Genomic DNA, 110,648 nt, shown 5'->3' on the forward strand with positions numbered 1-110,648 from the left:
CTTACTTCTGCCATTCATAGCTTGATGATTTCTTCCTCTGAGAGGATGAATATGTCACTGAGGAGCAAGTTACCAAATACCTTGGAGCAATCAGAAGCTGAATGACAAGTTATTTGGAAATGAGACTTGGGAGGATGAACCCCCTTTGCTCACCAAAGAACTGGATGACTTGTCTAGGCAGAAACTGCCTCAAAAGAGGCAGGATCCTGGGAAGTTTTCTATACCTTGTACCATAGGCACATGACCTTCAAGAAGGCCTTGTGTGACTTAGGGTCAAGTGTGAACCTCATGCCCCTCTCTGTAATGGAGAAATTAGGGATCTTTGAGGTGCAAGCTGCAAAGATCTCACTAGAGATGGCAGACAACTCAAGAAAACAAGCCTATGGACTTGTAGAGGATGTTCTGGTAAAAGTTGAAGACCATTACATCCCTACTGATTCATAGTCCTAGAGACTGGGAAGTGCATGGATGAATCCATCATCCTTGGCAGACCCTCCTAGCCACAGCAAGGCTGTGATTGATGTTGATAGAGGAGAGTTGATCATTCAAGTGAATGAAGAATCCTTGGTGTTTAAGGCCCAAGGATATCCCTCTGTCATCATGGAGAGGAAGCATGAAGAGCTTCTCTCAAAACAGAGCCAAACAGAGCCCCCACAGTCAAACTCTAAGTTTGGTGTTGGGAGGCCACAACCAAACTCTAAGTTTGGTGTTGAACCCCACATTCAAACTCTAAGTTTGGTGTTGGGAGGTTCCAACACGGTTCTGAGCATTTCTGAGGCTCCATGAGAGTCCTCTGTCAAGCTAGTGACACTAAAGAAGCGCTTGTTGGGAGGCAACCCAATGTTTTATAATTAATTATTTTCTTTTGTTATTTTATCTTTTTGTAGGTTGATGATCATAAGAAGTCACAAAAACAATGAAAAAAAAGCAAAAACAAAATGAAAAACAGGAAGAAAAACAGCACACACTGGAGGAGATGCTGCTGGCGTTTAAACGCCAGTAAGCCTAGCAGTTGGGCGTTTAACGCCCAGTCTGGCACCCTTCTGGGCGTTTAACGCCAGAAAAGGGCACCAGACTGGCGTTAAACGCCAGGAAAGGGTAAGAACCTGGCGTTAAACGCCAAGAATGGGCACCAGCCCAGCGTTTAACGCCAGAAATGGCTCAAAACGTGGATTTTGATGCCATTTGGTGCAGGGATGACTTTTCCTTGACACCACAGGATCTGTGGACCCCACAGGACCCTACCACCACTCTCTCTCTTCTTCCCCCATTCACCAATCACCTCAACACCTCTTCCCCAAAAACCCTTCACCTATCAAATCCCATCTTTCTCTTCACCACTCACATCCATCCTTCATAAATCCCCACCAACCTCACCCTTCAAATTCAAACCACTTTCCCTCCCAAACCCACCCATAATGGCCGAACCATTACCCCCCCTCTCTCCTATATACCCTTCTTCACCTTCATTTTCACACAACCTAAACACCATTCTCCCTCTTTCCGAACACACCACCATCTCCTCTTCCTCATTTCTTCTTCTTCTACTCTCTTCTTTCTTCTTTGCTCGAGGACGAGCAAACATTTTAAGTTTGGTGTGGTAAAAGTGTTGCTTTTTCGTTTTCCATAACATTATGGCATCCAAGGCCGGAGAAACCTCAGAAAGAGAAAGGAAGGCAAAAGCTTCCACCTCCGAGTCATGGAGATGGATAGGTTCATCTCAAGGGTGCATCAAGACCATTTCTATGAAGTTGTGGCCTTGAAGAAGGTGATCCCCGAGGTCCCTTTTTCACTCAAAAAGAGTGAATATCCGAAAATCCGACATGAGATTCGAAGAAGAGGTTGGGAAGTTCTTACCAACCCCATTCAACAAGTCGGAATCTTGATGGTTCAAGAGTTCTATGCCAATGCATGGATCACCAAGAACCATGACCAAGTGTGAACCCGAATCCAAAGAATTATCTCACTATGGTCGGGGAATACTTGATTTTAGTCCGGAGAGTGTGAGGGTGGCGTTCAACTTGCCTATGATGCAAGGAGATGAACATCCTACACAAGAAGGGTCAACTTGATCAAAGGTTGGACCAAGTCCTCACAGTCATATGTGAAGAGAGCGCACAATGGAAGCAAGATTCAAAGGGAAAGCCGTCCAATTGAGAAGGCATGACCTCAAGCCCGTGGCTAGAGGATGGTTAGAGTTCATACAACGCTCAATCATTCCCACTAGCAACCGGTCCGAAGTTACCATAGACCGGGCCATCATGATCCATAGCATCATGATTGGAGAAGAAATAGAGGTTCATGAGGTCATAGCCCAAGAACTCTATAAGGTGGCGGACAAGTCCTCTACCTTGGCAAGGTTAGCCTTTCCTCATCTCATTTGTCACCTCTGTTATTCAGTTGGAGTTGACATAGAGGGAGACACCCCATTGAGGAGGACAAGCCCATCACTAAGAAGAGGATGGAGCACACAAGAGATCCCACTCATCATGAAATCCCTGAGATTCCTCAAGGGATGCACTTTCCTCCACAAAACTATTGGAGCAACCAAACACCTCCCTAGGAGAATTGAGTTCCAACAGGGGACAACTAAGGGTGGAGCATCAAGAACACTCCATCATCCTTCATGAGATTAGAGAGGATCAAAGAATCATGAGGGAGGAGCAACAAAGACAAGGAAGAGACATTGAGGAGCTCAAGCACTCCATAGGATCTTCAAGAGCAAGAAAGAGCCGCCATCACTAAGGTGGACCCGTTCTTTGATTTCCTTGTTATTTGTTCTCCTGTTTTTCGAATTTTTAGTGCTTATGTTTATCCATGTTTGTGTCTTGTGATCATTAGTATCTTAGTGTCCATGCCTTAAAGTTATGAATGTCCTATGAATCCATCACCTTTCTTAAATAAAAATGTGTTTAATTGAAAAAGGAAGAATTGCATGAATTTTGAATTTTATAACAGTTTAATTATTTTGATGTGGTGGCAAATGTATGCTTAAACAGTGCATATGTATCTTGAATTTGTGGTTCATGAATGTTGGCTCTTGAAAGAATGATGAAAAAGGAGACATGTTACTGAGGATCTGAAAAATCATTAAAATGATTCTTGAAGCAAGAAAAAGCTATTCAAAAAAAAAAAGAGAAAAAGAAAACGAAAAAAAAACGAAAAAAATATATATATAGAGAAATAAAGAGTTGTGATCCAAGGCAATAAGAGTGTGCTTAAGAACCCTGGACACCTCTAATTGGGGACTTTAGCAAAGCTGAGTACAATCTGAAAAGGTTCACCCAATTATGTGTCTGTGGCATGTATGTATCCGGTGGTAATACTGGAAGACAGAGTGCTTTGGGCCACAGCCAAGACTCAATAAGTAGCTATGTTCAAGAATCATCATACTTTACTAAGAGAATCATTAACACTATCTGGACTCTGAGTTCCTAAAGAAGCCAACCATTCTGAATTTCAAAGGATAGAGTGAGATGCCAAAACTATTTAGAGGCAAAAAGTTAAAAGCCCCGCTCATCTAATTAATACTGATCTTCACAGATGTTTTTGGAATTCATTGCATATTCTCTTCTTTTTATCTTATTTGATTTTCAGTTGCTTGAGGACAAGCAACAATTTAAGTTTGGTGTTGTGATGAGCGGATAATTTGTATACTTTTTGGCATTGTTTTTAGTATGTTTTTGGTACGATCTTGTTAGTTTTTAGTATATTTTTATTAGTCTTTAGTTAAAATTCACTTTTCTGGACTTCACTATGAGTTTGTGTGTTTTTCTGTGATTTCAGGTATTTTCTGGCTGAAATTGAGGGACCTGAGCAAAAATCTGATTCAGAGACCAAAAAGGACTGCAGATGCTGTTGGATTCTGACCTCCCTGCACTCGAAGTGGATTTTCTGGAGCTACAGAAGCCCAATTGGCGCGCTCTCAACGGCGTTGGAAAGTAGACATCCTGGGCTTTCCAGCAATATATGATAGTCCATACTTTGCCCAAGATTTGATGGCCCAAACCGGCGTTCAAAGTCACCTCAAGAAATCCCAGCGTTAAACGCTGGAACTGGCACCCAAATGGGAGTTAAACGCCCAAACTGGCATAAAAGCTGGCGTTTAACTCCAAGAGGAGTCTCTGCACGAAAAATGCTTCATTGCTCAGCCCAAGCACACACCAAGTGGGCCCGGAAGTGGATTTTTATGTCATTTACTCATTTCTGTACACCTTAGGCTACTAGTTTTCTATAAGTAGGACCTTTGACTATTGGATCTTTTGATCTTTGGAACCTTTTTCTTTAGATCTTTTGATCACTTTGGGAGGCTGGCCATTCGGCCATGCCTAGACCTTATGCTTATGTATTTTCAACGGTGGAGTTTCTACACACTATAGATTAAGGTGTGGAGCTCTGCTGTACCTCGAGTATTAATGCAATTACTATTGTTCTTCCATTCAATTCCGCTTGTTCTTGTTCCAAGATATCACTTGTTATTCAACTTGATGAAGGTGATGATTGACACTCATCACCATTCTCACCCATGAACAAGGTGACTGACAACCACTCTTGTTCTACAAGCGTTCAAGGCTCCAGTGAATATCTCTTGGGTTCTTTAACCGGAATCTTCGTGGTATAGGCGAGAACTGATGGCGGCATTCAAGAGAATCCGGAAGGTCTAACCTTGTCTGTGGTATTCTGAGTAGGATTCAATGACTGAATGACTGTGACGCGCTTCAAACTCCTGAGGGCGGAGCGTTAGTGACAGACGCAAAAGAATCACTGGATTCTATTCCGGCCTGATTGAGAACCGACAGATGAATTCCGCTATGCTGTGACAGAGCATATGCAATCGCTTTCACTGAGAGGATGGGAGGTAGCCACTGACAACGGTGAAACCCTTGCTTAAGCTTGCCATGGAAAGGAGTAAGAAGGATTGGATGAAGACAGTAGGAAAGCAGAGAGACGGAAGGGAAGGCATCTTCATGCGCTTATCTGAAGTTCCTACCAATGAATTACATAAGTATCTCTATCTTTACCTTTATGTTTATTTTCGTTCATCACCATATCCATTTGAGTTTGCCTGACTAAGATTTACAAGATGACCATAGCTTGCTTCAATACTAACAATCTCCGTGGGATCGACCCTTACTCGCGTAAGGTTTATTACTTGGACGACCCAGTGCACTTGCTGGTTAGTTGTGCGAAGTTGTGTAATGCCATGGTATTGAGCTACCACGTTTTTGGGGCTCATGACCTGGGATTATGAGAGTTGTGAAAAAGTATTGTTCACAATTTCGCGCACCAAGTTTTTGGCGCCGTTGCCGGGGATTGTTCAAGTTTTGAGCAAGCCTTTTGTCCGGTAACATTAATGCCAAAATCCGGCAACAACACCAAGTTTTTGGCGCCGTTGCCGGGGATTGTTCAAGTTTTAAGCAAGCTTTTGGTAACATCAGTGCCAAGATCCGGCAACAACATCAAGTTTTTGGTGTTATTGCCCGGGATTGTTCAGGCTGGACAACTGACGGTTCATCTTGTTGCTTAGATTAGGTATTTATTTTTTTCGAAATTCTTGAAGATGAATTCTAGAGTTTCATGATGATTTGTTGAAATCTGGCTGGCTGAGAAGCCATGTCTAATTTCATTGGACCGAGGTTTCAACTTATCATCACAAGAGCTTGTTGATTCTTTATCAATCTTGCTTTTGGAGCAGTGATCTGCTAAGGCTTGGCTGGCCTTTGGCCATGTCTAGTGTTTTGGACCGAAGCTTTCTTTGAAAGCTTGGCTGGCTGTGAAGCCATGTCTAATTCCTGGACCGGAGTCTTAGACTAGCATTGCACTGATTCCTGGAATTCTCATTAAGAATTTTGATACTTTTTTTTTACCTAATTTTCGAAAAACACAAAAAAATTACAAAATCATAAAATCCAAAAATATTTCTTGTTTGAGTCTAGTGTCTCATCATAAGTTTGGTGTCTATTGCATGCATTCATGAGTCTTAAGGATCTTCAAGTAAATTCTTGATGATTTTCGTGTTCTAATCTTTGAATTCTATTGACTTGAGTGTTTTGTGTGTCTCATATGCATTTTCATCCTGTTAGTGTCAGTGGTATACAAACTGCTAAGTTTGGTGTTTTGCATGCATTGTTATTTAATTCTTGTTGCATTTTGGTTTGTCCTTATTATCAAAAATCCAAAAATATTTTTAATTTGTGTCTTTTCAAGTCAATAATACAGAGAATTGAAGATTCAGAACATACAGCAGAGGAATTGCACAGAAAAAGCTGGGCGTTCAAAACGCCCAGTGAAGAAGGACAGACTGGCGTTTAAACGCCAGCCAGGGTACCTGGTTGGGCGTTTAACGCCCAAAAAGGTAGCATTTTGGGCGTTAAACGCCAGAATGGATACCATTCTGGGCGTTTAACGCCAGGATGGCTAGAAGGGAAGATTTTGTTTTCAAATCAAATTTTTTTTCAAGTTTTCAAAATCTTTTCAAAATCAAATCTTTTTCAAATCAATTTTCCAATCAAATCTTTTTCAAAACCAATTTCTTTCCATTTTTAAAGATACTTACTATCAATTAATGATTTGATTCAACATTTCAAGTATGTTACCTTTTCTGTTGAGAAAGGTTTAATGTTTGAATCATATCTTTTCTTGTTAGTCAAGTTTTTAATTTTCAAATCAAATCTTTTTAAAATGTTTTTCAAATCATATCTTCTCAATCACATTTTTTTTAAATCAATCATATCTTCTTAACCACATCTTTTTCAAAATAGTTTTCAATCAAATCTTTTTGACTTCTAATTTCAAAATCTTTTTCAAAAATCACTTGATTTCTTTTCCATCTTCATTTTCGAAAATTAAGTAATGTTTTTCAAAAATGTTTTCAAAATTTTCACTTGATTTTCGAAAATGACTTCCCTCCTTCTCACATCCTTCTATTTATGGACTAACACTATCCCTTAATGCAAAATTCAAACTCTATCTTCTCTGTTAAGTTCAAATTTTCCACTTCTGTCTTCTACTCTTCTTTTCCTCTGACACCTAAAGGAATCTCTATACTGTGACATAGAGGATTCCACTTTTTCTTGTTCTCTTCTCTTTCTTATGAGCAGGAGTAAAGACAAAGGCATTCTTGTTGAGGCTGATCCTGAACCTGAAAGGACCTTGAAGAGAAAGCTAAGAGAAGCCAGAGCACAACTCTCTTTAGAGCACCTGAACGAACTCTTCAAAGAAGAAGAACAAATGGCAGCCGAAAACAACCACAATGCCAACAATGCAAGGAAGGTGCTGGGTGACTTTACTGCACCTACTCCCGATTTCTATGGGAGAAGCATCTCTATCCCTGCCATTGGAGCAAACAACTTTGAGCTTAAGCCTCAATTAGTTTCTCTAATGCAACAGAATTGCAAGTTCCATGGACTTCCACTGGAAGATCTTCATCAGTTTTTAGCTGAGTTCTTGCAAATCTGTGACACAGTCAAGACTAATGAGGTTGACCCTGAGGTCTACAGACTGATGCTATTCCCTTTTGCTGTAAGAGACAGAGCTAGAACATGGTTGGATTCCCAACCTAAAGAAAGCCTGGACTCTTGGGAAAAGCTAGTCAATGCCTTCTTGGCAAAGTTCTTTCCACCTCAAAAATTGAGTAAGCTTAGAGTGGAAGTCCAAACCTTCAGACAGAAGGAAGGAGAATCCCTCTATGAAGCTTGGGAAAGATACAAACAATTGATCAGAAAGTGTCCCACGGATATGCTTTCTGAATGGAGCATCATAGGTATTTTCTATGATGGTCTCTCTGAACTGTCCAAGATGTCTTTGGATAGCTCTTCTGGAGGATCTCTTCATCTGAAGAAGACGCCTACTGAGGCTCAAGAACTGATTGAAATGGTTGCAAATAACCAATTCATGTATACTTCTGAAAGAAATCCTGTGAACAATGGGACTAGTCAGAAGAAAGGAGTTCTTGAGATTGACACTCTGAATGCCATATTGGCTCAGAACAAAATATTGACTCAACAAGTCAATATGATTTCTCAAAGTCTGTCCGGAATGCAAAATGCACCAAGCAGTACTAAGGAAGCTTCATCTGAGGAAGAAGCCTATGATCCTGAGAACCCTTCAATAGAAGAGGTGAATTACATGGGAGAACCCTATGGAAACACCTACAATCCTTCATGGAGGAACCATCCAAATCTTTCATGGAAGGATCAACAGAGACCTCAACAAGGTTTCAATAACAATAATGGTGGAAGAAACAGGTTTAGCAATAGCAAGCCTTTTCCATCATCTTCTCAGCAACAGACAGAGAGCTCTAAGCAGAATACCTCTGACTTAGCTACCATGGTCTCTGATCTGATCAAAACCACTCAAAGTTTCATGACTGAAACAAGGTCCTCCATCAGAAATTTGGAAGGACAAGTGGGTCAGCTGAGCAAGAAAATTACTGAACTCCCTCCAAGTACTCTCCCAAGCAATACAGAAGAAAATCCAAAAGGAGAGTGCAAAGCCATCAACATGGCCGAATTCTGGGAGGGAGAAGAGGCAGTAAACGCCACTGAGGAAGGCCTCACTGGACGTCCACTGGCCTCCAGTGAGTTCCCCAATGAGGAACCATGGGAATCTGAGGCTCAAGATGAGACCATAGAGATTCCATTGGACTTACTTCTGCCATTCATGAGCTCTGATGAGTATTCTTCCTCTGAAGAGGATGAATATGTCATTGAGGAGCAAGTTACCAAATACCTTGGAGCAATCATGAAGCTGAATGACAAGTTATTTGGAAATGAGACTTGGGAGGATGAACCCCCTTTTGCTCACCAAAGAACTGGATGACTTGTCTAGGCAGAAACTGCCTCAAAAGAGGCAGGATCCTGGGAAGTTTTCTATACCTTGTACCATAGGCACCATGACCTTCAAGAAGGCCTTGTGTGACTTAGGGTCAAGTGTGAACCTCATGCCCCTCTCTGTAATGGAGAAATTAGGGATCTTTGAGGTGCAAGCTGCAAAGATCTCACTAGAGATGGCAGACAACTCAAGAAAACAAGCCTATGGACTTGTAGAGGATGTTCTGGTAAAAGTTGAAGACCATTACATCCCTACTGATTTTATAGTCCTAGAGACTGGGAAGTGCATGGATGAATCCATCATCCTTGGCAGACCCTTCCTAGCCACAGCAAAGGCTGTGATTGATGTTGATAGAGGAGAGTTGATCATTCAAGTGAATGAAGAATCCTTGGTGTTTAAGGCCCAAGGATATCCCTCTGTCATCATGGAGAGGAAGCATGAAGAGCTTCTCTCAAAACAGAGCCAAACAGAGCCCCCACAGTCAAACTCTAAGTTTGGTGTTGGGAGGCCACAACCAAACTCTAAGTTTGGTGTTGAACCCCCACATTCAAACTCTAAGTTTGGTGTTGGGAGGTTCCAACACGGTTCTGAGCATTTCTGAGGCTCCATGAGAGTCCTCTGTCAAGCTAGTGACACTAAAGAAGCGCTTGTTGGGAGGCAACCCAATGTTTTATAATTAATTATTTTCTTTTGTTATTTTATCTTTTTTGTAGGTTGATGATCATAAGAAGTCACAAAAACAATGAAAAAAAAGCAAAAACAAAATGAAAAACAGGAAGAAAAACAGCACACACTGGAGGAAGATGCTGCTGGCGTTTAAACGCCAGTAAGCCTAGCAGTTGGGCGTTTAACGCCCAGTCTGGCACCCTTCTGGGCGTTTAACGCCAGAAAAGGGCACCAGACTGGCGTTAAACGCCAGGAAAGGGTAAGAACCTGGCGTTAAACGCCAAGAATGGGCACCAGCCCGGCGTTTAACGCCAGAAATGGCTCAAAACGTGGATTTTGATGCCATTTGGTGCAGGGATGACTTTTCCTTGACACCACAGGATCTGTGGACCCCACAGGACCCTACCACCACTCTCTCTCTTCTTCCCCCATTCACCAATCACCTCAACACCTCTTCCCCAAAAACCCTTCACCTATCAAATCCCATCTTTCTCTTCACCACTCACATCCATCCTTCATAAATCCCCACCAACCTCACCCTTCAAATTCAAACCACTTTCCCTCCCAAACCCACCCATAATGGCCGAACCATTACCCCCCCTCTCTCCTATATATACCCTTCTTCAACCCTTCATTTTCACACAACCTAAACACCACTTCTCCCCCTCTTTGGCCGAACACACCACCATCTCCCTCTTCCTCATTTCTTCTTCTTCTACTCTCTTCTTTCTTCTTTTGCTCGAGGACGAGCAAACATTTTAAGTTTGGTGTGGTAAAAGCGTTGCTTTTTCGTTTTTCCATAACCATTATGGCATCCAAGGCCGGAGAAACCTCTAGAAAGAGGAAAGGGAAGGCAAAAGCTTCCACCTCCGAGTCATGGGAGATGGATAGGTTCATCTCAAGGGTGCATCAAGACCATTTCTATGAAGTTGTGGCCTTGAAGAAGGTGATCCCCGAGGTCCCTTTTTCACTCAAAAAGAGTGAATATCCGAAAATCCGACATGAGATTCGAAGAAGAGGTTGGGAAGTTCTTACCAACCCCATTCAACAAGTCGGAATCTTGATGGTTCAAGAGTTCTATGCCAATGCATGGATCACCAAGAACCATGACCAAAGTGTGAACCCGAATCCAAAGAATTATCTCACTATGGTTCGGGGGAAATACTTGAATTTTAGTCCGGAGAGTGTGAGGGTGGCGTTCAACTTGCCTATGATGCAAGGAGATGAACATCCTTACACAAGAAGGGTCAACTTTGATCAAAGGTTGGACCAAGTCCTCACAGTCATATGTGAAGAGAGCGCACAATGGAAGCAAGATTCAAAGGGAAAGCCGGTCCAATTGAGAAGGCATGACCTCAAGCCCGTGGCTAGAGGATGGTTAGAGTTCATACAACGCTCAATCATTCCCACTAGCAACCGGTCCGAAGTTACCATAGACCGGGCCATCATGATCCATAGCATCATGATTGGAGAAGAAATAGAGGTTCATGAGGTCATAGCCCAAGAACTCTATAAGGTGGCGGACAAGTCCTCTACCTTGGCAAGGTTAGCCTTTCCTCATCTCATTTGTCACCTCTGTTATTCAGTTGGAGTTGACATAGAGGGAGACACCCCCATTGAGGAGGACAAGCCCATCACTAAGAAGAGGATGGAGCACACAAGAGATCCCACTCATCATGAAATCCCTGAGATTCCTCAAGGGATGCACTTTCCTCCACAAAACTATTGGGAGCAACCAAACACCTCCCTAGGAGAATTGAGTTCCAACAGGGGACAACTAAGGGTGGAGCATCAAGAACACTCCATCATCCTTCATGAGATTAGAGAGGATCAAAGAATCATGAGGGAGGAGCAACAAAGACAAGGAAGAGACATTGAGGAGCTCAAGCACTCCATAGGATCTTCAAGAGCAAGAAAGAGCCGCCATCACTAAGGTGGACCCGTTCTTTGATTTCCTTGTTATTTGTTCTCCTGTTTTTCGAATTTTTAGTGCTTATGTTTATCCATGTTTGTGTCTTGTGATCATTAGTATCTTAGTGTCCATGCCTTAAAGTTATGAATGTCCTATGAATCCATCACCTTTCTTAAATAAAAATGTGTTTAATTGAAAAAGGAAGAATTGCATGAATTTTGAATTTTATAACAGTTTAATTATTTTGATGTGGTGGCAATATTTTTGTTCTCTGAATGTATGCTTAAACAGTGCATATGTATCTTGAATTTGTGGTTCATGAATGTTGGCTCTTGAAAGAATGATGAAAAAGGAGACATGTTACTGAGGATCTGAAAAATCATTAAAATGATTCTTGAAGCAAGAAAAAGCTATTCAAAAAAAAAAAGAGAAAAGAAAACGAAAAAAAAAAACGAAAAAAATATATATATAGAGAAATAAAGAGTTGTGATCCAAGGCAATAAGAGTGTGCTTAAGAACCCTGGACACCTCTAATTGGGGACTTTAGCAAAGCTGAGTCACAATCTGAAAAGGTTCACCCAATTATGTGTCTGTGGCATGTATGTATCCGGTGGTAATACTGGAAGACAGAGTGCTTTGGGCCACAGCCAAGACTCAATAAGTAGCTATGTTCAAGAATCATCATACTTTACTAAGAGAATCATTAACACTATCTGGACTCTGAGTTCCTAAAGAAGCCAACCATTCTGAATTTCAAAGGATAGAGTGAGATGCCAAAACTATTTAGAGGCAAAAAGTTAAAAGCCCCGCTCATCTAATTAATACTGATCTTCACAGATGTTTTTGGAATTCATTGCATATTCTCTTCTTTTTATCTTATTTGATTTTCAGTTGCTTGAGGACAAGCAACAATTTAAGTTTGGTGTTGTGATGAGCGGATAATTTGTATACTTTTTGGCATTGTTTTTAGTATGTTTTTGGTACGATCTTATTAGTTTTTAGTATATTTTTATTAGTCTTTAGTTAAAATTCACTTTTCTGGACTTCACTATGAGTTTGTGTGTTTTTCTGTGATTTCAGGTATTTTCTGGCTGAAATTGAGGGACCTGAGCAAAAATCTGATTCAGAGACCAAAAAGGACTGCAGATGCTGTTGGATTCTGACCTCCCTGCACTCGAAGTGGATTTTCTGGAGCTACAGAAGCCCAATTGGCGCGCTCTCAACGGCGTTGGAAAGTAGACATTCTGGGCTTTCCAGCAATATATGATAGTCCATACTTTGCCCAAGATTTGATGGCCCAAACCGGCGTTCAAAGTCACCTCAAGAAATCCCAGCGTTAAACGCTGGAACTGGCACCCAAATGGGAGTTAAACGCCCAAACTGGCATAAAAGCTGGCGTTTAACTCCAAGAGGAGTCTCTGCACGAAAAATGCTTCATTGCTCAGCCCAAGCACACACCAAGTGGGCTCGGAAGTGGATTTTTATGTCATTTACTCATTTCTGTACACCTTAGGCTACTAGTTTTCTATAAGTAGGACCTTTGACTATTGGATCTTTTGATCTTTGGAACCTTTTTCTTTAGATCTTTTGATCACTTTGGGAGGCTGGCCATTCGGCCATGCCTAGACCTTATGCTTATGTATTTTCAACGGTGGAGTTTCTACACACCATAGATTAAGGTGTGGAGCTCTGCTGTACCTCGAGTATTAATGCAATTACTATTGTTCTTCCATTCAATTCCGCTTGTTCTTGTTCCAAGATATCACTTGTTCTTCAACTTGATGAAGGTGATGATTGACACTCATCACCATTCTCACCCATGAACAAGGTGACTGACAACCACTCTTGTTCTACAAGCGTTCAAGGCTCCAGTGAATATCTCTTGGGTTCTTTAACCGGAATCTTCGTGGTATAGGCGAGAACTGATGGCGGCATTCAAGAGAATCCGGAAGGTCTAACCTTGTCTGTGGTATTCTGAGTAGGATTCAATGACTGAATGACTGTGACGCGCTTCAAACTCCTGAGGGCGGGGCGTTAGTGACAGACACAAAAGAATCACTGGATTCTATTCCGGCCTAATTGAGAACCGACAGATGAATTCCGCTATGCTGTGACAGAGCATATGCAATCGCTTTCACTGAGAGGATGGGAGGTAGCCACTGACAACGGTGAAACCCTTGCTTAAGCTTGCCATGGAAAGGAGTAAGAAGGATTGGATGAAGACAGTAGGAAAGCAGAGAGACGGAAGGGAAGGCATCTTCATGCGCTTATCTGAAGTTCCTACCAATGAATTACATAAGTATCTCTATCTTTACCTTTATGTTTATTTTCGTTCATCACCATATCCATTTGAGTTTGCCTGACTAAGATTTACAAGATGACCATAGCTTGCTTCAATACTAACAATCTCCGTGGGATCGACCCTTACTCGCGTAAGGTTTATTACTTGGACGACCCAGTGCACTTGCTGGTTAGTTGTGCGAAGTTGTGTAATGCCATGGTATTGAGCTACCACGTTTTTGGGGCTCATGACCTGGGATTATGAGAGTTGTGAAAAAGTATTGTTCACAATTTCGCGCACCAACCACCCCGGAGTTGCACCAATTCGCGGACGTTGTTCCTGAGGTGCCATTTCGTGCCTACTTTCCAAGAGTTGGAACCCTGCCCCTATTTCGTGGCCGGCTACCATGAATTGGCATGCAAACCCATTTTGTGGGTGACGTGCATGAATTGGGACTGCGTACTTTCTTATTTATTTTAATAAAAAAGCCATTTACTTCACAATAAATTTTTGGGAAGAATAATTTCGTATGGCTTTCTGCAACATAATGAGCAAAATTTTCATCTTATTTGTTCTTCAATACATAACTTGATGCAATTTAGGGTAGTGATATGTTAATAATGTTCCCTGATATTGTGCGGACTAAGTTCTGAGGATAATACTATGATACAGCTTGTTAAAATGATGGCAGAGGTTCAAGTTCAACCTTCACCCTTTGCGTTCAAAATGGCTGTCTCTCCATTTACCAATTCAAAGATTATAAGATCTAAAGGAGACACTGAGGGAATTTAAACAAGTAGAAAAATTGAAGACAAGAGATCTAAATCATTCAAGGCTGAGAAAACAGAGTCACCTCATCATGAAGAGATAATGGATCTACTCAAAAGGATACGGATTTCAATATCAAAGGGTAAATCACAATACAAGGATAAGCCCTCAGCCGAATATGATCAAGATATTCTTGGTGAATCAAAGAAACAAGTGAAAGGTATTGCCTTGGTTATAATGGCAGATCTTCATATATTTTAAGAAAATACCTAAGTTTATTTTATTGTACTTTTGCATATATACTAAGCTTATCTATATTTTTCAATACTAATCAAACTGAAGAACAATCACCAAGAACAAATTTGCCATGCAAAAAGTAGCATGTCGTTGTCAATTAACTGCTCAAACTTCCATTACGAATCCTCTTAAATTGTTGAAACTAAACAAGCTTCCATCGATACGTCAACAAAATTTTAAAACTCAATACCATGACTACAAAATACTAATGTATGTTTCCTAAAGAAATAATCCCGGAAGGAAAATTGCTCAGGAAGCAAAGAAAACATAGAAACAAAATTTCAAACTCGATGCCTAGTCCCAGCCAGTGGGAGCAACACCTCCAGGTGTAGGAACGGATGCCTGTGGAGCTGGAACTGGCTCCCAATCACCTGTAGCTGCGGATACAAAAGAACTTGGGTCAAATAAATTGCCATCACAGTTTTCGACAGAACTATGTTAAGGCGCACAGATTTTCTTGCATATCGAGGGAGAATGATTCAAACACAACAACCCAGAATTATTTGACTACAAGATATTAGAAGCAAATATGACAATTATGTTGCATCAAATTTAACAGATCCAGAGTGGAAATAATTATTCTTACTGGCGTCTGGGGCCCAGTTAGCAGGAGCAGCTGCAATGGGTTGCTGAGGAACTGGTTCAGTCCAGTCCAGGATTGTTCAGCTGTAACAGCCCCCCATTCCCCATCAGCTGCGGGGAAGTCGGCAATGCCAACATCACCAAAATCTTGAATGGCATATTATGGGGCAGCTGGTAATTCCTCCTTCTCTTGTTGCTTGGCCTCTTCAGGTTCTCTATAGAAGAATAAATCCATCTACACATGAAAAGTTGACAAATTTAGCTAAGGTTCAAAGGAAACCACATAATAAAACTACTATCTTTTGTTAAAATATGAAATTTTTTACACCTGTATGTACATCAAGAAAGATTGTTCTAAATAAGTGCATACAAGATCAAACACTTACAATGCAGACATTGGGAAACACAATAAATCTAAAAGTGCTACAAAATAATAATAGTTCAATCCGTTAAGAGCAAAAATTAGTTTACCATCACGTCCCACTTAAGCCCCGGACGAATAGTACCCCTCATCTGTAGAACCATCCTTGCTAATAACCAAAACAGATAACCAATACTGTGCTTCCCCTTGTTATTGGCAGGAATGCCAACATCAACATAGCGCATCGAAGAATCGGTGTCACAGAAGGCAAGGGTCAAAATATTTCCAAGAGCACTTTTCTTAATGGGCTGCACATATTTTTTTGAAAAAAAATAGAAAAACAAACCCAAGATGATTTCAATTAATAACAGAATTTCAAACTCCCACAAAAAACATATTGACAGTTAATAGTGAAACAAGTGAATAACATAAGCGGCACCTGATGATCAGTCCTTGGATTAGTCAGAATGAGTAGACGAGGCTCGTTATAGGATGTTTGCATTTGATTGGTAAATGTTCCAGGAGTGTGCCTTTCAGCAACTGTATTCGCACCAGTGTATTGTGCAAACTTAAGGACAGCTCTCTGACCATATGGCCTAGCAGACTGAACAATAATGTCCTGCGGGTTCTCGATAGCAACAATAATCCTAGCAGCAAGTTGGAGCTTCTCCCATGTCTTGCCAAGGTTAATTATGTAAATACCTGGGAACAAGGAATACGAAAAATCAACCAAACATAAAAATGCTTTCATAAGCTCTATCATAAAATTATGATAATAAGCTGTTTTGAACACAAAGGTGGTCATACAAAATACACTTACTCGTATCAAAATCCTTATTAGAAATTAAATTGACTCTTTAAATAGAAAACACGAAACAAATAAAGAAAAATTGACAAACCACACGATTATAACAAATTTATAAAAAGTATATATCAAAAAAGGAACCCTAGATACAGGAATAGATAAATGTAAAAAAATCGAATACAAAATTCACAAAAGAGCAAGGAATATATTACAAAAAACAACTACGCACATCTGTGTTGTTTGCATTAGATTTCAAGAACTGAACTACTCACTACAGTTTGAGTAAATATGAAAAAATCCATATCAGAATAAACAATTTGAGACTGAAAAGATATAACATTTTGCAAAATATCCTTCAAACTCGCCATAATAGACACACTCTTCACTAATATTCAGACTAAAAATCCAAAAGGAGAAACGAAAAAGATCACGAAGACTGACCATCATTTCGGCGTTTGAAGACGTAGCGTTCCATCTGGAAGTCGCAATTTTTGGTTTCGAGGTGGAACTCAGCAGCAACCATCATCTGGATGTCCTGCTCCTTCTATGACAGCTGGCGTGGCGCTGCGGTAGTTGTGACAGCGGCAGAAATGGCCATGGTTGCGGTGCAGATTTGCGCTCTTAAGAGATTTGGAGACAATGGACGCTCCAACTCGTAGCAACCGCAGTATCAAATGAACTAGTTATTTGGAGTGAAGGGTATTTTAAAGTGATCCGTTTCTGTTTTTCTAAACCCTAGTTTTGTTGTGAAATGACACCAATGCCCTCTTCTTCCTCCTCGTAAGCATGTTTATATTGTTCTCTTAATAAAAACCGCTACCCGATATTAAGAAGCTAGAAAGTGTTGGTGGCATCGAGCTCAGAGGTGGTTGGAGTGAATAACTGGTTGCAGTAATTGGGCAAATAAATAAAGGTGTTTGCTATGGTACGATGATAAATTCATACGTATCGATATATTTAAAATACGGACAAGTAATAACAAGCCATGTGAAATTTATTTTCTATATCAGCATTTAATTTTTTCTTTTTTAAATATATATTATATTACCATTTTTACTAATACACTCCTTTAATTAAATTAAAATAAAAATATATTTTTTATATAATTTTATAAAAAGTCTTAAACATCCTTCCTTTATTTGATTAGACAAAAATACCCTTATAAATTAATCAAATTTTAAAATTCAATTAATCCTAATTTTATAGTTTCAAATAATTTAAACAACAAAACAAAAACATATTAAAAAACAAAAAATCAAATTTATTCTTCATCTGAATTGAACATATTAAAAAAACAAAAAAATTAAAATTGTTTTTCGTCTAGGTTTAGAAACCCTCACGCCTCTAAAAATTTTAGTATTCTTCATCTTATTCTCTCCTTTTCCTATCCTCTCTCTGTCTCTCTCTGCTGGATCTCTCTTATCTGTCTCACTGTGCGTCGCACGCAAGATCTCTCCCTTTCTCCTCTCTTGTCTCGCAATTGAAGGTCATTGTCGGCGTTTCAACGTCTCGCGGCCTTCCTGGGCTCCTCATGTTTAAATTATGGCTTAAATTATGTTAACCTCTTTTATTTTACGGATTGTATGTACTATAGTTATATTTTGGTGAAGAGGATCCCTTTCTTATGTGCAGATATCTGGCAAGAATGACCCTTCGATCAGCTCTTCCAAGAATAAGTTAAAAACACTCAGCTGGCAAGAACGGCAGAAACTTGAAAGAGATAGAAAGCAGAAAGAAGAGGATGAGCAAACATTAACAAAAGTGGAAGCTCCAATACCACAATCCCACATTGGGTTTAAGCTGCTCAAACAAATGGGTTATACGTCTGGTGCTGCCTTAGCAAAGAGGGTTTGGGTAGGGCTGAGCCAGTCGGGATTGAGATTCGACGATCGCGAGCTGGTATTGGCTTAGATGATCCTCGTAAGGAGAAGAGGAAAAAGGAGGAAATCATAGCTGAGAGAAAAAGGAGGAAAGAGGAGGATCTAATGCAAGACTTTGGGTTTGAGACAGAAGTAGCGATGGCAGAGTAAGAGAGTTGTAGCCAATTTCCATAAGGTAAATGTTGCCCTTGATCAATTAGAGAATAGAGAAATCATTGAACTGGAAAAGAATGACGATGATGAAGAAGAGGAAGATGAGGAAGAGGAAGAAATAACAAAAGAGGTGTGTAACTAAAAGGTTATATTTTTTGTTGAACGCACCTTTTAACCGTGTTTTGGTATTGATTTATGTTGCATCCCTGAATAACACATGGAAACAGCACAAATGCTTTCTTTTTCTCTTTATCTTAACTGCTCAGGCACACACATTAAGTCAATACACTTCCATTGCTGATTAATTTTCTCCTCGTTATACTCTAAATACTAAGCGATTTAAACAAATATTACTCATTGCACTTTGTCATCATTTTATCCATTTAAGCCGATCCTACCTAGCCATTGCACAAAGCTTACTTGTCGTTGTTGTATTTCTTATACTTTGAAATTCATTCTTGTTGAACTTTGTTAATCTATTCCTGCGTTCGTATTTGGTTGCGACTGTGATAGTGATACATGTAATCGATTTAGGATTTGCAAGAAGTTTTGATGAAACTGAGGGATGACCACAATTATTGCCTCTTTTGTGGATGCAAGGTGAGTAAACAACTCACATAGTTACTTTTTGTATATTTGTTTTGTAGTAATACTAAAAACCAAACTTTGACACTCTTGAAACTCATAATTATCTATAAATTAAATTTTGATTTTTATATGTTTCTTCAGTATGAATCAAAGGATGATCTCTTGACCAACTGCCCTGGAACCAATGAAGATGATCACTAACTTGATAGTTTTTTAGATGAACACCTGACTGTGCTTTGTCATCTCTCTTCTTTTTTGCCAAGCACTCATCCTCTTCTGGGGTCGGGTCCTCTTCGTCACCCAGTCGCCCTTGGTAAGTCCATGCATCATCACTTCCCCTGTTCTCCCTTTCCCAGATTCCCTTCTCCTTGTATTTTGAGATGATGTTGAATTGGTAATCAATTAATTTGTTAGTGATTGAATCTTGAATTTGTTGCTGTGTTGCTGAATAATCACTGAGATTAATTTTTTTTGCTAAAAATTATCAGAGTTGAATTTGTTACTGATTATCAGGGTTGTTGACTAATTATTTGATCTTGCCTAGATTGTTGAATGATTATTTGATCTTTAAGTTTCCGTATAAGTTTTGGCCAAGTGGATCCGAAAAGGAATTCTTCATATATGCTCACGAGCGACGAGGCTACTACACATTTTGGCAGGTTTTTTTTGTTTTGCCTTTTGTGATTACATGTATGATTCCTGTATATATGTATATAAGAAAGCCATCTTCCTTGATGAGTTTGTATAGAATGGTTCAGCAATTATTAGATGCAACAACGTTAATTTGCAGGCCAATTCAATGACTCCTCCTTTTAAATAGCAAGCTTCCCATTCAACAAATTCATCACAACTAAGCAATTAAATACATAGCATCATTTATAAGAGATCAGCGCTCACAAACACAGAGACAAAAGAAGAAGAAAGAAGAGGGCATCAATAGTAAGGTATACTACGAGGCACAAAATGAAAGCAATCTACTTCCTTGTTGGTTTGTTGACTTTGGCATCCTCTTTTGCATCAGCCTATGATCCTAGTCCACTGCAAGATTTCTGTGTGGCTCTCAATGACACCTAAAATGCTGCTATATATCATTACATACTCAAGTATCAAACTCCTTTCAATATATATGGTTAAGCATCGTTATAATTAATTCTTCTTAATTTCTTATTATGCAGTATTTGTGAATGAAAACATTTGCAAAGATCCTAAAGTTGTAGTAGCTGAAGATTTCTTCAAGCATGTAGATCTTGGGAATGTTGTCAACAAACTTGGCTCAAACGTGACTCCTGTCAGTGTTAACGAACTACCTGGACTTAACACACTCGGCATATCACTTGCTCGCCTAGATTTTGCACCTAAGGGTTTAATCCCTCCTCACACTCACCCTTGAGCCACAGAGATTTTGACTGTTGTTGAAGGCACCAACCGTCTTTTTACTAAAGTGCTCAACAAGGGTGATGTGTTTGTGTTTCCAATTGGTCTCATTCATTTCCAACTGAACGTGGGTTATGGCAACGCTGTTGCTATTTCTGGTCTTAGCAGTCAGAATCCAAGTGTTATCACAGTTGCAAATACTGTTTTTGGATCCACTCCACCTATTTCTCCTGAAGTTTTGACTAAAGGTTTTCAAGTGGATAAAAAAGTAATTAACTACCTTGAAAAACAGTTCTGATACGATAATAACTAATTTGATAAAGTGAAGCACCATCATTTCATTCTATTTGTATGATATATTACTTTGGCTCTGGCAATTCATATATGATAATAAATAACAAATTTGTTGTATTTGATTCAACTTTTGGTTCATTTGTGTTTTAGTGAAAAGTAATTAGTCCCCCCTTCTTTCTTTCTTTTTTTTGTATATCTTGTTAATGTTCTAGTTAATTAATCAAGAGCATTGTGAAGCCAAAACACAATAAATTACTCATCCATGATTGCTAGCAAAATAGATATGTTCGTGATTGCTATAACAGAATTACACTCATATTCATCAACATAGCAAGTACAATATCGGTCTACTTTTTCTTAATTTTCTTATATACATTCTCGTCTAACACCTATATCTATCTATCTATCTATCTATCTATCATAAGGATATTCAAGATCATTTTCGGTGACCTTGAAATGTTAGGGATGTTGACCAGAGCAATGTAGATTCCACATTTTAAAATTTCCTCTTTCAAGATTCCTCACCTACAAAATTCAGAACAATGCATCTTATAAACTACATACTATCTAAAACTATCTGTCACAGAAAAGAATTTGATACATTTATAATTTGAGGCAAAGGAGAGGGAGTATTAAACTCACCCAGCGAGCTGTGTCAAATAAAGGGCAAGTCATGCGAACAGACTTAAGCTTATTAGTGAGAGCTTGAAGCTTTGGGCGACTCAAGGCCAGTGATACTGCCCTCTCTTCATACTCTTTCATGCTACATGGTTGGTTTCACACACAACAGTTAGTTAGTTATAAACAGAAAGGTAACAATAACTGTCCATATCAGTAATCAAGAAAATATCTCTCACCTGGGAACGATCATCTCCTCCCCAAGTCCAGTAACAAGACAGAGTGATCCGGTAACTCGAGTAGCCATTTTCTCCAGAGGTAGAGTGATCATAGGCAAACTCGCCCATAATATATCTATTCCTGTTGTGTGTGCATTGCATAAAGGCCTAAAACAATGCAATAAGAGTATTAAAACAAAGGAATCCGTAAGCAAATAATAGAAAACAATCTAGTACATCAAAGAGAGGACAAGAAGTAGACATGAAATTACATGTCAAGAAATAAGTCTGCTAAAGCACTTCGCCTGATATGTTCATTATTCATTGCAACATCTGTGGAAATAATTTGGTCTGGTTGTAACCCTTGTGCAGCACCATCTGAAAGAAGGCCAATGCCCAGCGCTCATTTTGGAGCGATAATAAAAAACATAACAGACACCACTAATCACAAAATATCATGAAGAGTAATATCATTACAGAAATACACTAGAAGGAATGGAAGTATGGTTTCTCATAAAACACAATGGTGTTTCTTGAACAATGCACCCAGAAAAGTCAAGTGGGATAAGGCTTAGTTGTTGACAAGGTATGAAAAGAAAATAACTATATAACTAAATATGTGAGAATACTTTTTTTATTAGAAAAAAAATATAATCTAAACAGCCAATAAGCAGCATCCTGCTATTACCATGTACTAAATATCTCAGGATCCATCTTGTATAGTTGATTGAAGCATGCAAATACAAATTTATCTTCAGGCAGCCCATAGTCTGATCGTTTGTGCTGACATTTTGGATTCAATTTCTACTTTCTTATTTGCCCTGCTATAATGATCGTTTTTGTCAATATCTTCAGGCTAATTTGTGCCGGTAAATTGCATTTTCATATTATAAAAAGTTGCAAAAGGCTGCAATTGTTACTCAGTGTGGCTGGAGGAGAAGGGTTGCAAAGGCCTCTGTATCATCTCTTGAGTTTGCTCCCTCAAGGTTTCTGGATGAGGAAGATCGATATGATGTAGTTCTATGCCAAGTTAAGTACTTAACAGAGTTTTGAGCAGGTTCTGAGAAGATATTTGGAAAGGGGGGATTAGATATCAAATTTCATGCGCAGATTTAAACAAAAAGGAATGAATATCTAAATTACAAAAAACTAGATGTGGCATATTCCTTTTCTAAATATCATTTGCAATGGAAGACTTCCAACAATAAATAGATGTCATAATGTAATTTGCATTGCTCCTAGTTCTACAGGCGGTAAATTTGTAGTCATGAAAAACCTTGAAAGACTAAGAAGACCGATTCAATCCAACAAGGTTAGCCATGTCTAAAAAACATGAAAGATCAACAGGAAAAAAATAACAAAGAAATTTACCTTCTGGAACTTGAGTAGGGTCATCCCCGCAAGAGAAACATGCTTTTCAAGAAAGATGATGCCACATAACTAAGAGTATAAAAGAGTATAAAAGAACTAAATTTCAATCACCAAAAGAGTATAAATTTATACGTAGTCAAATAGAGACATTAAATAATCCGGCAAACAAATACCAACACAAACGTAAACAAAATATAATGTCGTATGTCACTAGAGGGTTCATATGCCCACAAGAAAATAATAACACAAAAATAATAAAAAATATCCTATGTTGTAAATCTAATCTTGTGGAAATTCATAATCATCACGATGGTGATTATCATACAGCTTATTATCATGAAGCATTAAACAAATTCATCATGAACAAATAACCTCAGGAAATCGAAAACCAAAATCATGAAGCAGCAAACAAATTCATCATGAACAAATAACCTCAGAAAATTAAAAATCAAAATCACAAACAAATAAATCATAAAATCAAGCACAGAAAATCAGAAGGCAGCAAGGAGGAATAACCGAATAAGTGAATAACAGAGTATTACCGGCGGCGAGTAACAGCGACGAAAGAGGAGGCGAGCTCGGCGACGACACAACAGGAGGCGAGCTCGGCGACGACGCAACAGGAGGCGAGTTCAGCGACGAAACAGGACGCGGTGGTGGTTGTCGTGGTCAACGCCGTTGCTGCTGTGGCTGCGGGATGCAGTGGCGATGGCGGTAGGCTGCTCGATTAGTGGTGGTGGGCTGGCTATGCGACTGCTAAGAGGGGAGAGCCAGTTGCTGTGGTCTGTGGGTGTTGAACTGCTGATTCCTCTTCTCTTCTGGCTTCTGGAGTTCTGGGTGATTTCTGTGAACATCAGGGATTTAGGGCTTCGTTTACGTTAGTTTAGCCATTTTTTTTTAAAATTGGAATTTTTACTTTCAAAACAAAAACCGCTAAAAAATCAAAAGGTTCTCCCGGTTTATCGGTTAACTATCGGTTCGACCAGTTTTTTGTCAGACGATTTCTGACTTTACTTGGACCGGCTAGATGATCGATTTCTGGTTAATTCGGTTGAACCGATCGGTTCGGTTCAATTTTAAGAACCATGATAATTACACATTAGCCTTAATTGCCTAAATATAAAAGAAAAAAACGAAGGAAAAGATTAGTGCTTAATATTACCTTTATATTAAAATGATCATCTTCAAAACAAGCTATCATCCAACTTGCAACCCACACACCCGCGTCACTCCTACTTATCGAGGAAGCTATATTAGAGTATTATATAATTGCATAAATTTCATATCAATAACTACTAATTATATGATCTTATGATCCAGCTTCGAGGGTTGGAAGGCCTTCTGGCTCTTCAAATTCAAACTGTGAAGAAATCAGATTTGGAGTGGTCTCAAAGTCATAGAATGAACGATCTTCCAATACCTCATCCAAATAAATGGCTTGTTTATGTCTATGTTAGAGTTTGCTTTTTTAGTCATATATGTAGATAATTAACAAAAAAAAGGAAAATATAGTTACTAATTTCAAGGCTGTCCTCTTTCGCTTGAACTGTTTCTCAATGGGTAATGGGTCTAGCAAAATGATTTGTCTTTTAACATGATTGGTGCACAAAATTATCATCATCAATGGCGCCATCAACATGGAATGCACAATTGCAATCTCAACTCTTTATCACAACTTCGCACTACTAACCAGCAAGTGTACTAGGTCGTCCAAGTAATAAACCTTACGCGAGTAAGGGTCGATCCCACAGAGATTGTTGGTATGAAGCAAGCTATGATCACCTTGTAAATCTTAGTCAGGCAGATTCAAATGGTTATAGATGATGAATAAAACATAAAGATAAAGATAGAGATAGTTATGCAATTCATTGGTGAGAACTTCAGATAAGCGTATGAAGATGTTTTGTCCCTTCCGTCTCTCTGCTTTCCTACTGTCTTCATCCAATCCTTCTTACTCCTTTCCATGGCAAGATGTATGTTGGGCATCACCGTTGTCAATGGCTACAGTCCCGTCCTCTCAGTGGAAATGTTCAATGCACCCTGTCCCGGCACGGCTATCCAGCTGTCGGTTCTCGATCATGTCGGAATAGAATCCAGTGATTCTTTTGCGTCTGTCACTAACGCCCCACAATCACGAGTTTGAAGCTCGTCACAGTCATTCAATCATTGAATCCTACTCAGAATACCACAGACAAGGTTTAGACCTTCCGGATTCTCTTGAATGCCGCCATCAATTCTAGCTTATACCACGAAGATTCCGGTTAAAGAACCCAAGAGATATCCACCCAATCTAAGGTAGAACGGAGGTGATTGACGGTCACACGTTCATAGGTGAGAATGATGATGAGTGTCACGGATCATCATATTCATCAAGTTGAAGAACAAGTGATATCTTAGAACAAGAACAAGCCGAATTGAATAGAAGAACAATAGTAATTGCATTAATACTCGAGGTACAGCAGAGCTCCACACCTTAATCTATGGTGTGTAGAAACTCCACCGTTGAAAATACATAAGAACAAGGTCTAGGCATGGCCATGAGGCCAGCCTCCCAAAGAGGGTTCAATCATACAAGCATGATCAAAAGATGAAAATACAATAGTAAAAGGTTCTATTTATAGGGAACTAATAGCTTAAGAATTACAAAGATGAGTAAAAGACATAAAAATCCACTTCCGGGCCCACTTGGTGTGTGCTTGGGCCGAGAACTGAAGCATTTTCGTGTAGAGACTTCTCTTGGAGTTAAACGCCAACTTTTGTGCCAGTTTGGGCGTTTAACTCCCACTTTGGTGCCAGTTCCGGCGTTTAACGCTGGGAATTCTGATGGTGACTTTGAACGCCGGTTTGGGCCATCAAATCTTGGGCAAAGTATGGACTATCATATATTGCTGGAAAGCTCAGAATGTCTACTTTCCAACGCCGTTGAGAGCGCGCCAATTGGGCTTTTGTAGCTCCAGAAAATCTACTTTGAGTGCAGGGAGGCCAGAATCCAATAGCATCTGCAGTCCTTTTCAGTCTCTGAATCAGATTTTTGCTCAGGTCCCTCAATTTCAGACAGAAAATACCTGAAATCACAGAAAAACACACAAACTCATAGTAAAGTCCAGAAAAGTGAATTTTAACTAAAAACTAATAAAAATATACTAAAAACTAACTAAATCCTACTAGAAACATACTAAAAACAATGCCAAAAAGCGTACAAATTATCCGCTCATCAATGATCAATCACTACGAGGTACCAGTGTTCATGACCTTCGTCAGTAGTTTCAGATACAGGGATAAAGACCTAATCAAGATACATGATGGCCCGGTCTAGAGTAACTTTAGACCGGTTGCTAGTGGGAATGATTGAGCGTTGGATAAACTCCAACCATCCCCTAGCCACGGGCTTGAGGTCATGCCTTCTTAGTTGAACCGGCTTCCCTCTTGAATCTCTCTTCCATTGGGCGCCCTCTTCACAAATGACTGTGAGGGCTTGGTCCAACCTTTGATCAAAGTTGACCCTTCTAGTGTAAGGGTGTTCATCTCCTTGCATCATGGGCAAGTTGAATGCCAACCTTACATTTTCCGGACTAAAATCCAAGCATTTCCCCCAAACCATTGTAAGCCAATTCTTTGGGTCCGGGTTCACACTTTGATCATGGTTCTTGGTGATCCATGCATTGACATAGAACTCTTGAACCATTAAGATTCCGACTTGTTGAATGGGGTTGGTAAGAACTTCCCAACCTCTTCTTCTAATCTCATGTCGGATCTCCGGATATTCACTCTTTTTGAGTTTGAAAGGGACCTCGGGGATCACCTTCTTCAAGGCCACAACTTCATAGAAGTGGTCTTGATGCACCTTTGAGATGAATCTCTCCATCTCCCATGACTCGGAGGTGAAAGCTTTTGCCTTCCCTTTCCTCTTTCTAGAGGTTTCTCCGGCCTTGGATGCCATAAATGGTTATGGAAAAACAAAAAGCAATGCTTTTACCACACCAAACTTAAAAGGTTTGCTCGTCCTCGAGCAAAAGAAGAAAGAAGAGAGTAGAAGAAGAAGAAAATGGAGGAGATGGGGGAGGCTTTATGGTCGGCCAAAAAGGGAGAAGTAGTGTTTAGGTTGTGTGAAAATGAAGGAGTGAAGATGGGTTTATATAGGGTGAGGAGAAGGATGGGGTTCGGCTATGGGAGGGAAAGTGGTTTGAATTTGAATGGTGAGGTAGGTGGGGTTTTATGAAGGATGGATGTGAGTGGTGAAGAGAAAGACGGGATTTGATAGGTGATGGGATTTGAGGTGATTGGTGAATGGGTGAAGAAGAGAGAGGGTGGTGAGGTAGGTGGGGATCCTGTGGGGCCACAGATCCTGAGGTGTCAAGGAAAAGTCATCCCTGCACCAAGTGGCGTGCAAAAATGCCCTTCATGCCAATTCTGGCGTTAAACGCCAGGCTGGTGCCCATTTCTGGCGTTTAACGCCAAGTTCTTGCCCTTTTCTGGCGTTTAACGCCAGTCTGGTGCCCCTTTCTGGCGTTAAACGCCCAGAATGGTGCCAGACTGGGCGTTAAACGCCCATTTGCTGCCCTTACTGGCGTTTAAACGCCAGCAGGTTCTTCCTCCAAGGTGTGCTGTTTTTCTTCCTGTTTTTCATTCTATTTTTGCTTTTTCAATTGATTTTGTGACTTCTCATGATCATCAACCTACAGAAAACATAAAATAACAAAGTAAAATAGATAAAATATAACATTGGGTTGCCTCCCAACAAGCGCTTCTTTAATTTCAGTAGCTTGACAGTGGGCTCTCATGGAGCCTCACAGATGCTCAGAGCAATGTTGGAACCTCCCAACACCAAACTTAGAGTTTGAATGTGGGGGTTCAATACCAAACTTAGAATTTGGTTGTGGCCTCCCGACACCAAACTTAGAGTTTGACTGTGGGGGCTCTGTTTGACTCTGTTTTGAGAGAAGCTCTTCATGCTTCCTCTCCATGGTGACAGAGGGATATCCTTGAGCCTTAAACACAAAGGATTCTTCATTCACTTGAATGATCAATTCTCCTCTGTCCACATCAATCACAGCCTTTGCTGTGGCTAGGAAGGGTCTGCCAAGGATGATAGATTCATCCATGCTCCTCCCAGTCTCTAGGACTATGAAATCAGCAGGGATGTAATGGTCTTCAATCTTAACCAGAACATCCTCTACAAGTCCATAAACTTGTTTTCTTGAATTGTCTGCCATCTCTAGTGAGATTCTTGCAGCTTGTACCTCAAAGATCCCTAGCTTCTCCATTACAGAGAGAGGCATGAGGTTTATACTTGATCCTAAGTCACACAGAGCCTTCTTGAAGGTCATGGTGCCTATGGTACAATGTATTGAGAACTTCCCAGGATCTTGTCTCTTTTGAGGTAATTTCTGCCTATACAAGTCATCCAGTTCTTTGGTGAGCAAAGGAGGTTCATTCTCCCAAGTTTCATTACCAAATAACCTGTCATTTAGCTTCATGATTGCTCCAAGGTACTTGGCAACTTGCTCTTCAGTGACATATTCATCCTCTTCAGAGGAAGAATACTCATCAGAGCTCATGAATGGCAGAAGTAAGTCCAATGGAATCTCTATGGTCTCATTTTGAGCCTCAGATTCCCATGGTTCCTCATTAGGGAACTCATTGGAGGCCAGTGGACGTCCATTGAGGTCTTCCTCAGCGGCGTTCACTGCCTCTTCCTCCTCTCCAAATTTGGCCATGTTAATGGCCTTGCACTCTCCTTTTGGATTTTCTTCTGTATTGCTTGGAAGAGTACTAGGAAGGAGTTCAGTAATTTTCTTGCTCAGCTGTCCCACTTGTGCCTCCAAGTTTCTAATGGAGGATATTGTTTCATTCATGAAACTTTGAGTGGTTTTGATTAGATCAGAGACCATGGTTGCTAAGTCAGAGTGGTTCTGCTTAGAATTCTCTGTCTGTTGCTGAGAAGATGATGGAAAAGGCTTGCCATTGCTAAACCTGTTTCTTCCACCATTATTGTTGTTGAAACCTTGTTGAGGTCTCTGTTGATCCTTCCATGAGAGATTTGGATGATTTCTCCATGAAGAATTGTAGGTGTTTCCATAGGGTTCTCCCATGTAATTCACCTCTTCCATTGAAGGGTTCTCAGGATCATAAGCTTCTTCTTCAGATGAAGCATCCTTAGTACTGCCTGGTTGTTGAGCGGATAATTTGTACGCTTTTTGGCATTATTTTTAGTATATTTTTAGTATGATCTAGTTAGTTTTTAGTATATTTTTATTAGTTTTTAGTTAAAATTCACTTTTCTAGACTTTACTATGAGTTTGTGTGTTTTTCTATGATTTCAGGTATTTTCTGGCTGAAATTGAGGGACCTGAGCAAAAATCTGATTCAGAGACTAAAAAGGACTGCAGATGCTGTTAGATTCTGACCTCCCTGCACTCGAAGTGGATTTTCTGGAGCTACAGAAGCCCAATTGGTGCGCTCTCAATGGCGTTGGAAAGTAGACATCCTGGGCTTTCCAGCAATATATGATAGTCGTTACTTTGACCAAGATTTGATGGCCCAAACCGGCGTTCAAAGTCACCATCAGAATTCCCAGCGTTAAACGCCGGAACTGGCACAAGGATGGGAGTTAAACGCCCAAACTGGCATAAAAGCTGGCGTTTAACTCCAAGAAGAGTCTCTACACGAAAATGCTTCAATGCTCAGCCCAAGCACACACCAAGTGGGCCCGGAAGTGGATTTTTATGTCATTTACTCATCTCTGTAAACCCTAAGCTGCTAGTTCTTTATAAGTAGGACCTTTTACTATTGTATTTTCATCTTTTTGATCACTTTAGATCTCTAGATCATCTTTGGACGTCTAGTTCATAGATTATTGGGGGGCTGGCCTCTCGGCCATGCCTAGACCTTGTTCTTATGTATTTTCAACGGTGGAGTTTCTACACACCATAGATTAAGGTGTGGAGCTCTGCTGTACCTCGAGTATTAATGCAATTACTATTGTTCTTCTATTCAATTCCGCTTGTTCTTGTTCTAAGATATCACTTGTTCTTCAACTTGATGAATGTGATAATCCGTGACACTCATCATCATTCTCACCTATGAACGTGTGCCTGACAATCACCTCCGTTCTACCTTAGATTGGGTGGATATCTCTTGGATTCTTTAACCGGAATCTTCGTGGTATAAGCTAGAACTGATGGCGGCATTCAAGAGAATCCGGAAGGTCTAAACCTTGTCTGTGGTATTCTGAGTAGGATTCAATGATTGAATGACTGTGACGAGCTTCAAACTCCTGAAGGCTGGGCGTTAGTGACAGACGCAAAAGAATCACTGGATTCTATTCCAACCTGATTGAGAACCGACAGATGATTAGCCGTGCCGTGACAGGGTGCGTTGAACATTTTCACTGAGAGGATGGGAGGTAGCCACTGACAATGGTGAAACCCTACATACAGCTTGCCATGGAAAGGAGTAAGAAGGATTGGATGAAGACAGTAGGAAAGCAGAGAGACGGAAGGAACACAGCATCTCCATACGCTTATCCGAAATTCCTACTAATGAATTGCATAAGTATCTCTATCTTTATCTTTATGTTTTATTCATCATTCATAACCATTTGAGTTTGCCTGACTAAGATTTACAAGGTGACCATAGCTTGCTTCATACCAACAATCTCTGTGGGATCGACCCTTACTCGCGTAAGGTTTATTACTTGGACGACCCAGTACACTTGCTGGTTAGTTGTGCGAAGTTGTGTTTATGCCATGGTATTGAACACCAAGTTTTTGGATTCATTACCGGGGATTATTTGAGTTGTGAAAAGTATTGATCACAATTTCGTGCACCATTGGTGCAGCTTGCATTCCAGACAGACTTTGAGAAATCATATTGACTTGCTGAGTCAATATTTTGTTCTGAGCCAGAATGGCATTCAAAGTATCAATCTCAAGAACTCTTTTCTTCTGATTCGTCCCATTGTTCACAGGATTCCTTTCAGAAGTGTACATGAATTGGTTATTTGCAACCATTTCAATGAGTTCTTGAGCTTCTGTAGGCGTCTTCTTCAGATGAAGAGATCCTCCAGCAGAGCTATCCAAAGACATCTTGGATAGTTCAGAGAGACCATCATAGAAAATACCTATGATGCTCCATTCAGAAAGCATGTCAGAAGGACACTTTCTGATCAATTGTTTGTATCTTTCCCAAGCTTCATAGAGGAATTCTCCTTCCTTCTGTCTGAAGGTTTGGACTTCCACTCTAAGCTTACTCAATTTTTGAGGTGGGAAGAACTTTGCCAAGAAGGCATTGACTAGCTTTTCCCAAGAGTTCAGGATTTCTTTAGGTTGTGAGTCCAACCATATCCTAGCTCTGTCTCTTACAGCAAAAGGGAATAGCATAAGTCTGTAGACCTCAGGGTCAACCCCATTAGTCTTGACAGTGTCACAGATTTGCAAGAATTCAGCTAAAAACTGATGAGGATCTTCCAATGGAAGTCCATGAAACTTGAAATTCTGTTGCATTAGAGAAACTAATTGAGGCTTAAGCTCAAAGTTGTTTGCTCTAATGGCAGGGATAGAGATGCTTCTCCCATAGAAGTCGGGAGTAGGTGCAGTAAAGTCACCCAGCACCTTCCTTGCATTGTTGGGATTGTTGTTGTTTTCGGCTACCATGGGTTCTTCTTCTTTGAAGATTTCTGTTAGGTCCTCTACAGAGAGTTGTGCCTTAGCTTCTCTTAGCTTTCGCTTCAAGGTCCTTTCAGGTTCAGGGTCAGCCTCAGCAAGAATGCTTTTGTCTTTGCTCTTGCTCATATGAAAGAGAAGAGAACAAGAAAATATGGAATCCTCTATGTCACAGTATAGAGATTCCTTGAGGTGTCAGAGGAAAAGAAAAATAGAAGGAAGAGGGAGAAGAATTCGAACTTAGTGAGATAGAGTTCAAATTGTGCATTGAGGAGGAGTGGTATTCCATAAATAGAAGGATGTGAGAAGAGGGGAAGAGATTTTCGAAAATTAAGTAAAAGATTTTAAAAACATTTTGAAAAACATTAATTGATTTTCGAAAACCAAAAGTGGAAAAGAAATTAAGTGATTTTTGAAAAAGATTTTGAAATGAGAAATTAAAAAGATATGATTGAAAACTATTTTGAAAAAGATGTGATTAAAGAGATATGATTGAGAAGATATGATTTGAAAAACATTATAAAAAGATTTGATTTTGAAAATTTTGAAAACCTGAAAAAAATTTGAATTAAAAACAGAATCTTCCCTCTTGTGCCATCCTGGCGTTAAACGCCCAGAATGGTGCACATTCTGGCGTTTAACGCCCAAAGCACTACCTTTTTGGGCGTTAAACGCCCAGCCAGGCACCCTGGCTGGCGTTTAAACGCCAGTTTTCCTTCTTCACTGGGCGTTTTGAACGCCCAGCTTTTTCTGTATAATTCCTCTGCTGCATGTACTGAATCTTTAGTCCTCTGTATTATTGACTTGAAAATATAACCAAGATCAAATAAACAATGCATGCAAGACACCAAACTTAAAATGAGACACTGGACTCAAACAAGAAACATAAAAATATTTTTTTGGTTTTTATGATTTTGTAATTTTTTTGGATTTTTCGAAAATTAAGTGAAAAGAAAATAAAGATATCAAAATTCTTAATTAGAATTCCAGGAATCATGCAATGTTAGTCTAAAGCTTTACTCTAAAGGAATTAGACATGGATAGCCAAGCTTCAACAGGACATTGCATTCAAGAGCTAAATTGATGAGAATCAATCAGCCTTGGTGATGATAAGAACATCACCTTGAAACACTAGAATTCATTCTTAAGAACTCTGAAAAAATACCTAATCTAAGCAACAAGATGAACCATCAGTTGTCCAAACTCAACAATCCCCGGCAACGGCGCCAAAAACTTGGTGCTGTTGGCGGATCGAAAATTTGGCACTGATGTTACAGGACCAAAAGCCTGCCGAAAACTCGAACAATCCCCGGCAACGGCGCCAAAAACTTGGTGCACGAAATTGTGATCATCAATGGTGCCATCAACATGGAACGCACAATTGCAATCTCAACTCTTTATCACAACTTCGCACTACTAACCAGCAAGTGTACTGGGTCGTCCAAGTAATAAACCTTACGCGAGTAAGGGTCGATCCCACAGAGATTGTTGGTATGAAGCAAGCTATGATTACCTTGTAAATCTCAGTCAGGCAGATTCAAATGGTTATAGATGATGAATAAAACATAAAGATAAAGATAGAGATACTTATGCAATTCATTGGTGAGAACTTCAGATAAGCGTATAAAGATGCTTTGTCCCTTCCGTCTCTCTGCTTTCCTACTGTCTTCATCCAATCCTTCTTACTCCTTTCCATGGCAAGCTGTATGTTGGGCATCACCGTTGTCAATGGCTACAGTCCCGTCCTCTCAGTGGAAATGTTCAATGCACCCTGTCACGGCACGGCTATCCAGCTGTCGGTTCTCCATCATGTCGGAATAGAATCCAGTGATTCTTTTGCGTCTGTCACTAACGCCCCACAATCGCGAGTTTGAAGCTCGTCACAGTTATTCAATCATTGAATCCTACTCAGAATACCACAGACAAGGTTTAGACCTTCCGGATTCTCTTGAATGCCGCCATCAATTCTAGCTTATACCACGAAGATTCCGGTTAAAGAACCCAAGAGATATCCACCCAATCTAAGGTAGAACGGAGGTGATTGACAGTCACACGTTCATAGGTGAGAATGATGATGAGTGTCACGGATCATCATATTCATCAAGTTGAAGAACAAGTGATATCTTAGAACAAGAACAAGCCGAATTGAATAGAAGAACAATAGTAATTGCATTAATACTCGAGGTACAGCAGAGCTCCACACCTTAATCTATGGTGTGTAGAAACTCCACCGTTAAAAATACATAAGAACAAGGTCTAGGCATGGCCATGAGGCCAGCCTCCCAAAGAGGGTTCAATCATACAAGCATGATCAAAAGATGAAAATACAATAGTAAAAGGTCCTATTTATAGGGAACTAATAGCTTAAGAATTACAAAGATGAGTAAAAGACATAAAAATCTACTTCCGGGCCCACTTGGTGTGTGCTTGGGCCAAGAACTGAAGCATTTTCGTGTAGAGACTTCTCTTGGAGTTAAACGCCAACTTTTGTGCCAGTTTGGGCGTTTAACTCCCACTTTGGTGCCAGTTCCGGCGTTTAACGCTGGGAATTCTGATGGTGACTTTGAACGCCGGTTTGGGCCATCAAATCTTGGGCAAAGTATGGACTATCATATATTGCTGGAAAGCCCAGGATGTCTACTTTCCAACGCCGTTGAGAGCGCACCAATTGGGCTTTTGTAGCTCCAGAAAATCTATTTTGAGTGCAGGGAGGTCAGAATCCAACAGCATCTGCAGTCCTTTTCAGTCTCTGAATCAGATTTTTGCTCAGGTCCCTCAATTTCAGCCAGAAAATACCTGAAATCACAGAAAAACACACAAACTCATAGTAAAGTCCAGAAAAGTGAATTTTAACTAAAAACTAATAAAAATATACTAAAAACTAACTAAATCCTACTAGAAACATACTAAAAACAATGCCAAAAAGCGTACAAATTATCCGCTCATCAATGATCAATCACTACGAGGTACCAGTGTTCATGACCTTCGTCAGTAGTTTCAGATACAGGGATAAAGACCTAATCAAGAGAAAGTCATTTTAGTTATTAAAATTATTTTATGCCAATATTTGCTAATATGAATTTAAATGATATAAACTTACTCTTTTTAAGCAGTCAACTTTGCCTAAATAAACATATGTGATACAAGACGGTAGACGGTTGGGATCCAATTTTGTTTTCTCTGACAGATACATTATTTCAGCCACTAGTTTATATGCGCAATACAAATAATAACTACCAATATTATTTTAGTATACACTTCTATATACTTACCGCAAAAGTTGTGGGTAAAAACCAATAACCACTTTCTCTGGTCAACCCTGTCTTCATCATATCTGCTACTAAGTCTAGCACAAGAGAAACGATTGGCTTTTCTGGCATCAAGCTCCTGAATACATCTCTGCGAGCTGTAAGCTCTGAAAATACTATATCCTCCTCGTAGCTGCCAAAGATAATTTAACATAAATAAAAATAGCTAAAAAAATTAACAACACCGTTAACAAATAAAATTCTAATTGAGTTTACTTACTTATCCATCAAATGATTACCATACAAGTATGCTGGAATTGCAAGTTCAGTATCGTCCAAACCCATTGAAACTGTTGGTCTAAAACAGACTTGCACCCAGTAAATGTATAAAAAAAACTGCTATAAGTGAAATAATAATAATAATAATAATAATAAACTACTTATTACTTAGTACTCACACTAGGTAGCTCTAATCCAGGAATATTGATTGGAGCAAGTGAATTTGTTCTCCTTTTTTTAGCAATGGAGAGATCTGTCTTAGCCGGTCGAACCGTGAACCGGTGAGCAAGACGGTTCGGCTAGAAGCTATAATCACTAAATTAAAAAATCGTTATTGAACCGTCGAACCGACTAGGAACCGATTGGTCGAACCGAACCGAAATCCGACCGGTTTTCAAAAAAACTTCACCAAACGGCGCCGTTTCGTTCATTGTGGAACAATGTTCTAAAAACCGGACCGGACAGGCCAGTTGAACCGGTTCAACCGGGAACCAGTGCAGAAAATAGTCTACTCCTCCTACTAAAACCGCTGATAACAAAACCGCTAGAAAATCGCTGAATCGGCCGGTTGGACCGGACCGGGAACCGACCTGTTTGTATAACACGCCGTCGTTTTGATTTTGTTAAGGGAAAAAAAAAAGAAAACCCACCTACCCCACGCGAGTTACTCCCCTCACCCCACCAAAACACCCCCTCCTTTGAAAGACAACACAGAACACACAGCAAGAGCAAGCCTTAGCTCTTCCCAAAATACAAACGAAGCACTCTGCCACTCTCTCACTCAAGCGACCATCCTCCTCCTTCCTCTCCAACTCGAGCTCCTCCCTCACTCCCACACATGCTTCATCCAGCCACCGCCGTCGAAGCCACCGCCTTGCTTGCCGGTCGTCTCCGGCGCTGTTCGAACTTCGAAGCCACCATCGTCGCCGCAACTGGTCTCGCCTCGTTCCTCCATCGTGCAACCACTGTCCCGCCACGTCGTCTCTGTTTCACCGCGTCAGCCCCACTGTCGTGCTCCTTGTCCCGCTCTGTGCTCTGTCTTGAAGGATCTAGTTCGTTCCTTAATTGATTGAGCAGGTAAGTACTTTCATCTTCCCCCTTGACTAAGCCTGGTCGAGTTGGATTTTTCACAATGATACTACAATCTCTGCTTTCTTTAGAAGTTTTTTTTAACCGTAATTGTTGTTTTAAACTTTTAATTGGTTAGTTAATCTATAAATTTTCATCTTGCTTCTTCAATTGTTGTTATCATTGGTCATTACTGTGATTTAGGATTGTTAATGATCTTGAATATTGATTTTGATATGATCTGATATGTAAGGGTTCTGAGAATGGTGACACTATGAACTATGCAACTGTGGTTAGGGAAGTGAAAGCATATTTGAAGAAAGGTGTTGCAGCGAAGGAATTGCAGTCACATATTGCTGCATTTCCTGTATCTGCTCAGGAGAAGATGAATGCACTTCTTGAAGGATTATTTGATGTCGTCGAAAAGGCGTTTGGAAAAGAAGCTACCAAGAGAAAGAATCACCTTGCTGGTGTAGTTGCTGGAGATGACGAGGGATCGCAGCTGTTATTACTCAATGCTGCTGAGGAGTTCTGTTACAAGAAAGGTAGCAATGAGTTTAATGAGGTTGCACTTTTTCTAAATTTCCTCTATGATGTTGATTTGGTGGAAGAAGAGCACGTTGTGCATTCGTATTCAAAGGGACTGAAGGGTGATAAAAAGGACTCTCAAATATGGAAGAATGCTCAACCATTCATTGATTGTCTTCGGAATGCTGAATCAGAATCGGAGGAAGAATGAGAAAAGTTTGTGCTCAGTTATTGAATTAGTGGAACTGCATATTCAAGGGTTTAATGTGGATTTCAGTGTTTCTTTTAAGTATTTTCATTTGTTGAATTGGTTTCTCTCTTAGAGATGAATCAGAATCAGAATGCTATCCATCCAGGATGGTTAAACTAGTTAGCTATATGTTATAGAACTCTGGTTTTGGTCGTTTCTGCTTCTCCTGTATAATACTTAAGTGGTTCTTGATGTTTGAAATGGCTTGTACTTGCTTCTTAAGCAAAACCATGAGAGATAAATGTAACACTGATGTTAGTTTTGCAGTTTATTGTTGCTTCTTAGTCTTAGGCATTGCCATATTTGAAAGGATAAAAATACAAACATCGAGAAGTGAAAGTATTTATGGAGATGCATATTTTTATGGTTTTAGGATTTCAACAAAACTAAACAAAAAGAAGCCATTTTTTTCGATTGACTAGGTTACAACTTACAACAGAACTTGGTATTACAGTAGAAGTAGCATCACCTTGTCCTAACTGCACACAACCAGTGTTGATATTACAGCAAAAATAGCATCACCTTGTCCTAACTGCACACAACCAATGACGCTCCTAAAGTGATGAGAAAGGTTTTATGTGACTTTGATTGGTACCAACTTTGAATTGGTACCAACGATTTAAGTATACTACTAGTCTCCTACTTGCCAATAAACTTATCATAATGTAGTGGCAACAATTCAGTAGTTTTTGGATTAATCCTCATTGCTTCTAACTAGTATTGTCCTATCTGAAGAGGTTCAATCTTGATAAACAACTAAGTATTACCCTCATTGCTTCTACTGGTATATAACAAATACTTCAATCTTGATATACAAAATGATATTTCATTAACCAACACAATTTAGTGCAATGCTACAACAGGTTTAGTGTGGTTTTAGTCATCTTTAAGCCAATGACGGATCACAAATACAACAAAATAAATGCAAATTCCTATAGAAATCGATAAACCAATGATCCTAACAAACAAAGAGGATTGATATGCATCCTGAATAAAAGCATTTCATAGCCAATACCACACAAGAGACATAATGGAACCAATTGTAGCCCCAACAACCACCTGGATGAAGAATGGGTATAGGCTGTGTATCCATCATTATACCCAGCAATATGACCTCACGTATCATACCAGCATTCCCAAAGTTCAGAACTAGAACAGAAGCATCAAACGATAAAGGACAACTAGCTATCAATTGTCCATAAAATATAGGTTCATAACGGCCCCTCTGAACAAATGTGTTCCATGCATCTTCAACAATTTGAGGATCTGGTGCATTCAGAGATTTTTGAAGCAAAACTGCCATCAAAACCATGATAGTTAATCAATGTACAGAGAATTAAATGAAAAAGCGGGAGAAAAAAGAGAGGAATGGAGAAAGAGAAGGGGGGTGGGATAATGAAAATTACATCTACAATCAGTAAGGCATTTAAAATTATCAAATATTCTGCAACATCCAAGTTACAGTATTTAAAGTTATTGCCCACTCTAGATGAATAAACTCAAGCACTACTATAAGCAGTCTTAAAAATTCAACTTAAATAGAGAGTTTTAACACTATGATTTAATAAAGCCCACAACTGTGAAGAGATATTAGAGCAATATTTGGTAAATATACAAATATTCAAAGTGCTATAGGGATAGAGTTTTCATATAAAAAGCATTAGTAACTAGAGTTTTCCTATAAAAAGCATTGATGATGATAATAATAATAATAACAACAACAATAACAATAATGATAATTACAACAGTTTCTGCTCAAGATATCAAGATTATATTAACTAACCTTTTGGATCATTGATAGTCTTAGATCCAGCACAGCACAGTGAAAGGGGTTGATAGAATGATTTTAAGAGATTGTGATTAGGTGGTTACACATTCTGTTTTTTCCTCCAGTTTTTGAGTTTAGGGTGGTAGTTATCTTTTCAGTATAGCCTTGTAAGTACTAGGTTCTGGTGGTGAACAAATCTATATATTTAAAAAAGTGAAACTTGTTTAGTGCAATTTTGATGAACAAGGTGCTTGTAGTTGGGAACTCAAATCTTCTATCCCATTTTTCTGTGTGAATAATTTTGAAGATGTTGGGTTTGAGAATCTTGAAATAGAAGAAAAAGGGAGGTCTCATGATTTTACAGGTGTTAGATTTTCATTGAAAGAACTAAGGAGACAGGAAAATCCAAAAATGGGATAGAAGATTTCACTTCCCTAATGAGACTTGTACCTTACTCATTGATTTTCTTTACTAATGTCATATTCCCAATCCCCCCAATTTATGTCATGTGCAAGGAGTAATTGTTACTTGTTAGTTCCTATAAATAAATTAAAAAAGAAAAAAAATTGTTTTTTATTCTATGGTCATCTTGAATAGCTTATTCTTGGTATAAAGTATAGGAAGCATTTCAAGTGCACCGGGAGTACCGGTGCACCAGTTGTTTTAACCGTTGATCTGAATTATAAAAAATATATATAATATATATTAATTGAAATCAACGGTTAAAACAACTGGTACACCGGTGCTCCCTGGAGCACTTGAAATGTTTCCTAAAGTATAAACCACTTCTTCCTAGTTATCATACAAAATGCCTTTGTATTATAGATAGAGGTTCTTATACCCAAATAATTTTTACCAAGTTTTCAATGCCTAGCAAGTAAATATTGTAAATATGTATTATTTAGGGTCACTTTGATAAAAAGATAATATTATGTTGGTGTTGTAAAAACTGATTAAATTATAGTATCTGTATTTTAATCCTATCATGAAAATTTGTTCAAACACATTTGTCCCTCTCAAAGCAGCTTCTTTCTTCTTTCTTTTTCATTTTTTCTTTAAGAAAAATAATTTTGTAGACTTTCAAAGCATACTACAACTAATTGGGCTACTATAGTAATACTTCTAATTGAGCTACTCATGGCTATTTGGCCCCATTTCTGTTACAGAAATTTAAACTAATCGTCTCTCTTTCCTTTTTCTTTTTTAATTTATTTATTTTTTATCCTATTTCCTTAATACATTTTTTACCTCAGATAAAGAAAACGTGTTAAAATCAGATATTAAAATTCAAAGTAGGTTTGGTACCGGTTATTTCTTGTGTTTATTATGTACAAGAACAAATCAAACCTACATATAAAATGAAGAACCATGAACAGGAGGGTTTATTATTTGCTTGGAATGTGGGGTGTAGAAGTATCATTTTGGAGGGTGATGCAGAGTTATCGAGAGAGAGAAGACAAGAATTCAACCATTCTCACAATGGCACTACTGCAGGATATCCTTAAATATGTTGGCTGGTTTATAGGTTTAGTAGTTGTATAGTTGTATTGTTTCTAGGGAATATAATAAAGCGACCAATTTTCTAGATCAGCAACATAATAAGCATAAAAGTATATCAAGCAATTAATCCTACAAGAGAATCCAAGCATGCAGCTGTTACAAGGCGCCCTTCCAAGTTTAGTAAGGAAAGCTTTTGCAACCCTGAAATGAACCAGGACATCATCGAAAATTAATGAAGTATAGATAATTATGAAATACTGAAACTCAAGAATTCTGTTCAAACTGGCAAGTTGAGATGCTAGTATTGTATATCGGTACTGTTTATAGTTCACACTGTAACATGTCTACTTACTAACATAAACAATATCAACTACAGAAATTACAAGGACAAATGGAAAAATAAAGAGACTTTTCCAAGAATGATTTATACAACTGAAGTCTACATCAAAGAAATGAAGCACAAGGAAGATTGGATATATAACTGAAATTTTTCCCTCGAAAAGACAAACTGATTGGTTGATAGCTGCATTCAGAATTATAACCATATATTCACATAAAAACAGAAAACAAAGAAAAATCCATGAAAGAAGATTAAAATGCTAGGTTGAACCTATAAAATAAAATCCTGATTGTTCTGAACCGTGAACCGGTATAAAAAACAATTCGATCATATATTAAAATCGAAAGATTCAGAAACCGTCGTTGGACCGTCGAACCGGTCGAAAATCATTCGGTCGAACCGAATTGGGACCCGACCGATTTTCTAAAATTTGCTCAAAACGGTGCCGTTGGTTAGGGGAACCCTAACCAGTAACCAAAACGCGCAGCACCTTCTTGGCCTCTCCTCTCTCACAGTCTCACTCAGCCACTCTCCTCCTCCTCACTCCCTCACTTCCCCCTCTCTCTGGCCTCTGAACGAACACACTGAAGAACGCAGAGAAGACAGAAGAGAACTCGAACGCAGCTTGGAGGAAGCACCGAAGCAGCCATCTCTCATCGCCGTTCCTCAACGTCCAGCCACCGCCGCTGCTACAGCTTCAGTGCAACGTTGCCCTTGTTCGCCGCCGATCCGCCTCCTTTTTGGCCAAGCTTCTGCGTCTGTTTTTTGGCCAACCCTCGTTCGAGCTGCTTAGCCCTCTGTTCAGTCCTCTATGCAGCGTGTTCGAGCCTCTGTTCAGCCTCTGTTCCGCGGCCTTTCAGCCACCGTTCCGCCATTGTCTGCCTCCATTCAGCCATCTCCGTCGCGATTTAAAGCTCATCCCTTTCCCTGTACTGTTTTGCTTTCAGAACTGCTCATCCTAGGGTGATTTTTTCCTCCTTCTTGTTCTTTTTTGTATTAATTATTGTTTTTTTATTGTTGTTTTCATGGTTAGTATGTTTTCTAGTGCTTATTTTGTTGTTAGTTTGCTGTAGTTTAAAATGTTAATTCTTCTTGTTATTTTGATTTTCAGTTTTAATTGATCTTATTAACTTGTTAATTTGATAAATTATTGTTTTGGTGTTGTTCTCTACCTTTTGATTGTTATATTATGTTTTGTTGTGGTTGATTTAATAAATTGTTCATTGAGTGGAAGATGAAAACTTGCCATGGTAAAATTGCTCCTGCCATGTTAAACTGATCCTAATTGTTTAGTATGGCTCAATCCATGCTTCCAAAGAGATTCTACCACCATGCTTGGACCTTCTCTCTGAGGTTGGTCCTGTGACGATTAAGGATGTAAATCTTGTGTCCCACTTTAGGAATTAACTTTTTAGTTTCTTTTTTAAATTGGGTATCGAAATTTTGTTTGTTGATCCTAGTAATTTTGTTTGTTGATATGTGAATATATTCTTTCATATTCCTCACTAAGTCGTAGTGATCTGTATGCCTTTGATCCCATAGCCTTTGTATTGTTGCATATTGGTAGATAGAAGGTATCAAATTTTGTGACATATCTATTATGTTGCTTATCTAGAAAATTGGTCGCTTTATTACATTCCCTAGAAACAATACAACTATACAACTACTAAACCTATAAACCAGCCAACATATTAAAGGATATCCTTCAGTGGTGCCATTGTGAGAATGGTTGAATTCTTGTCTTCTCTCTCTGGAAACAATTTAAGAAATTTAGGAGTACATATTTATTAGTCTCTAAAATTTGAACTATTAGTCTCTAAAATTTGAGTTAGGTAATTTAGTATTTTTAATGATGATGTTTAGGATAAAATAAATTTCTATGCAGACTTCAGCATCAGGTAGAGCATGTAGAGATGCTGCAGCACGCGCTATGCGGGGTTGGCACTCACAACGTCTACTAGGCAATGGTGAAGTTGGTGACGCCATTATTAAGGTCTGGTACAATTCTGAAGTTGTGATTAATTGACATTTTCTCTGTCCTTGTTTTTACTTTTTACACTGTATAATTGTTTAATACTTTTGTTTTTCTTAGGATAGGAATTCTGTGTCTATGCAAAAACGTGAAAAAGAGCAGCTTAAAAGCATCAGTATGGCCCTTCATCCTATTGCTACCATTCCTAACAGGATTGTAGTTGTTAAATGATTCTCTCAGTATTTGATTCCCTTCACTTTGGCTCAGATTTACTTAAACGCAAGAAACCATCGTATATGGACAATGCAGTCAAAGCTACACGTACTAAACCGTGTAAACCACAGTAAGACACATTTACTTCATTTTCTACAGCTCTGTTTATCCTTTGTGTTAAGCTTACTACTTATCTGTTTGTATGGTTAATGGTTGAAATATGCTGCCAGCCTATGCTTGGCACTTTAGTTCACTCGCTGACTTGCCTGCCTGTGTTGATATATGTGACTGGTAGAGATACAGCTGTGATTGATATTGGACCTCCTGCTGATTGGGTAAAAATCAATGTGCAAAAAACTGTAAGTAGCTTATCTTGTGTTCAAGTAGAATATAATTTTTATATGCAATTTCCTCATTGCAATCGAAACTTTTGTGTGCAGAAGGATTGCTTTGAGGTATATGCTTTAGTTCCTGGTCTACTTCGAGAAGAGGCAATAGCATATATTAGGAAAGAGAAGAGGTATATACTTTAGTTCCTGGTGAAAATATAACAGATTTCAGTCTGACATCTGCTGCATTGGATACTGATGAGCGGATAATTTATACGCTTTTTGGCATTGTTTTTATATAGTTTTTAGTAAGTTTGAGCTACTTTTAGGGATGTTTTCATTAGTTTTTATGTTAAATTCACATTTCTAGACTTTACTATGAGTTTGTGTGTTTTTCTATGATTTCAGGTAAATTCTGACTGAAATTGAGGGATTTGAGCAAAACTCTGAAGAAGGCTGACAAAAGGACTGCTGATGTTGTTGGAATCTGACCTCCTTGCACTCAAAATGGATTTTCTGGAGCTACAGAACTCCAATTGGCTCGCTCTCAACGGCGTTGGAAAGTAGACATCCAGGGATTTCCAGCAATATATAATAGTCCATACTTTATTCGAAGAATGACGACGTAACTTGGCGTTGAACGCCAAGTTCATGCTGCTGTCTGGAGTTAAACGCCAGAAAAACGTCATGATCCGGAGTTGAACGCCCAAAACACATCATAACTCAGAGTTCAACTCCAAGAGAAGCCTCAGCTCGTGGATTGATCAAGCTCAGCCCAAGCATACACCAAGTGGGCCCCGGAAGTGAATTTATGCATCAATTACTTACTCATGTAAAACCCTAGGAGCTAGTTTATTATAAATAGAACATTTATCTATTGTATTAGACATCTTTTGACAGTTTAATCTCTAGACGCCTAGTCCTTAGACCAGGGGGGCTGGCCATTCGGCCATGCCTGAACCTTTCACTTATGTATTTTCAACAGTGTAGTTTCTGCACACCATAGATTAAGGGTGTGGAGCTCTGCTGTACCTCAAGTTTCAATACAATTACTATTACTTTCTATTCAATTCTCTTTTATTCTTATTCCAAGATATTCATTCGCACCCAAGAACATGATGAATGTGATGATAAGTAACCCTCATTATCATTCTCACTTATGAACGCACGTGATTGACAACCACTTCCGTTCTACATGCAACAGAGCTTGAATGTGTATCTCTTAGATTCCCCAACAGAATCTTCGTGGTATAAGCTAGATAGATGGCGGCATTTATGAGGATCCGGAAAGTCTAACCTTGTCTGTGGTATTCCGAGTAGGATCCTGGGAATCCGGAAAGTCTCACCTTGTCTGTGGTATTCCGAGTAGGATTCCGGTAATGAATGACTGTGACGTGCTTCAAACTTGCAAGTGCTGGGCGTTAGTGACAGACGCAAAAGAATCAAGGGATTCTATTCCAGTAGGCGCAGGAACCAACCAGTGATTAGCCGTGCTGTGACAGAGTGCGTGAGCGTAGTTTTCACTGCGAGGATGGGATGTAGCCATCAACCATGGGTGATGCCTCCAGACGATTAGCCATGCGAGTGACAGCCGCAGAGGATCATTTTCCCGAGAGGATTGAAAGTAGCCACCGCTGATGGTGAACCCCTATACACAGCTTGCCATGGAAAAGAGTAAGAAGGATTGAGTTAAAGCAGTGGGAAAGCAGGCGTTCTTGAGCCATACAGTATCTCCATTCGCTTGTCTAAAATTCTCACCTTCAACTGGTGCCACAATAATAATTTCATACAACTTAAAGAACAGTGATCACAATTTCGTCCACCAAGTTTTTGGCGCCATTGCCGGGGATTGTTCGAGTATGGACAACTGACGGTTCATCTTGTTGCTCAGATTAGGTAATTTTCTTTTCAAAAACTTTTTCAAAAAAAAAAATTTTTCTTTCTTTTTCGTTTTTCCAAAAATGTTTTCGAAAACAAAAAGTAATAAAAATACAAAAAAATTAGAAAATCATAAAAATCAAAAATATTTTGTGTTCTTGTTTGAGTCTTGTGTTAATTTTTAAGTTTGGTGTCAATTGCATGCTTTTAAAAAATTTTCTTGCATTTTTCGAAAATCTCATTCATTCATAGTGTTCTTCATGATCTTCAAGTTGTTCTTGATAAGTCCTCTTGTTTGATCTTGATGTTTTCTTATTTTGTGTCTTTCCTTGTTTTTCTTGTGCACTTTTGCATTCATATTTTCCATGCATTAAAGATTTCTAAGTTTGGTGTCTTGCATGTTTTCTTTGCATCAAAAATTTTTCAAAATAATGTTCTTGATGTTCATCATGATCTTCAAAGTGTTCTTGGTGTTCATCTTGATATTCATAGCATTCTTGCATGCATTCATTGTTTTGATCTAAAAATTTCATGCATTGAGTATTTTTGTTGTTTTTCTTTCTCATAATTAAAATATTCAAAAAATCAAAAAAATATCTTTTCCTTATTTTCCTCCAAATTTTTGAAATTTTGGGTTGACTTGGTCAAAATTTTTTTTAAATTAGTTGTTTCTTACAAGTCAAGTCAAAATTTAAATTTTAAAAATCTTATCTTTTCAAAATCTTTTTCAAAAATCATATCTTTTTCATTTTTTATAATTTTCGAAAATTTCAAAAATCTTTTTCAAAATATTTTCAAAATCTTTTTCTTATCTTTTATATCTAATTTTCGAAAATTAACTAACAAGTAATGTGATTGGTTCAAAAATTTGAAGTTTGTTACTTTCTTGTTAACAAAGGTTCAATCTTTAAGTTCTAGAATCTTATCTTGTAGTTTCTTGTTAGTTAAGTAATTTTAAAAATTAAATCTTTTTCAAAATATCTTTTTCTTAAAAATCTTTTTATCTTTTTATCTTATCTTTTTCAAAAACTTTATCTTTTTCAAAATTTGATTTCAAAATATCTTATCTAACTTCTTATCTTCTTATCTTTTTCAAAATTTGATTTCAAATCTTTTTCAAATCAACTAACTAACTTTTTGTTTGTTTCTTATCTTTTTCAAAACCAACTAACTACCTATCCCTCTCTAAATTTCGAAAATTCTCCCTCTCTTTTTCAAAAATTCTTTTTGTTTTAAATTTTAATTTTAATTATATTTTGTCTTTGATTTTCGAAAATTACTAACCTCTTTTTCAAAAATTATTTTCGAAATTTCTCTTCTCTTCTCTTATTCTATTTAATTTATTTATTTACTAACAATTCTCTTCACTTCTCTTCATCTCAAATCACCACCTCTATCCTTACCCATTCTTCTTCACTCTTCTTCCCTTTCTTCTTCTACTAACATAAAGGAATCTCTATACTGTGACATAGATGATTCCACTTTCTTTTCTTGTTCTCTTCTTCCCTATATGAGCAGGAACAAGGAAAAAGACAAAAGATTCCACCTCTGAGTCATGGGAGATGGAAAGACTAATATAAGCCGTCATAGCTCAGTGGTAGAACATGTGGCTGCAAATCAAGAGATCCCTGAGATACCTCAGGGGATAAATTATCCTCCACACAACTATTGGGAGCAAATAATGATAAAAACACCAAAATCACTAGGGATCATGCAACAGAAGCAAGGAAGAGACATAAAGGAGCTCAAAAAGCACCATTGGATCTTCAAGAAGGCGCCACCCTCACTCAGGTGGACTCATTCCTTGTTCTAAAATTTTTTTTTCTACTTTTCGTTTTTTTTTATATGTTTATCTACTTCATGATCATTAGTATGTAGTAACTATGCCTTAAAGATTATGAATAATTCCATGAATCCTTCACCTCTCTTAAATGAAAAATGTTTTAATTCAAAAGAATAAGAAGTACATAAATTTTGAATTTATCCTTGAATTTAATTTAATTATATTGATGTGGTGACAATACTTTTTGTTTTCTGAATGAATGATTGAACAGTGCATATGTCTTTTGATATTGTTGTTTATGAGTGTTAAAATTGTTGGTTCTTGAAAGAATGATGAACAAAGAGAAATGTTATTGATGATCTGAAAAAAATCATGAAATTGATTCTTGAAGCAAGAAAAAGCAGTGAAAAAGCAAAAGCTTGTGAAAAAAAATGGCGAAAAATTGAGAAAGAAAAAGAAGGAGCAGTAGAAAAAGCCAATAGCCCTTAAAACCAAAAGGCAAGGGTAAAAAGGATCCAAGGCTTTGAGCATCAATGGATAGGAGGGCCCAAGGAAATTAAATCCAGGCCTAAGCGGCTAAATCAAGCTGTCCCTAACCATGTGCTTGTGTCATGAAGGTCCAAGTGAAAAGCTTGAGACTGAGTGGTTAAAGTCGTGATCCAAAGCAGAAGAGTGTGCTTAAGAGCTCTGGACACCACTAACTGGGGACTCTAGCAAAGCTGAGTCACAATCTGAAAAGGTTCACCCAGTTATGTGTCTGTGGCATTTGTGTATCCGGTGGTAATACTGGAAAACAAAGTGCTTAGGGCCACGGCCAAGACTCATAAGTAGCTGTGTTCAAGAATCAACATGCTTAACTAGGAAAGTCAATAACACTATCCGAAATTCTAAGTTCCTAGAGAAGCCAATCACTCTAAACTTCAAAGGAAAAAGTGAGATGCCAAAACTGTTCAGAAGCAAAAAGCTACAAGTCCCGCTCATCTAATTAAATTAATATTCATTGATATTCTGGAATTTATAGTATATTCTCTTCTTTTATCCTAATTGATTTTCAGTTGCTTGGGGACAAGCAACAATTTAAGTTTGGTGTTGTGATGAGCGGATAATTTATACGCTTTTTGGCATTGTTTTTATATAGTTTTTAGTAAGTTTGAGCTACTTTTAGGGATGTTTTCATTAGTTTTTATGTTAAATTCACATTTCTGGAGTTTACTATGAGTTTGTGTGTTTTTCTATGATTTCAGGTAAATTCTGACTGAAATTGAGGGATTTGAGCAAAACTCTGAAGAAGGCTGACAAAAGGACTGCTGATGCTGTTGGAATCTGACCTCCCTGCACTCAAAATGGATTTTCTGGAGCTACAGAACTCCACTTGGCGCGCTCTCAACGGCGTTGGAAAGTAGACATCCAGGGCTTTCCAGCAATCTATAATAGTCCATACTTTATTCGAAGAATGACGACGTAACTTGGCGTTGAACGCCAAGTTCATGCTGCTGTCTGGAGTTAAACGCCAGAAAAACGTCATGATCCGGAGTTGAACGCCCAAAACACATCATAACTCAGAGTTCAACTCCAAGAGAAGCCTCAGCTCGTGGATTGATCAAGCTCAGCCCAAGCATACACCAAGTGGGCCCCGGAAGTGAATTTATGCATCAATTACTTACTCATGTAAAACCCTAGGAGCTAGTTTATTATAAATAGAACATTTATCTATTGTATTAGACATCTTTTGACAGTTTAATCTCTGGACGCCTAGTCCTTAGACCAGGGGGGCTGGCCATTCGGCCATGCCTGAACCTTTCACTTATGTATTTTCAACAGTGGAGTTTCTGCACACCATAGATTAAGGGTGTGGAGCTCTGCTGTACCTCAAGTTTCAATACAATTACTATTACTTTCTATTCAATTCTCTTTTATTCTTATTCCAAGATATACGTTGCACTTCAACTTGATGAATGTGATGATCCGTGACACTCATCATCATTCTCACCCATGAACGCGCGTGACTGACAACCACTTCCGTTCTACCTTAGGCCGGGCGCATATCTCTTAGATTCCCCAACAGAATCTTCGTAGTATAAGCTAGATAGATGGCGGCATTCATGAGGATCCGGAAAGTCTAAACCTTGTCTGTGGTATTCCGAGTAGGATTCTGGGATTGAATGACTGTGACGAGCTTCAAACTCCTGAAGGCTGGGCATGATGACAAGCGCAAAAGAATCAAGGGATTCTATTCCAACCTGATTGAGAACCGACAGATGATTAGCCGTACTGTGACAGAGCATAGGAACGTTTTCACTGAGAGGATGGGATGTAGCCATTGACAACGGTGATGCCCTACATACAGCTTGCCATGGAAAGGAGTAAGAAGGATAGGATGAATGTAATAAGAAAGTAGAGATTCAAGAGGAGCACAACATCTCCATACGCCTATCTGAAATTTCCACTATTGATTTACATAAGTATCTCTATCCATTTTATTTTCTGTTTATTTTTATTAATCATATTTGATTTTCTAAATTCCATAATTTTATCCTCCTGACTGGGATTTACAAGATGACCATAGCTTGCTTCATACCAACAATCTCTGTGGGATCGACCCTTACTCACGTAAGGTATTACTTGGACGACCCAGTACACTTGCTGGTTAGTTGAACGGAGTTGTGTCCACACGTGCCAATTTCTAAATTCCATAATTTTACAATGAATGCAAATCAAAGAATAGTGATCACAATTTCGTCCACCAGATACTAATTCGAAAGGGAAGGACAAGATTAGGTCTGATCAGGATAAAGATGAAATTATAACCCCTTCTGATGTTGTTGTGGGTGAAACATGTGAAGGGGAGTCTAAAATGGCAGTTAAGGATGCAATGAATGTTGGCTTGTCAACTGTATCAGATCCCCACAAAGCTGAAGTGATGCCAGATGTATTGCCTGAAAATAAGATATATGCTGATGAAAATGTGTGAGATTGCGTTTTTACATCTGAACTGGGGACTAGTTTGAAGGGAAAGGATGAGATCAAAACAGATGTTGAAGAAGTTGAAATTATAGTCCCTTCAGATACTGGTGTTGGTGAAAATGAAGATGACTGTGCAATATCAGTTAGAGATGCAGTTAACTTGGATCCTCAAGTGGCTGGTGGAGCTGTTAATCTGAAGGAAAAAGATAGTGCCGAGTTCCCTTCTGTGCTTGGCAAGCAGAAAGAATGGTAAACTTCCACAAAACAATGGTTCTGGATTGACAACTATTAACTCCATTCTAGGTCCTGAATCGCCTTCAGCTCAAGCTCTGATAAACAACGCTGCAAAAGAATGGAACTCACTGGCAAGATATCCTACGGAAATGAAGAGGGAAAAGAGGAAAGCCAAGAGCAGACCATATTGGATACAATTAGTATGTTGCTCATCAGTGGATCTTCAGAGAAGGCAAAAAACTGCCATATGATGGTTATGGTTATGGTTATAGTTATAGTTATTTTCATGCTATTTGGGGTCTTGTCTGCTTCTAGAGTTGAGATACATATTTTGATCATGCGTCTCATTCTATTGAACTGGGTAGCCTCCTAGAAGTTTGGTTGTATATTTGAAGCATGTTCAGTTGCCATTACTGTTTATGTTATTTTAATGTATCATTATCATGGCTTTGGTGCCTTATTATATATTGAAAATTAAGAAAGCGTTGTGATCTTGTGAGCTTTACAAGTAGGGAGGATTTTAGTCCAATATGTAAGGACTCAACCTTTTATTATTGTTGTGTTTTGAACTTCCATCCAAAAACTGTTAGACGATTTGAAGTACATAAATAAATACTGTCGATAATAAGCTCGCTATTTGGTCCACAAAAATACATGTGAGTGTGATCCTTAAAAGTGCAGTACGACTGGGTATATCATTATCCTTAAACCCTAGATACTTCCTCTCCCTATTCTCCACAAATTCCGCTTCTCAGCCATCCCAATGCTCAAAGCAAATCTGCCCAATGACGACCATCAGTTTTTCTTGCAACACTTACAACAACAAGGTACTCCGGAAAATTCTTGATAAGATCACAGGTTTTCTCCAAAAGCGATCTTTTGGCATGTTTGGGAACTGAGAGCTGGTTCTTGTTTGCATTAGGCCTGAGGTAATCAGCATGAAAAATAAACAGCCAGAATAAACATTAGAAATGGACGCAGAAAGTTGTATTTGTTGATGAATTAAAATGATAGAGATAATAATAAAGAGACATCTCAATTCTCAAAACAATCACAATTACTCAGAGAATTTGAAACCCTTCTCTGTATCCTATCACTTTTATTTATACTAATCAAATGACTAGACCATTGTAACCAAGTACTCCTAGCTAACTTTTACTAATGGTAATCAACTCATATACCAATGTGATCCTAACACTAAAGAATCAAGTTTAAGCACCATGAAATTTCAAAGGAAAATGATAGCAGCTGGATGATATAAAACGTATAAAGACTTGAGTGTATGATATAAAATTGATTAAGTAAAGATATCAATGGAAAAAATAATTAAAACTTAAATCTATCACATTATTAAAAATAATTACATATAAAATCACTAAATATTTTTTATTTTATCAATCACATATCTCATATATCTACTTCTTTAATTACATATAAAATCATCCAAACGCTTAAATATTATTTCCTATTCAGAGATGATGAAGAGTCTTTACATTATTTTGAATATTTAACCATCATGATAATGCTTGAAAATTTGGATGCTGGGGACATGGGGTCACTTCAGCTTGATAAATGGAATGATGCATTTGCAATATTATACAGTTAAAACTCTTCACCATCCTCTGTTGATCTTGTAAAAGGGATGGACCATCTCCCCAAATGTGCAGTATAATTTATGCACCTTATGACACCTCTTCCTTTAGGGCCATCAGGAAAGTCAAGGACACTAACACTCCCTTCGTCAAGATGAAATGATCCTAACCATTCCTTGGTCATGTTAAGGCAGTGCCCCATTAGTGCTATGTGGATTGCTGGATGAGCAACCGCGACCAAGACTCCTTTGCTCGATTCATTGGATATTTCATCCAACAAGGATTGCCATGCCTTTTCAGATTGATCCCATAATGTTGTTCTCAACCCATCATCAATCCTATTTAACCATCCAGGCTGAATTGGGGGGAAGTTGGATAGATCCTGCAATAATGAAGCATAGTTACTAATTATGTACATCAAGATTATAAGCAACCATCAGTACCATACATTTGGTAAAATACTTTGCTAGTTCAAACACTTGGTATTTTGGTGAGGTTTATATTGCTTACCATTTTGGATTGCTAAAAGATTATTTTAACATCTAGGCTACCGATTTGCTTCAATTCAACATAGCGTGGCACACAGTCAGCACCCAAGCAATCTGCAGCTTCTTGTACCTAAAGTTGTATCAAACGAATTAATAAATGAAATCGAGATCGACTAGTTCAGGAATGCAATGCAATATACATATTATAACTAAAGTCGGTTCCTAAGTAGATATATATACTTTCAATAAATCAATTTAAACAGGAAAAAGGCATATGGTTGATCAAACAGGAAATAACCATAGTATACCTTGGAGATGGTCATGGCAGTCTCAAAACAACCCTTGTTAGGACTGCTAATTATGGAACTCACCTTCAAATCAAGAAGTAGCTCTGCAGATTTCTGGGACTGTTACATTTTTGAAAGATCAAACAAATAACTTTTTAACACCTAGTTCTGATGATTAAATATAGTACCTGTATAACACCAAGCATGTTCATTGGATGATCACCAGCAAAAGGAAAACCATTCTGCTCAAAATAAGCTAGTTTGTTACAAAACTTGACATGAAAAACGTACTTAAAATAAAGTTTATTGCAAAGTTTTAAAGTTTATTCTTCTGCATATCACCTGCAGCTTTCATAGAAATTGGAACAAATACAAAAATCAAAGTTTTGGGATATTCACTGATAACATTTGACCAGCTACCTCTATCAAGATAAATTTTAGCCTATGGTTCATACCTCCGTATTTCCCTGCGTAGATCCATTACAAACAAGTATGATCCGCTTATTTGTATCTCTTCCTCCAGATTTTCCACCAGCCACTGGTGAACCAGGGGTCTGCATTAATAAAATAGTTTGATAACAATCCTAAATACAATCTCAAATGGGAAGAAATTCACATTTTCTCTAATTTAAAGCTTTGTCACAACCCAAAACCACAACCACAACCAAAGCCAGTCAAGACTCGGACATACCTGATTTAAGCGATCGAGGCAAATGTCCGGAGATCCGCCCTCAGGCCTGGGAATGAAATCCAGCACACTTACACCACAATTGCTCTGAAGTAAACATCTAAAATACTCCACCCCTAAACCTAATTGTTTGGAACAAAAGAGAAAAGGTGAGAATAATGTTCCAGTTGATAAGATTCTTTTTTTCCATCATCAGAATTTTCTTAGAAGGAGAAAAACAAGTACCAATTGCTGTAGCAACAAGAGCCTGATTAACGGCATTGTGAGCAACCACAAGAACAGACCTGCTATCATGTGCTAAGATTTTAGTCCAGCAGTTCCTAGCACGTTCTCATAGCTCTCTCACTGGATAATGACCATCGATGATGAAATTCGCAGCATCCAGCATCCAGCACGTTCCCATATTCAAACTCATTGTGCTATTTTATAAATGTCTTCATATTCCACAGCTTTGAGTACCCTGAAATCATAGGCACCTTTCTCTATCTGCACCTTTGCACAAAAATGATCCGTATCCACTCCCAAAAGTTTCGCAGTTGATCCACGATATGCACCATTGACAATTTTTACACGGCCCCCAACTTGTGGAATCACAGTTTCAAGCTCTTCCTGATCGACTCTTAGCACATGCTTGCTTTCAAGCATCTCAGTTTCCCCAACATATTTGTCAATCACCTTTCTCACCACACCCTTTTGCTTGTAGTACCACTTCTCTGCGAAGGCCTTGCTCATAACCTTAACAATGATTCCCTCACGCAACCAATAGTCCTTCCTGTTGATTTTCTCCTTTTTCTTCTCCTCTTCCCTTATCAATTCTTCCAAGGTTGACTTTTCTCCACCGCCACTTTCTTTTCTCTTCAAACTATTTCCCGGATTCCTTTCCTTGTATTTATCTTCCTCATCCTCATCAAACACAGCCTTCTTCTATGAATTATCAGAATCATTAACAATGGAGTAATTCACAGTAAAAACAGTAAGATTCACAGATTAATTAACACTTATTCAACAATTATTCAACCTATAACAAGTTCACAAATTAACTAACAACAATTATTCAATAATTGTTATAAAAAAATACCTAGAAGCTAGAAGTCCTAGAACAGAGCAGAGCAGATCCTGAGCAAGAGGGGGACAAGGACACGACCGAAGGGATGACTGGTGGAACAGAGATAGTGTCGGCGACGATGGAACCGAGGTGCGCGCCGGTGCTTTCAAAGCTGAAACAGTAACTGCACGATGGTGGAACAAAGCTGCACGATAATGACGGTGGCTTCGAAGCTCGTTTCGGCGATGGCGGCGGGAGATGGACGGAGGTGAGGGAGTGAGATCGATGACAGAGAGAGGAAGGAGGAGCTCGAGGGCGATGGGAGGGATGGGTTCGCGTTTAGCCGTTGTATGGAGCTAAGGTTGCTGGGTTGGGTAATTGGCTAGGGCATCCAGCAAAACGATGGCGTCTTGCGTGCGACGCACAGTGAGACAGATGAGAGAGATCGAGCAGGAGAGAGAGAGGATAGGAAAAGGATTCAAGAAAATGAAGAAGACTGAAATCTTCACACGCCATGTGAAGAACAATTTTGATTTTTTATTTTTTTAATATGTTTTTATTTTAGTTTTTTAATTATTTAAAATTATAAAATTAGGATTAATAAATTTTAAAATTTGATTAATTTAAAAGAGTATTTTTGTCTAATCAAATAAAGAAAAGATGTTTAAGTTTTTTTATAAAATTAAATAAATAAATATTTTCTATTTTTATTTAATTAAAAAAGTATTTTAGTAAAAGTGGTGATATACTATATATTTAAAAAAGAAAAAATTAAATGCTGACGTGAAAAATAAATTTCACATGTCTTATTGTTATTTGTCCATATTTTAATCGTATCGGTACGTATGAAATTATCATCGTACCGTAGCAAACACCTTAAAAAATAATTATAATCTCTCCATATTCTTTATAAGTCGCAAATTCGAGTCTCTCTCTAATAAAAAAAATAAAAAAAATTTCAAATTTACATTAGTTGATGATAATCGTATTTTATATTTTTTATAATTTATTTGAAAGTTTTTCTTTTGAAATATTGCTATTGCACAATGCACACTCTCTCCGTCTCTCTCACTTGAACTCACTCAGATTCTGATTCTCTCTTTCTCTCTCTCTCTCTCTGAGAGACACACACGCATCACTTCTCACTTCTCACTTCTAACTTGTAACAATGTCAGTCTACGACGCAGCATTCGTAGAAACACAGCTCTCAAAGCGCACTTCCATCTTCGGCCTCCGTCTATGGGTCCTCATCGGAATCCTCGTCGGCGCTCTCATCGTCTTCTCCCTCTTCCTCCTCTCTCTCTGCTTCACCTCCCGCCGTAACCGCCGCCACCGCCGCAACCACAAGCCTCTCACTCCTCTCGTCTCCAAGGAAATCCAGGAAATCATTTCCACTCCTCCCAATCCTCAACCGCATGAACTCCACCTCGACATCGGAAAAGCTGCGGCGGCGGAGCAGCACCGCAGGGTGGTGTCTGCTGTGGCGTTCTCAAGCGGAGAAAGCAAAGGCGGCGGCGGCGGCGGCGGAGGAGGAGGAGGAGGAGGAGGAAGCGTGTGCGAAACGACGTCGTCGTTTGGGAGTGGAAGCGTATCGGCGGGACCAGAGGTTTCGCATCTTGGTTGGGGGAAGTGGTTTACGCTGAGGGAAATGGAGGATGCGACTGGAGGAATGTGTGAGGAGAATGTGATCGGTGAAGGTGGCTATGGAATCGTGTACCGTGGTGTTCTCTCTGATGGTACCAATGTTGCTGTTAAGAATCTCTTGAATAACAAGTATTCTCTCTCTCTCTCTCTCTCTCTCTCTGCTAATTTTTGCATTTGATCATCACAAATTCAATTCATATATGTTGTTCATTAGTATAAGAATTTAATTATGATGTACTGAAAACGATAAAACTGTTTACACATTCGTCCAATTATGTTTGTAGTTATTTTTGATGACTTGATAATACATAATTAATTGGATGCAGACACAAAACTGTGCATCAAAATTGACTTTTTTATGTTATGTTGTGTTGTGTTCTTGCTTACTTTAATTGATGGTGAAAGTTTGTGTTTTTTCAACTAATTTGGTTAGAGTCTAATAAAGATGTTGAAATTTGAATCAGTTAACCTGAGGATTGGTCAAATGATTCTAGTATAGTTTATTCTGCAACAAATTTTGGCAGTTGCTCCATCCTGGTTCACTCACTTGGTTGGTGTATTCTGTTTCGTAATCATCAATACACTTGTATGTTTCATGGTTGGCCGTAGTAAATTTGTGTACTTAGTGTCTTCGGATTTTTCAATTTGGTTGCAGATGGTGAAGACATTATAGGCCTTCGATATTTTGAATCAAGAAGAAGGAACATGGAATACAATGTTTCTTTTTCTTCTTTTGGACTTATTTTCTTAATAATTTGATTTCAAGGTAGCATGATTTACCACTGATGTGAAGAAAAGAATCACAAGTTCACAACTGTGTTTCTTTGTTGTTGTTGCTTCTCAAAAGTTTTGCAGTGTCATATTGTGGATTTTTTTTTCTTGATTGTTTACTCTATACAATATAATGAAGGTTCTCTTGTCTTAGTCTTGTATATAAGTAAGCACCTAATGTTTGACTTATTTTAGGGGACAAGCTGAGAGAGAATTTAGGGTAGAAGTAGAAGCTATTGGTCGTGTGCGGCACAAGAATCTTGTTAGATTGCTTGGATACTGTGTCGAGGGCGCGTACAGGTATTAACTCTTGACATTTCATTTGGAAAAATTAAAGCTAAAAAGTTCAAGACTAGTAAGATTTTAAGTATTGATATGTTTCTCAGGATGCTTGTGTATGAATATGTTGACAATGGGAATCTGGACCAGTGGCTGCATGGGGATGTTGATTCTGCAAGCCCTCTGACTTGGGATATCCGGATGAACATCATCTTGGGAACGGCGAAGGGGTAGGGATCATGATCTTAATATGCTTGAAGTGCTTCGCATGTTGTTGCATGAAATGTTTTGTTGACAGTAATGTGTGTTTTTCAGATTGGCTTATCTTCATGAGGGGCTCGAACCAAAAGTTGTCCACCGAGACGTGAAATCAAGCAATATACTCCTTGATCGCCAATAGAACCCAAAGGTTTCTGACTTTGGGCTCGCTAAGCTTCTCTTTTCTGATCATAGCTATGTCACAACCCGAGTGATGGGGACATTTGGGTTAGTATGAGTTAACCAAACAGTTTCCCTTTCTTATCAGTTAGTTTCACTTTCTATACTCAAATATTTTAGGCTTCAAAGTTCATGTTCTCTCTTTTCTTGTTCTGTAGTTATGTTGCACCGGAGTATGCATGCACTGGAATGCTGACTGAGAAGAGTGATGTTTATAGCTTTGGGATACTTATTATGGAAATAATTACCGGAAGAAGTCCCGTTGATTATAGTAAACCCCAAGGAGAGGTTAGAGGCTATAACCAATAATAGCATACAGTTTTGGTCTTAATCTTCTTACACTGTTCTATGCTGATTATTTTCTCTCTTTTTCTGTTTTCCTAACTATAATTTGGTATATTTGCAGGTTAATTTAATTGAGTGGTTGAAAACTATGGTTGGCAATAGAAAATCAGAGGAACTCATTGATCCGAACCTTCCTGAAAAGCCGTCTTCAAAGGCTCTTAAGCTTGCTCTGTTGGTTGCTCTTAAATGTGTTGATCCTGATGCCACAAAGAGACCTAAAATCGGACACATAATCCACATGCTTGAGGCCAACGAGATCCTATTCCGTGATGTATGTTCTTTCCCTTTCTTGAACTCTGGATTATACATAACTGGAGAGAAAAAGCAAGATGATTCAGCATTACTATAATCTGATTCTCATTTATCACTACTTTATCATTCTTTCTTGTAGGAGCAGAGGACCGGAGGAGAATCGTCGCGATCCCATCGCAGTTATCATCATCATGAGCAAAAGGACTCTAGCAGAGAGAGAAAGCGACTAGGTGGAGAGATCACTGATCAAAGTGAAGATGATAATAGTAGTAAAATCTGGCCTATCCCACTAGATTGAGATGATAGTTGTCAAATGGTAAATGTAGCTATGTATTTATTATTTTTGGTTTTAGTAGTTTGCCTATATTAATTTCTACCTCAATCTGGACAACATGCAATGAGTGTATTTTTTGCTGCATAATTTCCTCTCCCACCACAATTTAGGATTCATTGTATACTCATATTCATTATTACTAAAAATCAAAATTTTGATGTCCTTCTGCTTTATAAGACAAAAGTAGCTCAAGTGTTGAATAAAAAGTATTAATATTTTCAAGTTGTTCAAACTGTAGTATCAAACTACCTTTGTCTCATTCTGGTACATCATAACTTATGGCCCCATCATAAATTAAGTGCTTGTCATTTTGTGAGCGTAATTGTTATGAGCACTAGACCAGAGTAAAGTTTGTGTGATTTGTTTTTTTTTTCTTTATTTTATTCTTTATGTATTTATTATGTACTCATCATTCTATTGCTATGTAACCTGGATCGAATATCGAATGTGAGTCAACTTATACAGAAAGAGTGGTAAATAAATACACATGAAGAACAAGAAAAATGAATATTATACACTATCATTAATGCTAGGCCTACCATCCAGCTATCTTGATAGAAGAAATATCATTGCATCATCATCATCATTGCCTAATTCATAGTTGGATGCTTGTGGGAATTGCTCTTGCTGGCTGGCTAATCAAATATTAAATGTAGCTGTAACTTTTTTGTCATTTTGGCTATGATTGCTCAAACGGTGGAACAAGCAATTTAAGTAAGAAAGTGTATCGTTATTTGATCATTTAGAGAATTAGGATCCACAATCAATGCAAAACTTGCCACTCCAGAATTTGCCAATTTGTCCTTATAAGCTAGACAATCGGCACTAATTGGTAGCTTGATCATGAATGTCTTTTTGGCACATCCTTTTTCTTTGTCTCTTGCTGCCGTATTCAACTTTAGTTAGTTTGTTATGATTTAATGTCTAAACCACTCTCTTTAGTCTTATACAGCTTTTCACTCTGGTGATTGACATTAATTGCCTTGCATCTCTAAAATAAGGTTGCTCCTGCATCTAAGAATAAATATTTTTCTCATATTATTACATCTAAAAATATATCTCATTTGAGAATTATCAAGTGATATTGATTGTTTTCAATTATTTTTATCAACTTATAATAATAACTTTTTAACATGCTAAGTAGAGTAATTCTATCATACAACTTGTATATTTTTAGCAATTTTCTAATATTGTTATTCCCCGCTACCATAATTTAGGGGGAAAGGGGGAACCAATATTTTTTTTTCATACATTTTTTTTTGAAAAAGTTTTTTGAAAAATTTTTTTCTAATGAACTGAATTTCCTTTTGGAAGAGGATGATTCTTCTCTTCCATTTATTCAAGGAAGAAAGTAGTTTTTGTATACACCTATGAAAACCTTTTAAGATAATTAATAGTTGGTGCATTATTTTCAATATTCCTGAGTTTAGTACAGTCAAATTGAATTGCTTTTAGTTTTCTTTAATTCTTTTCGTTCTCTTATAAAAAAAAGGAGAGAGAAACATTAAGCTACTAGTTATATAGAATGCACCTCAATATAATTTTCATAGGCAAGATATTTACCATTGTAAAATGATCGTTCATGGTGGGAATAAACTAAACCTGTCAAAGGCATAATATGGAAGCATCAATATCAGCAAATAATTGAAGAGGACAGACCAACAGAACACCAAATTTTAACGTGAGAAAAACCTCTCAATGAGAGAGGGAAAAAACCCACGGGAAGGTAAAAATATTCACTATTTTCCAAATAAAGCTACAAACAAATCTCAAAACTTACAAGCACTACTAATTATAAGTGCAGAACTCTTGTCCAAGAACATAATCACATAAACTAAATGGTGAAATCAATGATACAATAGATGGAGTTGTTTACGAACTTTTGGGCTAGAGAGCACAGATAGCGATCACACCTCAAAGTTGAAGGACTATGATAAGAACCTGCTTGATAAATACACAATGATGTATTCAACATTGTTGCATTCCTTTTTAGCTTCAAAAACAGAACCAAAAGGGACAAATTCATCTTGAGAAAAGATTGACATCAAAATAATAATACCGCAATGCAAAAGTTTGACAAATGTACTTACATGCTCACCAAGTTGCAATTACCACAGAAGCTTCCTAATGCACATTTTAATGGTTGAAACCAGAAAGAAAGCAAATCCTCCAGCATAGCAGTTATCTATCCCTTGATGCCCCTGGAAAATCTATTTGAGTTGGTATTCGTAAGAAATGATATGAGATAGAGCAGCTTCAAAAATACCTCTAGATCCATCAAGTTTATGTTACTTTCATGAAGAGTTTAGCTGCGACTCTTTTTCTTGTAACGTTTGCCGGGCAAAGGATAGTGTTGAATTTGAAATAGTAACAGAGAGAAAGGAAGCTTTTCTGCTGCCATATTCTCCAACCTGAAGTAAATTGCAGAGAGGAATAGAGTAACTATACCAACCTGAAGTAAATATGGTTTGAATTTATATAAAGATTATGTGCCGAAAGGGACAACTTAATCATACTCAATCAAGCCTCTTTATATATGCATTGTATTGACCATTGCAGGCAGCTAACTATCCACAACATTTTAGCTTTCAAGTTTCCCTCTCCTTTTCTGCAATTGACATTGTTTCGGTTTCAGAATATTTGACCTTCTCTACTCAAGTGACAGCAACGGTATTCCCATGTTTCTGTATTGCTGCTTATTCCTCAATGTATCTCATGCAGAGTTCAGAGGCTTTTTCCTGACACACTAATACACAAATTAATAACATTTCAAGACTAATTTTTTCAACGAAAAACCAAACACAGTTATCATTCTATAGTCTTTTAGTTCTTTTTATTTTCTACACTTTTTTTCTGAAATGCATAGTACTGCAGTAATGTTGGATCACTGTTTTGATTTTAGGATCATCAGTGAAATGATAATTAACAAACATAAATGCCACCAAAATATGAAATTGCAGAGAAGAAGTTAAATGCAGTTAGACAGAAAAATAAAGTGATCAACAAGCATAATTTAATTGCCATCATATTACAAGTTAGAAAGAAAAGATTTTCATTATAGACATTTCAGAACAGAATCTTAAGTAGCTTAATATATGTCCAAACTGCACATACCAGGATAAAGACCATTGGCTAAATTCATGGTAAGCCTATATTTTAGTTTATTTAAAAATAATAATTTTAAAAAAAAAGGATAGATACTCACCAATAAGTGAAGTTGATAGAGATGAAATTGTTGTCTGATGGCTTCATCGCAACTTGACCTTCTAATGACATTAGCTATATCGAGACCTTGGAAAACTGTTTATTGATAGCGTGTTCAAAAGAAATTATACAAGGCATTAGATGAGTGTATAATAATATGAATAACTCTCCATCTATTCAACTTAAGAGTTACAAATCCAGCAAGCAGTTGAAAAGATTATACAGCAATAATTTGATCTTTTTATTTTGAAAGTTTATACACCTCATGCTGATTCCTTTTACTTTGAATCTTCTAGTACGATAGGTAACTCTTTGATTAAAAAAAAAAGGATTGGAAACAAGTACATTTTCAATCTCGAAAACCATTTTAATAGCCGTATTTAATTTGATATGTACAATGAATTTGGTTAAGTAATAAATATAAAGATTAGGTAAAGAAAAAAACACCATTTTTTAAACTCTTTTCTTTCCACAAATCAAGCTATCATTTTTTGGTATGACTTGTGCATGTGTGAATTTAATTGTGGTAGCATGTGTGAATCATGAAGATTAGAGAATTACCTGTTCAGAAATCCCTATTTAGAAGACATTAATGTCAGGGATGTGGGAAATTTTGGGCCAGATTAGTTGATGCTTGTTCTTGCAGTGTTTTCCCAGCAAACCACAATGATCAATTTGAAGTAGCAAGAGAGAGGGAGGCAGCTTTTCTCCTTCCATATTCTCCAGCTTTCGACACCAAGAAATGTTTAGTTGGATGAGAAATCGCCAAACAATAATAATGTTTTCAAAGATTCTACTTTAGAAATCAAATTATGAAGTTTTGAGCTACAATAACGTAAATTCGCACAAAAATGTTGAGGTTGAATCCTTATATACTCCTCTTTACCAAGTTCTTCTAGGTTGCAATAGAAATCTCCAGCAAGGAATACTGCTAAGTCATCCAAGAGATTGTGGATCACAAAATAATCATCAGAGTCTTTAATCTTCGTGAAAAATAATCTGGAAGTTAGTTCATCAAAACACTCAGAACCAACTTCTTCTAAACTTTCTCCTCTCTTTGGTGGTGGTAAAAATTCTTCTATCTTCCATAAAAGGATTAATTCCTCTTTCTCAAATTTATAATCCTTGGGATTTAAAGCACAATAGACAAAACAACGCTTTAAATGTGAAGGAAGATAGAAGTAACTTATCAGTAATGCTGGGATAATCTTACTCTTCTCCACAGAAATCCCCAAATATGACTCATTAGTATCTTGTTCCATTCCTCGACATCATGCTTTGTACGTAACAAGCGACCAAGTGTTTCTGCAGCTAATGGCAAGCCATCACACTTCTTGACAATCTTTCTTCCTATTTCCTCAAGTGCTGCTCTCCCATTTGATTCTGGAAAAGATGCATTGTCAGCAAACACTGACCAACAATAGTCTTCTGACAACCCTTTGAGAAAATAAGGGCGACAGTTTTGAACTGCTAAAGCAACGTTTTTCCCACGAGTAGTTAGGAGAACAATACTTTCTTTCTTCCCATATTGGAAAGGGGTCATAAAATTACTCCATTTGTCACCATCATAACTCCAAACATCATCGAGAATAAGAAAGAACTTCTTATTGGACAATTCTTCCTTCAAAGCATTTTGAAGTGAATTGAAATCATCGAGACTACAAGTACCACCATGGATCTGCTTTATGACATTCCTTGTAGTCTCAATGATATCAAAATTTTCTGAAACACAAACCCATGCTTTCAGATCAAATCCCTTCATGAACTCCTCCTCATTGTTGTATAGCCATTGGGCCAAAGTTGTTTTACCAACCCCACCTATGCCAACAATAGCGATCACAGACAGGTGATGCTCGTTGTTGTCATTCAGCATCTTGATTAAGGCCTTCTTGTCATCCTCCCTTCCATACACATTCCCTCTCACAAGAGAAGTGGATGGAGTCCTCCATGATGAGCTACCAGCAGGAATCTTTTCAAGACCAAGGGGATCTTTTTGGTTTACAAGATCCTCTATTGTTCTAACCACCATTTGCATCTTATCTACCAACTCCCTATCTCGGTTGATGATGAAGTTAATCGGGTTGAGGAAAGAATCTACCTGCTTTTGAGTGGTGGCTTTAGTGACGTCAGCGTCCAGCATGTCCTCAGCACAGTAAACAACATCCCTGAGACTATCAAGCCACTTCCTCACAGATGGATTACCAAACTGCTTCAACTCAGCATCGGCAACAAGAGCTTCAGCACCCAACAGAGCAATCTTCAGCCTTTTAACTAAGTCCGGGCCAAGCTTCTTGCCCAAGACCAAGTTTACAGCATCTACTGTAAGGAACCTTTCAAAGAGAACGTTAATGAAGCCAGAAAGTAAAGCTCCATCAAGTGCAGCAGTCATGATATGATCTCAACAAGTGATCAGAAATTTAGATATGAAGGAGAAGAGTGAAAAATTGCAATGCTTGCAGGCTTTGATGTGATGAGGAGCTGCGCCTTCCAATAATTCAGCTTCACCCTAGACGACATTGACTTCAAGTTTAGTCCTTGATTCTACTTTATTTGATGCATGCAGCATAAATGCATCTTGTGGAAAGTTTCAACTTCCAACTACCGTGTTATGTTATGGGGCCAGGTTCAATAGTCCTACCATACTAGTCTCTCTCAGATACATCAAATCGAAGTAGTTATGCTATATTACAAATCAGTTACTCAGTATTATGTTAAGAGTTATGTATTTGAACTATTACAAGTTTACAACTAGTTATCTAGCGTATAATGGATTTAATATTGTAATAATAAATTGTTCAATAAGAATGTAAAATTTTAAAGCTATATAGTGCTCCATAATGTAAAATTTTGAAGAGAATATGTAATGGCTATAGGATCATGAGATATTTTCTGTTTTCTAAAGTACTGTTTTAATAGATTTGAGCCATTCTCTTACAGTTACTACTGGTTCGATTAAAAAATTGAAAAATAGAAGACCTAGAGCTATAGAATTGCAAGTTAAGTTTTTAAGAGTTGTACGAACAAAATTTAGAGAAATACATTATATCTTGAAACTATATAGAATTTTAAAACCAAGAGTACTTTCCAAAGAAATTAAAGTGGTATATGCATGCTAAATTGTTAAGTAACTAACAGTTATTCTTCTTCTGATGGGGTCACTGATTCTTTAGTAATAAGACACAGCATCGGTAGAACCTAGAAAATTCATAGCAGTGGAGTGCTTAACTGGCTTTGCTCTAACTTTTCATTCTTTCTTGCAAGTGGTGTTGTCTCCCGTGTCAGCGACAAACATTATATAAAATTAGGAATATTTTGGTACCACATTTTTAAGATTTTTCCTCCTTGTCTGCACATCTGAAAACATTAAGTTTTTTTTTTCTTTTTTTTTTATAATTTTGAAAACACTAAGCTACTAGTTATACAGCATCCATCTTAATATAATTTTTATAATCTTCTAATCTTGTGAGAATCCTATATATTATATGTTTCATAGGCAATAGTATGGACCTGACAAAGGCATAATACAGTAGCACCCGCTTGAAGTGTCTGAATATTATGTATATTCAAATGTACAGGAAATCATTTCTTTATAGAGGAATTACAGAAATAGAAATAACTAGAAAATGGGAAAAATACTAGTCTAAAATAAAGAAAGATTTTTAATCATAAAATTCCTAAAAATAAGCTAAACTAAAACTGGAAAGGATATTATAATTAATTCTATTTACAGGAAAGATTCATGAAATAAATTAGGAATTTGATTTTGATTTGATCTAGTCAACACTCCCCCTCAAGCTGGCTTGAAGATATCCTTCATTGACAGCTTGCTTATTATGCTATCAAAGGTCTTCTTGGGTAATCTTTTAGTTAGAACATCTGCCAATTGTTCCGTGGTTGGAACATATGGGATACAAATATGTCCTCTCTCAATCTTTTCCTTTATAAAATGCTTGTCAACTTCAACATGTTTAGTTCTATCATGCAGAACTGGATTATGGGCAATAGAAATTGCAGATTTGTTGTCACAATACAACCTTCTTGGTGGAGAAATGGGAACCTTTAGTTCTTGTAGGATTTTCTCTACCCATAGTGCTTCACATATTCCATGAGCCACTGCTCTAAACTCAGCTTCTGCACTACTTCGTGCCACAACACTCTGCTTTTTACTCCTCCATCTAACCAGGTTTCCTCCAACAAAGGTGCAATACCCAGATGTTGACCTTCTATCCATGACATTCTGATGAGCGGATAATTTATACGCTTTTTGGCATTGTTTTTAGTATGTTTTTAGAATAGTTTAGTTAGTTTTTATTACATTTTCATTAGTTTTTAGTTAAAATTTACTTTTCTGGGCTTTACTATGAGTTTGTGTGTTTTTATGTGATTTCAGGTATTTTCTGGCTGAAATTGAGGGACCTGAGCAAAAATCTGATTTAGAGGCTGAAAAGGACTGCAGATGCTGTTGGATTCTGACCTCCCTGCACTCGAAGTGAATTTTCTGGAGCTACAGAAGCCTAATTGACACGCTCTCAATTGCGTTGGAACGTAGACATCCTGGGCTTTCCAGCAATGTATAATAGTCTATACTTTGCTCGAGATTTGATGGCCAAAAACGGCGTTGCAAATCAGTTTCAGAATTCCCGGCGTTTAACGCCGGAACTGGCACAAAAATTGGAGTTAAACGCCCAAACTGGCATAAAAGCTGGCGTTTAACTCCAGAAAAAGTCTCTACACATGAAAGCTTCAATGCTCAGCCCAAGCACACACCAAGTGGACCCCGGAAGTGGATTTTTACGTCATTTACTCATTTCTGTATACCATAGGTTACTAGTTCACTATTAATAGGACCTTTTGATATTGTATCTCTACCTCATGACAGTTTACACGTTTCTCATTGTATCTTCTACTGCATGAGTCTCTAAACCCCATGGTTGGGGGTGAGGAGCTCTGCTGTGTCTTGATGGATTAATGCAATTACTACAATTTTTCATTCAATCACGCTTGCTTCTATTTTAAGATATCACTTGTTCCTAAACTTGATGAATGTGATGATCTGTGACACTCATCATCATTCTCACCTATGAACGTGTGCTTGACAACCACCTCCGTTCTACCTTAGATTGAGTAGATATTTTTTGGATTCCTTAATCAGAATCTTTGTGGTATAAGCTAGAATTGATGGCGGCATTCAAGAGAATCCGGAAGGTCTAACCCTTGTCTGTGGTATTCTGAGTAGGATTCAGGGATTGAATGACTGTGACGAGCTTCAAACTCCTGAAGGATGGGCGTTAGTGACAGACGCAAAAGAATCATTGGATTCTATTCCAACCTGATTGAGAACCGACAAATGATTAGCCGTGTTGTGACAGAGCGCGTTGAACATTTTCACTGAGAGGATGGGAGGTAGTCATTGACAACAGTGAAACCCTACATACAGCTTGCCATGGAAGGAGTCTTGCGTTCATGAAGAAGAAGACAGTAGGAAAGCAGAGATTCAGAAGATAGAGCATCTCCAAAACCTCAACCTGTTCTCCATTACTGCAAAACAAGTATTTATTTCTTGTTCTTTTACTTTTTACAATCAACCCTGATAATTATTGATATCCTGACTAAGAGTTACAAGATAACCATAGCTTGCTTCAAGCCGACAATCTCCGTGGGATCGACCCTTACTCACGTAAGGTATTACTTGGACGACCCAGTGCACTTGTTGGTTAGTTGTGCGGAATTGAAAAAGTGTGATTGCAATTTCCTGCACCAAGTTTTTGGCGCCGTTGTCGGGGATTATTCGAGTTTGGATAACTAACGGTTTATCTTGTTGCTTAGATTAGGACTGTTTTATTTTTGTTGGTTTAGAGTCTTTTATTTGAGTTTAGTTTCATATTCTAAGTTTGGTGTCTTCTTTGTGTTTTCCTTTAAGTTTTCAAAAATTTGTGTCTGATTTTCTAAAAATTTTAAGTTTGGTGTCATTTTGTTGTTTTTCTCTTTCCTCAGTTCAAAAATTGAATCTTTTTCAAAATAATTTTCAATCATATCTTTTCAATTGCTAATTCCAAAATCTTTTTTTAATTAACTAATTGATTTAGTTTTCAATCTGTTTTGATCTTATTTTTTTTAGTTTTCAATATTTTATTTTATTTTATTTTAAAATTTTTCGGTCACCTTTAAAAAAAAAATTAATTACTTTACTTGTGAATTCATATCATATTCCCTTTCTCCATCATGGACCTAAGTGAAATTGAGCAGTCCAGAAGGACTCTGGGGTCATATGCTAACCCCATTACAGCTGCATATGGGAGTAGCATCTGTATACCCCCCATTAAAGTAAGCAGCTTTGAGCTAAATCCTCAACTCATTATCATGGTGCAGCAAAATTGTCAGTATTCCGATCTTCCACAGGAAGAACCTACTGAGTTTCTGGCACAATTCTTACAAATTGCTGACACAGTACATGATAAAGAGGTAGATCAAGATGTCTACAGATTATTACTATTTCCATTTGCTGTAAAAGATCAAGCTAAAAGGTGGTTGAATAACCAACCCACAGCAAGCATAAAAACATGGAGACAGTTATCAGACAAATTCCTGAATCAATTTTACCCTCCAAAAAGGATGACACAGCTAAGGCTGGACATCCAAGGCTTTAAACAAGAGGATAATGAATCCCTTTATAATGTCTGGGAGAGGTATAGCGGTATGCTAAGAAAATGCCCCTCTGAAATGTTTTCAGAATGGGTACAGTTAGACATCTTCTACTATGGGCTTACAGAAAAAGCTCAGATGTCTCTAGACCACTCAGCTGGTGGATCTATACATATGAGAAAGACGATTGAAGAGGCTCAAGAGCTTATAGATACTGTTGCTAGAAATCAACATTTGTACTCTAGCAATGAGTCCTCTACAAAAGAAGAAGTTATGGCAGTAGCCACTGATCCTAATCCTCAAGAACAGATGGTTGAGCTTAATTAGCAATTACACCTGATGACAAAACAGTTAGCAGAATTTAAAGAGATACAACAAGAAACTAAAATTGATAACAAGAACATAGAATCACAGTTGAATCAGGCAAAACAGTAGTTATCTAAACAGATAACAGAAGACTGGCAAGCAGTTCAACTGAGGAGTGGGAAGACATTGAATAACACTGCTCAAAGTAGCAAAAAGCCAATAAAGGAACAATTGACAGAGGATAACCAAACCACTGTCCAAAATCCCTCTGAGGACAGTAAGAGCCCAGAGAGGAATACTCTTGGCGTTCAAACACCAGAAAGGGGGGGGGGGGGGGGGAAAAGCTGGCGTTAAACGCCCATTCCCTGCCCAGTTCTGGCGTTCAAATGCCAGAAAAGGGGGAAAAGTTGGCGTTAAACGCCCATTCTTCACCCAATCCTGGCGTTCAAATGCCAATGGGGAATCAGACACCTGAGAGTGCTGATAGTAACCCCTCTAAAAAGGCTTCTCCAACCACCTCTGTAAGGAATAAACCTGCAGCAACTAAGGTTGAAGAATATAAAGCCAAGATGCCTTATCCTCAGAAACTCCGCCAAGCGGAACAGGATAAGCAATTTGCCCGCTTTGCAGACTATCTAAGGACTCTTGAAATAAAGATTCCGTTTGCAGAGGCACTTGAGCAAATACCTTCTTATGCTAAGTTCATGAAAGAGATATTAAGTCATAAGAAGGATTGGAGAGAAACTGAAAAAGTGTTTCTCACTGAAGAATGCAGTGCAGTCATTCTGAAAAGCTTGCTAGAAAAGCTTCAAGATCCAGGAAGCTTGATGATACCATGCACATTAGAAGGTGCTTGCACCAAGACAGCCCTGTGTGACCTTGGAGCAAGTATCAATCTAATACCTGCATCCACTATCAGAAAGCTTGGGTTGACTGAAGAAGTCAAACCAACCCGGATATGTCTCCAACTTGCTGATGGCTCCATTAAATATCCATCAGGCATAATTGAGGACATGATTGTCAAGGTTGGGTCATTCGCCTTTTCAACTGACTTTGTAGTGCTGGAAATGGAGGAGCACAAGAGTGCAACTCTCATTCTAGGAAGACCTTTCCTAGCAACTGGACGAACTCTTATTGATGTACAAAAAGGGGAAGTAACCCTGAGAGTCAATGAGGATGAGTTCAAGTTGAATGCTGTAAAAGCTATGCAGCATCCAGACACACCAAATGACTACATGAGCACTGACATTATTGACTCTTTGGTGGAAGAGATCAATATGACTGAAAGTCTAGAATCAGAGCTAGAGGACATCTTCAAGGATGTTCAGCCTGATCAGGAAGAACCAGAGGAAACAAAAGAATTTTTGAAAATTCCTCAGGAAGAGGATAAGCCTCCCAAACCTGAGCTCAAACCACTACCACCATCCCTAAAGTATGCATTTCTGGGAGAGGGTGACACTTTTCCAATGATCATAAGCTCTGCTTTAAATCCACAGGAAGAGAAAGCACTGATTCAAGTGCTAAGGACACACAAGACAGCTCTTGGGTGGTCCATAAGTGATCTTAAGGGCATTAGCCCAGCAAGATGCATGCACAAGATCCTATTGGAGGATAATGCCAAACCAGTGGTTCAACCACAAAGGCGGCTAAATCCAGCCATGAAGGAGGTGGTGCAGAAAGAGGTCACTAAATTACTAGAGGCTGGAATTATTTATCCCATTTCTGATAGCCCCTGGGTGAGCCCTGTCCAAGTTGTCCCCAAGAAGGGAGGCATGACAGTAGTTCATAATGAAAAAAATGAACTGGTTCCTACAAGAATAGTTACAGGGTGGCGTATGTGTATTGACTACAGAAGGCTCAATACAGCCACCAAAAAGGATCATTTTCCTTTACCATTCATAGACCAAATGCTAGAAAGACTAGCTGGTCATGATTATTACTACTTTTTGGATGGTTATTCAGGTTACAACCAAATTGCAGTAGATCCTCAAGACCAAGAGAAAACAGCATTCACTTATCCTTCTGGCGTGTTTGCCTACAGGAGAATGCCTTTTGGTCTGTGTAATGCTCCTGCAACTTTTCAGAGATGCATGCTATCCATCTTCTCTGATATGGTGGAGAAATTCCTGGAAGTCTTCATGGATGACTTCTTAGTATATGGAGACTGGTGCACGAAATTGCAATCACACTTTTGCAATCCCGCACAACTAACCAGCAAGTGCACTGGGTCGTCCAAGTAATACCTTACGTGAGTAAGGGTCGATCCCACGGAGATTGTCGGCTTGAAGCAAGCTATGGTTATCTTGTAACTCTTAGTCAGGATATTAATAATTATCAGGGTTGATTGTAAAAAAAAAAAAACAAAAGAACATGAAATAAGTACTTGTTTTGCAGTAATGGGGAACAGGTTGAGGTTTTGGAGATGCTCTATCTTCTGAACCTCTGCTTTCCTACTGTCTTCTTCTTCAAGCACGCAAGGCTCCTTCCATGGCAAGCTGTATGTAGGGTTTCACGGTTGTCAATGGCTACCTCCCATCCTCTCAGTGAAAATGTTCAACGCGCTCTGTCACAGCACGGCTAATCATCTGTCGGTTCTCAAACGGGTTGGAATAGAATCCAGTGATTCTTTTGCGTCTGTCACTAATGCCCAGCCCTCAGGAGTTTGAAGCTCGTCACAGTCATTCAATCCTTGAATCCTACTCAGAATACCACAGACAAGGTTTAGACCTTCCGGATTCTCTTGAATGCCGCCATCAATTCTAGCTTATACCACGAAGATTCTGAGTAAGGAATCCAAGAAATATCTACTCAATCTAAGGTAGAACGAAGGTGGTTGTCAGACACATGTTCATAGTTGAGAATGATGATGAGTGTCACGGGTCATCACATTCATCAGGTTTAGGAACACGTGATATCTTAGAATGGAAGCAAGCATGATTGAATGAAAAATAGTAGTAATTGCATTAATCCATCAAGACACAGCAGAGCTCGTCACCCCCAACCATGGGGTTTAGAGACTCATGCTGTAGAAGATACAATGAGAAACGTGTAAAGTATCATAAGGTAAAGATACAATGTCAGAAGATCCTATTAATAGTGAACTAGTAACCTAGAGTATACAGAAATGAGTAAATGACGTAAAAATCCACTTCCGGGGTCCACTTGGTGTGTGCTTGGGCTGAGCATTGAAGCTTTCATGTGTAGAGACTTTTTCTGGAGTTAAACGCCAGCTTTTATGCCAGTTTGGGCGTTTAACTCCAATTTTTGTGCCAGTTCCGGCGTTAAACGCCGGGAATTCTGAAGCTGATTTGCAACGCCGGTTTGAGCCATCAAATCTCGGGAAAACTATGGACTATTATACATTTCTGGAAAGCCCAGGATGTCTACTTTCCAACGCAATTGAGCGCGCGCCAATTGGGTATCTATAGCTCCAGAAAATCCACTTCGAGTGCAGGGAGGTCAGAATCCAACAGCATCTGCAGTCCTTTTCAGCCTCTGAATCAGATTTTTGCTCAGGTCCCTCAATTTCAGCCAGAAAATACCTGAAATCATAGAAAAACACACAAACTCATAGTAAAGCCCAGAAAAGTGAATTTTAACTAAAAACTAATAAAAATGTAATAAAAACTAACTAAAATATACTAAAAATATACTAAAAACAATGCCAAAAAGCGTATAAATTATCCGCTCATCACAACACCAAACTTAAATTGTTCGTTGTCCCCAAGCAACTAAAAGTCAAAATAGAATAAAAAGAAGAGAATATACTATAGACTCCAAAATATCAAAGAAACTTAGCTCCAATTAGATGCGCGGGACTAGTAGCTTTTTGCTTCTGAACAGTTTTGGCATCTCACTTTATTCTTTGAAGTTTAGAATGATTGGCATCTATAAGAGCTCAGAACTCAGATAGTGTTATTGATTCTCCTAGTTAAGTATGATGATTCTTGAACCTAGCTGCTTTATGAGTCTTGGCTGTGGCCCAAAGCACTCTGTCTTCCAGTATTACCACCGGATACATATATGCCACAAACACATACTTGGGTGAACCTTTTCAGATTGTGACTCAGCTTTGCTAAAGTCCCCAATTAGAGGTGTCCAAGGTTCTTAAGCACACTCTTTTTGCCTTTGGATCACAACTTTATTATAATTTTTTTTTGTATTCACTGCTTTTTCTTGCTTCAAGAATCAATTTAATGATTTTTCAGATCCTCAATAACATTTCTCCTTTTCCATCATTCTTTCAAGAGCCAACAATTTTAACATTCTTAAAACAACAAATTCAAAAGACATATGCACTGTTTAAGCATTCATTCAAAAAACAAATAGCATTGTCACCACATCAACTAATTCAACTAGTTTCAAAGATGAATTTGAAATCCTGTACTTCTTGTTCTTTTGTGATTAAGGCATTTTTAATTTAAGAGAGGTGATGGATTCATAGGACATTCATAGCTTTAAGACATGAACCTTAAATTTTATTAATCATGAATTAAGAACAAGACTCAAAAATAGATATAAGATAGGACTAATAGTAATAGAAAACAAAAATTTAAATAGACTCCTAATGATAGAGGTTATCACAGAGTTAGGACTCAACAACCTTGATTTTGAGAAGTGGATGCTCCCTCAACTTGTGGGGTATTTGACCCTTCAAGGGAGAGCTTTTGGCACTTCAACTCCTGTAGCTCACGCCCCTGCTTCTCTTGTTCCTTCAGCAATTTGTAGAGCATGCAGTTTTGATTCTGCTGTTCTTCCTTAATTAGTTCCATAGCTTCTTGCAGCTTGGCAACAGATGCTTCTAGACGAGTCCAATAGTCAATTTCAGGAAGTTCAGGGAGGAACTCCTGCGCCCTCCTTTTGATAGAGTTATCTTGCATTTGTCCTTCCATTGACCTCTTGGTGATTGGGTGCTCAATTGGGATGAATTCATCTACTCCCATCCTCACCCCAGCATCTTTACATTACAAAAAGATTAAGCTCGGGTAAGCCAGTTTGGCTTCAGTGGAGTTCTTGTTTGCAATTGTGTAGATCTCACAAGCAATCAGATGATGAATCTCCACTTCTTTTCCCAGTATAATACAATGAATCATCACTGCTCTCTTGATAGTAACCTCAGAACGGTTACTAGTGGGCAAGATAGAACGCCCTTTGAAGTCCAACCAGCCTCTTGCAACTGGTTTGAGATCTCCCCTCTTGAGTTGGTTTGGGACACCTTTTGAATTGGTCATCCACTTGGTTCCAGGGAGGCATATTTCCTCTAGAACTTGATCCAACCCCTTATCTACTCTCACCATTCTCCTATTAAAGGATTCAGGATCATCTTGTAGTTGAGGTAATTTGAAGACCTCTCTTATTTTGTCCAGATGGAAGTAAATAATTCTCCATCTGACCATGGTTCTGTAGGTATGAAAAGCGGTTCCAGTCATTCTCTGCTTATCTGTCAGCCACAGATTTGAGTAGAATTCCTGAACCATATTTCTCCCAACCTTTGTATCAGGGTTGGTTAGAACTTCCCATCCTCTGTTTCGAATTTGCTCTTGGATCTCCGAATATTCATCTTCTTTCAGATCAAATTTAACCTCCGGGATCACTGACCTTAGACCCATTATTTTGTGGTAATGGTCTGCATGTTCTTTGGTTAAGAACTTCTCTTGACTCCAAAGGTCTTTTGGAGCATTCTCTTTCTTGCCTCTTGAGTTGGTTTGTTTTCCTTTGGGGGCCATGATCTTGATGAGCCTTAACTTAGTGATCACAGAAAAACACACCAAACTTAGAGGTTTGCTTGTCCTCAAGCAAAAGAAAGAAAAGAGGAGAGAGAAGAGGAGAGCAAATTCGAATGGTGGGGAAGGGGAGTGTGGCCGAACATATATTTATAAGGAAGGGAAAGAGAGTTCGAAAATTTTGAAGGAGATTTGAGAAGATATGGGAAGAAATTGAGAGATATTTGAGTTTTTTGAAGAAGATTTGGAAAGAGATTTGAAGAATGATTTTAATTTTGAAAATTTGAAGGTGAATGATGAAAGTTTGAAATGTATTAATGTAGGAAAATATGGATCAAAACAGGAAAGTTTGAAAAAATTTGAAGTGGAAAGCAAAATCTCTGTCTCCCACCTTTCTGGCGTTAAACGCCAAGAATGGTATCCATTCTGGCGTTTAACGCCCAAATGTTGGCCAATTTGGGCGTTTACCTGGCTGGCGTTAAACGCCAGAAACCCCTTCATCACTGGGCGTTTTGCTAAACGCCCAGGATGCTGCACACCTGGCGTTAAACGCCCAGAATGGTGCCCATTCTGGCGTTTAACGCCCAAAGTACCCTTTACTGGCATTTTTTCGCCAGCAAGCTCCTTTTCTCTGCTTTTTGCACTGAATCCTTCTGTAACTCTGTGAATTCCTTTAATTTTGATGATTGCCCTTTGAGAATATGTATCAAACTTTGATTAAACAAAATAGATAACCTGCTAATGATTGGGTTGCCTCCCAACAAGTGCTTCTTTAATGTCTTTAGCTGGACTTTCATTGAGAATCATTCAAGCCTCAGTTTTGAGCATTCTTGCTCAAAATTGCTTTCAAGATAATGCTTGATCCTCTGTCCATTAACAATGAACTTTTTGTCAGAATCAGTATCCTGAAGCTCAACATATCCATATGGTGACACTCCTGTAATCACATACGGACCCCTCCACCGGGATTTAAGTTTTCCTGGGAACAGTTTGAGTCTAGAGTTGAAGAGCAGAACTTTTTGTCCTGGCTCAAAGACTCTGGATGACAACTTCTTGTAATGCCACTTCTTGTGGCTAATTCCATATCGGACCATAGCAGAGTACAACTGTTTGTTGCAGAAATGAGTGCCTCCATCACTGATTAGGACTCTGGGAACACCAAATCTGCTGAAGATGTGTTTCTGGAGGAATTTCAGCACGGTCTTAGTATCATTAGTGGGTGTAGCAATTGCTTCTACCCATTTAGATACATAGTCCACTGCCACCAGAATGTAAGTGTTTGAGTATGATGGTGGGAACGGACCCATGAAGTCAATACCCCATGCATCAAACAATTCAATCTCTAACATCCCTTGTTGAGGCATGGCGTATCCATGAGGCAAGTTACCAGCTCTTTGGCAACTGTCACAGTTACGCACAAACTCTCGGGCATCTCTATAGAGAGTAGGCCAGTAGAAGCCACATTGGAGGACCTTAGTGGCTGTTCGCTCACTTCCGAAATGTCCCCCATACTGTGATCCATGGCAGTGCCATAGGATCCTTTGTGCTTCCTCTCTGGGTACACATCTGCGGATCATTCCTTCTGCACATCTCTTAAAGAGATATGGCTCATCCCATAGGTAGTACTTGGCATCTAAAATTAATTTCTTTCTTTGCACCCTGCTGTACTCTTGGGGTATGAACCTCACAGCTTTGTAGTTTGCAATATCTGCAAACCATGGAGCTTCCTAAATGGCAAAAAGTTGCTCATCTGGGAAGGTCTCAGAGATCTCAGTAGAAGCGAGGGACGCCCCAGCTACTGGTTCTATTCGGGACAGATGATCAGCTACTTGGTTCTCTGTCCCTTTTCTGTCTCTTATTTCTATATCAAACTCTTGCAGAAGCAACATCCATCTTATGAGCCTGGGTTTTGAATCCTGCTTTGTGAGTAAGTACTTAAGAGCAGCATGGTCAGTGTACACAATCACCTTTGATCCTACTAGATATGATCTAAACTTGTCAATGGCATAGAACAGTGCAAGTAACTCTTTTTCTGTGGTTGTGTAATTCTTCTGTGCATCATTTAGAACACGGCTGGCATAATAAATGACGTGTAGAAGCTTGTTATGCCTCTGTCCCAACACTGCACCAATGGCATGGTCACTGGCATCACACATTAGTTCGAATGGCAATGTCCAGTCTGGTGCAGAGATAACTGGTGCTGTGATCAGCTTGGCTTTCAGGGTCTCAAATGCCTGCAGACACTGTGTGTCAAACACAAATGGTGTGTCAGCAGCTAGCAGGTTGCTCAGAGATTTTGCAATTTTCGAAAAATCCTTTATAAACCTTCTGTAGAATCCTGCATGCCCTAGAAAGCTTCTGATTGCCTTAACATTGGCAGGTGGTGGTAATTTTTCAATTACCTCTACCTTTGCCTTATCCACCTCTATTCCCTTGCTTGAAATTTTATGCCCAAGGACAATTCCTTCAGTCACCATAAAGTGACATTTCTTTCAGTTTAAAACCAGGTTAGTCTCTTGGCAACTTTTCAGGACAAGTGCTAGGTGGTTAAGACAGGAGCTGAATGAGTCTCCATACACTGAGAAGTCATCCATGAAGACTTCCAGGAATTTCTCCACCATATCAGAGAAGATGGATAGCATGCATCTTTGAAAGGTTGCAGGAGCATTACACAAACCAAAAGGCATTCTCCTGTAGGCAAACACGCCAGAAGGGCAAGTGAATGCTGTTTTCTCTTGGTCCTGAGGATCTACTGCAATTTGGTTGTAACCTGAATTGCTAGCCAAAAAGCAATAATAATCATGACCAGCTAGTCTTTCTAGCATTTGGTCTATGAATGGTAAAGGAAAATGATCATTTCTGGTGGCTGTATTGAGCCTTCTGTAGTCAATACACATACGCCACCCTGTAACTGTTTTTGTAGGAACCAGTTCATTTTTTTCATTATGAACCACTGTCATGCCTCCCTTCTTGGGGACAACTTGGACAGGGCTCACCCATGGGCTATCAGAAATAGGATAAATAATCCTAGCCTCTAGTAATTTAGTGACCTCTTTCTGCACCACCTCCTTCATGCCCGGATTTAGCCGCCTTTGTGGTTGAACCACTGGTTTGGCATTATCCTCCAATAGGATCTTGTGCATGCATCTTGCTGGACTAATGCCCTTAAGATCACTTATGGACCACCCAAGAGCTGTCTTGTGTGTCCTTAGCACTTCAATCAGTGCTTCCTCTTCCTGTGGATTTAAAGCAGAGCTTATGATCACTGGAAAAGTGTCACCCTCTCCCAGAAATGCATACTTCAGGGATGGTGGTAGTGGTTTGAGCTCAGGTTTGGGAGGCTTATCCTCTTCCTGAGGAATTTTCAAAAATTCTTTTGTTTCCTCTGGTTCTTCCTGATCAGGCTGAACATCCTTGAAGATGTCCTCTAGCTCTGATTCCAGACTTTCAGTCATATTGATCTCTTCCACCAAAGAGTCAATAATGTCAGCGCTCATGCAGTCATCTGTTGTGTCTGGATGCTGCATAACTTTTACAGCATTTAACTTGAACTCATCCTCATTGACTCTCAGGGTTACTTCCCCTTTTTGTAGATCAATAAGAGTTCGTCCAGTTTCCAGGAAAGGTCTTCCTAGAATGAGAGTTGCACTCTTGTGCTCCTCCATTTTCGGCACTACAAAGTCAGTTGGAAAGGCAAATGGCCCAACCTTGACAATCATGTCCTCAATTATGCCTGATGGATATTTAATGGAGCCATCAGCAAGTTGGAGACATATCCGGGTTGGTTTGACTTCTTCAGTCAACCCAAGCTTTCTAATAGTGGATGCAGGTACTAGATTGATACTTCCTCCAAGGTCACACAGGGCTGTCTTGGTGCAAACACCTTCTAATGTGCATGGTATCATAAAGCTTCCTGGATCTTGAAGCTTTTCTGGTAAGCTTTTCAGAATGACTGCACTGCATTCTTCAGTGAGAAATACTTTTTCAGTTTCTCTCCAATCCTTCTTATGACTTAAGATCTCTTTCATGAACTTAGCATAAGAAGGTATTTGCTCAAGTGCCTCTGCAAACGGAATCTTTATTTCAAGAGTCCTTAGATAGTCTGCAAAGCGGGCAAATTGCTTATCCTATTCCGCTTGGCGGAGCTTCTGAGGATAAGGCATCTTGGCTTTATATTCTTCAACCTTAGTTGCTGCAGGTTTATTCCTTACAGAAGTGGTTGGAGAAGCCTTTTTAGAGGAGTTACTATCAGCACTCTCAGGTGTCTGAATCCTCATTGGCGTTTGAACGCCAGGATTGGGTGAGGAATGGGCGTTTAACGCCAACTTTTCCCCCTTTTCTGGCATTTGAACGCCAGAACTGGGCAAGGAATGGGCGTTTAATGCCAGCTTTTCCCCCCTTTCTGGCGTTTGAACGCCAGGAGTATTCCTCTCTGGGCTCTTACTATCCTCAGAGGGATTTTGGGCAGTGGTTTGCTTATCCTCTGTCAACTGTTCCTTTCTTGGCTTTTTGCTACTTTGAGCAGTGTTATTCAATGCCTTCCCACTCCTCATTTGAACTGCTTGGCATTCTTTTGTTATCTGTTTAGATAATTGCTGTTTTGTCTGATTCAACTGTGATTCTATGTTCTTGTTGGCAATTTTAGTTTCTTGGAGCATCTCTTTAAATTCTGCCAACTGTTTTGTCATCAGGAGTAATTGCTGATTAAGCTCAACAATCTGTTCTTGAGGATTAGGATCAATAGCATCTTCTTTTGTAGAGGGCTCACTGCTAGAGTACAAATGTTGATTTCTAGCAACAGTATCTATGAGTTCTTGAGCCTCTTCAATCGTCTTCCTCATATGTATAGATCCACCAGCTGAGTGGTCTAGAGACATCTGAGCTTTTTCTGTAAGCCGATAGTAGAAGATGTCTAACTGTACCCACTCTGAAAACATTTCAAAGGGGCATTTTCTTAGCATACCTCTATACCTCTCCCAATCATCATAAAAGGATTCATTATCCTCTTGTTTAAAGCCTTTGGATGTCCAGCCTTAGCTGTGTCATCCTTTTTGGAGGGTAAAATTGATTCAGGAATTTGTTTGATAACTGTCTCCATGTTTTTATGCTTGCTGTGGGTTGGTTGTTCAACCACCTCTTAGCTTGATCTTTTACAGCAAATGGAAACAGTAATAATCTGTAGACATCCTGATCCACCTCTTTATCACGTAATGTGTCAGTAATTTGTAAGAACTGTGCCAGAAACTCAGTAGGTTCTTCCTGTGGAAGACCGAAATACTAGCAATTTGGCTGCACCATGATAATGAGTTTAGGGTTTAGCTCAAAGCTGCTTCCTTTAATGGGAGGTATACAGATGCTACTCCCATATGCAGCTGTAATGGGGTTAGCATATGACCCCAGAGTCCTTTTGGACTGCTCAGTTCGACTTAGGTCCATGATGGAGAAAGGGAATATGATATGGATTCACAAGTAAAGTAAATATTTTTTTTTAAAAAATTGACCGGAGAAAAAAAATAAAATAAAATAAAATAAAACAAATGGAAAATAAAATAAATTTTCGAAAACTAAAAGAAAATAAAATCAAAGAAAATTGAAAACTTAATCAATTAGTTAATTAAAATGATTTTGGAGTTAGCAATTGAAAAGATGGAAAGAGAAAAACACAAAATGACACCAAACTTAAAATTTTTAGAAAATCAAACACAAATTTTCGAAAACTTAAAGGAAAACACAAAGAAGACACCAAACTTAGAATTTTTAAGGATCAAGAAAGGACTCAGGACATGCAAATTCGAAAAATAAAAGAAAACAAAAGCATGCAATTGACACCAAACTTAAAATATGAAACTAAACTCAAATAAAAGACTCTAAACCAACAAAAATAAAACAGTCCTAATCTAAGCAACAAGATAAACCTTCAGTTGTCCAAACTCGAACAATCCCCGGCAACGGCGCCAAAAACTTGGTGCACGAAATTGCAATCACACTTTTGCAATCCTGCACAACTAACCAACAAGTGCACTGGGTCGTCCAAGTAATACATTACGTGAGTAAGGGTCGATCCCACGGAGATTGTCGGCTTGAAGCAAGCTATGGTTATCTTGTAACTCTTAGTCAGGATATCAATAATTATCAGGGTTGATTGTAAAAAAAAAACAAAAGAACATGAAATAAGTACTTGTTTTGCAGTAATGGGGAACAGGTTGAGGTTTTGGAGATGCTCTAGCTTCTGAACCTCTGCTTTCCTACTGTCTTCTTCAAGCACGCAAGGCTCCTTCCATGGCAAGCTGTATGTAGGGTTTCACCGTTGTCAATGGCTACCTCCCATTCTCTCAGTGAAAATGTTCAACGCGCTCTGTCACAGCACGGCTAATCATCTATCGGGTCTCAATCGGGTTGGAATAGAATCCAGTGATTCTTTTGCGTCTGTCACTAACGCCCAGCCCTCAGGAGTTTGAAGCTCATCACAGTCATTCAATCCTTGAATCCTACTCAGAATACCACAGACAAGGTTTAGACCTTCCGGATTCTCTTGAATGCCGCCATCAATTCTAGCTTATACCACGAAGATTCTGATTAAGGAATCCAAGAGATATCTACTCAATCTAAGGTAGAACGAAGGTGGTTGTCAAGCACACGTTCATAGTTGAGAATGATGATGAGTGTCACGGATCATCACATTCATCAGGTTTAGGAACAAGTGATATCTTAGAATGGAAGCAAGCATGATTGAATGAAAAACAGTAGTAATTGCATTAATCCATCAAGACACAGCAGAGTTTCTCACCCCCAACCATGGGGTTTAGAGACTCATGCTGTAGAAGATACAATGAGAAATGTGTAAAGTATCATAACGTAAAGATACAATGTCAAAAGATCCTATTAATAGTGAACTAGTAACCTAGAATATACAAAAATGAGTAAATGACGTAAAAATCCACTTCCAGGGTCCACTTGGTGTGTGCTTGGGCTGAGCATTGAAGCTTTCATGTGTAGAGACTTTTTTTGAAGTTAAACGCCAGCTTTTATGCCAGTTTGGGCGTTTAACTCCAATTTTTGTGCCAGTTCCGGCGTTAAACGCCGGGAATTCTGAAGCTGATTTGCAACGCCGGTTTGAGCCATCAAATCTCGGGCAAAGTATAAACTATTATACATTGCTGGAAAGCTCAGGATGTCTACTTTCCAACGCAATTGAGAGCGTGCCAATTGGGCTTTTATAGCTCCAGAAAACCCACTTCGAGTGCAGGGAGGTCAGAATCCAACAGCATCTGCAGTCCTTTTCAGCCTCTGAATCAGATTTTTGCTCAGGTCCCTCAATTTCAGCCAGAAAATACCTGAAATCACAGAAAAACACACAAAATCATAGTAAAGCCTAGAAAAGTGAATTTTAACTAAAAACTACTAAAAATGTATTAAAAACTAACTAAAATATACTAAAAACATACTAAAAACAATGCCAAAAAGCGTATAAATTATCCGCTCATCAGAGACTCATTCAGCTCCTGTCTTAACCACCTAGCACTTGTCCTGAAAAGGTGCCAAGAGACTAACCTGGTTTTAAACTGGGAGAAATGTCACTTTATGGTGACTGAAGGAATTGTCCTTGGGCACAAAATTTCAAGCAAGGGAATAGAGGTGGATAAGGCAAAGGTAGAGGTGATTGAAAAATTACCACCACCTGCCAATGTTAAGGCAATCAGAAGCTTTCTGGGGCATGCAGGATTCTACAGAAGGTTTATAAAGGATTTTTCAAAAATTACAAAACCTCTGAGCAACCTGCTAGCTGCTGACACACCATTTGTGTTTGACACACAGTGTCTGCAGGCATTTGAGACCCTGAAAGCCAAGCTGGTCACAACACCAGTCATCTATGCACCAGATTGGACATTGCCATTCGAACTAATGTGTGATGTCAGTGACTATGCCATTGGTGCAGTGTTGGGACAGAGGCATAACAAGCTTCTGCACGTCATTTATTATGCCAGCCGTGTTCTAAATGATGCACAGAAAAATTACACAACCACAGAAAAAGAGTTACTTGCAGTGGTCTATGCCATTGACAAGTTTAGATCCTATCTAGTGGGATCAAAGGTGATTGTGTACACTGACCATGCTGCTCTTAAGTACTTACTCACAAAGCAGGATTCAAAACCCAGATTCATAAGATGGGTGTTGCTTCTGCAAGAGTTTGATATAGAAATAAGAGACAGAAAAGGGACAGAGAACCAAGTAGCTGATCATCTGTCTTGAATAGAACCAGTAGCTGGGGCGTCCCTCCCTTCTACTGAGATCTCTGAGACCTTCCCAGATGAGCAACTTTTTGCCATTCAGGAAGCTCCATGGTTTGCAGATATTGCAAATTACAAAGCTGTGAGGTTCATACCCCAAGAGTACAGCAGGGTGCAAAGAAAGAAATTAATTTCAGATGCCAAGTACTACCTATGGGATGAGCCATATCTCTTTAAGAGATGTGCAGACGGAATGATCCGCAGATGTACCCAGAGAGGAAGCACAAAGGATCCTATGGCATTGCCATGGATCACAGTATGGGGGACATTTCAGAAGTGAGCGAACAGCCACTAAGGCCCTCCAATGTGGCTTCTACTGGCCTACTCTCTATAGAGATGTCCAAGAGTTTGTGCGTAACTGTGACAGTTGCCAAAGAGCTGGTAACTTGCCTCATAGATATGCCATGCCTCAACAATGGATCTTAGAGATTGAATTGTTTGATGTATGGGGTATTGACTTCATGGGTCCGTTCCCACCATCATACTCAAACACTTACATTCTGGTGGCAGTGGACTATGTATCTAAATGGGTAGAAGTAATTGCTACACCCACTAATGATACTAAGACCATGCTGAAATTCCTCCAGAAACACATCTTCAGCAGATTTGGTGTTCCCAGAGTCCTAATCAGTGATGGAGGCACTCATTTCTGCAATAAACAGTTATACTCTGCTATGGTCCGATATGGAATTAGCCACAAAGTGGCAACCCCGTATCATCCACAGACAAATGGGCAAGCTGAAGTCTCTAACAGAGAGCTAAAAAAAATCCTAGAACGGACTGTAATTGCCCGTAGAAAGGATTGGGCAAAGAGCTTGGATGATGCTCTGTGGGCATACAGAACAGCATTCAAGACCCCAATAGGAACCTCTCCATACTAACTTGTGTATGGCAAGGCCTGTCATCTGCCCGTGGAACTGGAACATAAAGCCTACTGGGCAACCAGATTCCTAAACCTGGATGCTAAGTTAGCTGGTGAAAAAAGATTATTCCAGCTAAATGAGCTAGATGAATTTAGACTCAGTGCCTTTGAAAATGCAAAAGTTATAAGGAAAAGGCAAAGAAGTGGCATGACAAGAAGTTGTCATATAGAGTCTTTGAGCCAGGACAAAAAGTTCTACTCTTCAACTCTAGGCTCAGACTGTTCCCAGGAAAACTTAAATCCTGGTGGAGGGGTCCGTATGTGATTACAGGAGTGTCACCATACGGATATGTTTAGCTTCAGGATACTGATTCTGACAAAAAAGTTCATTGTTAATGGACAGAGGATCAAGCATTATCTTGAAAGAAATTTTGAGCAAGAATGCTCAAAACTGAGGCTTGAATGATTCTCAGTGAAAGTCCAGCTAAAGACAATAAAGAAGCGCTTGCTGGGAGGCAACCCAGTCATTAGCAGGTTATCTGTTTTGTTTAATCAAAGTTTGATACATATTCTCAAAGGGCAATCATCAAAATTGAAGGAATTCACAGAGTTACAGAAGGATTCAGTGTAAAAAGCAGAGAAAAGGAGCTTGCTGGCGAAAAAATGCCAGTAAGGGGTACTTTGGGCGTTAAACGCCAGAATGGGCACCATTCTGGGCGTTTAACGCCAGGTGTGCAGCATCCTAGGCGTTTAGCAAAACGCCCAGTGATGAAGGGGTTTCTGGCGTTTAACGCCAGCCAGGGTACCTGGCTGGGCGTTAAACGCCCAAATTGGCCAACATTTGGGCGTTAAACACCAGAATGGATACCATTCTGGGCGTTTAACGCCAGAAAGATGGGAGACAGAGATTTTGCTTTCCACTTCAAATTTTTTTTAACTTTCCTGTTTTGATCCATAATTTTCTACATAAATACATTTCAAACTTTCATCATTCACCTTCAAATTTTCAAAATTAAAATCATTCTTCAAATCTCTTTCAAATTCTTTCCAAATCTTCTTAAAAAAAATTCAAATATCTCTCAATTTCTTTCCATATCTTCTCAAATCTCCTTCAAAATTTTTGAATTCTCTCTCCCTTCCTTATAAATATATGTTCGGCCATACCCCCCTTTCCCACCATTCGAATTTGCTCTCCTCCTCTCTCTCCTTTTTCCTTTCTTTTGCTTGAGGACAAGCAATCCTCTAAGTTTGGTGTGTTTTTCCATGATCACTAAGTTAAGGCTCATCAAGATCATGGCCCCCAAAGGAAAACAAACCAATTCAAGAGGCATGAAAGAGAATGCTCCAAAAGACCTTTGGAGTTAAGAGAAGTTCTTAACCAAAGAACATGCAGACGATTACCACAAAATAATGGGTCTAAGGTCAGTGATCCCAGAAGTTAAATTTGATCTGAAAGAAGATGAATATCCGGAGATCCAAGAGTAAATTCGAAACAGAGGGTGGAAAGTTCTAACCAACCCTGAGACAAAGGTTGGGAGAAATATGGTTCAGGAATTCTACTCAAATCTGTGGCTGACAGATAAGCAGAGAATGACTGGAACCGCTTTTCATACCTACAGAACCATGGTCAGAGGGAGAATTATTTACTTCCATCTGGACAAAATAAGAGAGGTCTTCAAATTACCTCAACTACAAGATGATCCTGAATCCTTTAATAGGAGAATGGTGAGAGTAGATAAGGGGTTGGATCAAGTTCTAGAGGACATATGCCTCCCTGGAACCAAGTGGATGACCAATTCAAAAGGTGTCCCAAACCAACTCAAGAGGGGAGATCTCAAACCAGTTGCAAGAGGCTGGTTGGACTTCATAGGGCGTTCTATCTTGTCCACTAGTAACCGTTCTGAGGTTACTATCAAGAGAAGCAGGGGCGTGAGCTACAGGAGTTGAAGCGCCAAAAGCTATGCCTTGAAGGGTCAAATACCCCACAAGTTGAGGGAGCATCCACTTCTCAAAATCAAGGTTGTTGAGTCCTAACTCTGTGATAACCTCTATCATTAGGAGTCTATTTAAATTTTTGTTTTCTATTACTATTAATCTTATCTTATATCTATTTTTGAGTCTTGTTCTTAATTCATGATTAATAAAATTTAAGGTTCATGTCTTAAAGCTATGAATGTCCTATTAATCCATCACCTCTCTTAAATGAAAAATGCTTTAATCACAAAAGAACAAGAAGTACAGGATTTTGAATTCATCTTTGAAACTAGTTGAATTAGTTTGATGTGGTGACAATACTAGCCAATAGCCCTTTACACCAAAAGGCAAGGGAAGAATAAAAAGGATCCAAGGCTTTGAGCATCAGTGGATAGGAGGGCCTACAGGAATAACATCCTGGCCTAAGCGGCTAAACCAAGCTGTCCCTAACCATGTGCTTGTGGCGTGAAGGTGTCAAGTGAAAACTTGAGACTGAGCGGTTAAAGTCGTGATCCGAAGCAAAAAGAGTGTGCTTAAGAACCCTGGACACCTCTAATTGGAGACTCTAGCAAAGCTGAGTCACAATCTGAAAAGGTTCACCCAGTTATCTGTCTGTGGCATGGATGTATCCGGTAGTAAAACTAGAGAACAGAGTGCTTTGGGCCACGGCCAAACTCATAAAGTAGCTGTGTTCAAGAATCAACATACTTAACTAGGAGAATCAATAACACCATCTGAATTCTGAGTTCCTATAGATGCCAATCATTCTGAACCTCAAAGGATAAAGTGAGATGCCAAAACTGTTCAGAGGCAAAAAGCTACAAGTCCCGCTCATCTAATTGGAGCTAAGTTTCATTGATAGTTCGGAGTTTATAATATATTCTCTTCTTTTTATCTTATTTGATTTTCAGTTGCTTGGAGACAAGCAACAATTTAAGTTTGGTGTTGTGATGAGCGGATAATTTATACGCTTTTTGGCATTGTTTTTAGTATGTTTTAGTTAGTTTTTATCTAAAATTTACTTTTCTAGACTTTACTATGAGTTTGTGTGTTTTTCTATGATTTCAGGTATTTTCTGGCTGAAATTGAGGAACCTGAGCAAAAATCTGATTCAGAGGCTGAAAAGGACTGCAGATGCTGTTGGATTCTGACCTCCCTGCACTCAAAGTAAATTTTCTGGAGCTACAAAAGCCCAATTGGCGCGCTCTTAATTGCGTTAGAAAGTAGACATCCTGGGCTTTCCAGCAATATATAATAGTTCATACTTTGCCTGGGATTTGATGGCCCAAACCGGCGTTCCAAATCAGCTCAAGACTGCCCAGCGTTAAACGCCGGAACTGGCACAGAAGTGGGAGTTAAACGCCCAAACTGGCACAAAAGCCGGCGTTTAACTCCAAGAAAAGTCTCTACACATGGAAGCTTCAATGCTCAGTCCAAGCACACACCAAGGGGGCCCGGAAGTTGATTTTTATGTCATTTACTCATTTCTATAAACCATAAGCTACTAGTTCTCTATAAATAAGACCTTTTGCTATTGTATTTTCATCTTGGTTCTTCTGGTTCCCTCTCTGGGGCCGAAGCCAATGATCACCAGTATCACTTATGTATTTTCATCGGTGGAGTTTTGGTGTATGAAATTGTGATCATCAATGGTGCCATCAACATGGTACGCACAATTGCAATCTCAACTCTTTATCACATCTTCGCACTACTAACCAGCAAGTGTACTGGGTCGTCCAAGTAATAAACCTTACGCGAGTAAGGGTCGATCCCACAGAGATTGTTGGTATGAAGCAAGCTATGGTCACCTTGTAAATCTTAGTCAGGCAGATTAAAATGGTTATAGATGATGAATAAAACATAAAGATAAAGATAGAGATACTTATGCAATTCATTGGTGAGAACTTCAGATAAGCGTATGAAGATGCTTTGTCCCTTCCGTCTCTCTGATTTCCTACTGTCGTCATCCAATCCTTCTTACTCCTTTCCATGGCAAGCTGTATGTTGGGCATCACCATTGTCAATGGCTACAGTTCCGTCCTCTCAGTGGAAATGTTCAACGCACCCTGTCACGACATGGCTATCCAGCTGTCGGTTCTCGATCATGTCGGAATAGAATCCAGTGATTCTTTTGCGTCTGTCACTAACGCCCCACAATCGCGAGTTTGAAGCTCGTCACAGTCATTCAATCATTGAATCCTACTCAGAATACCATAGATAAGGTTTAGACCTTCCAGATTCTCTTGAATGTCGCCATCAATTCTAGCTTATACCACGAAGATTCCGGTTAAAGAACCCAAGAGATATCCACCCAATCTAAGGTAGAACGGAGGTGATTGACAGTCACACGTTCATAGGTGAGAATGATGATGAGTGTCACGGATCATCATATTCATCAAGTTAAAGAACAAGTGATATCTTAGAACAAGAACAAGCTGAATTGAATAGAAGAACAATAGTAATTGCATTAATACTCGAGGTACAGCAGAGCTCCACACCTTAATCTATGGTGTGTAGAAACTCCACCGTTGAAAATAGATAAGAACAAAAGTGATCATTGGCTTCAGCCCCAGAGAGGGAACCAGAAGAACCAAGATGAAAATACAATAGCAAAAGGTCTTATTTATAGAGAACTAGTAGCCTAGGGTTTACAGAAATGAGTAAATGACATAAAAATCCACTTCCGGGCCCACTTGGTGTGTGCTTGGGCTGAGCATTGAAGCATTTTTGTGTAGAGACTTCTCTTGGAGTTAAACGCCAGCTTTTGTGCCAGTTTGGGCGTTTAACTCCCACTTTGGTGCCAGTTCCGGCGTTTAACACTGGGAATTCTGATGGTGACTTTGAACGCCGGTTTGGGCCATCAAATCTTGGGCAAAGTATGGACTATCATATATTTCTGGAAAGCCCAAGATATCTACTTTCCAACGCCGTTGAGAGCGCGCCAATTGGGCTACTGTAGCTCCAGAAAATCCACTTCGAGTGCAGAGAGGTCAGAATCCAACAGCATCTGCAGTCCTTTTCAGTCTCTGAATCAGATTTTTGCTTAGGTCCCTCAATTTCAGCCAGAAAATACCTGAAATCACAGAAAAACACACAAACTCATAGTAAAGTCTAGAAAAGTGAATTTTAACTAAAAACTAATAAAAATATACTAAAAACTAACTAAATCCTACTAGAAACATACTAAAAACAATGCCAAAAAGCGTACAAATTATCCGCTTATCAAGTTTCTACACACCATAGATTAAGGTGTGGAGCTCTACTGTACCTCGAGTATTAATGCAATTACTATTGTTCTTCTATTCAATTCAACTTATTCTTGTTTTAAGATATTCATTCGCACCCAAGAACATGATGAATGTGATGATTATGTGACGCTCATCATCATTCTCAGTTTCTCACTTATGAACACATGCCTGACAACCACTTCCGTTCTACATGCAAACAAGGCTTAAATGTTTATCTCTTGGATTCCTTAAACATAATCTTCGTGGTATAAGCTAGAATTGATGGCGGCATTCTTAAGAATCCGGAAAGTCTAAACCTTGTCTGTGGTATTCCAAGTAGGATTCAAGGATTGAATGACTGTGACGAACTTCAAACTCGCGATTGTGGGGCGTTAGTGACAGACGCAAAAGAATCACTAGATTCTATTCCGACATGATCGAGAACTGACAGCTGAATAGCCGTGTTGTCACAGAGTGCGTTGAACATTTTCACTGAGAGGATGGGACTGTAGCCATTGACAATGGTGATGCCCAACATACAGCTTGCCATGAAAAGGAGTAAGAAGGATTGGATGAAGATAGTAGGAAAGCAGAGAGACGGAAGGGACAAAGCATCTCCACACGCATATCTGAAATTCTCACCAATGAATTACATAAGTATCTCTATCCTTATTTTATGTTTTATTTATCTTTTAATCATTAATCCTCCATAACCATTTGAATCCGCCTGACTGAGATTTACAAGATGACCGTAGCTTGTTTCATACCAACAATCTCCGTGGGATCGACCCTTACTCGCGTAAGGTTTATTACTTGGATGACCCAGTGCACTTGCTGGTTAGTTGTGCGAAGTTGTGATAAAGAGTTGAGATTGCAATTGAGCGTACCATGTTGATGGCGCCATTGATGATCACAATTTTGTGCACCAAAGACCCAAGGGTGTTCTTCTATATACATGGAGAGGAAGCATGAAAAGCTCTCTCAATACAGAGTCAAACAAAGCCCCCACAATCAAACTCTAAGTTTGGTGTTGGGAGGCCACAACAAACTCTAAGTTTGGTGTTGAAAAGCCCCCACATTCAAACTCTAAGTTTGGTGTTGGGAGGCCCTTATCATGCTCTGAACATCTGTGAGACTCAATGAAAGCCCACTGTCAAGCTAGTGACATTAAAGGAGCGCTTATTGGGAGGCAACCCAATTTTTATTTATCTAATTTTATTTTTATTGTTATTTTATGTGTTAGTAGGTTCATGATCATGTGGAGTCACGAAAAAAATACTAAAATTAAAAATAGAATAAAAAATAGCAGAAGAAAAATCACACCCTGGAAGAAGGACTTACTGGCGTTTAAACGCCAGTAAGGAGCATCTGGTTGGCGTTCAACGCCAGAACAGAGCATGGATCTGGCGTTGAATGCCAGAAACAAGCAACATCCTGGCGTTTGAACGCCAGGAAAATACCCTGAGGAGAGCTGGCGCTGAACGCCAGAAACAAGCATGGAACTGGCGTTCAACGCCAGAAACATGCTGCAATTGGGCGTTGAACGCCCAAACTGAGAATCACTTCGGCGTTTAAACGCCAGAATTGTATGCAAAGGCATTCTACATGCCTAATTGGTGCAGGGATGTAAATCCTTGATACTTCAGGATCTGTAGACCCCACAGGATCATCTCAGGATCTGTGGATCCCACAGGATCCCCACTTACCTCCACTCACCTTCCCTCCTCATAATCCTATAACACCCTTTCCCAAAAACCCTTCACCAATCACTTCAATCTCTCTTCCCCATCACCTCTTCACCACTCACATCTATCCACTCTTTCCCATAAACCCCACCTACCTTCAAAATTCAAAATTATTTCCCACCCAAACCCACCCTAAATAGCCGAACCTACTCCCTCTCCTCTCACTATATAAACCCCTCCATTCTTCTTCATTTTCACACAACACAACCCTCTCTTCTCCTTCTTGGCCGAATACACCTCTCCCCATCCCCTCCATATTTTCTTCTTCTTCTTCTTCTCTTCTTTCTTTTCTTGCTCGAAGGTGAGCAATTTTCTAAGTTTGGTATGGTAAAAGCATAGCTTTTTGTTTTTCCATAACCATTGATGGCACCCAAGGCCGGAGAATCCTCTAGAAAAGGAAAAGAGAAGACAAAAGCTTCCACCTCCGAGTCATGGAAGAGGGAGAGATTCATCTCCAAAGCCCATCAAGACCATTTCCATGATGTTGTGGCCAAGAAGAAGGTGATCCCTAAAGGTCCCTTTCAAGCTCAAGAAAAATGAATATCCGGAAATCCGACATGAGATCCAAAGAAGAGGTTGGGAAGTTCTGACCAACCCCATGCAACAAGTTGGAATCTTAATGGTTCAAGAGTTCTATGCTAATGCATGGATCACTAGGAACCATGATCAAAGTATGAACCCAAATCCAAAGAACTATCTTACAATGGTTCGGGGGAAATACTTAGATTTTAGTCCGGAAAATGTGAGGTTGGCATTCAACTTGCCCATGATGCAAGGAGATGAACGCCCCTACACTAGAAGGGTCAACTTTGATCAAAGGTTGGACCAAGTCCTCATGGACATATGTGTGGAAGGAGCTCAATGGAAAAGAGACTCAAGAGGCAAGCCAGTTCAATTGAGAAGACTGGACCTTAAGCCTGTGGCTAGAGGATGGTTGGAGTTTATCCAACGCTTAATCATCCCTACTAGCAACAGATCTGAAGTTACTGTGGATCGGGCCATCATGATTCATAGCATCATGAATGGAGAGGAAGTAGAAGTTCATGAAGTCATCTCCCTTGATTTCTACAAAATAGCCGAAAAGCCCTCCACCATGGCAAGGCTAGCTTTTCCTAATCTTATTTGCCATTTATGTTACTCAGCTGGAGTTATCATAGAAGGAGACATCTCTATTGAGGAGGATAAGCCCATCACTAGGAAAAGAATGGAGCAAACAAGAGAGCCCACTCATGGATCCCAAGAGACGCATGAGGAAGCTCATCACCAAGAAATCCCGAAGATGCCTCAAGGGATGCACTTTCCTCCCAACAACTATTGGGAACAACTCAATACTTCTCTAGAAGATTTGAGTTACAATGTGGATCAATTAAGGGTGGAACATCAAGAGCACTCCATCATTCTCCATGAAATTAGAGAAGATCAAAGAGCAATGAGGGAGGAGCAACAAAGGCAAGGAAGAGACATAGAAGAGCTTAAGGACATCATTGGTCATTCAAGAAGAAGACGCCACTAAGGTGGACTCAATCCTTGTTTTTATTTCTCTATTTTTTTTATTTTTATGCTCTATGTTTGTTTATGTTTTGTGTCTCTACTTCATGATCACTAGTATGTATTAACTATATCTTAAGGCTATGAATAATTCCATTAATCCTTCACCTCTCTTAAATGAAAAATGTTTTAATTCAAAAGAACAAGAAGTACATGAGTTTCGAATTTATCCTTGAATTTAGTTTAATTATATTGATGTGGTGACAATACTTTTTGTTTTCTGAATGAATGCTTGAACAGTGCATATTTTTGATCTTATTGTTTATGAATGTTAAAATTGTTGGCACTTGAAAGAATGATGAACAAAGAGAAATGTTATTGATGATCTGAAAAATCATGAAATTGATTCTTGAAGCAAGAAAAAGCAGTGAAAAATAAAAGCTTGCGAAAAAAAATAGAAAGAAAAAGAAAAAGCAAGCAGAAAAGGCCAATAGCCCTTAAAACCAAAAGGCAAGGGTAAAAAGGATCCAAGGCTTTGAGCATCAATGGATAGGAGGGCCCAAGGAAATAAAATCCAGGCCTAAGCGACTAAATCAAGCTATCCCTAACCATGTGCTTGTGGCATGCAGGTCCAAGTGAAAAGCTTGAGACTGAGTGGTTAAAGTCGAGATCCAAAGCAAAAAGAGTGTGCTTAAGAGATCTAGACACCTCTAACTGGGGACTCTAGCAAAGCTGAGTCACAATCTGAAAAGGTTCACCCAGTCATGTGTCTATGGCATTTATGTATCCGGTGGTAATACTGGAAAACAAAGTGCTTAGGGCCACGGCCAAAACTCATAAAAGTAGTTGTGTTCAAGAATTAAAATACTTAACTAGGAGAATCAATAACACTATCCGAAATTCTAAGTTCCTAGAGAAGCCAATCATTCTGAACTTCAAAGGTAAAAGTGAGATGCCAAAATTGTTCAGAAGCAAAAAGCTATAAGTCCTGCTCATCTAATTAGAATTAATATTCATTGATATTTTGAGATTTGTAGTATATTCTCTTCTTTTTATCCTAATTGATTTTTAGTTGCTTGGGGACAAGCAACAATTTAAGTTTGGTGTTGTGATGAGCGGATAATTTATACGCTTTTTGGCATTGTTTTTAGGTAGTTTTTAGTATGATCTAGTTATTTTTAGGGATGTTTTCATTAGTTTTTATGCTAAATTTACATTTCTGGACTTTACTATGAGTTTGTATGTTTTTCTATGATTTCAGGTATTTTCTGGCTGAAATTGAGGGACCTGAGCAAAACTCTGATAAGAAGGCTGACAAAGGACTGCTGATGCTGTTGGATTCTGACCTTCCTGCACTCAAAATGAATTTTCTGGAGCTACAGAACTCCAAATTGCGCGCTCTCAACGACGTTGGAAAGTAGACATCCAGAACTTTCCAAAAATATATAATAGTTCATACTTTATTCGAGATTAGATGATGTAAACTGGCGCTCAACGCCAGTTCCATGCTGCATTCTGGAGTCAAACGCCAGAAACACGTCACGAACCAGAGTTGAACACCAAAAATACGTTACAACTTGGAGTTCAACTCCAAGATAAGCCTCAGCTCGTGTAAAGATCAAGCTCATCCTAAACATATACCAAGTGGGCCCCGGAAGTGGATTTATGCATCAATTACTTACTTCTGTAAACCCTAGTAGCTAGTTTAGTATAAATAGAACTTTTTACTAGTGTATTAGACGTCTTTTAATTATCCAGTCTTTTGACTATCTAGTCTCTTGACCATTCGGTCTTTCATGGGGGCTGGCCATTCGGCCATGCCTGGACCTTCATCACTTATGTATTTTCAACGGTGGAGTTTCTACACACCATAGATTAAGGGTGTGGAGCTCTGCTATACCTCAAGTTTTAATGCAATTACTACTATTTTCTATTCAATTTGATTCATTCTTGTTCTAAGATACCATTCGTACCTCAACCTGATGGATGTGATGATCCGTGACACTCATCATCATCCATCCTTATGAACGCGTGCCTGACAACCACTTCCGTTCTACAAGCGAAAGCTAGAGTGCGTATCTCTTGGATTCCTGATGCACGACGCATGGTTGCCCCTCGCCTGACAACTGAGCCTTCCATTCTGTGAGATCAGAGTCTTCGTGGTATAAGCTAGAATTGATGGCAGCATTCATGAGAATCCGGAAAGTCTAAACCTTGTCTGTGGTATTCCGAGTAGGATTCTGGGATTGAATGACTATGACGAGCTTCAAACTCGCAATGGTTGGGCGTAATGACAAACGCAAAAGAATCAATGGATTTTATTCCGACATGATCGAGAACCGACAGATGATTAGTCGTGCCGTGACAAAGCATTTGGACCTTTTTCATTGAGAGGATGGGATGTAGCCATTGACAACGGTGATGCCCTACATACAACTTGCCATAGAAAGGAGTGACAAAGATTGGATAAAAGCAGTAGGAAAGCAGAGATTCAGAAGGAACACAGCACCTCCATACACTTGTCTGAAATTCCCACTATTGAATTACATGAGTAACTCTATCTTTATTTTCTATTTATTTATTATTAATATTCGAAAACCCAATAATCAATTATTATCCGCCTGACTGAGATTTACAAGATGACCATAGCTTGCTTCATACTAACAATCTCTGTGGGATCGACCCTTACTCACGTAAGGTTTATTACTTGGACGACCCAGTACACTTGCTGGTTAGTTGAGCGAAGTTGTGAGGTTATGTTTAGACCATGGTATTGAGCACCAAGCTTTTGGAGCCATTACTGGGGCAATCAATTTCGAACAACAATTTAAGTATGAATCACAATTTCATCCACCATTGCCACCATCGTCGCCACTGTTGACATGAGAAGAGAGGGAGATCTGAGAGTGATATCCGAGACAGAGAGAAGGGAGAAGATGCAGCGGCGCTGGTGGGCCTCATCGCCGCTGTCGCCGTACTTGCCAAGTCACCGTCGGGTAGCTGTCGCCACCTTGCTGCTGCTTTGCCGCCACCACGCTCTGCCGCATCACCACTGAACTTGCCAAGCCGCCGTTGCACACTAGAGGAAAGAGAGATCAAGTAGAGACAGAGAGCAGTGACGCTGCCATCGCTGTTGGGGCTGTCGCGGTGGTTGCCGTCATCACTGAAGGAGCTCGTCGCTGAGCTGCTGTGTCACCACCGGAGGAGAACTCGTCGGAAAGCTGCTGTCCTATCCGGCTGTGCTCTATCTTCCATTCTTCCTTCACTGGTTCCGCCATTATCCTTACCCTTTGAAAACGTCCTAGGAAGCGTTTCACACCTCTTTCAGTTCTGTTTCACCACCGTTCTAGCCTGGTTAGTGGTTGTTCTGTTTTGTTTTCGTTTTCTCTATTGTTTTACCATAGTTGTTGATGTTGTCGTCGTTGCTCTGCTTTTAGCCGTTCGTCACTTCTGTTCTGTTGTGCCTCTGTTCGCTGTTTTGCTTGCCTATTGGAGCTGCGGCTGCCTCCGTCCAAATTTTGCGCTCTTTTGTACCCTTTAGTTCGGTACTCCGGGTTTGGTATCTTCAGTCCCTTGAGACTAAGTTGTGAGTAGGCTTTACATTTATATTATTTGGCTTTACATCTATAATTATTTTGATATATGCTGCTTGAATTTATGACTATACTTACAAGTTATTAACAAAGGATTTGAATTTGATTTTAATAATGGATTTATTAGGACTAAATATTATTTTTGCGAAATTCGAATTTTTAATCTGCACATGAGACTATATACATGTTTGATGAAATTTTGTATTATTTTAGAATATTCGATTTTATTGAATATGTGCTTTTGAAACATTAAAGTATTGTGAATACTCACTCATATACTATGAATTTGTAAAGTATATTTGACATTTCATATGATTGAAAAGGATTTTTGATAAGAAAGTATTATTTGATTTGATTTGATACTATATATATTTGAAAGATCAAAGATTGGTTGTATTTGAAATTATATATTTTTAATTGGTTTGGGAGGCTCGTATTAGAAAACCGTAGTTAATGGCGGTTATGACGTTAACCTAGAAGCATTTGGCTCAGACCTCAGTTAGCAGGGGCATTGCTAGTCTAACGTGTAGGCCACACGTTGGATCTGTTATTCCGTATAGACACACTAGAGGAAAGGGCTACCCTTAGAGGTGGAGCCGCCCAAGTGTGGACTATTTGATTTGATTTCTGTATGAGAACTCCCTTATTGATTCACTTATTCATATAAATTATTATTTTCTAACTAAAATTATTTTCATAATAATATTTAGATGGTCTCATGTGAATTATAGATGTACTGTCTAGTCACTAAGTTGCAAAACTCACCCCTTTTTTAAAAAATATTTTTCAGGAATAAGTACTTGATTATGTGAGCATTTCTATTCAAGAATAATGATCTGCAATGGGTTCTATTCCTTGTTGAGCTCTTAGACGTCATCTGCTCCATATGTCACAGGCAGGATCCATCTATATTTATTTATTTATTTTTGTTAAATTATGTAATTATTCATTCTAGAAAGTGTAAATTTATAAAAAATTATTTGTAACCTTTTTATTTATCTTATATTCGAATCTGTTAGGCTTGCTAGGGAACTCTTTTTCCTGAGCGCCAGTCATGGCTCATTTTGGGCTGTGAAACTTGTACAAGGACACAAATACATCAACAAAATGAAACCAACGAAACACAAGGGCAAAACTTCACCAGCATAGCAGTTGCTGTTTACAAACTTTCTGGTAGTTCTATCAGAGAGCTCAGATTGCAATCACAACTCTGAATTGAAGAACTATGAGTGAAGAATCTCCAGTTAGTCAAGAAAAGATTAGGCCGTCTGATTCTTCACTTGATCGGGTTAATATACCAAGGGGAATGTAGAGAGACACTCCAAAAATTGTTTTGCCTGGGCCTCACATATAGGAAAATGATCAGAATTTGTTTGATAAATACACAATGATGTGTCCAACATTGTTGCCTTCCTTTTTAGCTTCAAAAACAGAACTGAAAGAGACAAATTCAGCTTTAGGAAAATTTGACATCAAAATAATAATACTACAATGGTAAATTTTATGAAAGTACTTACATGCTCACCAAGTTGCAATGGCCATAGAAGCTGCATAAAGCACATTTTCATGGTTGAATCTATAAAGAAAACAGATCCATCTATCTCTTCAGCCCCTGGAAAATATATTTGAGTTGGTATCTAAAAGAGACGCTACGAGATAGTGCAATTTAAAATATTAATACCTGTGGGATCCATCAAGTTTATAGTTACCTTCATAGAGAGTTTATCTGCAACTCTTCTTGCAGCATTCTCCGACACTCTCAAATATGAAGTAGTAATAGAGAGGAAGGCAGCTTTTCTCCTTCCATATTCTCCAACTTGAAGTAAATTATAAAGAGAAATAGGGTAATTATACCAACCTGAAGTTAAAATAGAAATCTCCTCTTCTGATCCCTATATATTAGTCCAGTTTACCACATTGAAAGAACTTGTAGATTGAATGAAGGTAATGTAAATATGGTTTCTATTGTATAAGATTATGTGCTGATAGCTCATCATATAATCATACATGGCAAAACCAGTAAATTTGATTCATTCATTTGTTTAATACATCTAAAGAAATTCTTAAAAGTTCTGGATACACAACAATGAATTCTTGTCTTCCTCTTTAAATTGTGGCAGCATGAGAAACATAAAGATTATCAAAACTCATCACCAATACGCTCGAGCTTATCAAAACCTTAAATCCACAGGGACTTAAGAGATGGCATCTGCCCAAGTGAAGGCAACATGCAGCAATTCTTGCAATACACCAGAGATGCACGTGTCATGTTTTGGTAAGAGGAATGCCCAAACCAATCTGGAAATACCTCTGTATCCATCAATTGCCAACTCTTTCAAGCCATGGTGTGGTCGCAGGCTGTCGAGGATATCTCTTTCCGTTTGTGTGCTTGAAACCATATCATCATATGAACACCATTTCAACAATAAGTAGTCAATTTGCTTTTTGTCTATTATCCTTGCACTCCTTGCTTCTTTGCCTTCAACATCATTTTCAACTTCTTAATCTCAAATGTTCCACGAAGATTCACAAGCTCTCCTAATTCTTGGATTCCATTCTCTTCTTGTCTTTCCATGACAAAATCACTTGAGAATTGCAACTCTTTCAATTTGCTTATTCCTCCATGCATTTCTTTCAAAGGAGTTTTTCTAATATCAAGATGCAGTAGTACATTCATACAACATTAGTGTTTGTAGATTTACAAGTTGCACAGTGACTCTGGCAATGTCTTAATATTAGTCCATGAGATATCCAAATAGCGTAGATGAATCAATTCACCTATTGAATCAGGCAATACATCAAGTTTATCAAATGATAAAACTCTCAAGTATTTAAACGTTGATGCTATGCTTTCCAATGTAGCAATGGAATTAAAATTTTGAGACTGAACGATTCAATTTTCCAAATAACTTCTACTTTGTCATGTATAGTATTTTTTTTCCTTACTTTATATATTTTCACCGTAGGAGTTGTTTGTTTAATCTTTAGGTAAGATTGTTGATATACATCTTCATCTTCCGATGTTCTGTGCAATAGACACATGATAAAAGAAAAGTTTCCAGCAACATAACGCAACAAGAAGCCAGTTGAGAAATGTGGTTTATAGATATTGATTATTATCACCATCATTATTATTTTTGGTATATTGATTTTTGCTTGGATTATAATTGGGACATGCCACTATGGTTTAAGTACAGCATTAGTGACCCTCTAATGAAGATTTACTAGTAAAAGAAACGCTACTTGTGACATTCCTGGATCTTGATCAGCCAAGCCAACTCTTATTTAAAGTATTTTAACAACTGATAATGCCGTGGAAGTACTTAATGAACTGAATTTCCTTTTGGAAGAACATGATTCTTAACTTTCATTTATTCAAGGAAAATTGGGTATATGCCAAGAGATTATTAGTTCTTGTAAATACCCCTGCAAGCTGCAAACATTTCAAGGTAATTAACAGTTGATGCATTATATTCAGTTCTAATTATAAACAGCGTTCTTAATAAATATTCTTGAGTTGAGTACAACAACCAAATTGAATTTGGTTTCCTTCGGTTATATGGTATATTCAACCAAGCTAGAAACCAAGATTTTTCCTCCTCGTGTGCACCTTTGGAAACATTAAGCTACTAGTCATATAGCATCCACCGTAATATAATTTTTGTAGTCATCTAATCTTACGAGAACCCTATATATTTATGGTTCTTAGGCAATAGACTTGTATTTTACAGTAACATTGTAAAATTACTTTTCACTCTAAGAATGGTGGGAATAAATTAAACTTGTGAAAGGCATAATATGGAAGCACCTGATGAGCGGATAATTTATACGCTTTTTGGCATTGTTTTTAGTATGTTTTTAGTATAATCTAGTTAGTTTTTAGTATATTTTTATTAGTTTTTAGCTAAAATTCACTTTTCTGGACTTTACTATGAGTTTGTGTGTTTTTCTGTGATTTCAGGTATTTTCTGGCTGAAATTGAGGGTCCTGAGCAAAAATCTGATTCCGAGACCAAAAAGGACTGCAGATGCTGTTGGATTCTGACCTCCCTGCACTCGAAGTGGATTTTATGGAGCTACAGAAGCCCAATTGGCGCGCTCTCAACGGCATTGGAAAGTAGACATCCTGGTCTTTCCAGCAATATATGATAGTCCATACTTTGCTCAAGATTTGATGGCCCAAACCGGCGTGGCAAATCAGCCTCAGAAATTTCAGCGTTTAACGCTGGAACTGGCATGAAACTTGGAGTTAAACGCCCAAACTGGCATGAAAGCTGGCGTTTAACTCCAGAAAAGGTCTCTACACGAAAATGCTTCATTGCTCAACCCAAGCACACACCAAGTGGGCCCGGAAGTGGATTTTTAAGTCATTTACTCATCTCTGTATACCCTAGGCTACTAGTTTACTATTAATAGGATCTTTTGACATTGTATCGGTACCTCATGACACTTTACACGTTTTCTTTGTGTACTTTCCACGGCATGAGTCTCTAAACCCCATGGTTGGGGGTGAGGAGCTCTGCTGTGTCTTGATGGATTAATGCAATTACTACTGTTTCTCATTCAATCATGCTTGCTTCCATTCTAAGATAACACTTGTTCTCAACCCGGATGAATGTGATGATCCGTGACAATCATCATCATTCTCAACTATGAACGTGTGCCTGACAACCACCTCCGTTCTACCTTAGATTAAGTAGTTATCTCTTGGATTCTTTAATCGAAATCTTCGTGGTATAAGCTAGAACTGATGGCGGCATTCAAGAGAATCCGGAAGGTCTAAACCTTGTCTGTGGTATTCTGAGTAGGATTCAATGATTGAGTGACTGTGACGAGCTTCAAACTCCAAGCAGGCGGGGCGTTAGTGACAGACGCAAAAGAATCACTGGATTCTATTCCGGCCTGACCGAGAACCGACAGATGAATTCCGCGTGCTGTGACAGAGCATATGCAATCGTTTTCATTGAGAGGATGGGAGGTAGCCATTGACAACGGTGAAACCCTACATACAGCTTGCCATGGAAGGAGACTTGCGTGTTTGAAGAAGAAGACAGTAGGAAAGCAGAGATTCAGAAGATGGAGCATCTCCAAACCTCAACCTATTCTCCATTACTGCAAAACAAGTAATCATTTCATGTTCTTTTGCTTTTCACAATCAATCCTGATAATTTCTGACATCCTGACTAAGATTTACAAGATAACCATAGCTTGCTTCAAGCCGACAATCTCCGTGGGATCGACCCTTGCTCACGCAAGGTATTACTTGGACGACCCAGTGCACTTGCTGGTTAGTTGTGCGGGGTTGCAAAAGTGTGATTGCAATTTCGTGCACCAAGTTTTTGGCGCCGTTGCCGGGGATTGTTGAGTTTGGACAACTGACGGCTTATCTTGTTGCTTAGATTAGGACTGTTTTATTTTTGTTGGTTTAGAGTCTTTTAGTTGAGTCTAGTTTCATATTCTAAGTTTGGTGTCAATTGCATGCTTTTGTTTTTCTTTTAATTTTCGATTTTTGCATGTTCTTAGTCCCTTTTTGATTTATAAAAATTCTAAGTTTGGTGTCCTCTTTGTGTTTTTCCCTTAAAAATTTTCGAAAATTGTGTGTTTGATTTTCTAAAAATTTTAAGTTTGGTGTCTTTTTGTGTTTTTCTCTTTCCTCTTTTCAAAATCAAATCTTTTTCATAAAAATTTTTCAATCATATCTTTCTAATTGCTATTTTCAAAATCTTTTTAATTAACTCATTGATTCAGTTTTCAATTTGCTTTGATCTTATTTTCTTTTTGATTTTCGAATTTTTATTTTAATTTTATTTTGTTTTATTCTATTTTTTTCGTAAATTCAAAAAAAAAAAAAAACAAACAAAATTTATCTCTTTGCAATCATTATCATTTCCCTTTTGTCCATTATGGACTTAAGTGGGATCAATCAGTCCAAAAGGACTCTGGGGTCATATGCTAACCCCATTACAGCTGCATATGGGAGTAGCATCTGTACACCTCCCATCAAAGCAAGCAGCTTTGAACTAAATCCTCAACTCATTATCATAGTGCAGCAAAACTGCCAGTATTCCGGTCTTCCACAGGAAGAACCTACTGAGTTTCTGGCACAGTTTTTACAAATTGCTGACACAGTACATGATAAAGAGGTAGATCAGGATGTCTACAGACTATTACTGTTTCCATTTGCTGTAAAAGATCAAGCTAAAAGGTGGTTGAATAACCAACCTACAGCAAGCATAAAGACATGAAAACAGTTGTCAGACAAATTCCTGAATCATTTTTACCCTCCAAAAAGGATGACACAGTTAAGGCTGGACATCCAAAGCTTTAAACAAGAGGATAATGAATCCCTTTATAATGCCTAGGAGAGGTATAGAGGTATGCTAAGGAAATGTCCCTCTGAAATGTTTTCAGAGTGGGTACAGTTAGACATTTTCTACTATGGGCTTACAGAAAAGGCTCAGATGTCTTTAGACCACTCAGCTGGTGGATCTATACACATGAGGAAGACAATTGAAGAAGCTCAAGAGCTTATAGACACTGTTGCTAGAAACCAATATTTGTACTCTAGCAATGAGTTCTCTCCAAAAGAGGAAGTCATGGCAGTAGTCACTGACCCTAGTCCTCAAGAACAGATAACTGAGCTTAATCAACAATTGCTCCTGATGACAGAACAGTTAGCAGACTTTAAAGAGATGCTCCATGAAACTAAAGTTGCTAACAAGAGCATAGAACTGCAGTTAAATCAAGCAAAACAGCAAATATCTAAACAGATAACAGAGGAATGTCAAGCAGTTCAATTGAGGAGTGGGAAGACCCTGAATAACACTGCTCAAAAGAGTAAAAAGCCAAACAAGGAACAATTGACAGAGGACAACCAAACCACTGTTCAAAATCCCTCTGAGGACAGTAAGAGCCCAGAGAGGAATGTCATTGGCGTTCAGACGCCAGAAAGGGAAGGAAAGCTGGCGTTAAACGCCCATTCCTTGCCCAGTTCTGGCGTTCAAACGCCAGAAAAGGGGGAAAAGTTGGCGTTAAACACCCAATTTCCACCCAATCCTGGCGTTCAGACGCCTGGGGAGAATCAGACACCTGAGAGTGCTGACAGTAATCCCTCTAACAAGGCTTCTTCAACCACTTCTGTAAGGAATAAACCTGCAGCATCTAAGGTTGAAGAATATAAAGCCAAGATGCCTTATCCTCAAAAACTCCGCCAAGCGGAACAGGATAAGCAATTTGCCCGCTTTGCAGACTATCTAAGGACTCTTGAAATAAAGATTCCGTTTGCAGAGGCACTTGAGCAAATACCTTCTTATGCTAAATTCATGAAAGAAATCTTAAGTCATAAGAAAGATTGGAGAGAAACTGAAAAAGTGTTTCTCACTGAAGAATGTAGTGCAGTCATATTAAAGAGCTTACCAGAAAAGCTTCAAGATCCAGGGAGCTTTATGATACCATGCACATTAGAAGGTGCTTGCACCAAGACAGCTCTATGTGATCTTGGAGCAAGCATCAATCTAATACCTGCATCCACTATCAGAAAGCTTGGGTTGACTGGAGAAGTCAAACCAACCCGGATATGCCTCCAACTTGCTGATGGCTCCATTAAATACCCATCAGGCATAATTGAGGACATGATTGTCAAGGTTGGGCCATTTGCCTTTCCAACTGACTTTGTAGTGCTGGAAATGGAGGAGCACAAGAGTGCAACTCTCATTCTAGGAAGACCCTTCCTAGCAACTGGACGAACTCTCATTGATGTACAAAAAGGGGAAGTCACCTTGAGAGTCAATGAGGATGAGTTCAAGTTGAATGCTGTAAAAGCTATGCAGCATCCAGATACACCAAATGACTGCATGGGCGCTGACATTATTGACTCCTTGGTAGAAGAGATCAATATGGCTGAAAGCCTAGAATCAGAGCTTGAGGACATCTTCAAAGATGCTCAACCTGATCAAGAAGAACTAGAGGAGGCAAAGGAATTTTCGAAAATTCCTCAGGAGGAGGATAAGCCTCCCAAGCCTGAACTCAAACCACTACCACCATCCCTGAAATATGCATTTCTGGGAGAGGGTGACACTTTCCCAGTGATTATAAGCTCTGCTTTAAATTCACAGGAAGAAGAAGCACTGATTCAAGTGCTAAGGACACACAAGACAGCTCTTGGGTGGTCCATAAGTGATCTTAAGGGTATTAGCCCAGCTAGATGCATGCACAAGATCCTATTGGAGGATAATGCCAAACCAGTGGTCCAACCACAGAGGAGGCTAAATCCTGCCATGAAGGAGGTGGTGCAGAAAGAAGTCACTAAATTACTAGAGGCTGGGATTATTTATCCTATTTCTGATAGCCCCTGGGTGAGCCCTGTCCAAGTTGTTCCCAAAAAGGGAGGCATGACAGTGGTTCATAATGAAAAAATGAACTGGTTCCTACTAGGACAGTCACAGGGTGGCGCATGTGTATTGATTACAGAAGGCTCAATACAGCCACCAGAAAGGATCATTTCCCTCTACCATTCATAGACCAAATGCTAGAAAGACTAGCTGGCCATGATTATTACTGCTTTTTGGATGGCTATTCAGGCTACAACCAAATTGCAGTAGATCCTCAGGACCAAGAGAAAACAGCATTCACTTGCCCTTCTGGCGTGTTTGCCTACAGGAGAATGCCTTTTGGTCTGTGCAATGCACCTGCAACCTTTCAGAGGTGCATGCTCTCTATCTTCTCAGATATGGTAGAGAAATTTCTGGAAGTCTTCATGGATGACTTTTCAGTATATGGAGACTCATTTAGCTCCTGTCTTAATCACCTAGCACTTGTCTTGAAAAGGTGCCAAGAGACTAACCTGGTTTTAAACTGGGAGAAATGTCACTTTATGGTGACTGAAGGAATTGTCCTTGGGCACAAAATTTCAAGCAGGGGAATAGAGGTGGATAAGGCAAAGGTAGAGGTAATTGAAAAATTACCACCACCTGCCAATGTTAAGGCAATCAGAAGCTTTCTGGGGCATGCAGGATTCTACAGAAGGTTTATAAAGGATTTTTCAAAAATTGCAAAACCTTTGAGTAACCTGTTAGCTGCTGACACACCATTTGTGTTTGACACACAGTGTCTGCAGGCATTTGAGACCCTGAAAGCTAAGCTGGTCACAGCACCAGTCATCTCTGCACCAGATTGGACATTACCATTTGAACTAATGTGTGATGCCAGTGACCATGCCATTGGTGCAGTGTTGGGACAGAGGCATAACAAGCTTCTGCACGTCATTTACTATGCCAGCCGTGTTCTAAATGACGCACAGAAGAACTACACAACCACAGAAAAAGAGTTACTTGCAGTGGTCTATGCCATTGACAAGTTTAGATCCTATCTAGTGGGGTCCAAAGTGGTTGTGTACACTGACCATGCTGCTCTTAAATACTTACTCACAAAGCAGGATTCAAAACCCAGGCTTATAAGATGGGTGTTGCTTCTGCAAGAGTTTGATATAGAAATAAGAGACAGAAAAGGGACAGATAACCAAGTAGCTGATCATCTGTCCCGAATAGAACCAGTAGCTGGGGCGTCCCTCCCTTCTACTGAGATTTCTGAGACTTTCCCAGATGAGCAACTCTTTGCCATTCAGGAAGCTCCATGGTTTGCAGATATTGCAAATTATAAAGCTGTGAGGTTCATACCCAAAGAGTACAGCTACGTGCAGAGAAAGAAATTAATTTCAGATGCCAAGTACTACCTCTGGGATGAACCATATCTCTTTAAGAGATGTGCTGACGGAGTAATCCGCAGATGTGTACCCAGAGACGAAGCACAAAGGATCCTATGGCATTGCCATGGATCACAGTATGGAGGACATTTTGGAAGTGAGCGAACAGCTACTAAAGTCCTCCAATGTGGCTTCTACTGGCCTACTCTCTATAAAGATTCCCGAGAGTTTGTGCGTAACTGTGACAGTTGTCAAAGAGCTGGCAACTTGCCTCATGGATATGCCATGCCTCAACAAGGGATATTAGAGATAGAATTGTTTGATGTATGGGGAATTGACTTCATGGGACCATTCCCACCATCATACTCAAACACTTACATTCTGGTGGCAGTGGACTATGTATCTAAGTGGGTAGAAGCAATTGCTACACCCACTAATGATACCAAGACTGTGCTGAAATTCCTCCAGAAAAACATCTTCAACAGATTTGGTGTTCCCAGAGTATTAATCAGTGACGGAGGCACTCATTTCTGCAACAAACAGCTATACTCTGCTATGGTTAGATATGGAATTAGCCACAAAGTGGCAACTCCGTATCATCCACAGACAAATGGGCAAGCTGAAGTCTCTAACAGGGAACTAAAGAGAATCCTGGAATGGACTGTGATAGCCCGAAGAAAGGATTGGGCAAAGAGCTTGGATGATGCTCTGTGGGCATACAGAACAGCATTCAAGACTCCTATAGGAACCTCTCCATACCAACTGGTGTATGGGAAGGCCTGTCATTTGCCTGTGGAACTGGAACATAAAGCCTACTGGGCAACCAGATTCCTAAACATGGATGCACAGTTAGCTGGTGAAAAAAGACTGCTCCAGCTAAATGAGCTAGAGGAGTTCAGACTCAATGCCTTTGAAAATGCAAAAATTTATAAGGAAAAGGCAAAGAAATGGCATGACAAGAAGTTGTCAACCAGAGTCTTTGAGCCAGGACAAAAAGTCCTGCTATTCAACTCTAGGCTCAGACTGTTTCCAGGAAAACTTAAATCCCGGTGGAGGGGTCCGTATGTGATTACAGGAGTATCACCATATGGATATGTTGAGCTTCAGGATATTGATTCTGACAAAAAGTTCATTGTTAATGGACAGAGAATCAAGCATTATCTTGAAGGCAACTTTGAGCAGGAATGCTCAAAACTGAGACTTGAGTGATTCTCAGTGAAAGTCCAGCTAAAGACAGTAAAGAAGCGCTTGCTGGGAGGCAACCCAGTCATTAGGAAGTTGTATGAATTGCTCTTACAGAGGCAAGTATCAAAAATGAAGGAATTCACAGAGTTACAGAAGGATTCAGCTCAAAAAGCAGAGAAAAAGAGCTTACTGGCGAAAAAACGCCAGTAAGGGGCATTTTGGGCGTTAAACGCCAGAATGGGTACCATTCTGAGCGTTTAACGCCAGGAATGGTGCCATTTTGGGCGTTAAACGCCAGAATGGGCACCATTCTGGGCGTTTAACGCCTAGTGATAAAGGATTTCTGGCGTTTAACGCCAGCCAGGGCACCTGGCTGGGCGTTAAACGCCCAAAAGGGGTACCAAGTGGGCGTTAAACGCCAGAATGGGTGCCATTCTGGGCGTTTAACGCCAGTAAGGTGGGGGGACCACAATTTTGTTTTCAAATCAGATTTTTTCAAACTTTCCTTTTCTCACCCATATTTTTCTACAAAAATACATTTCAATCTCTCATCATTCACTTTCAAATTTTCAAATATCTAAAATCACTCTTCAAATCTCTCAAATCATTCCCAAATTTTGTTCAAAAAATCACCCTTTTCTCAAATTCTTTCCATATCTTCTCAAATCTCCTTTCAAATCTCTCTTTGTTTTTCGAAAAAAACTCCCCTCCCCACCTTATAAATACACGTTTGGCTCTCTCTTCCCACCACACCATTCGAATTTCCTCTTCCTTTCTCTCCCTTCTTTCTTTTCTTTTTGCTTGAGGACAAGCAAACCTCTAAGTTTGGTGTGCTTTTCCGTGATCACTAAGCCAAGATTCATCAAAATCATGGCTCCTAAAGGAAAACAAATCAATTTAAGAGGAAAGAAAGAGAATAATCCAAAGATTCTTTGGAACCAAGAGAAGTTCTTAACCAAAGAACATGAAGACCATTATCACAAAATAATGGGTCTGAGGTCAGTGATCCCGGAAGTTAAATTTGATCTGAAAGAAGATGAATATCCGGGGATCCAAGAGCAAATTCGAAACAGAGGATGGGAAGTTCTGACCAATCCTGAAATAAAGGTTGGAAGGAACATGGTTCAGGAATTCTACTCTAATCTGTGGCTAACAGATAAGCAAAGAATGACTGGAACTGCTTACCATACCTACAGAACCATGGTCAGAGGGAAAGTTATGTACTTCCATCTGGACAAAATAAGAGAAATCTTCAAACTACCTCAACTGCAAGATGATCCTGATTCCTTCAATAGGAGGATGGTGAGAGTAGATAAAGGGTTGGATCAAGTTCTAGAGGATATATGCCTCCCTGGGACTAAGTGGATAACCAATTCAAAGGGTGTCCCAAACCAACTCAAGAGGGGAGACCTCAAGCCAATTGCAAGAGGGTAGTTAGACTTTATTGGGCATTCCATATTGCCCAATAGCAACCGTTCTGAGGTCACCATCAAGAGAGTAGTGATGATTCATTGCATTATGCTTGGAAAAGAAGTGGAGGTTCATCATGTGATTGCTTGTGAGATCTACACAATTGCAAATAAAAATTCCACTGAAGCCAAATTGGCTTACCCAAGCTTGATTTCCTTGCTCTGTAAAGAGGCTGGGGTGAAGATGGGAGTAGATGAGTTCATACCCATTGAACACCCAATCACCAAGAAGTCAATGGAAGGACAAATGCAAGACAACTCTATCAAGAGGAGGGCGCAGGAATTCCTCCCTGAATTTCCAAGAATTGACTACTGGACCAGCCTAGAAGCATCTATCACCAAGTTGCAAGAGACTATGGAGCAACTGAAGGAAGAACAGCAGAATCAGAACTGCATGCTCTGCAAATTGCTGAAGGAACAAGAGAAGCAGGGGCGTGAACTCCAAGAGTTGAAACGCCAAACGCTCTCCTCTCAAGCTGAGGGAGCATCCACTTCTCAAAATCAAGGTTGTTGAGTCCTAACTCTGTGAAAAACTCTATCATTAGGAGCCTATGTTTTTGCGTTTTCTTTTTCTTTTGTTTTGTTTTCTATTTTTATTTTTTTTGTCTTATATCTATTTTTGAGTCTTGTTCTTAATTCATAATTAATAAAATTGAAATTTTATGCCTTAAAGATATGAATGTCCTATGAATCCATCACCTCTCTTAAATGAAAAATGCTTTAATCACAAAAGAACAAGAAGTACAGGATTTCGAAATTTATCATTGAAACTAGTTGAATTAGTTTGATGTGGTGACAATACTTTTTGTTTTCTGAATGAATGCTTGAACAGTGCATATGTCTCTTGAATTTGTTGTTTTGAGAATGTTAAAATTGTTGGCTCTTGAAAGAATGAGGAAAAAGAGAACTGTTATTGAGGATCTAAAAATCATTAGATTGATTCTTGAAGCAAGAAAAAGCAGTGAACACAAAAAAAAAATTTGGAAAAAAAAAAGAAATAAAGTTGTGATCCAAGGCAACAAGAGTGTGCTTAAGAACCCTGGACACCTCTAATTGGGGACTTTAGCAAAGCTAAGTCACAATCTGAAAGGGTTCACCCAATTATGTGTCTGTGGCATGTATGTATCCGGTGGTAATACTGGAAGACAGAGTGCTTTGGGCCACAGCCAAGACTCATACACTGGCTATGTTCAAGAATCATTGTGCTTAACTAGGAGAATCAATAACACTATCTGAGTTCTGAGTTCTTATAGATGCCAATCATTCTGAACTTCAAAGGATAGAGTGAGATGCCAAAACTGTTCGAAGGCAAAAAGCTACTAGTCCCGCTCATCTAATTGGAGCTATGTTTCCTTGATATTTTGGTGTCTATAGTATATTCTCTTCTTTTTATCCTATTTTGATTTTCAGTTGCTTGGGGACAAGCAACAATTTAAGTTTGGTGTTGTGATGAGCGGATAATTTATACGCTTTTGGACATTGTTTTTAGTATGTTTTTAGTATAATCTAGTTAGTTTTTAGTATATTTTTATTAGTTTTTAGCTAAAATTCACTTTTCTGGACTTTACTATGAGTTTGTGTGTTTTTCTGTGATTTCAGGTATTTTCTGGCTGAAATTGAGGGTCCTGAGCAAAAATCTGATTCCGAGACCAAAAAGGACTGCAGATGCTGTTGGATTCTGACCTCCCTACACTCGAAGTGGATTTTCTGGAGCTACAGAAGCCAAATTGGCGCACTCTCAACGGCGTTGGAAAGTAGACATCCTGGGCTTTCCAGCAATATATAATAGTCCATACTTTGCCCAAGATTTGATGGCCCAAACCGGCGTGGCAAACCAGCCTCAGAAATTCCAGCGTTTAACGCTGGAACTGGCATGAAACTTGGAGTTAAACGCCCAAACTGGCATGAAAGCTGGCGTTTAACTCCAGAAAAGGTCTCTACACGAAAATGCTTCATTGCTCAACCCAAGCACACACCAAGTGGGCCCGGAAGTGGATTTTTAAGTCATTTACTCATCTCTGTATACCCTAGGCTACTAGTTTACTATTAATAGGATCTTTTGACATTGTATCGGTACCTCATGACACTTTACACGTTTTCTTTGTGTACTTTCCACGGCATGAGTCTCTAAACCCCATGGTTGGGGGTGAGGAGCTCTGCTGTGTCTTGATGGATTAATGCAATTACTACTGTTTCTCATTCAATCATGCTTGCTTCCATTCTAAGATAACACTTGTTCTCAACCCGGATGAATGTGATGATCCGTGACAATCATCATCATTCTCAACTATGAACGTGTGCCTGACAACCACCTCCGTTCTACCTTAGATTAAGTAGTTATCTCTTGGATTCTTTAATCGGAATCTTCGTGGTATAAGCTAGAACTGATGGCGGCATTCAAGAGAATCCGGAAGGTCTAAACCTTGTCTGTGGTATTCTGAGTAGGATTCAATGATTGAGTGACTGTGACGAGCTTCAAACTCCTAGCAGGCGGGGCGTTAGTGACAGACGCAAAAGAATCACTGGATTCTATTCCGGCCTGACCGAGAACCGACAGATGAATTCCGCGTGCTGTGACAGAGCATATGCAATCGTTTTCACTGAGAGGATGGGAGGTAGCCACTGACAACGGTGAAACCCTACATACAGCTTGCCATGGAAGGAGACTTGCGTGTTTGAAGAAGAAGACAGTAGGAAAGCAGAGATTCAGAAGATGGAGCATCTCCAAACCTCAACCTATTCTCTATTACTGCAAAACAAGTAATCATTTCATGTTCTTTTGCTTTTCACAATCAATCCTGATAATTTCTGACATCCTGACTAAGATTTACAAGATAACCATAGCTTGCTTCAAGCCGACAATCTCCGTGGGATCGATCCTTGCTCACGCAAGGTATTACTTGGACGACCCAGTGCACTTGCTGGTTAGTTGTGCGGGGTTGCAAAAGTGTGATTGCAATTTCGTGCACCAGCACCCAAACATAAGATAGGCACACTTTGGCAATAGTTAATACCAGCAAATTATTGAAGATAAGACAGAACAACAGAATACCAATTTTTAAC

The 110,648-nt window shown here is 39.0% G+C and overlaps 3 protein-coding genes, 1 long non-coding RNA gene and 5 pseudogenes across 9 annotated transcripts; 4 read left to right on the forward strand and 5 right to left on the reverse strand.

The window, feature by feature from the left end:
* Positions 1-15,050: 15,050 nt before the first annotated feature.
* On the reverse strand, positions 15,051-17,102 carry LOC112739784 (small ribosomal subunit protein uS2-like; annotated as a pseudogene).
* Positions 17,101-19,326, forward strand: LOC112722440 (uncharacterized; annotated as a pseudogene).
* Positions 19,327-19,799: 473 nt separating this feature from the next.
* Positions 19,800-20,812, forward strand: LOC112739848 (germin-like protein subfamily 1 member 7; annotated as a pseudogene).
* A 216-nt stretch (positions 20,813-21,028) lies between these two features.
* LOC140178618 (uncharacterized) lies at positions 21,029-21,791 on the reverse strand. The gene is made up of 3 exons (XR_011871694.1): positions 21,651-21,791; positions 21,436-21,556; positions 21,029-21,318 (listed from the first exon to the last, which is right to left on the reverse strand). It is a non-coding gene; the product is annotated as an uncharacterized lncRNA (long non-coding RNA).
* A 14,741-nt stretch (positions 21,792-36,532) lies between these two features.
* On the forward strand, positions 36,533-36,997 carry LOC112718542 (eukaryotic translation initiation factor 5-like). Its single transcript, XM_025770214.3, has one exon. The coding sequence runs from the start codon at positions 36,533-36,535 to the stop codon at positions 36,995-36,997; it is 465 nt and encodes a 154-aa protein (XP_025625999.1).
* A 14,469-nt stretch (positions 36,998-51,466) lies between these two features.
* On the reverse strand, positions 51,467-54,016 carry LOC112739908 (probable 2-carboxy-D-arabinitol-1-phosphatase; annotated as a pseudogene).
* Positions 53,492-55,253, reverse strand: LOC140176621 (KIN17-like protein). The gene is made up of 3 exons (XM_072208151.1): positions 55,248-55,253; positions 53,565-53,996; positions 53,492-53,506 (listed from the first exon to the last, which is right to left on the reverse strand). Exons 1-3 carry the CDS (start codon positions 55,251-55,253, stop codon positions 53,492-53,494), a joined length of 453 nt encoding a protein of 150 aa, XP_072064252.1.
* Positions 55,168-58,412, forward strand: LOC112739924 (probable serine/threonine-protein kinase At1g01540; annotated as a pseudogene).
* A 1,371-nt stretch (positions 58,413-59,783) lies between these two features.
* LOC112739940 (putative disease resistance RPP13-like protein 1) lies at positions 59,784-63,954 on the reverse strand. 6 transcript variants are annotated; one of them, XM_072215840.1, is made up of 8 exons: positions 62,897-63,954; positions 62,232-62,767; positions 61,946-62,110; positions 61,386-61,480; positions 60,697-60,926; positions 60,447-60,591; positions 60,271-60,381; positions 59,784-60,173 (listed from the first exon to the last, which is right to left on the reverse strand). In XM_072215840.1, exons 1-2 carry the CDS (start codon positions 63,771-63,773, stop codon positions 62,574-62,576), a joined length of 1,071 nt encoding a protein of 356 aa, XP_072071941.1. In that variant the 5' UTR covers positions 63,774-63,954; the 3' UTR covers positions 59,784-60,173; positions 60,271-60,381; positions 60,447-60,591; positions 60,697-60,926; positions 61,386-61,480; positions 61,946-62,110; positions 62,232-62,573. The 6 variants fall into 6 exon arrangements, with proteins under 6 accessions (XP_072071941.1, XP_072071930.1, XP_072071931.1 ...); XM_072215829.1 differs by having other exon boundaries at positions 60,697-60,918; positions 62,598-63,952; XM_072215830.1 differs by having other exon boundaries at positions 59,784-60,121; positions 62,598-63,952.
* Positions 63,955-110,648: the final 46,694 nt, after the last annotated feature.

This window comes from Arachis hypogaea, chromosome 2, assembly GCF_003086295.3.
Source record: "Arachis hypogaea cultivar Tifrunner chromosome 2, arahy.Tifrunner.gnm2.J5K5, whole genome shotgun sequence".
NCBI lineage: Eukaryota > Viridiplantae > Streptophyta > Magnoliopsida > Fabales > Fabaceae > Arachis > Arachis hypogaea.

What these genes read in the sequence shown, in the direction of transcription:
- LOC112718542 (XM_025770214.3), top strand. Translation starts at nt 36,533, where the DNA reads ATGAACTATGCAACTGTGGTTAGGGAAGTGAAAGCATATTTGAAGAAA.
- LOC112739940 (XM_072215829.1), bottom strand. Translation starts at nt 63,773, where the DNA reads ATGACTGCTGCACTTGATGGAGCTTTACTTTCTGGCTTCATTAACGTT. An exon ending in GGGGATTTCTGTGGAGAAGA is followed by an intron (nt 62,111 to 62,597) that starts GTAAGATTATCC and finishes TGGTGTCGAAAG; the next exon opens with CTGGAGAATATGGAAGGAGA.